This window comes from Caretta caretta, chromosome 10, assembly GCF_965140235.1.
Source record: "Caretta caretta isolate rCarCar2 chromosome 10, rCarCar1.hap1, whole genome shotgun sequence".
NCBI lineage: Eukaryota > Metazoa > Chordata > Testudines > Cheloniidae > Caretta > Caretta caretta.
The window spans coordinates 54,209,124-54,353,302 of NC_134215.1; the positions used below are offsets into that span (position 1 = coordinate 54,209,124).

Genomic DNA, 144,179 nt, shown 5'->3' on the forward strand with positions numbered 1-144,179 from the left:
CCCCTACAATCTAGGCATACCTTGACCATTTTATGTAGTTATACATATCTGTCAAGCATGTCTCAAAGACAGCCCAGACATCCAACTAATATGCCCAGTCCCTTTTAAAAGTGGATGGAGGCCTAGACTATTCATTGCTCTACCAGGGCAAAGTCATTCCATGTTAACAGCTCCCTTGATTGTCCTATAGCTTTCCCCAGAAATAGGGTGTGTGACATGTGACACTGTCTCTGTTAGCAGTTGGCTGATTCAATACATGCTGAGGGTTAGAGTTATATGCTGAGTAAGTCAATCAGCATTTCTACATTGTACATAGACAGATTCCCCAAACAGTCATGCATATTTCTGATATTTCAGTAGTGAAAGATTTAACATTTAAATAGTCATGTTTAGGTTTCCGAGTTGAGATCACATTAAGATGAATAGAGCAGTCCACAGCCTTTATTTCACCAGGGCCTGATTAAATAAATCCTAGAATACTCAAGGAGCTGACTGAGGTGCTATCTGAGCCGTTAGTGATTCACTTTGAAAAGTGATGGAAGTGGGAGGGATTCCAGAGGACTGGAAAAGGGGAAAATATAGTGCAAATCTATAAAAAGGGGAAATAAGGACAATCCAGGGAGTTACAGACCAGTCAGCTTAACTTTGTATCCAGAAAGATAATGGAGCAAATAATTAAGCGATCAATTTGCAAACATCTTGAAGATAAGGTGATAAGTAACAGTCAGCATGGATTTGTCAAGAACAAATAATGTCAAACCAACCTAATAGCTTTCTTTGACACAGTAACAAACCTTGTGGATGGGGAAGCAGTAGATGTGGTATATCTTGACTTTAGTAAGGCTTTTAATACTGTCTTGCATGGCCTTCTCATAAACAAACTAGAGAAATATAACCTTGATGGAGCTACTATAAGTTGGGTGCATAAGTGGTTGGAAAACCATTCTCAAAGAGTAGTTATCAGTGGTTCACAGTCAAGATGGAAGGGCATATCAAGTGGGGTCCAGCAGTGATCAGTTCCGAGTCTGGTTCTGTTCAACATCTTCATCAATGATTTAGATAATGGCATAAAGAGTACATTTTAACAAGTTTTTGGGCGATATGAATCTGGGAGGGGTTGCAAGTTCTTTGGAGGATAGGATTAAAATTCAAAATGATCTGGACAAACTGGAGAAATGGTCCAAAGTAAAGTAATTAGGATAAAATTCAATAAGGACAAATGCAAAATACTCCACTTAGGAATCAGACACACAATCAGTTGCACACATACAAAATGGGAAATGACTGCCTACGGAGTACTGCGGAAAGGAATCTGGGGGTCATAGTGGATCACAATCTAAATATGAGTCAACAGTGTAACAATGTTGCAAAAAAAGCAAACATCATTTTGGGATGTAACAGGAGTGTTGTAAGCAAGATACAAGAGAATTCTTCTGCTCTACTCTGTGCTGTTTAGAAGTCAACTGGAGTAATGTGTCTAGTTCTGGGTGCCATATTTCCAAAAAGATGTGGACAAAGTCTGGAGGAGAGCAACAAACCTGATGACAGTTTTAGAAAACATGACCTATGGGGGAAGATTGAAACAAATGGGTTTGTTTAGTCTGGAGAAGAGAAGACTGAGAGGGGACATAACAGTTTTCAAGTACGTAAAAGGTTGTTACAAGGAGGAGGGGGGAAAATTGTTTTCATTAACTCCTGAGGACAAGGACAAGAAGCAATGGTCTTAAATTGCAGAAAGGGAGGTTTAAGTTGGACATTAGGAAAAACTTCCTGGCAGGGTAGTTAAGCACTGGAATAAATTGGAAGGCTGTGGAATCCCTGTCATTGAATATTTCTAAGAGCAGGTTAAACAAACACCAGGGATGGTCTAGATAATACTTAGACCTGCCTTGAGTGCAGGGGGTGGACTAGATGGCCTCTCAATGTCCCTTCCAATCCTATGATTCTATGCTATTGTTTCAGGCAGCTTACAGCTTTGGGTTCACATTTGCAAGAAGTTATCTTTGTAATTGTAGATATTTATATGGCCCATGTTACTGTAGTCTCTGAGCACTTCACAGTCTTTAATGCATTTGTCCTCACAACAACCCTGTGAGGTAGGGAAGTACAACTATTTTTCAGATGGGGAACTGAGGCACAAGGTCACACAGGAGGTCTGTGGCACCTTACCTGCTGCACCATCCTTTTTTGTAACCATGATCTCTAGAAACATAAGTTAGCCGGGGGCAGGGAAAAGGAGAGAAATCTTAGATTCTGGAGCATAGTTCTGTGGCAAAGGGTTGCCAAGTGGTAGATGCCCTTTGGAATTCTTCAGCCACACATTGTGGAATAAACAGGACCCACCCATATTAAGAGTCATACCCTGGAAGTTGTACACATAAATCAAGTATGTATATGATCCTAAAATGTGTTGTATAGTAGCTTAATTTGTTGGGTTTTCTTTTTCATATCTAGAGAAGTACTAAAACCAGGCAATCCAGCTTCAAACATCTCTTATTTGTACTCAGTTTAAACTTGACACAAGTGTTTTTCCTTCTCTTTCCCAAAGCTCATAATTTAAGGGAAGAGCATCAATAATAAGTACATAAGATGGCAGAACACAAACCCTAAAAGAAATAGCAGGACCTTCTGTCTCTATTTTGTTTTCCTTTATGATATTTTGTTTTATTAATAAGGCTAGATCTATATTCATGACAAAACAAGAAAGCTATTTCCACTGAAACGCTCAAGTCTTCGTTAGACATCAAATATAGCTAATATTTGGTGTCATAAATATTCAGAACATTTGAGTCTTAGACACTTTAGAATCAATTCCAAAGACTTTGGCTATGATTCTCTTATATCACATTGAAGTAGTTGAAGAGGATTTCCCCCCACACTTTCCTTTGTGAAAAATCCACCTAGTTTTGCAGACAGATTTAATCTTTTGAAACCTCTTTTTCTGACTGCTGGATAAACATGTCTTACAGTGTATTTTACATGGATGCGGAACAATCACGCATCTTCCTGTGCACCTGTGCAAAGTTCATTCCTATTTATCATGTGATTCACTGTGACCACAGGGAATCCTTGGGTGGTGGCTGCCAGTTGGCCAGCGCCTGGGATTGAACTTGGGACCTCCTGAACTAAAAGCACAAGTCTATACAGCTTGAACTAAAGAGCTATCCTCCATAGCTGGAAGCTGCAACAGAGTCCGTTCCTTTGTGGATCAGGCACAGAGGGGGAGGTGTAACACATACTGACTAAGTGGTTATTTGTGCACCAGTTGTTAAGCTCTCATCCTTTCTCTCCTGTTTATCTGAATATTCTCAACTTTCCAAGGGCTGAACGTAAGACACTCTGTGGGCATGTCTACACTTACAACAGATCAGTGGTGCTGTTATTGATGCAATGGGGGTCCAGTTAGTGGGTCTGATGAAGACCCACTAAAGAGACCACAGAGTGCTCTCCGGTCGACTCCGGTACTCCACCGGAATGAGAAGAGCAAGGTAAGTCTATGGGAGAGCATCTCCTGTAGACACTGCAGTAAGTGAACCTAAGCTATGTCGCATCCAGTTACATTATTCACATAGATGGAGAAGCGTAACTTAGGCTGACTTACCACAGTAGTGTAGACAAGGCCTGTGTGACAAAGACCCAAAATAAGGGAGACAAAAAATATTCACATGTGAATCTTAAACTGCTGTGGGATTCATTCCTCTTGTATAAATAACACTTTCTGTAACTGCGATGTAACAAGATCTCCTCAGACCCTTCCTCTGCCGTAGGTTCTCCCCCTTGTGTAAGCCAGCTGGCCAAGTCATCATGTCAGTATTGCTTTCCTTTCTCCAACAGATGCATTTAGAGTTCTAACACATACACGGTTCAAAATTGATCAAGACAGGTAAGCCTCAGAGAGCTTCTGCTGCCTACACAGCAGGTATCTCCAGCCAAATCTTCTGAGGCAAAGGCTCTATCCTGGCTTACCTTTCTTGATTGATTTTGAGCTGTGTTTGTTTTTGAACACTAACTGTACCCCTTGGAAAAAGCCAGGGCCTCTTGTGAGAGTCTCTAATACCATGCAGCTCTCCCCAGTAAGTAGTGTTGGCCTTTATCTCACCAGCGAGGAAGCAACTAATTAGTCACAGATGAGGGCTGAGCCCAGCTCTCTTAAAGGGCCACCTTATCTGTGACACTCGGGGCCTATCAACACCACAAGTTATGCACCACCTTGCGGAACAGGGGCAGCCAGCATGGACAGTTCCAAAGTCCCAAAGTGTGGCTTCCAGGACTTTCGCTGTGCTGCAGCAGTGTCCACATGGGATGTTACTCCGTGGCCAGCTCGTGTGCTGTAGATGGACTCCCTGGCTTGCAGCACAATAACTCATGTAGACAAGCTCTCAGTTTCATGACTCTCTCTGATGTAAACCATTTTCCATGATAAAAGTGAGAGGACAGCAAATTTGTGTGGGATTAAAATGAGTGACTTTCCTCCAAACAAGGGAATTTAGGAGTATGGGCAAAGCTACAGTCTGTTGGACTTACAAAATCTGCAATAGCTATGGACGTGCAAAGACAGGATGATTGGGGGCGGGGGGTGGGAGATAAGGACTTGGTTTTACACAAAAGCCCAGCTTCATGTTAAATGACTTGCCATAACCCATGAGGAATCTTATAGGAGTTAAAGCTATTTCTTTGTTACCAGCTAGATCTTGAAGAGCTCTGTCTAAATTTAGATAAAAAGAAAAATAGATGAAGAGCTTGACATGAAAAATGTTGGGCAAAGAGTAACTAAAACATAACCCCCCCCAAAAAAAGCTCTGAACACTTTGGGGTTTTTTTTGTGTGTGTGTGGGGGGGATTCTCTGAACACTTTGGGGTTGTTTCTTTTGCGGGGGAGGGGGATTCCATGTTCTTATCAAAGCCTGTGAAACAGCATAGCAGTTGTAAATAGGCCAGTCCCAAAGAGATTGCATGTGCACAAAAGGGAGGAGATGATCTGCTGCATCATTTTAGTATATTTGATTTATCGCTAACTAATGGAACTTTGACGGTGTCTTTGAAGAAAATGATTTCATATGTAGTAAGCCGAAGATTTGGCATCAAAGTCACCCTTCACTTATGGTATTTTCACATTGTAAGACCATAGCCAAGTTGTTAGCACTAATGAAAATTCATTCTGTGCTTCCTTGTGAGATGTATTATTAATGTGCTATTATTAAAATAGGAAATCCAAAGCAGTTATGACACAGAATGAGCCAGAGAAACAAAACATTTTAAAAAAATCACACCACTGAGATGCATCCCAAAAAAAAAAGTCTATTTTTCCTAAGCATAGGCTTACAAGAATGGCTAAAAGGTAGCAATGAGATTGATAAACCCTCCCAGGCTCCGTTTGAATATGTTCTAGGCAAGCCTTAGGCTTGGTAATAGTCAGATGTTAGAAAGTTTGAATGTTTGTTAGAATTAAACCACTAAAAAGTTCGGGGTGGGGTTGGTCAGTAGTTCTCCTTGTTAGCTAACTCTGCTCCCACTGAAATTAATGGGAGTTTTACCATTAACTTACATGAGAGTGCAGAGTTAAAACAATGTTGAACAGTTTTGAAGCTCCCACTGGAGATGCTTATCTAACTTTATCTCAGTTAACGGAACCTTTGAACTTACAAAATTAAGACCTAATACTGTTCCCACTGAGGACAATGAAAGATCTCATGATAACAGAATTTGATGTCCTCAGTATGTCAGACTTCAGCTGCAGTACTTTGAAAAGAACCTTTATAGCAATATTGTGACAGTTGATTTCCAACACTGGGTATAAACCATTACACAATGAATTTAACAAGCAAAAGATGAGGTTACAGCAGCTAAGAAAAGTCTGTCATTTATTATACACAGTCAAATCATATCTACAGTTGACAACTTTGTATTGGCAATAGCTTGGAGATTTCCAAAGTACATGTAGGTAGACATCACCTTTGCCTAGAGATCAGAATCATCTAAGGGGACTCAAAAGTGCAAGTTTATTTGGAAAATAAACAAGCACAAAAAGGATACATTTTAAGGCCACACTTTTCAAGCCCAGATGCTTGTGACTAAGTTATGTGCATGCCACTTTGTGTGCATGTATTGGCTGTTTGCATGTGTAATTTCGCAGTGTGCAACAGTATACATGCACCTCAGTTTGACAGTCTCGTCCTGCATGACTTGAAACAACCCACATTCTCTTGGTCAAGGTAGGAGCTTATGAAGGACTTGAATGTTTTGCTAAGCAGTTTACTGTTTGCTCAACCCACCTATGTCTGGTCAAAATGGCTGTTTTGGGGAGTCGCTACCACACAATCAATGTGCATCACCAACAGGCAGCTCTGACCATGCGGACCTTTTGGAAGGTGAGTCAGTTCAGGAAGAATGAAAGAAGATTCATTAGGAGCAAGGATTCCTCATTCTACAACAGAAAGCAAGAAAGTGTATGCAGTGTAGATACTATGGCAGAATGTGACATGAAGAGTGCTCCATGGCCCAGATTAATTTCCTGGTCCATATGTTTTCTTTCTAGGAAACAAAGTTTCAGGTCAGTTACCTTTCAGTCCTCCTATTGGAAGAGGTGGGTTTGCATAGTTTGCCCCTCTCCTTCCAGATAGGAGGCAGGGGACTTTGACCTCAGGTGTCCTGAGATCGCCAGGGAAATCCCACAGGTCTCAGACACCATCATGGGCTGGAGTTTTTGCACACCTTGGTAGGACCCCCTTGCCTCATGACTTGCTGTGACCCAGGAACCTCTTGGTGCCAACTGGCAGAGTGCACAGAGGGTGCAGAGAATTTTACAGTGATCCCCTAGGTGAGACATATGCATAACAGCTCACCAGAGAATGATGTGGGATTTCTACAGGAGCCAGAAGCATACTGGTTGTCATAATCATTGCCAAGTGTACGTACGGATAATATTAAAGGAGTTGTGTCTAGACTGAAAATTGTTCTTAAGACACACTGGCGATGCCATGTCTCAGACAGGTTCCTGTCAGGCAGGGGGTAGCAGACATATATCTCCCTATCTGGTCATTGAAAATTTGTCTACTTCACAATGGCGGTGTATTTGCATACTAAGCCTGATGCTAATAAAAAGATTGTGAAATGGATAAAAGAGGGAAGCCAGGGGAAAAAAAGTAATTGGGGGGGGGGTATCCTGTTTACAGAAAAGAACAAAGGACCATCTGAGTATATCTAAGGGTGCCAAGACAAACCCGAGATCTTTCACCAAGGAGGCAAGCTGACAGCGTGACTTGCCTTATGAATGGAAGATCACAGGTAAGCCTGGCTGTAAAACTCTGGAAGGACTTTGGCTGAGCATTGCTCTGTCAGACATGAAAGTGTCTAATTTCTAGAATGCATCTTATGATTTTATTTTATATGTAACCATTGGTTTTCAGTCCTTCTACTCGCTATCACGTGAATCTCTCTACTTTGCAAAATAAACTTTTATTTGTTTTCACTATAAACATTCCTAAGTGGTGTGTTCAGCAGAGCAGTGATCTGAGGTGTGATTGGCGAGCTTGAGTGTACTGCTTCTTTGGAAGCAGAGAATCTGTGAATGTAGCAGGTGTCCAGTAGAATGAGCTGGACACTCCAGGAAGACACTCAGAGGGCTCAGGGGTTGGAGTTTGCCTGTTGCTAACCTGTAGAGAGAGCACAGGGCCTGCGTAGGCCCAGAGGGGAGTGCTAGCGTTGGCTGTGGAGTTGGTGAGCTGACCTACGGCAGACACACAGACTAGGCTTCCTCATGCTAAGGACAGGTAGTAGAGGTGCCGCACAACTCTGGGTATCCCCGGAAGTGTTACACTTTGCCAACAACCCTTAGGGGTGTTCCCAAAGCAGAAAAGGAAACCTTTGGACAGGAGAAATGTTAGCATGTACTGCTGTATCCCCAAAAGCTTGGAGTGGAAACCATGCAGCAGATAGTACTCATCCCCTTCCGTAGGTGCCCTCTGCTCAGCCATGCCACTTCCATAAGTATTAAGGCCTGATCCCATTGTCTTGGAGCAGAGGAGCTGATTTGGACTGAGGAATGGGGGAATACCTACTGGCACTAACCCAAGAGGTTAACCTAACTAACTATTAGGAGGAGGAGAAGGAATACCTACTGGCACTAACCTAACTAACTATTCCCTTGAGAGGTGTTTCTTTACTTTGAAAAAAAATCCGAGCCTGACTGTGTAACAATCTCTCTTATTTGCTGGCCTACTGATGTTATAGGATCTTACAGAAAAGAAGAGAACCTCAGAGAGATTTCTAATATTTTGAGAACAAGAAAACAGCCCTTTAAGACCCATGTATGGCTCTTAACACACAAATCAAGAGGCATGTATGTCTCCTGGGTTTTTTTCCCCCATAGAAATGTTTTGGGGAGGGCATTTGATCTGACAATTCAGTCAGTCTGAGAGCTCAGACCAGTTCTTTTTCACTTTTGAGATGTATTTTGTTTTATAATTCATATCTAAGACCAGTTAGGAAGAAAACAACGTTCTGTGATGTGCAATTCAGAGGCTTAAATCACAGCTGGAGAAAGCTGACCACGGTTTGACTGCCACAGGTGGAACTGGTTTTGCTTTCTGAGCAGGGCTGGATTATGACATTCTGAGGTCCTAAGCTATGTCAAGAGGCCCCATAACATAAAAAAAAATTATAATTTTCACAGAAAGGACATGGAATATATAAATATGAAAGCTTTATATTTGTATATATAAAAAGGCAAAGTTGTGAAAATAGAATAATAATCTAACTAAAACATGTCTTGTAATATGCCTGTTTGCATTTTAAAATAATTTAAAATTAACATTTTCATCTATGTTTTCTTAATTAGTAGATATGAAAACTTTATATCTACAGCAACACAAAAGCAGTTAGTTACACAGACCAGTTTACTTAATGGAAGCAGTACAACCTGCAGTATGTCTGTATGCACATCACATTAATTTTAACACCGAAATTTAAAACATTTTCTTTCTTGATTTTTGGAGAGCAAAGTCATCGATGATGTCCTCAAATGATAAGCTACAGAGTGTGTCACTCTCAATGCACAGAATACTTAGGGCAGATAGCTTTTCTTGCAGAATTTTCTACGCAGACATCTCTCTTCACATTCACTTCTCTATCCTGTGTCTCCCCCGGGACCACTAATAAATCTAGAGTAAACACCTCGGACACAGAGTCTTTATGTGTCAGTATGTGCGAAAGAGAATTTACCAGGAAAAAATAAACTGGTAATCTCTACTCAGGCATTGAGAAAGTGAGAAAAACCAGCCTATAGTCATGCAAATATAATGAATGTTATAGGCTTTAATAGCCTAAACATCATATATGCACATAGTTTGAAATAACTTGCTCATCAAGCACTCAGAATATTTTGATATATATGTATAGATATATACACTTCCTTCACTTCTCTAAAAAACTCTCCATTTATCCTGTCATCAGCACTCTCTGATATTTACTGTGAAGGTTCCCGAAACTGACAGAGGGAAGCCAACACAAATTTATCCTTCTCAAGATCCACTCGACCCAAGTCCATAAGACGATCATCTGCAAACTCAATCATGTGAAGCATGGATAAAGCAGAAAGCGGCGTGCGCACTAAAATACACAACTGTACATATGTACAGATCAAAAGAAGAAAGAACACACTAACACTTAAGATATAAAAACGCCATAATGACTAACGATAGAAAATGAAGAAAAATAGGAGTGAAGGCACTATACAACTGAGTGTGCTGGATTGTAAACAAAAGATGGTGGCCTTCCGGCTATTACCTACCAAGGGGGACACTATACATGATGTCACTTGTAGCATGAGTCCCATACAAGTATGAGCTTGGCAGGATTGCTTCATGACACTGCCATCTCCGACCTACATTTTTCCCAAGTTTTATCGGCAGTGAGATTATTTATTTAAATAAATTATGAAGACGTGGTCAGAATTTTACCCGTAGTAGCTGGCCAACAAAACGCTGCATTAGGAGACTGATAGCAGAAATACTAATTTTACAAGTGCAATTATCTTTTTTTCTCAGCCCTGGCCTCCCGCCTGTCAATAATGAACAATTAGTGAAGGGTAAGGGGGCATAAGGGTATTTGTGTAGCAAGATGTGTATATTTTTGTCATATTTGAACAAAAATGTCTGTTTAGAGAGAATCTTTTCCCCCATATCTCCTTTATCAACCGATTTTGATACAATTTGAAATGGAGTCAGTTTTTCTTTTCTTAGAGGCCCCGCATATTGCAAGGCACTCAGATGTAGCTTAGTTATCTTATGCCTTAATCCAGCCCTGTTTCCAAGAGTGCCTCCATCTGAACATTCAGTAAGTGCCTTTGGTGATTCCTCTGTGATGGCTGATCTCGAATTCATGGAAACATTTCAGAGTAACTTGGGCCTGACAGATTTAGTAAAACACAAAGATAGTGGATGTTTTCTGGTTTAAAAAAAAATGAATCCTCAGAAGCAAGGCTGTGGCATCAGAGCCTGGTGATGTGAATATACCTAGACAAAATGGATACATAAAGGCATGCATGGTCAAAACCAATATACGGCAGTGGGATTTTCAATATCATAAAACATCTTACAGGCAATGCCGTCTACAGATATTGGCCTTCATTCAACCCCCACAGGTGCAAAGTGCAGCAAGACAGCTGTGCCACTGGAGGGATTCACCCCAGGGGACAGCAGATGGGGGTAGTACTGCTTCTCGGATAGGGCTGTAAGAGGAGGAGAAGGGCAGCTTTATGCTCCATCCAGGTCTCCCTAGGATGCTGATGCAATGAATAAGTTCATTTCCTCCATGGTCTGCTTCTGCCTGCTCCCTGACTGGCCGTACCCACTTTCTGGGCTGTGCTCTCCAGCTCTGACCCTACCCTGGCAGAACAGGAGTTTCTGAGCTCTCTCTCCAGCTGCATGCTGGAGGTGGAATGGGAATGGGACATAGTCAGTCTCACTGTATCTGAATCAGAAGCCTACCCTGGGACTCCTTCACTGGCCTGTTATTACTGATGCTGTCTGCAAATTATTGCTTGCACTGACCCATGTGATTCCTGCCCCTCAGGCCAGTACTATACTAGAGAAGGTTTGCCAGTATAGCTATACAGCTATAGGCAAACCCTTCTAGTGAAGACATAGCTTTTGCCAGGAGAGTTTATATTCATTCCCCAAGCTATACTAGAGAAGCACTTTCCTGCCTGTATAACCTGCACTTGCCAGTATAGAATGTGGAATAAAACCACACACCCTGACCTAATTGCTCTACCGGCAAAAGTTTCTAGCGTGGATCAAGTCTAAGATTGTCAGGTTTAATGTTATTAACCCACCTCAGCTTTAGGAGCTTGTCACCGCCTCTGCTGCCTGCTTTCGTTGTGCCCATTATCACTAAGACATTGATTTCAGAAGAAAAACAACCCGAATATTGCCAGCTCTTGTGATTTTTATTGCAAGTCTCACAATATTTGATGTTTTACTTAGAGCTCCTGGAGATGCATAAGGAATCTTAGGGTGGTTGGGCTTTTTGTGTTAAGAGTAAGTTTCTAGACCTCATGGTTGCAGGGAAATGCTTGAAAAACTGACCCAAGTATGCACTAAAGGTACAGAAACCAGATGGCAAAGAACCTGACATATCATTTTTAAAACCCTAATTATTTTTAAACTAATCTCAACATTGTCTGAGGCCGGACTCATGTTTGTTTTTAACATTTGGGGTTGGCAACACTGAGACAGCCTGTGCACGTGCCTGCTGAAAAACAGCCTGACAATCCTCGTATTGCATTCCTACTCTTTCTCTTCCTGGGATTCGGCCTGTAAAATGTTAAGAGAACTACAGAAACACAGGATTCTTGTGAGCACTTGTTGAGCAACTCTGTTGTTCTAAATTTCAGGGGTGGTGAAAAAATGATGCTTTTGAGGAAGACAACTAGAACAAAACTGCATTTATGCAGTTACGCAGTGCTGGGCGTGAAGGAAAAATTCTCCTTCCTGACTTGACCTGTGCAGGCCTGCAACGTTGGATTATGTTGCCCTTAAATTAGTTTGTTATGTTTTAGTGCTTGAGTCTATTTGATAATCTCAGTGGAGTTGAGGAGAAAATGAAGAACTTTTTTGGAAGCTAAATTTCATAGTAATTATTTGTAGGCACTTCTTTGTCACTTATAACCCTGGTATCTGAGCATCAGAAGAACCTGCAGATGCAATATGTGTGACAGTTGCTTCAGCATACTCAGTGACCATTCATGACTCTTGAGCTAATTGAAAGATATGTCTCTGATCTGTCTGAAAGACCATTTGAACATCCTGGAAAAGCTCCAGGAATGAAATCTTGGTCTAAATGGGGCCAAAGGGAATTTTCCATTTGGTATCAATGGGGCCAGTGTTTCACCCCAGAAGTCCATATCTATTGTATGGAACTTTTTCAAGTATGCCTCAGTAAATATAGACCAAGCTATCTTACTACTTTGAGAATAGTCTTAGTAACAACAGGTATTGAAACCATATTAGCATATTCCATTGATTGCCCAGCTGAGGAACTCAGCCATGTTAAAAATGATGACAGTGGACCTGGTGCTCTTTCTTCCTCTCTATCGTTATTCATTATCGCTTTTTTTATACCTTCCTGTAAAGCATATGAAACCTGTCACTGTCCAGTACAGAGTACTGGGTTCCTTGAACTATTGGTCAAGTGTGACAATTCCTGAATGACTGAAAATGGCCTGTGTCACACTCTCTGGAGTGGCTCACAGCCATGAGTGCCAACCTCAGGGTTTACTGTCAAGAAGCAGGGCAGAGACCCGAAACTAGTTTCATGTTCTATAATTAGATTTCACCAACCCAGAAACAAGTGTGAACTCTTAAAGCACTATAGCAATCTAACACAGAGTCACAAACCATTCTCTTGGACATTCCAGTCTATCTTAACATGCAGACAAGGTGGACTTAGTGAGAGATGGCTGCTTTACACCAAACATCACAACAATATTCAAGTTACTCCTAGTCCCAAAGTTTGTAGTCAATCCTACAGAAAACAATCTAAGGATATATTAACAAAGAAAAGAAATTAGTTATTACAAGGTAAAAGAAGGCAAATATATAAACACAAATGAGTTACAGTTTATGGTTCCAAAAGGTGACAGAGTTGTACTAATCTGTCAGCTCTGAATGTCTTGTAGGGCTAACCCAGCTTGACCCTGGGGATCTCTGCTTCTGTTTTGTAGCTCTGGCCCTGGGAGAGTCCAAACAGCAAAAGATGTGGAAAATTTTCTTTCCTTCTTTCAGAATTCAAGCTGATGGGACGAGCCCTTTTGCACATAGCCTCTTCATGGGGGTAAAGGGCAATTAACAAAGTCTTTGTATTGTGATGTCCCACAATGGCTCCTTTAGTTTTGCTAGGCCTTCTTGATGGGCAGAAATGATCCCTCCTGATTTGGTTCCCAGTTTCAGAGCAAACAATATTTATAGTTACAAAGCAAAAACTTAAATATTACCCTAGAGCAAGTAATAAAGAGTTAAGTGAGATTAATACAGGCAGCAATTTACAAGCATTTCATAATATCTGAACACATGGTTATAAGTCCAATACCTGTCTTAACCAAACTAACACACAGGTGAAACAGACTGGTTTCCAGCAATGAATTTGTCAGTGATCAGCTAAGGCCTAAAGCTTAGGAAAGAGCTGGTACCTGGTCTGCCAGCGCTACACCCTGTTGTTTAAAACAACAGTAACATGTCTTCCAGTAAGCTTACAATAGGTGGCACCACTTGTGCCCAGTTAATTCCAGACAAATCCTCTCCCCAGAGGCTCCAGACATGGCTCAAAATGTGAGAGAGATGGGGAAGAGCCATGGCTTTGGCTCAAGCTTGGATCCAGTTATATTTATTTGTTTAATTTATTTAAATATACTAACCTTCAATAAGTGCCCATTCCAAGCTGTGGGCACCTTTACATCTGTTATATTCACATTCCATGGCCCTCACAGTCTTCATCAACAGAGGTAAAAATCAAATAACATCCCCTCCAAAAACCCCTCTCCTGCTCCCTTCCCCTGAAAGAAAATCCTCAGCCCAATCACTGTTAAGGGTTAGATACTTGGCTAGGGCCAAAGTGAACAGGACACAAGTTAGGGGTGGGGAGGACTCAAAAATGTTGTCTTGTACTTCACCTTTTTACCTACTCAAGCTCTGTGTGCAAGGCCAGTCCCCCAGCTTCTTCATGTTAGAGCAGCCTTAGCACTGCTCTGAATAATGGTGTGTGGTATGAGCCAAAGACAGCCTAACTCACAGGGACAGACCACAGGATCCATGTTTATGCAGATCCCCTGGTTCCAACACCCTGCCTAGGTGGCTGTGGCTGCCCAGTCTATGGGGGGGAGGGGGACATTCTTGAGGGGCTGTGTAGTAGTTTTGTTCACTGGCCTTAGGCTGAGGAGAGAACGGGGTAGATTTCACCTCCCAACTCCTCAATTATCCACCGCATAGAACCTGAACTGTTGGCTCTGTGCAGGTGGAGTGCTTTCCACGCAGGAGGAACTTCACAGGCATTCCAAGGCCAAAAAAGGAAGAAATGTGGGAGGAGTCAGGAAGAAACCAAATTGTAATTTATTATGAGGTGATGCGGCACTGACCAGCATTCACTAGGTATCCGCAGAAATATGTGGCAAAATACAGAGGGGTTTGCAGCTCTCTGATACAGGTACCATCAGCAAATGGGGTTGGCATGTGACCTTCACCTCTCTGAAAAGCTTGCTGAATGTTTCCATATGCCATGATTCCTTGCTACAGAATCTGCCATTGTGTGGGAGTGGGATGCTTCCCATTTTGCCCAATCCTATGTTCATGACTGAATGGCGTGCTGTGGAGTAACTTGCATGAAGCTCACTTTTGTAGCGCATTTTGGAGGTTCTTTGGCTTTTTTGCACCTTTTTTCTAAGTAGAGGAGCATCTGACCCAAAGTTTGGACATTTACCCCATTTTCACCTGTAGGAAGGTTTGTTTCAGCTAACATTGTATGAATCACTACAGTGGCCAAATTGTTTAGCAAAATTGTACTATCATGCACTGCTTTGCATCTGAGCAATTATAAAGCTCCAGATCCTTACCTTGCTTACAAGGAATCCCTTTGATGCCAGTGGAGCTGCTCAACTGAGTAGGTTTTGGTCCAAAGTTCCCAGGTTAATATTATGTTAGGATCTAAATTAGTTATCTTAATTAAAAAATAAAGTGGCAAAAGGTCTGATCACATTGAAGACATTAGGAGCTTGTTGCTGCCATCACTGGGAGCAGGAGAAGGCCCCCACATTCTGTTGAAGCTAAGTGCTTAGAATGCAAAATCAAGCCCTATATAAATATGATTGGTTTTGATTGCATAATTTGAAAAAAAAATGCATGTAAGTTAATATTTACAAATAAGACCAGTGTTGTTGCTGTCTGTCGCAATTTTAGTGGGGGGGTTAACGTGCTTACAGTTCTCCTGTGATGTAAAATTATTCTTGGCTGTAATGTCTCTCTAAGGAGCTGCTCTAATTAATGCAAAATACTCTAGTTACTATTTAATAAATACTGAGGCTCTTCTAAATGGCACAAAATCAAGATCCTTTATTTAGCAGTGCCTATAGGTGAGGGCATGCGTTAACCTTTCAAACACTTGAGCGTTCTCTGGCAATGGCATGTGTTATAGAGGTGGTGTGAGAGAAGGAGATAACTCTGGTCTTGGGTGTCAATATTTTGCAGATCAGACAAGAATTCCATTCATGCTGGATGGTTTGTAAAGCTACCAGCAAAGGAAACAGTGCAGAAAATAAACAAATTTAAGAGAAAACTGTGCTGCAAAACAAGAAGCAAAATCCCAAGAATCAGATTTTAGACTCTTGCATGTGGTCTGAGTTTTACTCCTCTGAAAACTGCAACTGCCGCAGTTTTGTTTTGTTAGCTGAGTTTTTATTATGTACCAACTAAGGAAATCAAAATGTGAGTGAAATATTGTTTAATAATATTAGTACCTCCTTTTTTTGGCTCTCTTAATGAAGTTTATGGAGATGTGGCCTTTAGTGAGAGAATTTCTAGTTAGAACTTAAAGAGCTCAAAGTACATAGCTGTATCTCATACTGGTTGGAGATTAAATTAATCTTCTATCAGACTTTTAATGGTATCATCCCTCTGTTTGTGTAAGGGAAACAAGAGAATACAGTTCAGAAAGTATAAAATAAATCACATACACCGCCAACACATAAATAACCCAATATAAATCCAGAAAATAGTACCAAAAACATCCAAACTTCCGTCATACATGTTGAAACAAAATGCACCTGCAGGCAGTTAAATTCTAAGCTGTTTGCTGTACTTTTTCCACAGACTGTGTTGCATATAACAATTGATTATGGACTGTAATGCATGCTTCAGGACAGGCTTTTCTAGTGTGCTAAACAATGCAAACATTTTCTTTACAAACTCCTGCAAGGACAGCTATATGAATAATGTGGGTGAACCTAAAAACCAGTTATACTGGTGTGAATCAGGAGTAATGTAAAGCCGGTGATAAGTTACCCTCTTATAAATCCAGAATAAGTGAGATCACAGTCGGACCCTTGAGTATTTGTTCACTTGCTTTCTTGCGTATTAGGTGGCTTTCATGCAACAGTTTCCAAATCTGAGTTATAACTTGATGAATGAAGATGCAGTGAGGTAATAAAGTATAGTCTAGCCAAAGGGCAAGGAACATCTATAGACACACATCTGGATACATGTATATAGATAAAATACACACACAAGATGAACTATCCTCAGCCAAGTAAAACAGCAGTCCTGAGATTTGCAGCTATAGAATTGAACTATTGCCCATGGAATATATGTCCTCATGGAACTGCTGTATTTCTCAGGATGCATGTAATCAGCTTTAGACCAGAAGCTGATTCTCTTCCCTCTCCCTCCCCCCCCCCGCCCCATCCCTTCCTCTTTTAAATACAAGTAGTATTTCCAAAACTGTATGATAGCTCAGCATGATAAATCCTGCTTGTAAACCCTGAGCCTTTTTCCCAAACCGGGCGTGCCAGTGCAGCTTGCACTGTAGTGCAGCTAGACCCCCAAAAAATGAGAGAGGAAGGTAAAATGAATTTAAATTCCAAAGGGGTTTCAGAGCTGGTTTCCTAGTTCCCGAGTCAGCTATGTGTTTGTGAAAATTCAGCCTTTTTGTCCCTTAGAAAAAAAGGGCTAAATCTACATCGGTGGCCCAGTCTAGGTTTGCTATTCTTTGCATTTTCTATTCAAGTGAATGAGAGTGAATGAAGTGGCCTGGGACCCTTTATTTGATCTACTCAATTGCATAAAGTGACAGAATTCTAATATATTTGTTTAATGCTCTTCAATGGGGCTTTCACTTGCTAACTTGCAAATGAAGCCTCGATCTGCAAAGTTTTGTCCTTTTTCTTTCTCCCTTTTTTTTTTTTTTTCAGCAGGGGGACATATTTCATAACTTGGGCCATGGTGTGAAGTGATCTCGAGAGGAGTTTTAGATTTGAAAAGTGGAAAATAAAGAAACAGATGTGAAGTTATTGTAAATTCCTATCGTGGGCTCTGGGGCTATTGTACACCCACTGCAGGCGGTCCAAAGCTTCTCTTTTTCATGCTATAATTGAAACATATTAATTAGATAATTTGTTGTTAGTTTAAAAGAAACAAATACAGCCTCTCCAAGGCTTCACAGCCTGGATTCCTTTTTTTTTTTTTAATCCACCAAGTGACAATTGTATTGAGATTTAAAGATAATCCTGCACAGAAATCTACAAAGATCTAAAGTTCCCGATCTGTGCTAAGGAGCACTTAAAAAAAAAAAAAAGATTTTGCTTGTAAAATCCCCTCACAGGGATCGCTGTGAGCTTCTTTTCAGGCTACCTGGCAAGATTGCTCAAGACACGATTGGAGGCCATACTTGAAAACTGTGGAAAGAAAATAAATATTCTTTAGTGTCAGAAGGATCCTGGCTCCTTTCAATAGGGTGACTCGGTCCTATTGGGTTGGAGTCTGCTCTCACAGCGGACAAAAATAAGAAATATACCGCCTAGAATGTATCCAGACCTTATGCATTGAAATGAAGCAAAAATCCGAGTGGCGAAGCACGACTGGGTTTTTGCTGGCTTGCCTTACACTCTGGAGTTGGAATACACTCTCTCTCTCAAAAAAAAAAACAAAAAAACAAAAACGCTTTCTGTCTGAAATTCCGTGCCCCTTACATCAAAGTATACGCTTAGCTTAAAATTTATCAGTGGCAAAAATAATTGCAAAGCACCCTTGAGTAAAGTCTCCAAACAAGATTCCAGCTCGGGAACCTGTGGTGTGTGTTTCATTCCTCCCCCCCCTCCCCGTTATATTTTGCTGTTTTATTTCAGATCTGAGTTTATTGACTTTGGACTTGAGCCATTAGAGATTTAACAAGACAAAGCAGTAAATTCGAGGGACGCTCTGAATTGCTTATTTGTTGGCATACCTTTGAGATAAGTATCTCAACCTTTACCAATGAAAGAGCAAAAAGAATGCCTTGTGAGATTCCTATTAAAATTTAAATAATCAGCACCCATTATGGTCTCTTTCTGGTAGCTTAATATGAGAGAGTGCTGGATATTGCCAAGAAAACCGCGCATGTGGCAAATTGTGGTAGTGATTGTTTACAGATGTAAAAATTGCATTGAATAACATAAGAAAGAGAAATGATTTTAAAGGGTTTTTTTTTAGATTCCTTCTCTAGTAGGGATTATATGGAAAACAGAATCATTTTTAAAGGTGTAACTACTGTATGGTTTAAAATTACCCTGCAAGTGTAACTAGATGCAGTCCAGTCCCATCTTCTCAGTTGAGTTCAGATTTCATCTCCGATTTTTTTTTTTACACTGTTGGATTTTTTTTAAAGAACTCGTAGGAAAATGTAGGTCATCGCTTGTTTAGGAAAAGTTTGTCGAGTTTTGTGTCCATTGATCTGGTGATAAGTTTTGAATGCTTTCTTTAGCTGATCGTGTTGATATAATCGTGAGTTGGACTTGATGAATGAGTTCAGTTGTCCCCCATCTGACAAGCTTTAGCAGCTTCATGCATTTTAATCAGCCCAATGATTCATGTATTTTCCACCTTTTTTTTTTTTCCTGTGTGTGGGATCCGTTCTTTAAAAAAAAAGAAAAGAAAAAAAAAAGTGTCGCAACTGGATTGATTATATTCTACATTAACCTTAAACTTTTTTCAAGCACCTTACTATATGTATTTAAGGGAGATGGGGTTGTCGCTATCTCTCAAATGTCTACATCTACAGACCCATAGAAATATACCTCTTTAAAATCATTTACAATGTATTCTTGCATCCTGTAGGTTCATTAGAATACAATGTCTGTTTTCTTTTTAATAAGTATTTAAGTATCTCATTGTAATGTAACTAAATTATTTGAACTGTCTCGCCTCTGAAAGGCTAACACACTAGTTTTATTTGATTATCTCATGAATTTGAATCATGGATTCTCAATAATTCTGTAGAATCCTTGCAAAATCCTAAAAATAAATGAAAAGAAACGCATTGGAAACTCTGAAATCCAGATTTCAACGTAGTTTACCTTAATTTTCTTTGTATAAAATAATTATCTGTTGATTTACAGATAAAAGAATAATACTGTATGTTACAGTGTGTAATGTAGTTTTTTAAAAAAAAAAGATGTTTAGTTAATATAGATGACAGAACAATAGCTGTCGTAATCAAAATACTTTAAAGAGGTTTAACTCAACGATAAAATAGAATGCAATGTTTTATATTAAGGTTTGGAAATATTTTGATCTACCTCTTGTATTACAAAATTCTAATGCTTCTAGTCTTTAAAGATGTTTTTAAATCTGATTTGCAATTTAATATTTCAAAGGTTCGTTTATTGTTATAGTTATTCGAGAAAAAGTATCTATGCGTGTGTATTGTATGCATACATACATACACACACAGACAAATATATAGTTAGTATATAGGTATATAATGCACACACCTATATAGGAATGAAAAGTGCACGTTTGGATGTGTACACACGCATTATATATATTACCTATGTTATATATACTAATGTAGTCTATGAACTGTAGCTTGATTTCCATTTGGTAGTCATTTGAGAATGACCATCTTATGTAGAAAACTACTGTATTTTATTAAACAATTATATTTATAGATGATTCTCTTCCTCCTATGACAAATGTATGTAGATAATCTAAAAATTGAAATACAATATTTCCCCCTAAATTAATGTTGTGATTTTCCTGATACAAACTCTTCAAAAAGACGAATAAGAAAGTAAATCTGAATTTACATATTTTAATGAGAAAATAGTATTTGGACGACTAGGTTCATAATTTAACGTAGACACTTTTTTTTTTACTTTTGTCTTAAAACACGCATGCTGGTAACAAGAACATCAATATTTAAAATGCCATGCTCATTCTGTACAAAGAAAAAAATTAAAAAGGAATTTCTTTACAGCTGCGATGAACACTACAACGTTTTGTTTTTGACTTAAGCGGTTCACAAGAGTTCGGTTTCCAGCAAACTACCTAAAACTAGAAAGGAATATAGCAAACAAAAGTGCATGTTACACATTTAATAATCATTCCTATTCACAGACATTTACAGCGTACCCCAGCACCCTCTCAGTTTGTCTGAAAAGTTCCAACAGAAAACAGGAATACCTCCCATAGTCTGAACCTGTTGTGGTACTTCCCCTACACTTCACCAGTGACTTGAGCAGCTTTACACAAGCTACCTTAGGTTGTCTGCTTGGTAGTGGATTTTTTTTTATTTTTCTTTTCTTAAACCATAAATAAATAGCTTTAAAAAAATCGACGTAATTAGAAGGTTAACAGACAAATTAACTTCCCCTCCCCTTCTACCTGAAAATTAAACATCCACATGACAACAGGTACTGCAAAAGAGGACCTCATTTGATTCACAGGACAGATTGAAGTTCAGTATTTACATTGGAACAGCAGTTTTGTAAACAATATACGTTTTCAGTGTGAACTGATGTCTTGCCATTTGCATGGTTTCCTGTCCTTTTGTACTTAATATACAAATCTTGATCCACAGTGGATACAGATTTGTCACTTCCCCAAAACAAACTATGCGGAAGCCAATGGAACTTTTCAGCCATTGGATGGTAACTGGCCATCTCTCAAGTTATGGGGACCGGTTTAATACTTTCATTGTAATGCTGTAATAGGTATGGAGATAGATAGATAGATAGATCTATATGATATAGTTCGTGTCATTTTGAAAAGTAATTCACGAGGGGTTCGGGTAGATCCTGCAATCTTTAAACTCTGTGTAAAAAAATAAATTGGAAACGAAACTTTTAAGTGTTTCCAAAATCCAGCTGATTTGTCACTTGGAAACTGGAAACATGAACTGTTTGCACGAAGCCATCTGCAACCACTTCAGACTCTTTACGGTTTTAAAGACAGGTCCCGTGGAAGAATGTTGCTCTTCCCAGACAAAGGAAGGAAAAGAGGCAGGCTCTGCCGGGGTTGTCTAACTCTCCAGCACTCATTTCAGTGGAGGAAGGTGCCTTAAGTACCTTTGGAAACCTAGTGATGCAAATGGCACTTTATACACACGCTGGGGGGGGGGGGACTAGACCACTTTTCGAGTGTTTAAAACAAAGTTAAGGAGCACCCCACAAACCGGCACGGGCTCGAGCCATTAAAGAAGGGTACGCCAGAGAGGCAAACCAAAGACCGCTTCCATGAATAGCAAACCTCAAGTGTTCCCGCCGGCAGTTTTCTCTCCTCTCGAGGAGCAAGAAAAGGCCGAGGAAAGTTTGGCGCGAGCCGCGGAGCGTCCAGGCCGGGCTGGCCGTGTCAGTGCACGGCTACCGAGTGCAGGGCCGAGGCGGGGCTGGTCAGGGTCTCGCTGGGCGTCGCGGGGCTGCTTTGGCTGGTGGCTGTTTGGGAAGAGGTCGGGCTGAGCGAGGGGGGCGAGTTCGAGAGGATGGTGGGGATGGGCGCCGGCAGGGCCGGCAGGGCCGGCACCGCCGCCGGGGTGGGTTTGATGGGCACGGGGATGGCTGGCAAAGTCTGGCCCCCGTGGCACAGGGGCTTGAGGGGCACGCCGTAGGCACTGTAATCGCCGCTGGCCATGGAGATGGGGGTGGCCGTGTCTATCATGCCGGGGCTGTACATGTGGGGCCAGCCGGTGCCAATGGAGCTGCCCACCGTAGTCAACTGGTTGGGGAGCGGGTAGGCGGCCGGCATGGGCTGCATGGCGGAGAAGGCCAGCCCGCCCGGCATCTTGTACTCGCGGGCGATGATGTTCTCGATGGCGAAGGGGTGCTTGAAGCCGGAGGGCTGGGAGACCCCCAGGCTGTAGGTGGACATCTGCGGCAGGTGGGTGCCGCCGGCCGCCAGGGCGCTGAGCCGCAGCTTGGCCTGCTGCTGCAGGTACTGGGCCGCGTCCGCCGGCTTGCTGGGGGCCAGGTGGTCGGACTTGAGCACCTTGAAGCGCTTGCGGCGCCGCAGGAAGCTGCCGTTCTCGAACATGTCGCCGCAGCTCGGGTGCAGCGCCCAGAAGCTGCCCTTGCCCGGCTGGTCGGGCCGGCGCGGGATCTTGATGAAGCAGTCGTTGAAGGAGAGGTTGTGGCGCAGGGAGTTCTGCCAGCGCTGCGTGTTCTCCCGGTAGTAGGGGAACCGGTCCATGATGAACTTGTAGATCTCGCTCAGGGGCAGCATCTTCTCCGGCGAGCTCTGGATGGCCATGGCCGTCAGCGAGATGTAGGAGTAGGGCGGCTTCTGGTCGCTGTACGTGTTCCTGCCCGGGCGAGGCATCTTCGCTGGGGGACCCGCCGAGATCTGCGGAGGGGCGAGCGGGGTAAGGCAGGGGGCAGGCGGGCTACGCTTTAAAGCTGGCCTGGATGTGTGTGCGCGAGGGGGGGAGGGGAAGGGCAGGCGTGTGAGGCACTAATAAGAGACAGATCGGAGTGGATCCCCCAGGGGTACAAACACCCAAGCCCCTGCAGCCCCACGGGGGGAAGCGATATACCCCTCTCCCGAGCTAGCCACCGCGCTCAGCCGCTAAGTTACTTCAGCTGTTTCTCTGCCGGCTGGGGACCCCTTGCAGCAGGGCAGAGAAGGGGCTGGGGACCCCCCTGGAGCTGGGCAGAGAAGGGGCTGGGAGGGGACCCTCCCCGCCAGCAATGCCCACCTTAAAGTTGCTGGAAGTTGACAGTCCGCATCCGGGATGCAGCTGGGAGTCTGGTCTCCTTTTCCGATCTCTCCCGGTTCTCACGCTCCCTTTCCGGCCGCTCCGCTTAGTTTTAGTCCTGAGGAAGCAGGGAGCTGGCTGGTCTGTGGGAATCCTCTCGCTCCCCTCCCTTCTCCTCGGAAGGCGGAATCAGGGATTGGGTTGTTTCACCCCCAGTGGCAGCTGGAACGGAGCAGGGGCTCGCTTGCTTCTCTGCAGCCGAGATGAGCTAAGTACTTGCCTCCATGTCCTTCCTCTAACCATCTGATAGTTTTATGTGGTGACATGAGCAGAAAAGACCCCTGTAGAGGCGCTTCATTAATGTGCCACTTCTTTGCTATCATATGACAATCGCCTTGGGAGGAGGGAGAGGGGGAGGAGGGTGGGCTGAAAGAAAGGCATAATCTGGTTTCATTTACACCTATTTACATGGACACCTTGGGCCAATAGGAATCATTTCCATTTGAAGACAAGGCGAGGGGTGAAAAGGCTCAGCAACCGGAATTGAAGTGTGATGGCACCCAGTAACAGTGTGCGTGCGAAGGTATGCACTAACCTTTCTGTGGACTTTGCCAGGGAGCTTAGTCTGCAATTCACACTTACAAATGGAGCTGCTGAGCAGTGGGATGTTTGACATGGAAATTGCTTGGCTGGGGTATTCTGTTTGTTCTGCATTGTTATCTGATTTGTATTGTTGGCTAACTCAAGGCAAGGCTTTTTCCTCTAACGAGAGACTTTCTCTTTGCCAAATCAAACGGAGCCCAAGCCTGGTTTCCAAAGGGTTAGGCTGATGAAAATACAGTGTTGGGGTCCTACGTAACAAACATGTCGAAGTTTTCATTACTTTGTGAGCTACTTCCCCTGAAATTTAGAAATGAGTTGTCTTGTTATCACCAACGTTTTGGTCTTAACAAACTTGTGGTCATACTGAAAAGAAAACACCATGGGTTATTTTAGATATTGGAGAGTCTGATTTATGTAAATTGCCTCTCAGTTGGATTTCAGACCTGTGGCAATTTTACTGGATCCCAGGCGATACAAGTAACAGCTGTGACTGTAAAAACAATGTTTAATCATAGTTCCTGTTCTAACCAGGCAAACATCAGATTATACCTTCACACTAATGTATGCAGTACTGTTTAAGAACTGGATTATTTATCCCATCTACCTTGTTAACATGTTAAATAAGGTTTAATCTCCAAGCTAGCACAACTCGAAGTGGTCTGTAATGAAAAAGTGCATTTAGAGATAAATAATGTGCTGATGTCTGTGTGCATTGTGCATGTATATGTTTATACACACAAGCGTATGTGGATGTATATATTCACACACACACACAATGTGTTGTGCAAATCTTAATAACTCCGTTACAGTATGTTGCATGAGCCCTTCTATTGAGGGCCCGATCCTGGAAACTTTACTCAGATATGCCGTTGCATTGAAGTCCACGGGCGAACTCAGGAGATTAATGCTGCAGGTTCAGGCCCAAAAGAACGTCTAGGCGCCTGTCATATGTTAAGGAAGTTGCCTATAATGTATGTCACCTCCGAGCAATGATAAAAGATGGACCCAGGAGGTGCGAACCATGGGCTATGTGAGAAAGATCCTTTGTGGTATAAAACACACACACACACACACACACACACACACACACACAGAGTTCGGCGCTGGTTAATAACTCACCAAAACATAACTTAAACACGAGGAATTTAGGAGATTAAATAATGTCATTAATATTGAAATGGTTGCGGAGTCTGAGCGCGCCCGCTTGAGATGCAAGCGCACGTTTTTCAATATTAACAGAAGTACTTGAAGAGAAGAAAATGGTCACCTTCTTAATTCAGCAAAAATAAGTGAGGGGGGAGGGGGAAGCGCCTGCTGTCCGTCTGTCTGCACGCTGCGATGTGCTGAGAGATGCTCTTTACTACAGGTTTCAGAGTAGCAGCCGTGTTAGTCTGTATCCGCAAAAAGAAAAGGAGGACTTGTGGCGCCTTAGAGACTCAAATAAATTTGTTAGTCTCTAAGGTGCCACAAGTCCTCCTTTTCTCTTTGCTACATGGGAATGACTAATCCTGAGTCCGGAGGAAAGTTACCGCCGAGCAAGCATCCCTGAATACTTGCAAGAGTGGTTGAACGCTCATTTTATGCTACAACTGGACGCAAAGTGTTTTAAGTTTGTACTCCCCCAGTTCCAATCGGGCTGGACGAGTTCCCTTCTCTTGGGGCTGGAAGCCGACGTCATAATGTAAAACTAGCTGTATTTCTAGGGGTCCAAGGAGTGTAATATGTCGTTACTTTAAAAAAGAAAAAAAAGCCAGCTGTCATATCCCTCCCTACAGAAGACTCTGTGGGGAACTCTGGGACGGGCTGTTCAGAGTCAATATTCTTAATGTTCTCAACACTTAACCCGTCTTTTTTCAGTAACAAACTATGAGCTCTTCAATGGCTCCTTTAAATTGTTTTGGGAGAGGGTGTGTGTGTGTGGGGGGGGAGGGACTCCCAAGCGCCAAACTTTTTTTTGGAGTGGGAGGAGATGTAATGATGAATGTTCGGTAGAGCTTGGGAGAAACTGCCCTGTGAAATGAGCCAAAACTCCTCCTCTAGCCCCTTGGGACAACCACGGAGAATTCCTGTCTTCCCCCTCCCCCCCCCCCAGTTTCCAAAACCATTTTTTTTTATTCTTCTTATTACAATCCACGGTTTGGTTTTGTCCCAGAGGGACACTCTGTCAAAATCATTACTCCGAGGAAACGTCGGACTCCTTATAAACACGAATCCAAAGGGAGAGAAATATTTTTGCCCAATCCCCTTTTTTCAATAAACCTATAAAGATCCAGAAAAATCGACCTCTGCTATCACGTGTTGCTCCGAGTACAAATGATGTATGTTTTTGAGTGGCCCGATTTTTTGAAGGGTAAAGGGCTCTCGCAGGAAAAGAGGTAAGGGGTAGGCGAGTGATCTCCTTAACTAATACAGAAGTTTTGTCCCAGGTTCAGTGTCAAACAAATGCTAGACTTGGAAGAGACGCCCGCGCCCCCCCAAAATGAAGGATTTAAGTGTAATTTACAGGGTGTGCGTTTCTCGTTTAAAACCAACATTAGGGAAGGGGGAGGAGGGCGAGAGAGGCTGCTTGCAAAGTGAATCAATGCCCATTGTGCGGAAAACCAAAACAAACAGACGCTTTTTTGAAGCCTAATTCAAATAAGGAGCGGAGGGGAAGTGTTGGGAAAACTGTATAAAATACACATAAGTCAATTATATCAATGTGCAAACCCAATGGAAATCTATTTCGTGCAATAGCCATTCAGTGTTTCCATGAAGCCCACCCTAGACCACCTTTCTGCATGGAAGGTTCGCAATAGCCTCCTTTCCCACAAGCAGGACCACACACGTTTCCCGATTTGGTAATAATTTATGCTAATTTCCCCCCATAAATCCACAATTCGCTTCAGTGGCAAGCGGGGCTGTTGAGAGAGAAAAAGGAGACAGAAAAGTGACAAATACAATATTGATTTTGAAACCTTCTGTTTGCAGGCAGGTGTGTTGGTTGCAGAGAAAGGGTAGGGGAAGCGAAGAACTTTTCCTAGAATAAAAAAGAAAAAGGTCTACACTGTGAGAGAAGAGCTCACACAACCTTGTTAATATTTACAAAACAGTGGGGACAAGAAGGGCTGGGGGAAGAAAAGTACCGGCTTCTTAGGGTTTCCTAGGTTGCTAAACACAATCCCAGGCTCTAAACAAGCTTCCCCCGTTTGGAAAGTCAACTCCAGGCTGATGGTTGTACATGCATTTTAGCTAAGCCTCGCGCAGTTTGTTTTTTTGTAAGTTGTGTCTCTCTTTGCTTACTGGGGGCTGGGACGGGAGGGGTGGGAAGAGGAAGCTCATGGATTTCGGTTTAGCTGTTTGTTTTAATTCCAGATTTGGAGTTTACCAAAGCGATCTTGCTGCCTCTGGGAACTGGGGCGCTACGTGCAGCGGGGGCTTTGTCCCACCAGACATTCCTGACCAATTCTGCCACTTTGGTGGCGTAGAACTACTTAGTTTCCTTTCAAAAAGATTTCGTTCCCTTCCTATTCAGCACTAAACAAACTCCCCCTGCCTGTCAACGGCGAATTAAAAATTGTTCTTGTGAATGTCCTATAATCTATATTTGCAATAATAAAATAGCGGTTTAGGCTTTGCAGTGTAAACGGTGCCAGGGTTCAGCTGAGGCAAGCATTTGCTCTCTTAGTCTCCCGTCCTTTCCAAGTGTATTTTAATTAGCTGAACAATGCGACAGGCAAAGCCTCGTGTACCGGCTTTAGTGGAATCCTCTTACACCTACAGGCTACCTTTTCCAGTGTTTGCAAGTTCCTGAGCAAAGCCACTCAAACAGGTTCCCACAGTCAAAGGTAAAAGGCCTGTTCCTCAACCATTTTATTCGTGCCAGCAGTAGCGATTACTCCTATGAGTAGTTTTCAGAGGAACAGCCGTGTTAGTCTGTATTCGCAAAAAGAAAAGGAGTACTTGTGGCACCTTCTGTGTGTATATAAAGTCTGCTGCAGTTTCCACGGTATACATCTGATGAAGTGAGCTGTAGCTCACGAAAGCTCATGCTCAAATAAATTGGTTAGTCTCTAAGGTGCCACAAGTACTCCTTTTCTTCCTATGAGTAGGAACCGCAGGTCCCGGTCCCCCCCCCCCCCCCCGGCATAAAATGTCAGTAAGAAATACAAATGATGGGCCCGATCCTCCCGCCGTTGAAGCCAGCACCGCCCCGGCCATTGATTTCAATGACCGCAGGATCTGGCTCTGTCTACAAAGACAGTGAAGGGCCCATTATGCACTTTCTGAACTCTCTGCTTTAAAGCTTCAGTTGCTAACAATGTCCATTGCACAGGTTTCTGCCCAGCCGAGAGTTTTGTTTGTTTGTTTTGGAGTTTTTGTGTGTGTGGCCTTTTGATGGTAATTTAAAGCACAGTGCTGGGGAGGAAAATGTACCAAGACCTAAGTGTCAACTTTGTCAAAAATAAAAGGCCTTTCCAGGCTACATCGGAATCCCACCGGTAAAGAATCTTTCGTGCTGCATTTTGTTCACCTCATACTAACCACTGGGCTCTTCCGCTTACTTCCCTGGGAACATGTGTAGCAAGTGCTCATACACCTCGGAAGGAGGTGGGAAGTAGTCGATAATTGATCTATGATTTAAAGCTATCAGCAGGGCGGTGCCCTGTGAGTGGTGACAACGTTCAAACACCTTTGCCAGGCTCGTCTGGAACCACGCATCTCAAAGACAGACCAAGTTAAATGCTAAGGAGTGAGTGAAGTCCACTTGCGCTGCGTGAGTGCACAGCCAGAAAAAAATAGAGGCCCATCTCCCCCCCCAAAGCCCCCACAAATCTAGGGCCCGATCTTGCTCCCATTGACCAAAACTCCCTCTGGAAAGCAGGATTCTCCTTCCCCCACCCGAATTCACCTGCTGTATTAAAATGAACGGATGCCTAAGAGCAGTGACCAAACCTAAGAAAATTCCAGCTACGAGTTGGCTATGAACTGATGTGAAGCTTCCTTGAGAGCTGGGGGTGCATTGGGCTGATATTTGGCTCGACAGTGTGGGTCTATGTGTAATAGCCTGCTGAAGCAGCTTGCTAACGTGCCCTGTGCTGATTATCCTAGTATTTTAAGGAGTCCATTCCGAACACAGAGACGCAATGCAGCCTTTCTCCACAGCAAGAAGACGATCCACGAGGTTGTATGAGTCTTGTAACTTCCTGAGCACTACAATCTTATTATTGGAGGGGGGGAGGGAGAGAGAGGGGGGAGGGAGCTTTGCTTTAAGCGCCTCTGGCGTTCAGCTCCATCTTCTTTGCTTCTTCTCGATTGTTTTGCTAAATACTATTTTGTTACTTCGGATTCGAGTTTGGGCTTAAACATTATTGCTTTACAACGCTTGGTTAGAACAGAAGCAGCCTTCCCTGGTTGGCATGAACACATGCTTGAATAGAATGGAACACGAAGCATTCCAAGACTCGCTGGAGTATTTATCTACGAGTTATTTGGATGTCGGACTGGGGAGGCCTGGCAAACTTGTGGGTGTGTGTGTGTGTGTGTGTGTCCGTCCTCTGTTTTATATATGTAGCGTTTTTCAACCCGCTTTTTTCACATTGTAGGAAATATTGAAAATGTCACCTTAGTATTAAGGGAATTAACTTGCTTTTCTCCCAGCCCCTAACTCTGGTGTTAAGGCAGCAGTAGATCAACTGTATAATGTGTGCACTGTTTGGTCATTTGTACAAGCAGAACAAAGGTTGAGCTAAGCCAAATTGCATTGCACTTGTGAACCGAGTCCCAATTTGAAGTATCTTTTACAGCAGGGGGAATGAGAACAATTTCGTGTATGTCTAAAAGGGAATAACAAAGCCACTTTCTAGAGCATCTCAAAGTGAAGTAGTGAGGCGTGACATTCCCAGGGTGAGGAGGGACAAAGGCAGGGTCAGGGGGATGAAAAAGAGAATCAAACAGCCACTTTCACATGTCTGCCCTCAACTGCTGCACCTCTCCATAATAGGAAACAAATGTTGTAAAAAAGGGGATTGCTTCCATTCATTCAAAATAGCAAATGATAGCTAAACAACATTGTCAAAACTGAATCAACTTCTGTGCAGTACCACCCAGAAAAAGGTATTGTGTTTTGTTTAATAGCTGGGTGGAGCAAACTTGATTTTCTTTTCTTTCTTTTTTCCCTTTAAAGGAAGAAACTTTACTTTCCAAATCAATTTTCTTCATAACTTTTTTTTTAATCTTCAGATTTTTTAAAAAAGAAAAAATCTATTCATCTAGCTGGAAATTTCTCCCACAACCTCTGCTTGACTTGGAGGGTTGGACAAAAGCAGAAGTAAAAATTAAAACTAGGGTCTCCTCCACACCCTTAGAATTGTAGTGGTAAAACACTTGAGAAAATTTAAATGAGTTCTGAATTTGATCCTGGAACTCCTGATTAATGAACCTTCAAGTCACTGAATTATTGCGCACAGAGGTCAAATATTGTGAAATAATTTTGTTATTTACAATTGTGATTTCGAATTGCGAAATCCATAGGGATAACAGAATTCATGTCACAATTATTTCCCCTCTTTAAAAAACAAAGGGGATGATCGTTTAAGGAATTCACACTAACTTCAGGGGGAAAGATTTTTTGCTTTCATCGTGTGGCGTCTTGAACGAGGTAAGGTTTAATTAGGGTCAAAACTTTGAATATGTGTAGTTTTTCCTAATGGCATGAACAGGTTTCTAAATGGTAACTTTAGCTTATAGACAGAATAATTCGAAGTGTTCTCGGGAAGGTTAAAACTATTTGATTTTTTTTGTACTTGTGTCCTTAGCTTTCTTTTTCTCTCCCAGCATCCCCCTCCCAACTCCGCTCCTTACCCCACTGGGCTGCCACCCACAAAGCTGGCCAAAAAAAAAGGGGGGGGAGAGAGGGGGGGAATCTCAGAGTGATCACTAACTCCCAGCCAACCAAGAAAGGCTCATACTTCTGCTTCCTTAAAGCAGAATATTCATCTCTTTCCAGCAGAACCCCAGAGATCGTTCACATGAAAACCACGACAGCAAATTTTACTGTTAAATAGGTCGCGTGCAAAACTTGCTTGACTAATGTTTTTTCCCCCAGAGAAGTAGCAAGCTTTTGAAACTTACCACCTCTGTTTCTTTCATGTAACGAAAAGAAAGTTCCGGAACTGTCCTTGGTCAGGAGAGCAATGTTAGGGCTAGTTCTCTGAACAATAAAAGACCTGGCGTACAGCAAAGAAAGAAAGAAAGAAAGAAGGGATGGTGGTGTTATTCAGAGGGATAGAGAGCTATATAGAGTCTAGTTAAATTTCCTACCACTGAAGACCTTTGATAAGCAACAGTTATAATTTGACTGCATTCAATGCGATGAATCTGTAGAAGGAAGGATCAGCTTGCTGTGCAATAGGCTTATCTGTATGTATTCCTCATAAGAAAATGTGAATAGATGTGTGCCCTGTCTTCTGTCTCCCGCAAACACACATCCACACGCAGAAAGGAAGCATTTGATCTCCAGTCCGACAATGAAAATTAGGCTGATTTTCAGAGGCTAGCAAATGTACCGCTGTTCTCACATTTGTTGAGTCTCTGCGCACTTTAGATCCATTCCCTCTAACGTCACTAACGTTAGCAAAGCCCCAGTCTCTTCGTCAAACCTCAGTGTTGCAGGAAAAAAAAACATATTAACCTTCTTTAATATTTCATTCGTGGCAGTTCTTTGGATCCGACTCTCTGAAAAGGATTTCCCCGCAGCGATTTCTTTCTTAATGTTTTCCTCTGTCTGTATGACTAGTGATGGTGGAGTCGCACCGCGTTTAGTCAGCTACAGAGGATAGAGTATTTTCTTTGGAGAGTAAAGATTTTACATGGGACTAAAAGACGGTTTGAGTGCCAGAGTTTGTGCTCTGAGTTAGTCGGTGAGAGTCTGCTCCATTTTAACACACGTACGTTTTCTGCCTCAGCAAAGCAGATTAAACAAATCATATAGAAAGAAGAAAAAGAGAACCAGCTACGTCCTTCCGTAGAAAGACCAAATCCGCCAATCTTCCAGTAGGCTTGAGGGATCACGTACACATCTGTAACTTTTCCTTGCCTCCTTTGGTCCTTCAGACCTGTTGATGACACCTTGTCAGCAAGTACAGAGCTCTGCTGAGCTGGCTGTGTAAACTGCTTGTGTATTTCGCGTTATCATCCAGCTATCTGGAGGCAATGTAGATTTTCTAAAGATCTAATGAATAAACAACCAGCAAGTGCTGGCGGTGTAATTTACATTGTTAATGCCTACATGTGTATAATAAATATGCATTTGTATGTCTTCAAATAAACTCTTTTTAGTTTCTAACCTGTGGTGTTTTTTAAAAGCTGTCTTTTGCGAGAAACCAATTTTCTTTTTAGTTTCCTGGCTGGGTGGGAAAGGAACAGACCCACGAACGGGCTTTAAATACAATTTTCAGTCGTGGTGGAGACACTTGGACGCATTGTGGGTATAAAACAACAGACACGTAGGAACGTTCTAAGGAAACAACAAATGGAGACAAACCTTAGTGGTGTGAGGCTCAGAACTGCTGGGAGACAGGAGCAGACCCTAATTTCTCCGTGAGAATTTGCCAGCGTTTAAATACCCCAACAATTGAAATGTACAATATTAGCTCTTAGTATGAGTTTGGAGAACCATTCAGGCGGAGACTGAGCTTCAAAGACACCAGCTTCCCCTCAAGGAAAAGTTTACAGATGTGGATGCTCCCTCTGCATTCCAGACAAACGATTTCCCCCACACACCTCTGTAGAGGGCATCCCTGACCAGATTTCCTCCACCTAGATGTGTCAAGCCGGCTTCTAGTGCTTTGAACTGGGGAGCTTGGTTATTTTGTGCATCGGCTCACAATCTCTAACACCATGCTGCAGTTAGAGGCTACCTATTGAAATCCTTAATTGAAGACAATATGTTCTTTTGCTTCTGGATTCTACAGCTGAAAATCTGCGCACTTTCCACCCATCCCCCGTATTCACCTTGGGAGGAATCAAGATCCCCCCACTCACTTCTCTCAACAAACTAGGTGCCACTTTCTTATACCGCTTGATGGCAAATGTCTCGTTTTCAGCGTGCTAGATTTGGCATACATTATTTTAATTAAGTCTATGGCGATTTACTTTCCTCTGAGATCCATTCCACGGTGCAATTAGGAACGTAGCGGTGCTAGCACATATGAATATTCAGGAGAGTGTCAATTAATTAGCAGACAGAGGAATCTCATTATGATGCTCAAACCCCTTTTAGTGCTAAGCAGAATTAAAGGGGCATTTGCCAATGTGCTGGATTAGTGAATATTTTATTGTGCACTCATTTAACTTCATTATCATAGCACTTATACTACTCTCTGATTTTATTAATTAAATTGCTCATTAATTTGTCCAGAAAGAGGGATAAAAGTTTTATGACACCGCAGCACTTGGGTAGACATCTTGAAAAACAAACTTCTGCACTGCCCTGCTACCCTGTAGGAAAGTAATTTACCACGGTTAGGGAGGAATTTATCAACACAGTACTTGAGTCTACTTACCTAGCGCTACGTTTCATAAATACTCCTTTGCACATGAGAAGAGGAGTTTACTTCCTGGGAAGTGTATTGCATTTGCACGCTAGTTTGCAGCTATGCAGTAGATACATGTCTGTTTTCTGTAACCGAAGAGAGTAGAGTACAATACAGCAGTTAGTTTTGCTACACCAATAAAAAGGCAATACTGTGAATTTGAAGTACTGGCTACAGTTTCTTCTTTTTTCTTGAAGTCTTTTTATAACACCATAGGCAGCTAGCCCCCCCTCTCCTCCCTCCCGCGTCCGATTAACCCGGTAATCTCTGTACAAAGTGGACCAAGAGAAATTCTATATTGTTTCACAAAGTTTCTGGACAAAATGTTCATTTTGATGTAGCTGTTCTGGACGAAATAAAACCAGATGTTTCTGGAGGACGTGGACAAGACAAGGGGACCCCTGATCTGGAGGTTTAACTAGTGGAATACAGCTTGATAAAACGGTGTATCATACAAAATAAAAAACCTATTGCTGATCAAAAGATACAGACACCAATCTCAGGTTTGCAAGATTGCACTCATTCTTCAATTAGGCAACACTTTAACGCTCGTAATTTTTCCAAGATCATTGTATTAAGAGCAGCTATTTTTTAAATGTCCGGGGGATATTGTGCTTTGCAAAAAACAAACAAAAATCCCTTAGAAATGTTTAATATTAAATATTCATCGGATATAAATTCAATAGCCGGATCATCCGACAGACATAGATGCACAGAAAGCTATAGATAATCAGCCCCTATGCATCTTCACACAAGAGGGAACGACCCAGTGTCATTAGACACTCCAGAGAGGAAAGGGAAACCAGTGGAGATGTGTTTAAAAAGTCACCTTAATTTCAACATCCAGCGCGGAATTTGCCCAAAAAGGTTAGAAAGACAAATATTAAAACTGCCTTCACAAAGGGAGCTGCTAAATAGATCCTAAATTAATATGCATGTAAAATTAATTAGCTGTATTTCGTGACATCAAAATAAGTACCTGGGAAACAAGAACACCTTCTGGGCATTTGGAACCATATGCTGGAATTATGGTTAATTGACTAATTACATAAATTAGGCATTAATTTTACAACACATCAACTATAAAAGATATCTCAATTAATTGTGCATAAATTACAAGGTTAAAGGGGGAGGCGTTGACAACAGAAAATGTCTCACCTCTGGCCCCTTGAAAGGTTGAGCAGGAGTAATCTGATGCCCTTTTGGTGACCATTTGTATCTCAAGGGGGGAAGTACCCAGGAGTAGCGAAGTAAAACTGGCTAGAGATGCTGTGGGTGCCCAGATTTTGCCATTGACTCCAGGCAGTCATTAATGCGAGAAGACAAAAAGAGCTAGTTCATTAAAATCAATTACACATCTTAAGATGGATTAGCTTTTGCCAGAAAAAAACAGCTCTGTAAACCTGCCCCTGATTTTTTTTTTTTTTTTTTTTAATGCCAGGAATATCTGTACCTGCTCGTACAAACTACTCGCGTATCTGCCTCCCAAATGGGCAGTGTTTTGTTCTGTTCTGATTTTGCAGTATTTCATGTATATGCTTTTGAGATATACAGCTTTGGAGATTGGTCAACCACGTGTATTTCCACACAGTGCCTCTGTCTCCAAGTCACAGATAAAACAATTGAAGTAATTGCTCGTAATTGGAAACTCTTCGAAATAAAATCGTAGTCTGCTTTGGGAAAGTGATTCATGTGAGGCTTTTATTTACTTATTTTCAATTTAAAGATATTGAAAATACAAAGAGTACAAACCTTCAGTACAGTCCGTATCGCTGCATGTTTCACAATAAAAGATTTCATAATACAATCGTATTGTGCTAATACAATGCTGTGCTATTGGAATGAGGAGACCTTCATTTTCTTTTTTCCCAAAGAAAAGACTTTTAAATCTTCCCCCAAAAATAAATAAACCAAATTCACTAACCAACACACAGACCCTGTTCCTGCTTTTCTTGGAGTTGGCAAGATTTTGGCCTTTGGTTTCAGTGGCAGCAGGATCAGGTTTTAAGAATAAAAACTCTAACCATATTATTATGAATTGTTGTTGTTATTTATTATATTATTTAGCTTGTAATAGCACAGGGTAGTAACATGTACTAGGCACATTGCAAATTCAGAGACAGACCCAGTCCTTGACCTGAAGAGTTTACAATGTAAGACAATTTATGAAAATACAAATATTTTCTTTTCTGGAAAGCACAGGACAACATTTCTAATAGTAACAGAATGACAGAGGTCAGTAATCTCTATGGAATGTCACCAGCTGATTGCTGTTTTGCTGGCTTTTGGATATTTTGGAACATACAAACATTTTACCTGGGGTGGGGGCATGTGTTAAAAATACAGGTAGAGTTTTGAGATGGCTGGAATAATATTTTTTTGTTTGAAAGGATAGGTTGGGTGAATTCAAACCGACAAGGAAGCTCAGAGGACTGAAACAAACCCAGCCCATGAAAATAAGAAATGGAAAGCTTGTCCTACTGCATTTGGAAGGGAATGGAATTGGATTGATATAGTCTGTGTGTGGGGTGGAGAGAGGGAGAGAGATGAACTGAACATCACAGTAGAAAGGAAGTAGTTAACACTACTCTTCCCCCTTTACTCAGGCAAACCTAGTGAAATCAATGGCAGGACTGAGTAAAGTGTGGGTAAGAAATAGTTACTGGGCCCCCTTGTTCGAACCTTTACAGGACACTTAAGCAAAGATGTCAGAATATTCCACTTTCGTGAATCATTTCTAATGATTGAATACTGCCAAAAGGAGGTCTTTTTCCTATCTCCCTCTTCCCCCCCCCCCCACCCCATTAGGCCAGACTCTGCTTCACAGCACCACCAAAACAAACAAAGCCTTCCTCTAAAGTTCACAAGATCCTTTCCCCTGTCTGTGGATAAATGCTTGAGACAGGGAGCCTTGGCTGCATTAGTTACAATATATCTTGACTGCTGATGGGATAGAAAACGGATGAAAACCTGCCACATGGTGATCTTTTTATTGAGACAAAATGTTCATTTTAATGTAGCTGTTTTGTGCAGTTGCCAGATGCTGAAAATACTTGAGGGAGATGTTGACAAGTGGATAATTGTCAGCAGAACTAAAACAGACACTTTGTTTACAGTTGAGCATGATTAATTGAGAGTAAATAAAACAGGAGCCCTGTTCATAAACTCACTCTGCATCTCAAGTTCAAAAGAGGCAACACTCTCTAGAAAGGAACGAACTGAACTCATCATTTTCAAGGAAAGGATCATACAACGGGGTCACTAACTTAGCAAGATAATTAAAATGCTCAGTGCAGGGCACAAGCCTCTAGCTTTAAATGTCATGTGGCTTGCTGCTTGCTTCTCTTTTTCTGTCTTAACTGCTGTGTTTCTGGATTCTGGTTTACAGGGTTAGAGCACAAGGAGGAGAATTAGAAACGAATTTAGGATTAAAGGATTTGCAGTGAATGCTGGAAAGTGCCGCGCAATTTAGAGAAAATGGAAAAACCACCAGTGACCTGAAATAATAATAAGAGGTAACTCGGCAATAACCTCTCTCTCCAATGCAATTTTTGGATGCTACAGAGGATCACATCCAGTATAGTACTAATAAAGTATAGCACCTGATCAGTAAATATTGTATATTCTCCGCAGTTTTTAATGTAAACCAACATATATGTTTCTAGTAGTTCATACATCCCCTGTGTACCAATATATATTTATGCAGAAATGCACAGAAGGTGGTATATTTAAGACCTGAGTGAGTTTTAAGCTGTTTGTGCATCTTAGGCCACTGGTTCTGGGGAGATGAAAGGCAGGGAAGAAGCAAGTCTTAAAATATCACAATATCTTCATTGTATCTTCACAATATTATAAACTCTTGCCTTTCTTGTGATTTGATCAGCCGTGAATAGTTTAAATGTCAACATTGTTCATTATCTTTATGCTTCAGAGTTAACACAACATACTCATACCTGTAGTTTCAAGATATCTGCAGACATAAGAATGGCCAAACTAGGTCAGAGCAATGGTTAATCTAGCCTAATATCTTGTCTTCTGACAGTGGCCAGTGCCAGGCACTTCGGAGGGAATAACTAGAACGGGCAATCATCAAGTGATCCATCCCCTGTAGTCCATATCCAGCTTCTGGCAGTCATAGGCTAGGAATACCCAGAGCACAGGAATGGCTCCTACACAGATCTACATGTTGGTGCCTATCAACATTGAAATCTGTCTGATAAGTTGGGAGACTTGGGCATGATCAGGGGCTGGTCACTTGGCTTGACTTCCAGACTGTGGTAATTGTGAACTGGGTTTGCCTTGTGTACCAGTTCTTGTCTCAGCCTGGCAAGTTCTTCCTTCTCCCACTCTGCCTCCTGCTGTCTGGCCTCTTCTTGAAGCTTCTCTTTTTCAGTTTCCAACTCAGCTAGTTGCTTTTTGAACTTTTGACGCTCTTTAGCTCTCTGTTGCCAGCTCAAAGCTTTTGGGAACTGTTTTTGGCTTGCTATCCTCCTTTGGTACAAAAAGCTCGTAGTACACAATGGCGTATGTGCTTTATAAATAATAATGGTTTGACCTCAAAAGGATCAGATAAACAATCAAAAATACAGAAGATTATCTAAACCTTTCTGGCCTGGAAATGTCACAAAACAGAATTTTATTAGGGTTTCTCCTTGAAGCCAAAACATTTAAGTCATCTTCTGTACCAACCAGCTACCTCTTTACCTCAGTGTTTGCCTTCAAAGAGTCCCACCAGATGGCTGTCACCTGCCAGCTTCCAGCCAATTTAGTTTTGTTCAGCAGTATGTGTATCTGTCCCATTGCTTGGATTTTAGCATATTGGCTTATTACACATTAGATGTAGATAATTCCTTGTGCAGTTAGAACGGTCTTTCTGTCCACCTCCCCAACAGCTTCTCTAAATGAAAATATCATGAGAAATTGCCCAGCTTTACTTTTGCACTATACACACATAAGATGCATATATATTTATAAAGTAGAACTTTGTTTAACTTAAAAAGAAAAGGAGTACTTGTGGCACCTTAGAGTCTAACAAATTCGTTAGTCTCTAATGTGCCACAAGTACTCCTTTTCTTTTTGTGAATACAAACTAACACGGCTGCTACTTTGAAACTTGTTTAACTTAGTTATCATAAATCACATGGCCCTAATATGTTCCTGTCATAAACATACAGCTCAGGATAGCATAAAATCCCTCCTTTACCTATAAGGGGCTAAGAAGCGCAAATAACCTGGTTGGCACCTGACCGGAAGGACCAATTGGGAAAGAAGACACTTTCAAATCTGGAGGGGGGAGGGATTTTTTGTTTGTGCTCTCTTTGTTCTCTCGGGACAGAGAGGGACCAGGGCAGGAAAAACCATCTCCTATTTGAAATAAGCATTCAAGATTACAAAAATTGTAAGTAATAGCAAGGAAATGTGTTAGATTATCTTTTGTTTTAGCTTGTGAATTTTCCCTATGCTAAGAGGGAGATTTATTCCTGTTTTTTGTAACATTGAAGTTTTGCCTAGAGGGGAATCCTCTGTGTTTTAAAGCTTATTAGCCTGTAAAATTACCTTCCATCCTGATTTTACAAAGGTGCTTCTTTTACTTTTTTCTTTATAATAAAGTTCTGCTTTTAAGAACCTGATTGGGTTTTAGTGTCCTAAAAACCCAAGGGTCTGGTCTGTGCTCACCTTGTTTACCTATTTGGTTGGCATATTATTCTCAAGCCTCCCCAGGAAACGGGGTGAGGGGGCTTGGGGGGATATTTTGGGGAAACAGGAACTCCAAGTGGTCCTTTTCCTGAATCTTTGTCTCACTCAGTTGGTGGTGGCAGCGATACTGTCCAAGGACAAGGAAGAATTTGTGCCTTGGGGAAGTTTTTAACCTACGCTGGTAGAAATAAGCTTACGGGGTCTTTCATGCGGGTCCCCAAATCTGTACCCCAGAGTTCAGAGTTGGGACGGAACCCTGACAGTTACAAATCACTAACACATAAAGACTGGATTAATAGAATGTACTAAAATGCTGGAGAAATACTTGATAATGCAAGATGCATAAAATTGCTGTGTACATAGAGTGTATAATGCAGCTAACTCAATTTATTCCTTGATATTCATAGGAGAGTACATTTTCACTTTTTAATTGCACAGATGACAAGACCTTTTAATTAAGGTGGCATCTACAGTATTCATATACTGTGAAATCCACAAATGAGTAAAACCACAAATGAGTAAAACTTAATAGCATCATAAAAACTATGGTTAAGGCCTTTACCAACACCGCCATTGCAGCAAAGGTCTTTACATTGGCCACATGTCAGAAATGCACATAAACCTGCATAAAGAGGTAACAAAATTACTTTCTCTGGGAAAGCAGTAACTGATTGGCCCCCTCTCTACAGAAATAAAGTGTGTGTGTTTTCATGGCGGTGTGTATGAAATTGGCCTTCCCTTTTTTGTCTTCAGGGTCTCTTCCTCCTCTTTGCACCAAGTTTCTGCATCCTGCCTAGAGAGCCAGCAGAAGGCCTATGCACCACGCAGTGCCCCATGGGCTTAAATGGGACTTGAGTGGTACATAAATTCTCTGCACAGGTAAATGTGCAAAGGTAAGCAGAGGCCTTCAGTGAGTCAGACAAGGTTTTGGGCGACATAGAAACAGCATGAGAGGCAGGAAACCTTATTTCTGTTTCCAGCTCTGCCGCTGACATGCTGTGTAACCGTCACCCAGTGATTCCCATGTCTGTTTCTCTTCCCATCCTTTGTCTGTCTGATCTATTTAGACTGCAAGCAGTTTGGGTCTCAGACTCTCTACAGCTCCTAGCATAATGTGGCCATCTGATCTCATTTGGGGATTCCAGGCATAATAACAACAATAAGCATGTTCCTGTTTTGATGAGTAAATGATAAGTAATTACAATGTTGGAGTAATATATATTTCCCCCTAACTAGGGCCCTGAATTTGTTAGGAAAAATAAGCAGTTAGTGTAAGGGTCCTGGTCCTGTCTTTTGTATGCCATAATGTCACTGTAGTTCTAGAAGTCTTCTTTATGAGGTTGCATCCTGTTGCTAAGAGGAAATTTGAGTCAGTGGGGCATTCCCAGTCTTGCCCAGCTAAGCTTGGTGTAAATACAAACTGTACTTGCTGGCTCTTTCATATGTGTTATTTTCTAAAACATGGTGGAATGTTAGTCACTTTATACTCAAGGGACAGACTTTTTTCAAGCAGAGCTTTTTGTTTTTTCATCACATTTAGTCCATGGAAAATGCACCTCTGTGTATATAACAGTTACTGCAGGGGGGTTTTGCAGGCATTTCTTTTCCCCCAGAATTAGATATTTAACAGTTTGTTTTTAATTGTAATGCTATGATGCACAGAGTTCCTCCAGCAGTTCTTGTTATCAATTAAAAAATAAACCAGATTGTATAATTCAACATTTCCTTTGGGATTAGTTTAAAAAGCGACATGAATTTTTACCTTAATTCTAAAAATACCACGTTGTTTACCAGATGAGTACTTCAATAATTTAAATAATCTATTCCAAAGAGAGACCTTGTTAGAGTGAAAAGTGCTTTTCTGTGAGATCCTTTTGCAAGAGACAAAGGTAGTCAGAAGGGGAGAAGGAGGGGGCCTTGGGATGTATTAACATTTAGCAAGACTAAATGAATTGTGTTAATCACGTCTGGTTTGATATTAGTGAATTATGCTAATCAAATTTATTTTCTCCATTGGCAAGGTTTAAAATAACACCAATTCTTTCATTTGCAGTTACTGCATTTCTTAAAAGTAACATTTTCATGGGTTTCAGAGTAGCAGCTGTGTTAGTCTGTATCCGCAAGAAGAAAAGGAGGACTTGTGGCACCTTAGAGACTAACCAATTTATTTGAGCATAAGCTTTCGTGAGCTACAGCTCGCTTCATTAGATGGGATCACTCAGGGTTATGCCACAGAGAGCCTTTTAAAAACATTACAGTCAGACATATTGGGCCAGACCCTCAGCCCTGTCTAGGAGTTCCCTTTGCATTGCTAGTGCAGGAGAATCCTGGCAGCCCTATGCCAACCCCTCATGCTCTGCCCTGTATTCCAACCTAGTATATGAGGAATTTAGGGTGAGGCTGAAGCACAATCTACTTCCGTTATCTTGGCTAGAAGGGTGGTCTCTTTGGGCCAGTTATCCATTGGCACAGGTTAGTACAGTCCTGACAATACAAGGGACAGAAAGGTGGTGGAAACCCAGCTAAGACCTCCCTCCCCAGATGCACTGAGCCCTGTTCTGATGCACCTGGGATCCATCTTATTTGAATTTGGAAAAGGAACATGCATTTGATCTTTTCTTGTTGTTGTTCAGATAACTACTTCTGAATACTGACAAGGTACTGACTGACATGGGGGCTAAATTATGACAGGGGTCATCAGAAAACCTGCATCCAGCAGTAGGAACGCAGGGTAGAATTTGGTCACATTTATTCTAGCCAGAATTTCATGGAATTACCACCTTTTTACAGGTCCTTGGAGAGGCATGGTCCATGTGTTTATACATAACTGCCATGCATGTTGCCCTTACCCACACCCCTCCCCACCCATGCAGATTACATATACTCTTAACTGAAATAATCCACACTGGATAGGGGAATGTATGGATGGAAAAACATGAATAGTTTCTTCATCAAATGTGAGTGCCCACAATAGACCCAAATCATGAAAATATTTAAGCACAGGCTGAATCCATCCTTCTTTCTGACAGCACATAAGCATGTGCTTAACTATAAGCAGATGCTTAAATTCCATTGAGACTTAAGTACATGCTTAAGTTTTGTCCTGAGCAGCACTTAATGGTCTCTGTGCATTCTACATTGTTCCAGAATGTAGCTCATCTATAATAAATATATAAAAAATCAGAGCAATCAAATGGGCATGTTTTGTTATTTGGTAGCATTGCCATGCATGTTTGTTACATTTTAATTAATATTTTTATCATACATTAAAGTAAGAGATACATAAATCCAATTTACTCTTATTCATTATTTGCTTCTTTGTATTGTGGTAGCACCAAAAGGTCCCATCCATTGTGCTAGCTGCTGAACAGATCTGTAGAAAGGTACAGTCCACAACCTCAATAAACAAGAGCTACATAGAAATACATCTCCAGATAATAATGTTGTAAGAAAACAACAGTTTCTCTATATATAGAACTGTTCAATGGCAATAGTTATTAAGGAATGGAAGTTGCCATGGGCAGAAGCACCTGACAATGCCATGCTCAAAAGCACAAATATAAAGGAAGAAAAAAGAAAGGAAAGAAAATAAACAAAACAAAATAAAAAGAAGAAAAATTACTCTTTGTAAATGTAATGTAAGAGCACACATGCAGATGTTATTTTCCTGCACAAGTGTCAAAACTGGTGGGCAATCATATTGGTCATAACTACCAGAAATAATGAGTCTTTATGTCCAGGAGTGGTTCATTCTAGTTGAGACCAACACACAGTGATTCAAGCTGTTTTTGGAATGAGAGAAAAACATTGCTAGTTTCTAAACCTCATCAGAGATCTGATTCTACATTCCTTGAGCAATGAAAACGCTCAGGTTCTGATCCAGCAAAGCACTTAAGCATGTGTATAATTTTAATCATATGTGTTAGTGGGATTAGGATTATGCATGTTCTTATGTTTTTCTAGAGGTGGAGTCAAAAGAGGGAGTTTTGAGTGTTAAAAAAAAAAAAGAGGATTAGCCCTAAAGTTCAAATTCGGCAAATATGTCTTAGTCAGTACAGAGATCTGATCTTTAGTAGATGATTTGGAATTTTCCTTCCAAGTCAAATTATCATAGGCACTGTTAACATTATGTCCATTCATTTTTGATGTACCAATGTATTTTAATGCCTAAAGTAAGAGACCTACAGATCAGTATTTACTGGGACATTCACTGACTCTCAAAACAGCTTTAAGTAGTTTTCTTATTTTTTTTTATCCCATTTTGTTTCTGTGAAAGGGTATGTTGGCAACCTAAAATCATGTTGGGACAAATTCTGGAACTATGTGAAATGATCCTCAGGGACGAAGGAGGCAGGGTGGAGTCATTGCCTGGTCAGGGGATTAATGTCCATAAACATGGACCATGCCCTTGAGCTCTAGTTCCCTCTTCAGAATCCTTCTTCTTGGCATCTTTTGTGGACAGGGTGCTGTGCATATTCTGTCTCTGAATTTGCAGGGGTTCTAGAACAGGGCTGGCCAACTTCCAACTCAAGTTCCTTTTGCTGGACCAAGGTTTAGTATTGGGTACTTACCTGAAACACCTGTCAATAACATGGCCCCATATTTATTGTCTTCAGACACAGTGTTCTGAGTCCATTACCTTCATTTCAAGAGAAAACCTGTAGCCAGATTGCATGCTGAGATAAAATCCTACTATAATAGCTTTCAGGTGCAGTTCAGAAGTGCACCAAGAGCACTATACAGTCATTCCTGAGGCTGACTGTCTACTGGATAGACAATGAATATAACAGAAAACTAGCTCTGTTCAGTGCGGCATCCCATAGAAGATACATATAGAGCTTCCAAAGCCTCTTGGACAATATGACAACAAAGGACACCTGACAAGTTTTTCATCATGTCAGTGGCACACAACCTTTAGAAGGTTTTAATGACAGCTATATTCACATTTTGGGCTTCAATTCCGTTTATGTTTTCTGTGCTGAAGGCCTTAAAGTTTGGGCCTATATAGTCCTTACCGCATTTTTATATCTCTGCAGATAGGAAACTATGCAGGTTATATTTGAGGGTCACAAATCCCACAATGCCTAGCAGCCCCATCTGTGGCCTTCTCTGCATGTTTCCTTTTGACAGATGAGATTATCTGGAATGTTATTCCTGAAAGCCCCAGGTTTTAAAGAAAGGGGATTGGAAGCAGTATGCTTTTACTGAGGGAAGTGGGCTTTGGCTCTGGTCCCCCACTTGTCTGATGAATCCTCTTTCTTGACCTTCAGGGCATGTTGCAAGGACTTGCTACACACTCAGGGACTGATCCGATAGCTGCTACATGTGCAGAATTCCTATTGACTGTAATGGGAGTTCTGCATGTGGGGCAGTAGCAGAACTGACTTCAAGCTTTTGCCAGTGTGTCACTGGAGAAAATTTGAGCTTTCTTGTGGCTAGGGGAGTTTTTGAGTGGACCTGTTGCTCGGTAAGTTAATGTTTTGGGCCCTGATCCTGCAGTGTAGTATGCATGGCTGTAAGAGTTCTGCTCAGTGCATCACATTGAGCTTTAATTTGTCTATGTTTATAACCAAAGTAGATGCATTTAGCAGCTGTAATAGGTACACTTTCTGAACTGAAAACCAAAGAAACAAACTAAATATATATTATGGCTGGTTAAGGTTTTCCGGTTTTCATTAAGTTACTGCAACAAGTTGGTTTAATGGGAAAGGAAAGGAGAGTTGGATTTTGGGTGTTGTTCAGTGATATCAGCAGTTTTCTCAAATTGGCAACCAGTAAGCAGATCTTCCAGAAGTTTGGTTATTTTTGGTTTCTGGATTGCTTCCCCATGAAACCTGAGAAAAGCAGAAGAGATAATTTTGTGAATAACTGCACATCCCTAAGCCAGAGCTGGATCCATACAAAAACACTAGTCCCAAAAAAATCCCTCCAAAGTCTGTGAAGTTGAGATCAAGATCTGAGCCTCACTGAACTCTAGAGATTTGGATCTGTATGCAACATTTTCTCATCTAGACCAACTCTGTAACTTTAGATGATTGGATGGAACCCGTGAGAGTCTGAGCCGGTGTGCCTGTGGTCATTAACCTTTGTGTTTTGGGGTGATTTTCCTTTTTCTGGAGAATGAAATATTTTTTTCCCTTGAGACTGGATGAATCAGAGGATGGTTAAATGGGACTGTGATATAATATGACTTTTCCCTGCAATTTTCTTTCTCTCTTCATTTTTTGTGAGTGCTTACCCATTGGAAACTCTCTTTGTCTCTGGGCACTGAATGGATGAATTTTAACCATGTGCTGCAAAGAGCAATTTTTAGGAGTTGCTGGAAGGGAAATGGTGCTAGTGGCCATTCTGCTGACCCAGGGGAGGGGAGCCATGGAGTTTGCAACCTGCAGACAAAATGGTGAAACTCCCTTTTCTTGATTATTGGGATACAAGACATGGATGAAAATGCACAGAGCTAAAACAAAACACGCAACTTATTGTGAGCTTTAAAATAGCTACAATCTGTAATCAAGCCTTAGTGTAAGAGAGTAGAAAGGAGAACCAAATCCTAGGAAGAAAAAAGATTATGTGTAGCTAGGATGTGACTACTGTCCCAGCATGCAGGAGAAAAAAGTGCCTCTGTGTGTGTGGGACATGGTGATTTGGGATGGTAGGGAGCACAGGCAGGTATAGTTTCATTAGTTGGGTGGTGGTTTCAGTCTCACTCCTGCACCTAATCTTCCCAGGCAGACCCCTAGCACAAGGTGGAACCCTTGTCATTCAATCTAATATTCTGAGGGTTAGCACCTGGGTCCTAAGTGACTTAACAAAGATTACCAGGTTTCATTACAGGACATTTAAGTCTGCTGGCCTGTTCTACTCTAGAGCTGGCTGGATAGTAGTAGCTATGGTTTGTGAAGAGACCTTTTCCCTAAAATTTTAAGTGAAAAATTTAGAATTTTTTGATTTTTAAATGAAAGAACCAAAACCAAAATCTTTAAACTGAAAATGTTTTGTTTTGATTTGGTTTCCTCCCAGCTTTCTTTTTCTATTCTACCTCTCCAAACCCACCCCTACCATTTTCAGTGGCAAAACCAAAAAAGGGAGGGAAAGGAAACAAGGGGAAATAGGAAGGGAAAAGGGTGTGTGTGGGGGGGAACGACTGAAAAAATAACCCAGTTTTTTTTAAATAAAAAAGAACATTTCAAAAAAAAATTTTTTAATGCAAATTTTCACATCCAAAGAAAGATGTTTTCTGTTTAAAGAAATGCTTTGAACAAAAATGTTGACTATTGTAATTAATGGTATTTAATAATATATCCTCTTCAAGCAGCTCTTTGATGCATAATCTTCAAGTGAGTACTACTGTCCTATCAGCAACCCTTTCTCATCCATCCAGAGGAAGAGGTTGGAGAGTTAGTTATCCGCAGACCTCAGAGCAAAAGAAAACCCTGTCTCATTCACAGACAGACCAGGGAGACTGCTGACTTCCAAGGTCTATCAGTAGACATGAGTCATGAGTCTATGACAAACATATGAGGCCCTTCACTGTTAGCCCATAGTTCAAACCCAGAGCAGGTTAATAGTGACCAAAAAGTTGTCTCGTTCAGTGGACTATGTGAACTGAGTTGTTGATCTCCATCCAATTCCATGTTGTCACATTATAAATCATATGCAAAACCACCACAATCAGACTTAATTGTTATCTATGCTGGCAGTCTCAGCAGAAATGCCAAGACTGAATGGACATAGGCTTTGTCTTGATTAGGAAAAGTGGTTGAGTTTAGATTCAGTTTAGCTAATGTGCCTAATCTGACTAAGGGCTGGTCTACACGACAAAGTTAGGTCGAGTTAACTACATTGCTCAGGACTGTGAAAATTTTTATGCCCTGCACAATGTAATTAAGCGAACCTAAGAGCCCCAGTGTAGACACCTCTAGGTTGATGGGAGAGTTTTTCTGTTGACCTAGCTACCGCTGCTTGGAGAGGTGGATTTACTACAATGACAGAAGGAATCTTTCCATCACTGTTATAAGAGTCTACATGACAGTATTACAGTGGTAGAGCTATAGCACCATAGCTGTAACATTGTAATGGTTCTAGTATAGACAACTCAATCTTTCTTCTCCTGAAGATATAGCTTGATTTTAGCTGGTCATATTCTAGGGCGGACAGGAGCCCAGGAAGCTGCAGACTGTCTGTTAGCAAAGATGTGTGGTGTCAATCAATTATTTGGCTAATTAACCCTTTTTGTAGTTTATTAAGTGTCCATGACTTGTTTTTATATATTTCTTTGACAAATAATTAATAAGAAGTAATTGCAGCCTCTTGGTTACTTACAAACAGCTTATGGCAAGTAATCATTTGTTTATCAGATATTTGGATTTCATTGTTTGAACTGTGATTAGTCACCTACCTCACACAGTGTTTCTTCTATAGTGATCTTTAAGCCATGAAGAAATGTTTGTGTGAACAAACCTTGGTTCACATTGATGCTTGTGAAAGCAAATAAAAAAGTGGGTGTACAACAATCAAAACATGATTCAGAGTTCACAGAAAAAGTTCACCAATAATTTTCTCATGATCAAGAGCCTGATCCAAAGCCTACTGAAGTCAGTGGGATGCTTTCCATTTTCTTCAATGGGTGTTGGATCAGCCTTATTTGCCCAATGAGAGTAAAGAGATAATATGTCCTGGTTTTCCATATGGTAACCTGATGTCCCAGGAATTTCTTTTGGGACACTTAATGTCTTGGGTTCTCATTTAATCCATTGAAACTTTAATTTTTTTAATTACTGGGAAATGTTTGGTTAAGACATATTGTTGTACTGAGTAGAATGTGTACTGTGATTATCAGGAGCAAGGAATCCATAGGAATGTATGTTCAGCGTGATGAACAGCACTGAAGTGAAAAGTTGAGTAAGTGTAGACACTGTCATCGTTGGTCTTTTGCTCCAAGAGAATGTCAACGATACTTGTATAATGTTTCTCAATAAACTGAGTCAGATTGCTACACTACTGGAAATAATTCCTCCAGTCCTGGAAATATGCCTAAATCCCTGTTGTGTCAGAAGCCTGGCATGAATGACACCAGCACACACTGAAAATGAAGTGTGAGCTTTTTGTCTTCTATGTGAATATTTCATGAAACTAAAGTATCCTGGCATTTTATTTCAAAAATATGGACACCTTAAGCTTAATAAACCTTCAGTGCCTGAACACACAGGAAGACCATGCTGAGAAAAGTATCTTCTGAGATTTAACTTTAATGAATAAGTTTACTTGAGGCATAAGACTTGGGTAGAGCTGTTAGATTCCATTTAGTAATACAAGATTTGATAACTGTAAAATACCTTCAGTATTTAATCTTTCACTAGATAAAAATACCAGAATGCTCTTTTTCCTAGGGTAGCTCGCTGGCAGAGAATTTGAGAAATGTGAATCCGCTTCTTGAGACCAAATCACTTTGTTGATGCACACTGCTCCCGGCAAAAACTGGGAATGATATGCTACAAAGACACCTGGCATCATTATCTGCATTAAATATCAATAGTTGTGCTTCTTTTCTTTCCAAGAGTATAACCTTGTGTGTTGTTAAAGGGTAAAACCAAAACATCTGCCACCCTAAGGACGCATGGGATGACACTGCTGAGAAGTAAAGAGAAGGAAAAGGCTTTTATTAAAATATTATGAATCATTGTTAACATATATTTACATAATTTAATTCATCCTAGGAAACATCTTATTGAATGATGCAGTCTATATCCATAGCCATAAAACCAATCTTTAAATTGTTGTTGCAATCTCCCTGTAAACATTTCTAAATACTTAATTTGATAACAAGACAACTCCTGGCGTTTCCAGAAGAAGTGTAATCTGATGGAATAATTTTCTTGCTCTAATATATAGTTCATCTCCAATCTAAAAAGAGAGTCGCAGTGAAAGATACTTTTTGTATGAATCAATCCGAAACACAAACTGCAACAAATGTGTTAAAAGAACAGAATGGATGATGAAATTTAAAACCAATTGTCATGTAAACTGCTAACATTCTACTGGTTTTGGTAATGTTTCTATGATAAACTACTTTTCTCAGGAATGTGTAAATTGATGAAGTTAAATCTTGTCAGGATGAAACTGGAAACATAAAACTACTTTGTCCTCTTCGTGCACTGAACCAATCTGTGCTGACGGCCTTACTGCTGAAACCTCTTGCTTTTGTTGGTTTAAGACAGATTTGTAATTTCTCTGTGTGTGTGTGTGTGTGTGTCTGCATGCATTTAATACATTGTAGGTTAGGCAAATGCTTCATACCATTCTGTTATTTATTTGCACAATCAATATGTTAAATACAAAAGTATACCAATGGTTTGATTTAAACCAATGGATGCAAAGGGGGAAACAAAGTCCAGGATAATAGTGAGGTATGAAAGTATTTTTTAGTAAAGCTGATGTATCACAGATCCCAGTACTAGAAATAAAATCTCAAAAATTCCAGAAGTGATTCCTGTAGCAGGGAATTAGCTCTTTTGTGTTACATTTAGGAATAGGTGTGACAAGGGCACAAGACAATTCTTTTGGAAGAATTTCTGCATAGGATTCACTGCATGTTTTTTTTTTCAAAGCCATATACAAAATCTTATCTTTTCAGCAACTAATCTGCTTGGCAGCATGAACATTAACAGAGTACTATGCAAGCGAAGAATTGGATGGGATAACTCGGAAAGTTTCTCGGCATGAAGCTGAGCACTGGTGGGGTTGCCATATGCTTACAAATTGCAGGTGAATCATCTTCACTTCCTCCTGTTTTAAATCTTTGATTTTTTTTCAAATGCAAGAACACCTGCATTTTCCCAATCACATCTGTCTGCTTCTCTAACATCTCTGTTTTCCCCTCTGTCAGCAGCTGGCTACCAGTCGAATTTTAGATGAATAGCGTTCACCTTAACTCATAGTTGCTTTATGATGCCAGTTAGATGAAATAGTTACAGCAGATACTCTCAATAAGCAAAGGCCTGTACTCTGTGCAGTTCATTGAACCCATATGGATGAGAACAGCTGGAAAGATGGGTTTGCTACCTGAGGCCAATGTTTGCGTTGCCAATCGCGACTCCAGCTTGCTGACCCTTGTATAATTCATTGCAGTTGAGGAAATGTTGCTCACTCCATTCCGTTTTGTGATGGATGGTGTTACTTAAAACGGATTGTCTTGTAAACCACTGGTGACTTTCCATGTCTGACAGATGCGAACAAGGAATATAGCCAATAAATATTGCCATGTTTCAAAGGAAGATACACTGCTCGCAACTGAGTGGGCTAAAGCTTAGTACAAATAGAAGCAGGTGGAGGAGAGGCTGTCTTAGACTTGAAATTAAAGGGTCTGTTTAAGACTGTTCGGTAGGGATGGTGGGAAGAACTCTGGGGGCATACATGGAGTGTGTATTTCTGAGTCCCCCACCATAGTCATTGCTTTTAAGGTCTGTGTTTTATATGGCACTGTTGAACACTATTGCAACCCCCAGGTTCCCAGCAAGAGCCAGGCAAATGATACCACTGACCTTGCTCAGGTTTGACTTTGGTGGTAGTTTGCCCCAGTGAGGATGGAGTGAATCCTGAATAAGGGTTTATCCGAATGATTATATGTAAACTAATTAATCCTCTCAATTACTCTGCAACGGGATAACTATTATTAGCCCATCATAGCAGACAGGGAAATTAAGGCACAGAAATGGATTGACTCAAATTTATACAACAGTTAGTGGCACAGGACCATAAGACTACAGTGCATTTAGTGGGAGAAGGCAGGTCCAACAGGAACACATGAAGACAAGGGAGAAAATAGTGGGCAAGTAGAGGGGCCATTGGGAACTTCATGGGTAGTGCATCCTGTACAAAATGGCCTGACTCTGTGTTAGTAACATCCTGACAGCAAAGATGCCAGTCTGCATAAGGTAATGGGGTCAAGCACTGAAGTCAAGACTTAGTGAGGATCAGAGAAAAAGACTTGAAAGTTGTGAGAAAGGAAGGGCTCAGTAGCATAGACAGACGGTGAGGAAGAGGGCCTGGGGGAAGAGAGAGGGGGAAGATGGAGAATTATGAACAAATCTATTTAGGGCCCGATCCTGCTCTCATTGAAGTTGATTGGTAGGTTGGCTATGGACTTCAATGGGAACAAGTTTGGACCTCTAGTTGGGGGAGTGGGGAACAGCCGCATTGTCACATTTGGATTAATTTCCCTGAAGTGGAGGCTGAAAATCTGTGAATCACATGTTTTTGCTGAATATCTAACTCTAGCCAGTTTGTATGAAGTACAGTGTGCAGGCATGACAATGATTCAGTTCACAGCAGCAAGAGACAGAGTGCATATAGAAATGGGGTGGAGGAGGGTTTGAGACTGGACCATCTACAAATCCCACCGGTTCCCCTTGCTGCTAATGTAAACCATAGGGCTGAATACTCTGGCAGCTCCTGACCCTAACCCTTTGCTGGAGAGGCCCACCTCCTGTCCCATAGGTCCCGCTTCCTTCCACCTGCTCCCTTTCTAGCCCCTCCATCTGGTCAGTGACCAAAGCTCTCTCCAGAGCTGTCACTGGCTGCAGGAGAGGGAGAAGGATGGAGTCGGCACCTTCTCTCAGTGCTCTGTGGGGCATCGTGACCAGGGGAGATGAGGCAGAGATGTCTCTGGACCAGCCCCCAACTCCACTGCTCCCTACCCTGTGTAATACCCATGAGGGAGTACCTTAAGGGGCCTGGAAGAGGGGAATGGGGGACAGGAGTCCCAGACAGAGGCTTGGCAGGGCCCTGTGAGAGGCACTGCTGGTGGTCTGAGACACACAGGAGTGGGAACCAGAGAAATGCTGGGTGCATGGGTCTGTGTGTGGGTTGGAGATAGTGTGTGGGCAGTAGGTAGATGGGCCTGGAGGGAACATGAGGTGGTGGGTGCATGACAGAGGGCTGGGGGCAGGAGTGTGAGTGAAGGACAGGGCTGTGTTGGTGCCTGGGAGTTTGTAGTCGGTGGTGAGTATGGGTGGCTGAAGCAGATGAGTGCATGTGGGTGTGTTAATGCTGAGCATAGGCAGGCAGAGACTGAGAGACAGAGGAAGTGGAAGGAAGGAGATTGAGAGTATGGGATAGTGTAAAAGAGAACAGGGGAGAAAATGGGAATGGGATTGGGAAAAAATTAGGCCCACACAGAAGATAAGCACGGGGAGTAAAACAATATATGGATGGTTTCTAAGTGTGTACATTACAATAGTTTTAAAAAATAGGAACCAGAGATGCTATGTGGGTTGTGCAATAGCGAAGATAAATCCCTTCCTAACATAAATATATTGAAATATGGCTTGGAAATCAAGAGTGGCAGATTTAACTGAAAAGCTCGCCTCACACAAGCCATTAATATTTATTTTAGAGGACCTCACTTCTGTCTGTCTCCAAAAGAACATGATTCATCAACAATAAAAATGGCCACCCAGGCATCTGAAAACAAATGTATAATAAGGTTTCAGAATATTTTCCAAGGACAGTAATCTAAATGCTATCCAGAACATTACGGAGCATTAGGCTTGCATTTAACCCTTTATAGGTAATGCTCAACCTGTAGCATTTTCATGCTGTGCATATGGGTCTGATCGAGTCCACATTATCTTTGGTACTCCCAGCTGGCCCACCAATAACCGAGGAAGTAAGTAAGAGGAGAGAGAGGTACAAAGAACTGGAGGGAATAAAATGTAATGGTTGTACGTCAGAGAGCCACAACATAACTGCACTTGAGTTAGATAAACATTTTAATCAAGCTCACATGTTATCCTAGTTACTAGGTCTGGCTCCTTATCTTCTTGTTTTATCCATACCTCAACTTTGCTCTGAATTATGTTTCCACTCTTGCATGTAACTTCCATACCCAGCCTGTATTGTCATGCATGGTAAGAAGCTGCATTTTTCTATATGTAGAGATCCACGCACACAACACACGTAGTGGCTTCATGAACCTCACATTATAGGCTATTGACACATATCTGACTCTTATTTGATTTCCTTTCATTTGTGGATTCACCACAGGCCAATTGTAGCATAGTGGCTATTTCCCCAGAAACATGTCATATGATGACACAGTAGTTTTTATACATGTGGCTCCAATTCAGCAAAGCACATGCCTAAGTCCTGTTGTCTTAATGGGATTTAAGCACTTGTGTCCCAGACTGGCTGGCCCTTTAAAGGGAGCTGGGCTCAGCTTTGCCTTTGACTTTGCAGCTATTCCCCAGCTGAACCTGATCTGGTAGCTTAATTACCATTAGTGATCCCAACTGTAAAAAGGTCAGGGATGATTACACAGAGAGTCAGGAGGAGGAGACCCTGGAGAGAGGAGAAGACACTTTCCCTCCATGAAGGCAGGCTGAAGAGAACAACAGGGACCAGGTTAGGCTCCTGTGGGAGGCCTTGGGAAAGGGCCTGTAAAAACTAGGGAGTTCCTGTGAGAAGCTGCCAGAGCCCCAGGGAGGGGAGGCAGCAGGGAAACTCTGTAGGAAGAGGGGATTACAGGGAAAAAGCCCCGAGACACTGTGCTCAGCCAGAGGAGGAAAGGAGGAACTCTGCAGCACCCAGGGAGGAGTAGGGGGATGGAGCAGGGAGTTTCAACATAGTTTGAGAGGCAGAAGGATCATTCATCTGGATTCTTTAGTTGGCCTTTCCTTGCCCCGGAAAGGGACTGAATATAAACCTGATCTGGCCAGATGACTGGGCCACAGAAGTTTTAAACAGAGACAGGTCATTGCAGGGCCAAAGAAGTGGTCACCTGGGGTGCTAGAGATGTGGACCCTGGAATGCCATGACCTGACACCCAGTGTGACAGATTTCTGTTACCAAACTGCGTGGGGCGTCAGGTGATCAGCCTGATGTCACAGAATCATTAGGGGAGGAGATGATAGAACACACCAAGTGTCAAGTTTAAAGCTTTATTGATTTATCTTTGAAAACTCGTAACGAACGGGGGAAGTCCCAGATGACTGGAAAAAGGCTAATGTAGTGCCAATCTTTAAAAAAGGGAAGAAGGAGGATCCTGGGAACTACAGGCCAGTCAGCCTCACCTCAGTCCCCAGAAAAATCATGGAGCAGGTCCTCAAAGAATCAATCCTGAAGAACTTACATGAGAGGAAAGTGATCAGGAACAGTCAGCATGGATTCACCAAAGGAAGGTCATGCCTGACTAATCTAATCGCCTTCTATGATGAGATTACTGGTTCTGTGGATGAAGGGAAAGCAGTGGATGTATTGTTTCTTGACTTTAGCAAAGCTTTTGACATGGTCTCCCACAGTATTCTTGTCAGCAAGTTAAAGAAGTATGGGCTGGAAGAATGCACTATAAGGTGGGTAGAAAGTTGGCTAGATTGTCGGGCTCAACGGGTAGTGATCAATGGCTCCATGTCTAGTTGGCAGCCGGTGTCAAGTGGAGTGCCCCAGGGGTCGGTCCTGGGACCGGTTTTGTTCAATATCTTCATAAATGATCTGGAGGATGGTGTGGATTGCACTCTCAGCAAATTTGCGGATGATACTAAACTAGGAGGAGTGGTAGATACGCTGGAGGGCAGGGATAGGATACAGAGGGACCTAGACAAATTGGAGGATTGGGCCAAAAGAAATCTGATGAGGTTCAACAAGGATAAGTGCAGGGTCCTGCACTTATGACGGAAGAACCCAATGCACCTCTACAGACTAGGGACCGAATGGCTAGGCAGCAGTTCTGCAGAAAAGGACCTAGGGGTGACAGTGGACGAGAAGCTGGATATGAGTCAGCAGTGTGCCCTTGTTGCCAAGGCCAATGGCATTTTGGGATGTATAAGTAGGGGCATAGTGAGCAGATCTATTCGACATTGGTGAGGCCTCATCTGGAGTACTGTGTCCAGTTTTGGGCCCTGCACTACAAGAAGGATGTGGATAAATTGGAGAGAGTCCAGCGAAGGGCAACAAAAATGATTAGGGGTCTGGAACACATGACTTATGAGGAGAGGCTGAGGGAACTGGGATTGTTTAGTCTGCAGAAGAGAATGAGGGGGGACTTGATAGCTGCTTTCAACTACCTGAGAGGTGGTTCCAGAGAGGATGGTTCTAGACTATTCTCAGTGGTAGAAGAGGACAGGACAAGGAGTAATGGTCTCAAGTTGCAGTGGGGGAGATTTAGGTTTGGATATTAGGAAAAACTTTTTCACTAAGAGGGTGGTGAAACACTGGAATGCGTTACCTAGGGAGGTGGTAGAATCTCCTTCCTTAGAAGTTTTTAAGGTCAGGCTTGACAAAGCCGTGGCTAGGATGATTTAATTGGGGATTGGTCCTGCTTTGAGCAGGGGATTGGACTAGATGACCTCCTGAGGTCCCTTCTAACCCTGATATTCTATGATAAAATAAATAACAGCGGAGAGTGCTGCGGGGGTTCCCCACGTCACTCAGAGGAAGGAAGAAAGTATTAGTGCCCCAAGCCCTAACCCACTTTCATACGCACACCCACACTACCCGAGGCTGGCCAGGCCTGGGTGTAATGTAAGAAGAAGAAGAGGGGGAAGGGTGGACGGGAGTTCTGTCCTGTGTACACAGGTTGTCCAGGGTCCACTGTTGATCTCTGAATTGCTCCAGCTCTCAGGCGGGTTTTAAGTCCTGGGTTCCTTTGGGGGTGTTCCGTTCCGCAACCTCTGTTCCTGGTGCTTTTTGTACCAGTCCAAACAGGCTTTCTGTGGTCTTCTCCGCTTTCCCAAAACACACTGGCTCCAGGGACTTTGTTTTCCATCTCTGCAGCCCTGGTTCAGTGTACTTTTTTTTTTTTTATGGCTGGATGTGGTTGGGTGAGAGATAAACGCAGCTGCAGACTTCTCGTCTAGTGCCGTGACCTTGCACTGGGGCCAGCGTCTTATCATTGGATTGAGCTTGCTAGCTGCAGTGTTGAGTTAACCCGTTTTCTGCTCTCTTCCTCCTTCCCCCTTTGGCCTCTTGCAGCCTGCAAAGGAATCTTCCACTCCTCACTTACACCTTTGGTCCTTCCCAAAATGCCCTGCAATGCTTGCAACAGTGTTAGCAATATACAATGCACATACAATGCTGATCTGCCTCCCCCAAAAGGGGACCCCCTGAGGGAGGAGGCCCTTGGGGTGTGACACCAGGGGTGCTATGGTGGTGAGTGGAACTGTGTACAGTATGCTTAAATTTAAGCACATGCTGATGTGCTTGCTGAATTGGGGTCCATATTTTTTAAAATATGTACCATTATGCCCCCCCCAAATACTTAATATGGAAAAGTGTTTTCCTCTCCCTTCAGCCTTCTGTCATTACAGAAATCAGTCTACAAAAAAAGTGCAATAATCCTGTACTTGTGTGATGCTTTTGTGGCTTGTGCTAGAAGGAATGCAGGAGGATAAAGGCTTATCACCAACAGGCCGTGAATGCTAGTATAGCAAAATGACACTCTGTACAAAGCTCTGGTGATGTACTGTGCTTCATCCTTGGTGTGGTCTCTGATAGAACAGCAAGGATGCTCTTGCAGATGAGGATCTAATTTAAGCAGCCCTGCCAAACTGGATTAGACATGTGGAGGCAACATAGCAGCATGTTTGGAGCCAGGTTGAGACTAGCCAAATTGTTAGGTGTTTGTTTTGTCGTCACTAGTGTTACATTTATTGAAATCAAAGTTTCAGAATTAAAAAACCGTGGTCGTCAATCTTGTGATTTGCTTTGCAGTTCTTATGGGTGGGGTGGGGGTGAATTAAGATTGCAAAGGCAATTTGTGACTATTTTTGGAGCTCAGTTTCTTGTAATGTGTTTTTAAAAAATGTAATTTCTTAACTTCTTAAAAAGCAAACTGAAAAAACAGAGTGGGTTGTGTAGACCATCTTGACCCGCAACTTGGGTCATCAGTAGGGCTCAGATTTTCTGAGGCACAGCCCAGACCTCTGTTGCTTGAGCTAATGAAGTAACTGGTAGCAGTCATTGGTTGTTATTCTCTAACTGGACCAGTCACTAGAAGGGTCCATAAGTATTTGCTGACAACAGAGGAATGTGGAGTCTGAAGACTCCTGGGTTGAATTCCAGGTTCTAGAGGGGAGTGTTCTCACATGGTTATAGAGCCTTCTACCCCTGTGCCCATTGCCTATCTCTGTCCTGCTCTGCTCCTACTCATCCTCCAACCTCCTAGTCCCTGCCCCACTTCCTCCCTGCTGCAGTAGATCTCATGATCCCATCTATAATTATAGGCAGCACAGGTAGTAACATCTCTGGCACCAGAACTGAAAGCAGGGAGACTGCATGCTCTGTGTTCTCCTGCTGACTCGCAGGTAGTGTGGAGGAGAAAGAGGAAACAGCCTGACTCAAATGCAGAAGGGTGAGGAGACAGAGATGTATGGTGGGGGAGATGTATGTGGTGCACCTGCAGATGCTAGGAAGAGGGGACCATAGACTGAGTCAAGGAAAGATACAGAAGGAACTTGAATTGGCAGTCTCTCTACTGCCCCTAAGGAGTTGGGGGTGTTCCTGCCCAATAGGGTACCCCGGGGCGGGGGCGGGGGGAGGTGATGAGTTTCAGGGGGGAAAGTTGAGGTCTCTCCTCGCCCTCCTGCTACAGCTGCTCGGGCAGCTCCCAGGTATTCTCAGGGAGGTATCTGCTGCTGCTGCTCTTACTTTGGGGGTAGCAGGATCCTAGCCTCAGAAACTTCAGTGGCTTTTTGGCAGGCTGCTGAAATCTTCCTGAGGAAGCAAGTGAGAGAAGGGAAATGGTGACTTTTAACACTGCATATCTCTGCCAAGTCTGAATGGACTCACAAGACAAAGGACTCACTACCATGAGGGCTGAATATCAAAGGCCTGCTGCAAACAACAGAGGTGTGAGAGCTTCTCAAAGAAAAGATCGTAAGAATCCTTTATAATGGAAAGTGTTAAGCAATCTAAATAGAGGGATCACAACCAGCTTCCCCCATAATATAAATATATGAATTGCTACTGAATGTCGTATTATATATGAAATAGAACCATCAGGATGGCCACATGGCAATTGATGTGACTTTACACCAAATACCATGCAGTTTCATATAGAAACAAGCATGCAGTGTCACTAAGCTAACTCATCATCTGCTTTATATAGGTTCTTATACTGCACTAATCACCATAGTATCTTGTGCCTCTAACTCTTGTTCTACATTCCTCTTCTTCCCTCATCTTGTCATGGCCTTGCTCAGATTTTTTTGTCTGTATGGCACCTAACACGTTTGTAGATGCTCTGCAAATAGAAATAACCAATGAATATTCTGTTAAACATCAGTTTCATGGCTGTGGCATCTGCTATCTTTGGAACCCATTAAGTGCTGAGATTTTGGAGGCAGTCCTGAGGCCCTGAGTAATCCACATTGGCCTTAGACGAGGCAGATAGGTATACACCAATTCAGCAACTGTAATCAGTAATTGATAATTTAAACTCGGGAGTTGGGTGACCAGCCTCCCATTTTCTGACCGCAACATGGATGCACATCTGTGTTTGCAGGCATGGTCTGTTGTGTGGACAAACATGAAGGGTGGATGAAAACTTGACCCTAATAGAAATAGTCACAAACCTTCCGCATAGAGTGAACATTTAACAGTCGTTTTAAAAATATGTCTGATGTTTAATACAGGTATATCTAAGCACTTGTAAAATATGTTACTACCTCATTTATAGTTTAGAAATACTTAAAATTGGAATTATTTTCATTGGTTTTTCATTGCATCAGACTTTGAAATTTATTGAATAATTTGCAACAGGCTATCATATAGGAATTAAAAATTGTAAACACATTGGCCTACCTGTTGCTGTCATCCGCAAAATATGTATGATCTCTCAATACTATGGCACAAAATGTAATTAGACACAGCTGTCTCGCAGTGCCACGAGAACATTCTAATCAAAACCCAAAAACCTGTCAGTAATTCTAAGAAATATTTCCCCCTCGGAACTTAAAAATTGTACTGGATCAGATACATAGACTAGGCCCACTGCAGCTGCCCCCATGCGATAGGATATCCTGTATGAAAAAGTAATATACTTATAACTCACTTAAAGCACACAATTTTTTTGAGCAGGCCCGCATCAAATGATTTATCATCTTGCCATCAGCTCTGACAGACTAGCTTGGTGTAAATGGTCATGGACCACACAGTGTCATTTATAATCATATATACAGCCACTCTTCTCCTGGTAGTATTCTGTGAAGTTTAAAAAATATAGGAAGAGCGATAACCCATGCAGGTAGACTCCTCGAGTCTTTTCCTACCCTAAATTTGATATTAACACAGAGAACAACTTGCTGACTTTTCCATCAGTCATAGTGATCTTGTTGATCATTAGAAGGGCTGATAAAAAAATTGGGATTTTCATCCCCCTGGGAAATTCCAGTATTTAAAAAAAAATTTAAAATACCAATTACAGATACAGGCATAAATATATATTGGCACATGAAGAGAAGGGAGTTACCTTACAAGTGGAGAACCAATGCTGAAGGCCAATTTAGTCAGGGTGAATGTGGTCCACTCCCAATAATTGATGAGGAGGTGTGAATAGCAAGAGAGGAAAAATTGCTTTTGTTGTGAACCAGCCACTCTCAATTCTTATTCAAGCCCAAATTAATGGTGTTAAGTTTGCAAATGAATTGTAGCTCAGCATTTTCTCTTTGAAGTCAGTTTTTGAAGTTTTTCGGTTGAAGGATGTCTACTTTTAAATCTGTTATTGAATGTCCAGGGAGATTGAAGTGTTCTCCTACTGGCTTTTGTGTGTTATCTTTCCTGATGTCTGATTTGTGTCCATTTATCCTTTTACGTAGAGACTGTCTGGTTTGGCCAATGTACATGGCAGAGGGGCATTGCTGGCACATGATGGCATATATCACTTTAGTAGATGTGCAAGTGAATGAGCCACACTGATGGTGTGGTTGGGTCCTATGATGGTGTTGCTAGAGTAGATATGGGGACAGAGAAGGCAATGGGGTTTGTTACAGGGATTGGTTCCTGGGTTAGTGTTTCTGTAGTGTGGTATGTAGTTGCTGGTGAGTATTTGCTTCAGGTTGGGGGGGCTGTCTGTAAGCAAGGATTGGCCTGCCTCCAAGACTCGTGAGAGTGGGGGATCATTTTCCAGGACAGGTTGTAGATCATTGATGATGCACTGGAGAGGTTTTAGCTGGGGGCTGTATGTGATGACCAGTGGTGTTCTGTTATTTTCCTTGTTGGGCCTGTCCTATAGTAGGTGATTTCTGGGTACCCATCTCGCTGTGTCAGTCTGTTTCCTCATTTCCCCAGGTGGGTATTGTAGTTTTAAGAATGCTTGATAGAGATCTTGTAGGTGTTTGTCTGTGTCTGAGGGACTGTAGCAAATGCGGTTGTATCGTAAGGCTTGGCTGTAGATAATGGATCGTGTGATGTATCCTGGATGGAAGGTAAGTATAGAGGTCAGTAGGTTTCTGATATAGGGTGGTGTTTATGTGACCATCACTTATTTGCATTGTAGTGTCCAGGGAGTGGATCTTTTGTGTGGACTGGTCCAGGCTGAGGTTGATGGTGGGGTTGAAATCCAGATGGAATTCTTCAAGGGCCTCCTTCCCGTGGGTCCATATGATGAAGATGTCATCAATGTAGCATCAGTAGAGGAGGGGTGTTAGGGGACAAGAGCTGAGGAAGCATTGTTCTAAGTCAGCCATAAAAATGTTGGCATACTGTGGGGCCATGCGGGTACCCATAGCAGTGCCACTGACTTGAAGGTTTAGATTGTCCCCAAATCTGAAATGGTTGTGGGTGAGGACAAAGTCCCAAAACTCAGCCACCAGGTGTGCCATGGCTACATCAGGGATACTATTCCTAATAGCTTGTAGTCCATCCTCGTGTAGAATATTGGTGTAAAGAGCTTCTATATCCATGGTGGACTGGGCTTGAATAGGGACTCAGAGTGGCTGGCTCACTGCAAAAGCAATTTTCCCTCTCTTGGTATTGACACCTCCTCTTCAATTATTGGGAGTGGAGTCCACCCTGACTAAATTGGCCCTCAACATTGGTTCTCCACTTGTAAGGCAACTCCCTTCTCTTCATGTGCCAATGTATATTTATGCCTGTATCTGTAATTTTCACAGCATGCATCTGAAAAAGTGGGGTTTTTACCCATGAAAGCTTATGCCCAAATAAATCTGTTAGTCTTTAAGGTGCCACTGGACTCCTCGTTGGTTTTGTCTGCCTGCGTTGCCACAGAATTTCATGGGAGTTGTAGTTGAGGTGCCTCCATCTCCTTGATAGGCCAGGTTTCCAAGCCGGACTACATCTCCCATGATGCACCACGGTCATGGAACTTCCATGATGCACTGTGGCAGTTAATTCAGAAGGGACACCACAATGCATCATGGGGGAGATAGTCTGGCCCAGGGGCCCAGCCCTTAGGGGAGAATGTGGGCAAGAAGCATTGTGTCAGCTTACAGTCCCAAGACCAGACCTGCTCACAGAGGTATAATTAAAGACTTGGGTGGCAAAAGTTGTTTGGGGCCTACCCCCAAATGATCAAGCCCGCTTTGCCACCAGTTATGAATAGGTGAGAGGTTGGCAATGACAATGGGTGTGACTTGGTCTAATAAAAATAACTTGAGCCATGTCTACTGGACAGAGGATTCCTTAAACCATACTCAAAACTTGTGAAGTTGGTGGTAAAAGTGGCAAACCATCTTTAGTGAGAAAAAAGGGGCTCTTTTGGATATGCAGAATGATTCAGATCTGTAACCGAGGACTGCAAAGGTAGGTCACTCCCTTTCATGTTCAGTCATGTGGATAGCTTTGGATTTCATATCTAAGGCCATGTCTATACTACCCGCTGAATCGGCGGGTAGTGATCGATCTATCAGGGATTGATTTATCGTGTCTAGTGTAGATGCGATAAATCGATCCCCGATCACTCTGCCATCAACTCCGGAACTCCACCACGGCGAGAGGCGGAAGCGGAGTCGATGGGGGAGCGGCGGCCGTCGATCCCACGCCTCAAGGACGCGAAGTAAGTGATTCTAAGTCAATCTAAGATATGTTGACTTCAGCTACACTATTCTCATAGCTGAAGTTGTGTATCTTAGATCGATCCCCCCCTCCTTAGTGTAGACCAGGCCTTAGTTTCCAGAGCAACATACCGCCTCAAGCTACTTTATATGCTGATCTCAGTATCTTCAAGTTTTTGACATCCAATCAGTGTTTTCAGTTCTCCATATGATTTTCTTAGTTAGAAACTACAGCGATTTTGGGAATATGCAGCGTCAATGTATTTTTATAAAATCAATGTGGAATATCCATTGAGCCTTTGGGGACTCTGAAGACTTAAAAATGTCACTTTATAAAGAAAGTACAGCAAATCCCAAAAAAGTAGAAGAACTAGATTTGAAATACATCAGGTTTGGTTACTGGAAATTTAAATGCTGAAACTGCTGAGCCTATATCATGTTCACACCAAAGTACCAAAATTATAGCTACCTCTATGTTTTCTCCAAACATGTGCAGCATGTTTTAACCTTCCTTTCCCTGTGAGAGGTTAACAACACAGGTTTAACATAGTTCAGTTAATCTTGATTTTTTAAAAATATATTTTTAAATAAAAAGAGTAATGATAGAACTGTCACTGCCAACTGAAATATATTTATGGCTGAACATTTAAAAATCGCATGCATCTAACTCAAAGTGGGTTGGCTTTCAAAGATGCTGAGCACTCACAACTCTCGTTGACATCAATGGGAGCTGAAGTGTTCAGCACTTCTAAAAACCAGGTCACTTTGATGTAGGTGCCTGAATATGCCTTTAGGCACCAATCCTGTACCATGCTCTGTACAGATGGACTGCTGCATCCATGCAGGGCCTCTTTGACTTCACTGGCGCTCAGCCGAGGCATAGCAGTCCACTCCCTGGATCTCAAGCTGCCTTGCAAGCAGCACTGCCTAGCCTGTTGTTGTGGTCTCCTATTCACAAACGTATAGTCTGTTTCCTTCCCACCACATGCTTCTTTAATTCTCAGTTTCCTAACATGGCAAGATGTAGCAAACGAATACAGCACACAGCTGTCTCTCCTCCACCCAGCTTTCCCTCTGAGTTCTCCGCCCCCCTTTACTTCTTGTGTTTCCCAATTATATATGCCCCATTACTAAGTTGATTACCTCATTAGTCCAATAGTTGCCACCAAGTGTCTGGAATCCCCACCAGTTGCAGGTTGATTCCAGTTAAGCTTGTGGCCTTGGCTGTGCTGCAGCAACCTCAGTGACCAGGGTGCTATGTCACATACCTCCCCCCACTTATTTCAACTGAGACCTCTTCTTGTCTCCTGGGGAGGTCATCTTCACCATCGAAGTCCTGCCCTCTTTATGGAGTTGGGGTTCTACTGGGGCTTCTCATGCCCTTTTCAGACCAGGCTTCCTTGGGCCACTGGTGAGGTCTTCTGCTTTCCACCCACAAAAAGTATTTTCAGAGGGTGGAGGTTTCCCCCACAGTTCCGTCTCAGCCCATAGGTCATTGCACCCCATGGATGTTTCCTGTAGTTTCTTTTGCCCTTGACTCGTATCTAGTCTAGTAAGGTGTTCTCCAGAGCCTTGCTATCAGGATCCTTCTCTTCCCCTGACTTATCTGGGTAAGGTTACCCACCAAAGCCTCATTAATGGGATCTTTCTATCCCTCCTCATTATGGCTCTTATCCCCCCAAAAGTCCTCCAGAATGTCAATTCTCACTGAATTGGATGTGATATGTCTAGGGTCTTTAAACAGTGCATCTGTGGGGTTACCTGGTGGGCTTACCATCAAAACTTCTTTACATGGACACCCACTATTGGGACGTGTCTCTCTGTCTGTGACTTTTTTCCATAAGGGAAATTGAGTCCAGTCAGTTCCTATCATCAATGTGTAGGGCAATGACTTGACTACACCCACTCTCTGCCACTTAAACTTTTCTTCCACTTCCAGTAGAACAACTGCCACGGGGTAAGTATTCTTTTCCTCATATTCACAGTGAATTGTTGTCGTCATTTCCTTCTGTTGTGACTATGGTCTAACCAAGGTGCTCCATACAAGGGAACAAGCAGCTGCTAAATCCACAACACCCTGTGTGTTTTTCCAGCCCACTTTGATGGGGATTGCCTTTATCCTAGGCCCATCTTTTATGCCCATCTATCCACAGAACTCTGTGAACCCTCAGTCCACGTAGGTGTAGTCTTTTCTTTTTATACAACCTTTGCCCCCACCTTGGTAATAAACCACTGCTTGGGCAGTTGGGGCACCCATGTGTGCCTCTTACATCCAACTCCCAGGCTTCAACAAATGGGTTTCCTCAATCTTCTTTTCCCTCCTCTCTTGCTGGAGGGGTATAGAGCTCTTTTCATGGAAAGTCTGCTTCCACCTACTCTGTTAGTTTTACAGCAGGCTTAATGATTCTGGTTGACGCCTCTGAACCCAAACTCTTGTAGTGTCGGAGAAGTTCTGTGTAAACTGTTCAAGAATAATTGAGTCCATCAGGGCCTCTATGTCCTTCCTATTTGTCATCATCCACCAAGTGGCCCACTCTGGCACTTTCTGGGTGCCAATGCCCTGGGATGAGTCCTGATGTTCCATCTGGCTGCTCTAAATTTTTGGTAGCATTTCTCTGCTGACAAGCCCATCCTGTCCAGAATAGCAGCCTTCAGTGTATCAAAGTCTCTGCCCATATAAGCCGCCTGAATCTCTCTGGTCAGGTGAGGGAGTAGCTGTAGTACCCAGTTGCCCATTGGTAGTCACCCACTCAAAAGTTAGCAGAAAGGCATCAGAGTCATCCCCTGGGGCACCATACCAAGTCCTAGGCTCACAGCCAGTCTTCCAGTTCCCTCATTGGAAGTTACCGGGCTCTGCAGCAGCAGCAGCTGCTGTACCTGAGACTGTCTTGATAAACTCCACTGCCCGTCACTGCTCCATCTTCGAGCCCAGAAATGCTACCCTCTCTGCCTGCGGCTTACCAGCACAGCATCTGCTCCATTTTGTCCAGCTCCCTGGCTCTCACAGAGGTCACCCCTCAAACCTCCTGCTCTTGACCGAGAAGGTTAAGATCCTGGACAAGTGCCCCCAGAGCTGTCCCCTAGGTACGGCGAATTGGGGTGACCGCTCCAGGCCCTGTGCTTTCGGGGTGGGGGAACTCTGCAGGCTGGTGCTATTGGCCGGCGCGGTTGGTCCCAGAAGTGACGGGTCGGTCCCAGAAGTGATGGATTCATCACTTCCCCACACCCCTTAGGGACGGCCCTGAGTGCCCCACGTGTCACAGGGTCTTTGTCAAGCTGGGAGCAGCACTGTCTAGCCTGTTTTTATGGTCTCCTATTCACAAGCCCACATAGTCAATTTATTTTCCTCCACATGCACCTTTAATGCTCAGTTTCCAAACATGACAGGATGTAGCACAGGTATACAGCAGGAGGAGCCTTTCACGCAGCTTTCTCTCCTTCACCCAGCTTACCTCGTGAGTCCCTCCCTGCCCCAATTCCTGAATTCTATATCTCCCCACCTGCTTCTAAACCAGTTACTCATTAGCCCACCAATGGCCACTAGGTGTCAGTAATCCTCACCAGTAACAGGTTGATTCCAATTAAGGCTCCAGCCTTTGCTGTGATGCAGCAACCTCCAAGAGCAAGATGCGACAGCAAGCTAGCACTCTGTCACAGAGCCTTAGGTGCGAAACTTTAGGTATCTGGGTTTGAAAATTTTGGTCTAAACTTGTAAGGATTGTGATGACTATGTCAATAAGAGGCTGAACTCCCAAACTAGCCTGACAACTTTAAAAGGACAAGAACTAAATACTCCTTTTGTCAAAAGCATATATTCTATTTTCTTTTCTTTTCTCCAAGTCTCTTAGGTAAATCAAAATAAAAATCAACCAAACAAAAACCCAACCAAAAGCCAGGTTTTGGTTTCTCTTTTTTGTTGGAAAAAGGAAAAAATTTTGACAGAAATGCTTTGGTGAAAAAAAACATTTTTCATAGAAAAAAATGTTTTGACTGAGGAAGTTCAGCCAGTTCCACGTAGATGCACAGGGGCTGCTTGCAAGAGCAGTTTGTGCACTCAGGAGCACAGAGACTCCTTGTTCCTGCTTGACCACCTGTCCCCAAACAACCACTCCCAGGCATCAGGAAATTATAAGAAGGGCAGGGAGGAGGTGTACTTGTGGCACACCCAGGAGAGCAATCTGCCCCATACTAATGTCAGTCTGATTAAAGTCACTAAGGGCGGACAACCCACCTCCTGTGTTTTCATAGTGCAGGTTTGTGGGTTGAATCCTTGGACAATAACATTGTTCCTATTACATTAAATGGCGTACTCTGGGTTTCCTTATGAATTTTCCTAGTGGGACTTAATCCTGCACTCAGGGTGCGGGAACTGTTTCCCAAGGTACAGTCACTGCATATGTATAATCTGCCTCCAGATTTATCCCCCTGGAAAGTGTGGGCAGAGTTCAAGCGAGGCTCTGGTTTAAAGTCTTAGGAAGACTGTTCCATGACCCAAAGGCAATCGGGTGGAACCCCTACCAGGGAAGCATTACTACATATGTGGGTGTGTCTTTGTCATATATACATGGACACACATGGATAAGGAGATGATTAATCTGATTGAGGTCTAAAAGGCAGTTTAATAGCTGAGAATAATCCAAGCAAGTAAGGACTGGGGAAAGGTATTGATTTTGTGTCACACAGATGTAGGTAGAACATCTAAGCATTAAATAATGTTCCCAGGGCACTTTTCATTTGTGACCAGCAGAATCAGAAGAGCACAACATATTTAATGATCTGTAGAAGGCAGCCTCCTTGAGGTCAATAATATGTACTTAACCTTTAGGCTTTCCATGTTGTCTGCTTGTCCAGCTGGTTTATGAAGTGCATGTTAAGATGACTGGGGATTTAGGGCAGTGATAACTTGATCTCTGAGACACTGGCTGCTGTTACACATAAATGTTGAACAAATCCATTGTGGAGATTACCTAGGTTTTTCCAGTACAGCCTGCAGCAATTTTTGTTCTTTATGCACAGCCAGACTATTTTATAAGTGATTATGGCTAATGAGTAATAAATTTTATTTATAATATGAGCACAAGATTATTTTTATTCTAGTTTTGTTTATTTTAAACCTCATTTATGAACATTAAAATCAAAAGGTTATGTCATGTCTTTTTGGACATATATTTGCATATGGGCTGAATTATTTCTAATGTTTTTGCCATCTTACTTTAACTCCCTCAGATGGCACAAATAACCATTCATAATTTTTTAAAGAATAAAATGTGAACCTAATATTGTAATTGGAAAAGTTTCAGTCAACAACAATCACAGCTCAGTTAAAACAGGATTAATATTTTTTAATGATGTAAGATAGACTGTACAGCATAAATTAAATTACTTAGCAATTGAAAATTATCTTTTGTAGTGCTAATGAAAAAATTAGGTCTCTATTCTGCCGGGCTGTGCAGAGGAGAACCCTGTATCCTGTTCCAAAGGGGTTCTGTCCATTTTTTAAGTGGTCCTAAAATCCTTAAACTGATGCTGTGCAGTGGACAAAGTGTCTCCCTTTCCAAGGTTCAGTGAATCAGTTACCCCAATATGTCAATATTGCTCACAGGAATGATTTAGGGGAGAATGCCCTGATCTTAGTGCATGGGGGGATGGGATGAATTCTTCCTAGACACTGTCAGAGGAGAAATATTAAAGGTGCGGTGGGACCTACAGGTGATTTCTCCAAGACTGATCTCCATTTCAGATCTAAGAACATAAGAACGACCATCCTGGGTCCATCTAGCCCACTATCCTGTCCTCTGACAGTGGTCAATGCCAGGTGCTTCAGAGGGAAAGAACAGAACAGGGTAATTATTGAGTAATCCATCCTCTGTAGTCCAGTCCCAGTTTCTGGCAGTTTAGGGACATGGAGAGCATGGGGTTGAATCTCTGACCATCTTGGCTAACAGCCATTGATAGACCTATCCTCCATAAATGTATCTAATTCTTATTTGAACCCAGTTACACTTTTGGCTTTCACAACATCCTCTGGCAACAAGTTCCACAGATTGATGGTGTGAATAAGTACATCCTTATGTTTGTTTTAAACCTGTTGCCTATTAATTTCATTGGGTGACCATTGGTTCCTGTGTTATGTGAAGGGGTAAATAACACCTCCTTATTCACTTTCTCCACCGCAGTCATAATTGTATAGCTCTTTATCATATTCCCCTCAGATGTCTCTTTCCTAAGCTGAACAGTCCCAGTCTATTTAATCACTCCTCATATGGAAGTTGATCCATACCTCTAAGCATTTTTGCTACCTTTGCACTTTTTCCAATTCTAATATATATATTTTTTTGAGATGAGGCAACCAGAACAGCACATAGTATTCAAGGTGTGGGTATAATATGGATTTAGATTGTGGCATTTTGACCTATATCTATCCCTTTTCTAATGGTTCCTGACATTCTTTTAGCTTTTTTGACTGCCACTGCACATTGAGCAGATGTTTGCAGAGCACTATCCACAATGACTCCAAGATCTCTTTCTTGACTGGTAACAGCTAATTAAGACCGCATCATTTTGTACTGATAGTTGGGATTATGTTTTCCAACATGAATTACTTTGCATTTATCAACATTGAATTTCATCTGCCATTTTATTGCCAGTCACCCAGTTTTGTGAAATCCTTTTGTAATTCTTTATAGTCCGCTTTGGACTTAACTATGTTGAGTAATTGTGTATTGTCTGAAAACTTTGCCACCTCACTGTTTACCTCTGTTTCCAGATCATTTATGAATATGTTGAACAGCACTGGTCCCAGTACATATCCTTGAGGGACTCTGCAATTTACCTGTCTCCTCTGTGAAAACTGTGCATTTATTCCTGCCCTCTGTTTCCTATCTCTTAACCAGTTACTGATCCATGAGAGGACCGTCTTTTATCTCATGACTATTTACTTTACTTAAGGGCTTTTTGTATGGGACCTTGTCAAAGGCTTTCTGAAAGTCCAGGTATACTGTATAAACTGAATCACCCTTGTCCACATGCTTGCTGAGCCTGTCAAAGAATTCTAATAGATTGGTGAGGCACGATTTCCCTTTACATGTGCCAAGTTGTCACTTTCCCAACATATTGTGTTTATCTATGGCTGAAAATTCTGTTCTTTGTGATTTCAGCTGGTTTGCCTGGTACTGAAGTTAGGCATGCCAGCCTGTAATTGCCAGGATCGCCTCTGGAACGTTTTAAAAAAACATGGCATTAATTAGTTATTCTCTAGTCATCTGGTACAGAAGCTGATTTAAGTGATAGTTAACATACTGCTGTTAGTAGTTTTGCAATTTCATATTTGAGTTCCTTCAGAACTCTTGGGTGAATGCCATCTGGTCCTGGTGACTTATTACTGTTTAATTTATCAATTGTTCCAAACCCTCCTCTACTGAAAACCTCAGTCTGGGACAGTTCCCCAGATTTGCCACCTAAAAAGAATGGCTTAGGTGTGGGAATCTCCCTCACATCCTCTGCAGTACAGACTGATCTCAGCCAAAAAGAGAGAGGGACTCAATGGGCCTAAGTTGTCCCTACTGCTCATAGTCCTTCAAACCACACATGCCTAGGGAGAAGGTGGAGGAGGCAGTGGGAATCCACCCTCTGAGGATCATGGGAGCATGCCATAACAGAGTAACAAAGTGGGAGGACCTCCAACTCTTCTCTAATAATTGGATATGTGGACTAAAGGCCCATCAATATTATTCAGCAATTGATCGAGTCCTGGTCATTCAAAAACAAACAAACAAAAACTATTGGAGCTTCATAAGGGGGTTCCCCTGGACCTGTGTTAGCTTTCTCAGCATGGTTGGTTCTAGGCAGAGGGTGGAGGGCAGGAAGGGAATGTGACTGGTTATGGAGCTGTGGCAGATGTGTGCAAGATGGGGAGCACATTTTCCTGCAATACCAATTCTCTGCTCTATGAGCAGCTCCACAATTCCCCAGTGCAGAACATACATGTATTTGTCTTTGCAGAGCAAACCAACCTTTCCTCTGGATAGGTCAGGCCACTGCTTAGCCAGCATCTGCGGTCATTCAGGGCTTATGTGGCCCAGATTGACCTGTATAATTTCAATTGGCTACAGCTTTTAATGCTGACATATGGCTATATTTCTACTCCAGATTTCTGTTGCAAAATAAACTGAGAGCAAAGCTCAAGTGGTTTCTGCATGTCACAAGAGCCTCCAATTTTTATTACAGTCTCTAGAATATTTTTATATTTGTTAATTAAAGTTATCCAAGGCCTATGATATAGGACATCCAATGTCGATTTTAAATTTTGTTTCTTTCCTTCTTTTCAGTAAATCCAAGGAACTTTTGCAGATATTTTCCTGCAGTTTTAGTGAATGCAATTTTTTTTCACTTTTCAAACTCAGTGTGAAATCATCTTCTGTGTCAATTTCTGGATCAATACTTTTCCATTATGATCCCTGACTTTCACCCAGCTGCAGAGATGGAACAGTCATTAATCTCACACTTTAGAACAAACTCATTGTAAAAATAGATATTGAAGCTATTTACTGCTCTGCTATGTAACTGCAGCACAGAAAAATATATCATGGCCATGTGGATTGTGAGATCTACAGTTCACAATCTCAATCCTATAGGCCTGAGTGTAATATCTAGAGTGGAGTGGGAGCTGTTTTCCATCTACCACCATAAATTTCTCTTCAAACTTTTTTCTGTATTTTCTCTTTTCACTGCTATTCTGCTGGGGCAGTAGACTCAAACCGTATCCTTCCAGGCTATATGTATTGGGCTCAAGTCTGCTTTTGCAGTTTTGCTCAGCTAGCGCGGAGGGGATTTGTAGATGCCTTAGGCAGACAGCTGGGGATTCCCCTAGCACAGTGGTCTCCAACCTTTTTACGCCCCAAATCACTTTTTGAATTTAAGGGCAACCCAGGATCTACCCCACCCCTTCCCCAAAGCCCCGCCCTGCTCACTCCATCCCTGCTTCTCTCCGTCGCTCACTCTCTCCCACCCTCACTCACTTTAACTGGCTGGGGTAGGGACTTGGGGTTTGGGAGGAGGTGCGGGCTCTGGGCTGGGGCAAAGGGGTTCGCAGTGTGGGAGAGGGCTCTGGGCTGAGCCTGGGGCAGGGGGTTGGGATGCAGGAGGGAGTGAGGGGTGCAAACTCTGGGAGGGAGTTTGGGTGCAAGAGGGGGCTGGGGCAGAGTGTTGGGGTGCAGGATGGGGTGTGGGCTCTGGGAGGAACTTTGGGTGCAGGAAGGGGCTTCAGGCTGGGACAGAATGTTGGGGTGCAGGAGGGGGTGTGGGGTGCTGGCTCTGAGAGGGATGTCAAGGCTGGGGCAGGGGCTTGGGGTGCAGGAGGGTGTATGGGGTGCTGGCTCAGGGAGGGGACTCAGGGCTGGGGGTTGAGGTGCGGCCTCCCGCCGGGTGGCACTTACCTTGGGTGGCTCCCAGTCAGCGGTGCAGTGAGTCTAAAGCAGGATCCCTGCCTACCCTGGCCCTACGCCACTTCCGGAAAGGGCCAATGCACCCCTGTGCCCCTGTAAGCTCTTCAGGGATGTCCTGAAGCTCAGCTGGATGTCCGAGACCCATTTCTATGTTTGTTATTTGTACTATTGCCGAAGAAATGGGAAAGTTTAAGTCAACAACAATCACACCTCAATTAAAAGAGGATTAATTTTTTTTATGGTCTAAGAAAGACACTACAGCATAAATAGGGGCCTCAAGCTGACATCAGGGCTCATTATGCTAGGCGCTGTACAAACGCAATGAGAGAGGATCCCTTCCCTGAAGAGCTTACAGTATAAATAGACACAACAAAGGTGGGAGCTGAAACAAAGGAACAAAGAGGGAAATGAAAGCTTGATATCTAATAGTAAAGCAAAGCCAGGAATAGAAACCAAGTTACTGGAACCCTGGTCCAGTCCAGTACCTCAACCGCTAGGCCACACTGCCTCCCCTATGCATTTTGTGCATCCTATTGCAACTGCCACCCATACTGTGTCACTCTCTGCAGTGAGAGACCACTGACTCAGTGAGACTAGAGACTGGATAACTGAGTTTCATAGAGAATGTTCCTTTGGCACAAGGTTGAGTCATATTTACAGGACAGCATGGGGAAAGCTGCCTCACTTCTGGAGGAGGGGAGGGAGAATTGTCTAATAATTAAAGCACAGACCTGGTAGTCTAAAGATTGGACTTCTGTTCCTGGCTCAGCAAGAGACTCTCAGTGGGACCTTGGACTGTATATAGCAGCTGTGGTCCAGTGTGTTGGGTCTAAGTTTCAGTAACTCTGTGGCCCGGATTCAGCAAGATACTTAAACATGTGTCTAAATTTAAGCAGATGAGTAATCTCTTTGGCTTCAGTGGGACTATTCACCTATGTCAAGTAAGGAAAAGCTTAAGTTCTTTGCTGAATCGGGGTTTATACTGGAAGGAAATTGTCATCATGACATGCTGAATAAACTACTTATACTCTTGCTTTTTAAACCAGCAAACTCTGACTTTTCTCCTTACCATACCACTACAGCCTATTGTGACACAGGAGAAAAATATGTCCTTAGATGTAAGCCTGCAGTTCCAGCTGGAATCATTTGAGTGGATGCATCATCATGAGCTTCCACTGGAGTCAGTGAGTGCTTTGTGGACAGGTCCTTACAAATCCTCTCCTATGCAAAACATTCTGTTATCCTTGTCATATTGACGATCACTTCAAACACTTCCCCTAGATGAAATCATTCTGCAAAGCCCTCTCCCTCCCACCTGCTCTCCCTGTCCCCCATTGGTTGACATAAGCTCATCATTAATTAGCTTCCAGTTCATCAGGAAGTGGTCCCCATTTTCTGGTTTTTTGTTTTATTTCATTTCCTTGACCATTTTGTTCACTCTTCATTGCTCTACTCCTGAGGAACATTTTCTCCCTGCCGTAATTACTGTAGTCCAGTTGTGTGAAGAATGTCTGCCTCCTCACATCCTTTTATCACACATACAAATGTACATAACGGATATTGTTTTACCTGAGTATTAGAGTAGGATAGGTGCCAAAACTGGCACTTCACATGTAAACATCGTCCCTCGGCCCGCGCTGCTTCCCGCAGCCCCCATTTTACTGCAGCGGCGAACCGCGGTCAGTGGGAGCCGCGATCGGCCGAACCTGCGGATGCGGCAGGTAAACAAACCGGCCCGGCCTGCCAGGGGCTTTCCCTGAACAAGCGGCATCCCAAGTTTGGGAAACACTGGTGTATACAATGTTGAACTTCCCCTAAAAAAATTCTCTCACTTGAAGAAAATACTTTAGTTTTTAAAAAATCTGTCACTGTATAATTAAATGACAGAGAAAGTAAATAACATCATTTCTAGACATGGACACAGTGCATGCACTAGCATATCAGGTTTAAAAAATAGCTGATGAAAGGATTTGTATAGCTCCTTGCTGCAGAGTTATATGTTTTAAGTACAGTACAGCTATGTACCTGCTCTAAATTGGCTGCCATTGTAATTAAAAGTATAAATGTTTCAAGCTGAATACATCCTATTAGTAAGATTTTAGGAAACAAAAATTTAATTTATTCACATTCGATATGGTCTGTAAATGCCACCATTATATGCCTTCCACTGGCCTTTGATTAGCTATGGATTAATAAAACTTTTATACCTTCTTTGTCAGCCTCATTTTGAACTCTGTTTTTGCATACTGTTACTATTAAATAAATGAATTAGTGTCCAGAAATGTGTCATGCATATTACCTAGCAGCAGGAAGCATAATACAGTGGTCAGCTCCCTGGGAGCATTATAAATCCTAACATGCTCAATAACCTGCTCATGTGGACCTATTAAAAGCTTGATGATTTAGTGAAGCAGTGTTTGTGCTTAACAATGGAATTTTAGTTAATTCATAACAATGTAAATCATCTCCAATTACAGTATTTGAATATTCACAGGAGCTATAGAGGGATATGTACTGTTGCCAGGCAAAAAATAAAGAGGCATTACAAAGGCTGACTGCAGTTTAGCACGCAGAAAGATTTTGGTAACTCCACATTAAATGAACGCCAGTGTTTATTGGTACAACTGCTTCTTTCTGTTTCAAAAAAGAAGTAGGGAGCCAAAGTGTAGAATAGGCAAAATGTTTGCTGGGATGAGGGCCTTCTGTGATCCCAAAGGACTCAAATGGGAATGATGATAGCACTGCTACAGAGCCAGCTGAGGAAGATTACACTGCTGTGGGTATTCAGATAGGGGCACATTTCAAAAGTGACTTAAGGTGGGATTTTCAAAGGTATTTAGACACCTAGTGGGATTTTCAAAAACACCTATGTGTATGAATGCCTAGGTGGTTTTGAAAATGCCACTAGATGCTTATCTGCATCTTTAGGAGCTTAAATATCTTTGAAAAATCTGTCCTCTAAGCACTTAAGAGCCTATGCCTCATTGAAAGTCAATGAGACTTAGCGGCTTGCCAGTGCATAAGTCAAATTTTTAAAACTGGGACTTAGGTTCCTAAGTCACTTAGACACTTTTGAAAATTTACCAACAGGGTGTTAAGGAGCTTTAAGCCTTAGTCCTTCAAACACTTACGCCTGGGCATAACTTTTGTGTATCAAAGATATGGGGAAGATAAACGTGTGCTTAAAGTTGAGCTTGTGCTGAGGGTTTGTAGGTTCTGAACCTTACCTATTGAAGTTTCTTCAATAAACTTATTGAACTTCTTTCAACTGAAAATTATGCTGTGTCCCTGTGGATAGAATGTAATGGGATTTGGTATAGTTACAGTCAACATATCTGAAAGTATTATATAACATGGCAAGTTAGAGACCAGTAGAAGAGTGACTGTGTAGGAGAACACAACAGCTGTTATGTGCTTGGCAAGAGCTCATCTGTAACTCTGGACTTTAGCACCTATTTTCTTGCGAAAGGGAAGATTGGCCAGGCCTGATCTCTTCGTTTGAAGAAGCACCACGTGAGCTATAGGTTCATATTACATTGTCAGCAGTAGAACTGGTCAAAACAATTTGAATGGAACAGTTTTCCTTCAGAAAATGCTGTTTTATCTAAGCTGAAGCATTTTGGTGGGAATGTGTTGATTTCTATGAAATCTGATGGCAAAATTTCAAAAACAGTTTAAATTAAAATGGTACTTTTCATTTAGACTTTGTTCCATTTCAATCTGACTTTGATTTGTTTGGACTTATCTTTAAATATCTTTTAATTCATTATATTCAATATATTATATTTGATGTAATTAATATTTTATGATGTTGTGACAAAATTGAACATGTGAATACCATAACTAGTTCACGGAGATGTCAGAATCACAGCCCATTTCTGTCGAGGGTTCCTTTTGAAAGCATTATCTAGCAGCCTCTGGTCTGTTACATTTCTCCTTTTGAATGCTATATTTCTAAGTACAGGATGGCAGGCTGCTGTGCACCAAATCAATAACAAAACTGAGCCACAAATGGCTTAGATCATCTTCAAGACTATTGCAGGTTTTAAAGGGTTTAGAGAATTTCCACCTGTTAAACTCTGGGGAATGTCAGGAGAAAGCTCCCATTGATAGCTCCTTCTGCCAGTCACTGGGAGCAGGAGGCTTTATCAGCAATAACCAAAACATTAGTGTCCAGCAAGTCTGGGTCCCTAATTTGAAGCACCTAGGGAACTGATGATTCCCACCACTCCATTTGAATTGGATTGATGAGTCCCACCACTCCATTTGAAGTTAATGGGAGCTTCAAATGCTCAGCACTGGAAATCAAACCCAAGATCTGTCCCAGAGGGCATGCAGAATTAGTGAACACTTTTTACAAAACTTTGGCCTAAGAGACTTGTAAATAACTCCTCCCTCCTTCCCTCTTCTTATTTATCCTCCTGATCTGGGGCAAAGGGATAGCTCAGTGGTTTGAGCATTGGCCTGCTAAACCCAGGGTTGTGAGTTTAATCCTTGAGGTGGACCATTTAGGTGTCTGGGGCAAAAATTGGGGATTAGTCCTGCTTTGAGCAGGGGGTTGGACTAGATGACCTTCTGAGGTCCCTTCCAACCCTGATATTCTATGATCTTCTATCACCCCTTATTCTAGCTCCAGTGTGAAAAACTGGGCCAAAAGAAGAATTGCAAGGATGTAATAATATCTCACATCTGCCTTCTAGCCAATGATTGGAGCAGGGGGAAAGAAAGGATAAACGTGGGTTATATATTGTACGTAAGGTATGCTAGATAGGTTACCTGACAGGATGTCTGTGCCCTGAACCCAGCAATCTACAGAGGGGGTTAGTGAGTTTCCCTTAAGAGGAAAAAGAACATCAACCTGCCCCAAAGGAAATATATGACCTGCCAGGCTTGGGAGGAAGGGCTAATAGGTGGGCCCAATTAGGGGAGCAAGCCTTTAAAAGGAAGTGTCTGGGGTGGGAGTAGCCCTTGTTTCTACAGAGGAACAAATGTTTTTGCTGAGAGAACTATTGAGCAGAAGTGCATGGAGAGTGACTGTTTTGGATTTGCAGGGCTGAGGCTAGAGAATGTCCCATGGAGAATCAAGGGGGGGTGTATAAGTTAAGTTTTCCAGGAGCTGCTAAATAATTCTATTTAATACCTGCAACTGTGTTGTGCTTGGACTCGGGTGACCCTGCTGGGGCTGCGGGAGCTTATAATCAAAGATGACATGGGTAAGTGAGAGAGCTCTTTTTCTTCCTTTGTGGTCTTTAATGCTGTGGTTCTCCTATAGTTTTTTCTCTTCCCCTCCCTCCCTTATCACAAGTTGTAGTACTAGTTAAGTATTCTCCCAGAAAGGGAGTGGGGGAGGAAATCCGCAATAATCCATACTTAGGGAATGAGAATGTTTGCCATGACTTTAAGAATAGCTGGATGACTAGTCTGTAACAATTTATTTGTGAAATCTGGTTTCACTTTCTGCTCACTGAACAATCATAAGCAGATTGCAAATTTATTCTCAAATCTTATAACTGTCTTTTCCTCAACTCTTTTTATAACTATGGAATCATTTCACACAGTGACGTGAATCTTCCCTAGTTAGAGATTTGCTATGTTAACTGAGCTGATTGGATGTGGTGAGACAGATAAATCACAAAGGCCCAGATCCACAGGCATTTGGATCTCCGTGGAAGTTAGGAGCCTTAATATCTTTGTGGGTCTGGGCCATCATTTTGTTTCTGTTTCCAGGTTGAGGGAGTTCTGTCTCAAATAAATGTGAGTTCATAATTCATTTTGTGAGAACTCCGTGTCATGTGCATAGGTAACTCAAGCATGCTATTAAATCTCAATTGATCAGACACTGAAGAAAGGAAATACAAAGGGGCTTATTCTGGCCAAAGCATATTCAATGAAATATTAATGGCAATGTTCTCAATACCTTTCCATTGTAAACGCTGAGTTATGCTTGATCACATAAGTAGTAGTGTTAAAAGTGAGAAAATAAATTGATAGACCATTACAAAGCATGGATTTAAGATATATATGGTGTTATTTTGTTACATTAGCAAGGATTTTATGTATGTACTGTACTAGTGCTCAACCTGCTGCCTTCTTGTCCATTTTATATTATCCATACAAGTTTTGTAATAAAAGTGGGGGAGGAAAAGGCAAGATAACTCAAAAGATAAAACCCCACCAAATCTCAAACACCCCCCCAACCCTTCCCCATGGGCTTCTCAGATGTGAAATTAGGCTGAACCTAAGCAGTTAAATAATGCTTCCCATTCTGCAAGCTTCCAGTGGCATTTCTGTTTCACGTGTGTCTCATGTTTCAGAATGAAACTTTTTTTAACTGAGCAGGCTGGACCACAATGTCCGTATCCTGAGGGACTATTTGAATGATTTAGAGACCCTACACATTAAGTACTTGAACTCTTTCAGCAGATCTATACCTGCCTATTTGAAGAGTATGGTAGGCAATATGGGCAGCCTTCATGTCTTCTAAAGGTGATGAAAATCTGGTGACTTTCCTATGCTCTGTACATGAAGGGACTTCAATAATATTTTTATTACCCTTTGGTTTTCATATTTACATATGAAGCCTTTGCTGCACAGCACTTTCCATATGCTATTAGCTTTCATCCTATGAAACTAACATATGTAATGCATCACTTTTACAAATATACACAATTTGAATATATACAAACGTACACAGAGTTAAATTATGCTTTGCATTTGCTTATAGTAAACACAGTATCTGCACTGCTGAAATGATTGTATTAATCTGGTCTATCAAAGGTGACATTGTTTTCTCACTTGTGACTTGCTCTCACTGAAGACTGGAAACAATGTATTGTATTCAGATTTGTTCACTTATTCTCTTAATCTCCAAGCTTGATTTTCAAGATCTCTTTATCAGCATAAATTCCCAGTCCAAAATATCTATTTTTTTTAAAGATGGGCAATTTGTTCCCACTAGCATAAGCAACAGATGTAGAGAAAACATATTTCATACTCAGTAGCATAATGCTAGCAAAATACCCCAAATATTGCTCTAGAGTATGCATGCTTGTATCTCTGCTCAGACATAGCACAAAGCAGAGGCAAATATAACCACAGTTTAATGCATATTTACAAGGTATCCCACACTCTCCTGTGCAGTGTAATGAGTGCCCAATGGGTAGTTTGTATCACTGTTAGAAGAGCACTGGTGGCAACACCAAATGAAACTAACATGCTAAAATATTGTAATCTACTCCACAGGGCACTGTTCTGCCAGAGATCAGCGCTTTAGAGATTTATTTTTTTCCTCCCAGAAAATGTTATTTATTCACATAAACGTCTGTAAAGAGACTGAGATGGACTTAAAATACCATGTTAAATGAGGCGGGATTGTGTCTCATGCAAAGAGACCTGGTGCAGAGGTAATATGGAGCATTGGGGAACTTCTTCGGGCTTTGTACTGTAGCTGTGATCCTGATCATATGCATAAATAGGCCTTTTTCAGAGTGGCTGACTTAATTCAGTCATCTTGATTGATAATTAGAACTGACAAAGAACAGATCAACACAAATCATAAGCACAAAAACATCTGGGACCCAGTTTAATGAGAATACCCCAAATCCTCTTTAGTAGTAATTGCACGGCATGCACAAAATAGGATTCACTCTTGTTTTTGCAAATGACACAAATTAACACATCATAAGATATGAATAATATGCTTATTTAACAAATGTTAAAGAATTTGTGCAAATGTTGCATTTGTTCAGTGGAATAATGCACTTCCTACCTAGCTTAGATTAAAAATGTTGCTGATCTATTTTTATGGTAGGATGTAGGGAGAAGGAATGTCAGCAGTGGCTAGAATTGAGACCACTATTAGCAGGTGCTCAGGTGTACAGTTGAACAGTCAAAACCTTAAGAACGTCTCTCTGCCTTTCTTGACCAGGGCTCGACTAGTCTGATATTGACAATAGTTGATAAAAACCCTTAGAAATTTGTTCTTATAACTTTTAAAAATTTCCCCCTTTATCCTAGGCTGGTTTCAAAAAATCCCATTACAATTTCTGAACAAAAGGTATTTACTGAAAGTGTTTGAATTTATTTATTTATTTTTTTCAGGAAAGCCTCAAAACAAAATGAATTGAAATTGTCATTTCAGTTTGTTTTTTGAAAACAAAAAAATAAAATAAAATTTTTGTTTAGCCATTTGTCCAATAGAATGAGTGATGTCTAAGGATTTTTCTTTTTCAGTTTTTCATGCCCCTTCCCCATCCTGTAACTGTTCAGAACTCCTCCACCTCGGAAATATGAAACTTTGTAACTCTGTCAAGCTTTAATTAAAAAAAAAAGGGGAGGAAATTTTGAAATGGTACTGTGGCGAAGTTACACTGCTATATTTTTATTTTTGTCACAGTAAATTTTTCAGAGATAAAGAAGTTTGGAAAGTTTACAGAACAGTGAGTGGTGGTGGGGAATGGTGGGGAGGGAAGCAAAAAGTTGCTGGGGAAGAACTCTCAATATCATTCTTTTTATTGCAGTCAGTGGCACAAATAAAAAAAAAAGGGGGAGGGGGGATTCTGATTTATTTTTTTAAACTGGCCTGAAATGAGAGTCTTAGTGCAAATCAACAGTTTTCATTTCTAAATTTCCCATTGAAAAAATAAAAAATGACACTTTTCCACAAATAATTTTTGGCAAAACCCCAACTTACCAGTGAGAAAAATTTTTAGGTGATAAACTTCTAACTCTGCTTAATCCATACTAATTTCATTTAAGGGATACAAAAATTATGACTTCACCAAAGTCACACAAGAAGTCTGGTAGAGTCAAGAATGGATCCAGGATATCCCAGCTCCTGGTCTTGTGCTGTAACTAGACTATGCTACGTCAACTGTAGCTTTCCCTGCCATCTTAAGTTTCTGTCAGCATTGACTTCAATGGGTACTGAGTATGCAAAACAGAAGGAATGGGCCTGCTGCCTGAAATATTAGAATCTGTGCTGTGTAATATTGGGGGCAGTCCTGCATTTCCTGTGAATCCAAAACTCACAGTGAAGTAAGATATATATTGTTGTCCGGTTATCCCAAAAGAAGAAAAGGAGACAGTTGATATGGTCAGGCCACAAATTTATTATTAGATGTCTGGGCCTACCCAGCAGATAAAAGTGTACAGTGCAGGTAACACTATGTTCATTCAATAACTACCGGGGGGAGGCTTTCACCAGCCCCTCCCCCTCTTTTCTATCCAGGTTCCCCATCCAGTCCATTGCTGGGACCTTACCATCCACCCCTGCTCATACAAGGGTTAGGGTGGGTTATAAGAAAGGGTTTTTTTTCCTCCCTGCCATACCAGTCATAGGAGCCCTGACCTGCACCCCTCCCCTTGCTCTGTTCCTTTAACCAGCACCTCCTTTTTAAGTTCTTTACCAGGCCATTTATTCTGCTCACTGGATCCCTTCCCTATGGAGTACCTGAACTGGACATCTGCTCCATATTTACCTCATGAGTTGCGACATATAGTCTAATTCCCTACACGCCTCACGTTAACAAAGCCTTCTCTGAATCCGCTATGGGGAAGGCAAACCTCCCCACCCCTCCAATGGGCCAATCTGGTGGTGAGGGAAAAATTCCTTCCCAGCCCCCCTAAAACGGAGCAGCTAGCATGATGCCCGGAGCATGTCCTGACCAAACCTGGTATTTTACCACTTAAAGGGGATGGAGGGTGGGTGTTGCCTCACCCGCTCCATGGAAAAGGGCTTCTCCTACCCAGGTTTGACCCTTTTCAACCCTTCCAGTCCCGGCCGAGGAGTCCGCATCGCCACGCTGACCCATTCCCCCTTTTGCAGCAGCTTCTGACCCCTCTTTTGCCTCTCCGTCAGCCCCCACTTGTAAAGCACTGTTCCCTTTCCTTCTGCTAGCCAGACAACAGCATCCCTGCTTTAAGGTGCAGTGCCATCAGTTTTATCATACGATATAACTTATGGGGTTTTGAGGTGCACAAGAAAAACAGGCTTTTATGAGGAACTTGCTCACAAGCTATCATAAGAATGAGGTGAAGAATTATAGTTTAGTCTTTAAGTTGTGGATTTCCGATGACTAGATCTTATTTAAGTTGCCAACTTGCCATTTTGTGTCATTATTTCCTTCTGGACAGTTTGGACTGCCCCAAGGTATGTGATCTGACTCACTTCTTGTATTTCTTTGCCTTCTAATGTAATGCTTGAGTTGGGAGTTGCTGGGGTTCTCATTAGATTAGTTTTTCATAACTTATTAAACACATCTAAGAATTATTTTTAAAAAGCATTAAAATAGGTAAATTTCTGCTCTGAAAGGTAGAAAAGGCAAAAGTGCTGCTTTTCTGTCCTTTGTTGTGATATGAAATTATCACATAGGGACTAAAACATGTAGAGGCAAAGACTTCATTTTGTCAGTATTAAGTACTCAGTAAGATCCACAAAAACATAACTCAGTGTCTTGCAGACTTAAAGCTGTTGGATACTGCAACAAAATCATATATGTGTTGGTTTTATTATTAACTCTAGCTTTGAATTAGAATTCCCTATATTACTGCTTGGAGCTAAACTCTGTTTACAAAACAGTATTTACACTTGACTAATTTTGCAGATCAAACTAATTAAATCAATTAAACTGGTGATTAACCAAATGAAGGCTGATTGCAAAAATTAGTGGGTTTATTTTGAAGGACTGGAAGTAAGCTAATTACTGCAGTGATTACTTGAACCTGGAGTACTCTAAATGTGGTATAAATTGAAACCTCATAGTGAATTAGATTGGGAATTCATTACAGTTTAAAACACTATTAATACTATTCAGGCTGCTACTCCTATGGGAAAATTTCACTCTGTATTTTGTATACTGATAAACAATCTTAGGCTGTGTCCTTTTGAATAAGATAACACTGTGCAGTTTCACATAATACAAAATTGTGATTCATGTTACAAGCGAAAAAATGTATCTTACCACTGAAGTATTGCCACCAAAACCGTTGATCAGTTTCTAAATATTGCATGATGGGAAAGGTAGTCCAATCAAGTACAAGTCAAATCATAATAAAACCTAGCTCTTCTAACTTCATCTGGCTACTATAATTGTCTCTGGGTTCATCCTTTCATTGTGCTTAATGTCACCGATTGTCAGCTTTGACAAAACCAAGAAATTAAGGGTCTGATTCTCTATCACCCTGCACCTTTGTATAATCATTGATCCTAGTGCAAAGAGACTGTAAGCTACCACCATGCTAAATTAGTAGCATTTTATACTCACTTTGCATCAGGTGCAACAGAGAATCAGGCCCTAGAAATGGAAATAGATCTACTGGGTCATCTACTCCATTCCCTTGCCAATGCAAGATTGCTCCCTGTAGTATACTTTCCGGTATATTTTGTTCCTTCGAGTAGCCAGTTAATAATGGAATATTTATGTATATGACTAATGAACTACAAATAATGTAGTTCTTCAGAGCACATCATCTGACAGAGTATGAATGAATTTGAGGAGGTACAAAACATTTTTCACTTATTAAAATATCAGATCTTTGGGATTTTACATTGGCTCCGTATGGATCATCTGGTATTTATGCTTCTTATGTACTCTAGGTTTTGTTGTTAGCTGCTGTTCTAAATATCTTTATTTTAAAGTTCTGTTGATCAGGAGGTAGCATTTCATTTAATTCGAGGTTTGAAAGAAGAGCTTTCAACAAACAGTACCTTTGCCAGCTTACACAGTAGATATGCTACAGTGTGTCTCCTCTGCAGTATCTCAGCAAACTAAGGGCAAATTCTGCTCTCATTCACACCCAGGGTAAATAGCTACTCCTGATATACACCATGTAATGGAGAGCAGATTCTGGCCCTTTTGTGCACTGTATCTGTGGTCCATCTTGTGAAAGATCCTATGGATTACACACCCTCTAAGATTCATGAAACCCACTTCCATTAGCTTTAAATTGAATTGTATCCAAGGACAGAACTGGGCTCCATGGGTTTTGCTGCTGGTAAAACATATTTTCCCATTAACAAAAGGTCTGATGACCAGCTGCTCTGGGGTTTTTCAGTTAGATTATAGACCAAACATCAAAGTTAATAACCTTTATCTATATTACAGCATCAAAGAGGGAAGGATAGGAAATCAAAGTGGTAAAAACTGATAGTTTAAAAAGATTATTTCTGCAGTTTGATAGATTACCAGCACTTTTTTTGTATATGAATTAAGCCCCAAAAGATATAAAAACTTGGAAGAGCATAAGTAGTTGAGGAGTCATTGACAATAGTACATAACAAATGGGTGTTTATGGACTCTGTAGTTAAGATTTTAGTCTCCAGAGCCACTTATATCAAACAGATACTCTCAATACACAGCTCTACCTCATCTAAGTGGCACCCAGTTTAACAGTAAACAATTATTTGGGGCTTTTCTCTTCCTTACTGGAATGAGTTGCTGTTTTGTATACTAATGTGGATCAGTTACCATCACATTAATCCCATAATTAGATAGATTGCTCACAGTATTCCTTCCTGAATATTTTATTGGTTTTAGAGAAGCAGCTAGACATTTTTATATTGAAGAAAATTTCTTTTAAGGGACTGGCCTGATTGTCTCCTGAGGGTTGGTGAGTTTATAGTTCTAATTAACTTCAGTGAATTAGGGGAGCTTAGCACCTTTACAACTAAAACTTATTATTCTGCTTTTAAAGCTTTTCTACAGGTCACTTGTGGACTGAAAACATAGTTCAGCTTTAAACATTTCCAGTTCACACTCACTTCTGGCACAGTCCTCACATTCTAGTTTTAACACAATACTTTTAAATAATTCCTGGTTACTTGTATTAATTCACTACTCGTGCTAGAATCTGCTGAATTTTTTTCATCTGTACATATCAGAGTTCGGAAGGGCCACAATTTCACTGGTTTCAAACCACATCCAATTTTGCATCCACAAGTATATGCATATAAGTTTTAATGCCCATAAAACTGTGCATATATCCATATTTATATAAAATAGTTGAGTCCCCAAGCTACCACTAGCATCTGTGTATAGAAGGTGATTCTTACAGTATTTCTAAAGCTGATCAAAACAAACAAGTATTAGAAATCTCATGGCAGGAAATTAATTCTCATAAAGTTTCTAGCCCCAGTGAGTTTGGTTATTCAGTTAATCATCCAAAAGTTTTGCATATTATCAGATCCAGTTTTTTTGATTAATCAATTATTGCTCACTTGGGTCTCAGTTTACTTCATTTTATATTCAATTAGCAGGAGTTTTGGACACTAGTGCATAGAGAGAAAGGGATCTAGAGATGATAGAAATATGAGTTGAAAATTACAGTCAGATTCAGTTGGGTGAGAAAAACTAGTTAAAACATATGGGGAAAATATTCAGAAAGATTTTCAGTAAGAGGAAGAAACAAAAAAACAGGAATGCTGAAAGGCTTGGAGGTAATAGTGGATAGCAAACTAGACAGGCATTTGCACAGCAGTATGAGTCTAGTCAACTGACAATTGAAGTCACTGGAAAGGCTCCCACCTCAAGTCCTGTCTAAACAAATCCAATTACAGGTTGCATATGTAGAGGCATCATGTAATGGAACACGGCAATAAATAGCCTCTCGGTGTGAGGCCCTCATGTGACTGAATCTGGAGTAGTGCATTTAATTCTGGGCACCTGATTAACAGATGCTTTCAAACTAAAGGACAATAAAGGGAAACAAAGTTAATCAGGTGGCTGTAGGGACTGATTTATGAAAAAAGATTAAAGGAAGATTATGAAAAAAGATTAAAGATGCTCAGTTTGACAAAGGTGACTAAAGCCTATGGAGATTGCGGTTGAGATATGCCTACAAATATTCAGAGGGTGTTAACAAGCAAGGAGAGCGTTACTTAAGAGTTAACAGTGTGTCTAATGAGAAGAAATGGGATAAATGTAAGAAAAAGAAAATTCATGTTAAGTATCAGGAAAAGCTTGTTTACAACAAGATCTTCTACGCTGTGGAATAATCTCTCAAGAAAATCAGTGGAAGTTCCACAACTTGGCCTATTTAAATCTAGAATGGGCAAAACACTAGCAAATCTATTGTCTGTACGGGCATGGGGATGGATTACATGCCCAGACAGGTATTTCCATCTCTCCGCTATGCAATGTCCTAGAATACTTACCGCATCAAAAGATCGAGCAGAGGCAAGAAGATAGATTCCCATTATGGTGAATCCCCTGTTTATATAGTCTAAATTGTATCTATGTTAAGTGAGGGTATCTCGCTAAGTAAGTTTTCTGAGAGAGGAAATGGAGATATGAGTATTCATTGAGAGTTTAGGATGACAACTAAATATCATCTCAGCGTGCTCCACTCCTCTCAGACAGAGTTTCTATTCCCACCTGATGTATGTTCTGCAAAAATATATGTAGATGGTCAAGTTTGTCTGCCAGTGCTACATGTGAAGTATAGGATGATATCCAATTTTGAGCTAAGTATCTCATCCTCCCTAAACTACTTTAGAAGCCGGCGGGGGTGGGGTGGGTGGTTATATAACCAAGAGTCTAGGAACAGTGCTTGTCCTATTCTGAATAACAGCAAAATGTGTAGGTTTCTCAGATTGCAAATTAATTAAAAATTTCTTGTGATGAAATTTCTTTTTTTCCCAAATAGACTTTAAAAAAGAACAAATTACCAGCATATATTGAAATGTAAGTTGAGGGACACTGGGTCAATTTCTGCCCTTGGTTCTACACATGCATTTATTTGAATCAGATTCCGATCTCTAGTGTACCCATATACACCCAGAGTGACTCCACTGAAGTTACTTGGTGTAACTGAGATGGGTTTGCCCTGTAATATTCATTTGTTTGGAAAAGTAGGTTGTTGAAGAAACGCATTCATTAGCAACACCACAAAGATCTGTGAAGTAGCTCCAGTAACCATGCATCGAGTAAAATTGGTTAAGAACAAGGTGTGTGCGTACTTAATAAATCCATCATGTAAAAAATGCATTATTTTCTCAAGGAGATTGCAATATTATTCAAAACGTGCTAAAGTGGGCAGGATATCCCAGGAGTAATTGTGAATTATGAGGTCATCGGGACCTCATTGCAAACTATTTGCAAAACTTAATTGGTGTAATAAATAAAATATGCATGCAAATTAGACTACTTTCTGAATTAAAGGAATCCATTATCCAGCATGGCTAAGATGCTCATCCAATGCTAGTATTAATATATAATTTAAGATATAGACACAGTTTATATTGATTTCAAATGAAGCCTAAGTTTCTAACTAACCAACTAAAGATATTTAATACATTTCATTCTATATTCTAAGAACTTACTGGCACTCCAGGTAATGTTAGGACAGTGATCTGGAGTTTATCCCACAAAAGTGGCAGTATATTTTTATATTTAATATAGAAGAAGGCGACGAAACAAATCACAATATGAATAGACCAGTTGCATGCTCTCCTGTGTAAAAACAGATTCATGCAGCACTGAAGGAAAAAATATTAATGGATGATGAAAGACTTTTCAAACTGTTATTTAATGGTGCATTTGGTATTCGTCTTAGAATTCTAGCTTTGAAAAGAACATCACTAATGAGTATAGCTGATTTCATCACCCTGGAAATAAAGTAGGGATTAACTAGTCATATAACTACTTTACATCGTAAAGAAAAATCTGAAAGAATCAGAGTGAAGAATCTCTTAGCGTAAATATAAATAGGTAAGCATAGAGAAATAGTTAACACACTCTGTCTAGCATTATTGCTAGACCCAGTAACACTGTCTAATCATCAACCCCCAAATCGAGTATTACATCTGCTTTTTTAAAGCAGCTGATTGAATGAATACAAATGTCTTGCTGTTGTCACTTGGGATAGCACTTGATATATCCCATTTTCTAGACTCTAATTATTCCATTTGTAGACATGAATGCCATTTAGATGTAAGCTAATTCAGCACGGTAACTCAATTAGATTTGTACTGACTAGGATTTATGAAACATCAATGGATTCTTGGTGAGACCAATGGGACTACTGGTTATTTATCCCTGAGTCTTACTGATACTGCCTCTCAGGAGCTCAATTAAACATGCCAGTGATGAAAATGTTTTCTAACAGTAGTCTTTCACAATTAGACAAAGATTTTTGTAAGGCTTGCCACATGTGTAGCAGGGGCACCATGTAATATGTAATGCAAAGATTTTATTTCAGTAGGTGATACAGTATCAGTGGTTCAGAATGATTCTCATGATTGCTATGTTGGATTAAAAAAAAAAAGATCCAGGAAGATTAAGAACTTAGAATCATAGAAATGTAGGGCTGGAAGGGACTGCAAGAAGTCATCAAGTCCAGTCTTCTGCCCTGTGGCAGGACCAAAGAAATCTAGCCTAGACCATCCCTGGCAGGTGTTTGTCCAACCAGTTTTTTAAAACATCCAGTGATGGGGATTTCAAAAACTCCCTTGGAAGCCTATATCCTTTTAGTTAGAGAATTTTTCCTAATATCTAACCTAAATCTCCCTTCCTGCATATTAAGCCCACTACTTCTTGTCCTACCTTCAGTGCACACAGAGAACAATTGGTCACTGTCCTCTTTATAACAGCCCTTAACATATTTGAAGACTGTTGTCAGGTCCCCCCTTAATCTTCTGTTCTAAAGACTAAACAAGCCCAGGTTTTTTTAACCTTTCCTCGTAGGTCAAGTTTTTAAAAAACTTTTTACCATTTTTGTTGTTCTCCTCTGGACTCTCTTTAATTAGTCCACATTTTTGCTGGAGTGTGGCATCCAAAATTGTACTCCAACTGAGGCCTCATCGGTGCTGAGTAGAACAGAACAATTTCCTCCTGCATCTTATGTACGCCATTGCTGTTAATATAACCCAGAATATTATCGTTTTTCACAGCTGTGTCACATTGTTGACTCACATTCAATTTGTGATACACTATATAACCCTGAGATCCTTTTCAGTAGTTCTACCACCTAGCTAGTTATTCCCCATTTTGTGGTTGTGCATATTCCCCATTTTGTCCTTCCTAAGTGAAGTACTTTTCACTTGTCTTTATCGAATTTGATTTTGTTAAATTCAGACCCATTCTCCAATTTATCAAGGTTGTTTTAATCATGTCTTCCAAAGTGCTTGCAACTCCTTCCAGCCTGGTGCCAGCTGCAAATTTTATAAGCATAGTCTCCACTCCATTATCCAGTCATTAATGAAAATATTGAATAGTAACATACAAAGAAGGAAAATAGCTTTGTTTTACCGATGACAATTCAAAATAATGTGAGGCTCTTGCTGAAATCAGTAAATAGGCTAGATGCTAAGGCTCGTCATCCTGCAAGTTGTGCTGTGTGGGCAGGCTTCTGCACCTATGCAGAGCCCCATTGAAGCCAGTGGATGCAGGGGCCTGTCTACTTATAACAGATGGCAGAATCAGACCTCAGTGTGAGTGCATTTTGGTGGTGTTTGTTGTATAGAGCTGGGCAAATAACACAAAGAAATCTCTTCTACTATTCACATTTTCAGACAAAAATTGGCTTGACTAGGCTCCATTTTCTAGAACATTTGCAGAAAAAGGGTTCACTGGCAGGAACGTTCCCTAAAATTGCAAAGTATAAGCAAATGCAACAGCATATTCAAATAAAACAAATTTCCTTTCGTAATCACTTATATTTCTGATTTTAATAGTTAACACTTATCTGATATGAGAAGAAAAATTTACCCCATAAACAACACATCCAGTGAAAACAGTTCAGATTTCTGATATTGGATGATTAAACACTCACAGTGAACTACTCACAAATTAGCTGCAGAGAGTCACTTACAGAAATTATTTAGCAAATTTCAAATAAAGCAATTCTGAAAGAGACAACATTCAATTAATTCTTTCTTAGTTACCAATTATGCAACTAGCTCTATTAAATATGCAAAATCACCTGCAGTCATTGACTTGTTAGTTTGGTTATGCCAACAAACTCTCATCCTCTGATTTAGAAGTAGAAGGTTGTCCTATCCAACAAATCCAAGTAACTTGTATCCCGTACTGTATTGTGGTAAACAAAGGAAGACTCATGAAATGCTAATGGATGTCAGTACTACAGAATGCTCCTGACTTTGCATCCAGGATGCATTGTTAGTAGGGCTGAAAATTTTATGTTAAAACTTTTGTGGATAGGAAACGGGGTTTTCAACAAAGTGAAAATTCTCAAAGTATCTGCTTTTTTGACTATTTTCAGATTTTTATCATTGGAAAACCACAACTGTGAAAAAATTTAATTGAAAAAACATTGTTTTTTCAGTTTTTTCCCCCGTTTCCAGTAAAAAGTTGAAAACATCAGTAAGGGGGAAAGAACATTTTCTGTTAGCCTCTTTACTACTTTGTTTACTGATTTTTTTCCACCTTGTTTTTCATGAGGAAATGATTTCGATATTTATACTTCTTCCCTGTTAAGAAAAATCTCTGTGTGGCGGCTCATATAGATTGCTAGAATGGGCTAGAAGTGATCTAAAAATGGGGAAAATTTAATTTGTTTTTTTGTCAAAATTTGCTGACTAGCTCAGGGATTATGATTCCTTCCTTGTTACAGTACCTGTGGAAACCAGAGAATCCCCATTGCTTATACAGTATGATGAAGCAACTGTGGTGGCAATAGGCAGAAGTGTGGTGGAGGGAACCTTCCATCTTCTAGGCATGGAGCAGCTCCTAGGATGATCTGTGGCAGCTGCACTGATCTTCTGGTGTGGGCTTTGAATCCCTTATGTTGCCCCTCTCCAGTGGAGTGAGAATGAGGGAATGATGCAGAGCTGACTCCCTCAGCCCTCTACAATCTGCAGGATGTTGTATCCCCTATATGCCACACACACACACACACCCCTTATCAATGGAAACACCGTGGCTTTGCTGAAAAAGGACTTTCCCAGGGGAGGGGACCTGAATTTGCTCCTATGCGAGTAACCAAAAATCCTACTCTGCTATTACCTAATAAAGAGGGAAAAGCAATGTTTACCGGGAAAACAAGAGCAATGTAACCTCTACTGCTGTGATCTTTGGGCTACAATCTAAGCTAGTTTTCCAGCCCTCATGTGCCCTTTCATTGCAGGTGGGCTGCATGAGAATTCTGCATGTGTCCCAGCTGCAATTTAATCTGTATTAGCCCTTTCCATTGTCTTCATTCATAAGCAGACCTCGGGTGGATGCTGGGCAACTGGGCATTGGTCCCCTGGGCAAGGCTCTGCCATGGTGTGGAGCACCAGTGGCAGCTACAATTTTTCTTTGTCACGGTTCTGCCTGCTTGTGTTAGAGCAAGCAGTTTGCAGTGGTGTTGTTGCCCTGTTGATCTCAGGGTATGAGACGCCCAAGATGGATGAAGTAATATCTTTTATTGGACCAACTTCAGTTTGTGAGAGAGACAAGTGTTCAGTTACCTTTTCCAGACCTGAAGAAGAGCTCTGAGACACTCAAAAGCTTGACTCTTCTACCTGAAGTTGGGGCAATAACAGATATTACTTCACCCACCTCTCTCACTTAGAACAGGGAGAGTAATTAGATCTGTTGCTCACCTTGCCTAGAGATGTTGCTGCAATTCCATAGGCACCAGACATCTCTAAATCCTCTTGCTTTTGGTTCTTTGTTTTGTCTTAAGAATTCATCTGAGCTAAATGGCAGCAGTTCCCCAAAACATTTGGTAGGTTATGTGGAGAAACTGGGATGACAGAGCTATGTCTGAAGTTCAGTCAGATGTGCATGATATCTAGCAGCAAACTCTGTTCACTTCTGAATTAGATCCCCGTTTGAACCCGGACCTGCAGAGATTGCTAGGATAATGCATTGCTTACGTAATGTGACCCAGTGCTACTCCACTGAGACTTCAGAACTGCTGTAGGTAAGTCCAGTCTCATTTTCGTTTAGCCACCCTTTCCACAAATCTCTCTCACACCATCTTCAATAAATTGTATGAGGTGTTTGATGGGGGGCCTATTAGAGATTTGTCTGTGCACAGTTCGGATTAGAAATGCATCTGCTTCTAGAAGCCTGCTAATAACTTCCCTATCAATTGGGAAGTATTTACACTTCAAGGCTTTTTTGGTTTTGTTTTAACAGAGTAAAGACATGTCCAGGGTTTCCAACAGAGAATGAAGCTCTGAAATGTTACTAGGACTTCAGCTAAGTTTACTGGAGGGGTGTGTGTGTGTTTGGTTGGTTGGTTCAGTTATTATCAGTGCTGATTCAGTATTGAGTTTCCAAACATGACACCTATATTCCAAAAGTCCCACTTAAATGTCCCTTGTACTTGGTAATTTGAACAATGAAGATTCCAACAAGTTGGAATGTTGATATCTTTTGAAGGAGGTGTATGTGTCTTGATAATGGATCTTAAATGCTGGAAAAGTTATGAAAACCCCTTCATATTAAGGTTCCAGTAGATTGCTAAAATGTAACTTCCTGAAGTCTGATATGCCTAAATAAAGAGGGGGAAAGCTCTGTTGTTGATGTATATTATATCTGTTCTCATCTTTGATCTGCTGCCATAAGAGACCCCATTCCCAATACAGCTGTTAGTATCCGGCGGCATCTACCGTTAATTGGTACTGCTGGTGTAGAATAACTGCTGCTGGTGTAGAAACCAGGGAATCGGTGATGCACGATAGACATGGGGTGGCCCTGTTAACCTTGGGGTCATGTCTTGTCGTCCATGGGAAAGGGTGTCAGCATCTGGGATTTGTGCAGCTCGGATGAAATTAATATGTACTCTACAGACTTTCTGATGGCCTCAGAAAGGAGGAGTGAAGTTCTGGAGATTCTAGGCCAGTCTGGTGTTAATCCACAGATTGCAGTATGGGGAAATGGGAGACTAGCCAAAATACAGGTTCTTGGGAGAAAAAAGGCTCATCCACACAAAAGAGAAACTGCTTTTTTGAGGTTGCCTGTATGGTCCTATGTCATTAGGTCTCTGTAGTATGTTGCTTTTAGGTGACAGCTGGTAAATAGTTATGAGACCCTGTGTGGAGGAGAATGAATAGTGTTAAACCAAACCCAGGCATGCTCAGGTTCAGAAATAATGTTTGAGTTTACCTTCTACTTAACCATCCCCCCCCCCAGTAAAACTGAAATGAAAATTAAATTAAGAAAAGATTTCTATCTTTAACGCACCCATCTTCCACTGACTAATGGAGGAAGGTCAGTACAGAGATCTGTGCTTACCTTAGTTTTCATTATAGTTTTGCAATTCACCTTTTAAATTGTTATATTATACAGATTAGACACTGATTAATCAATGTGTCCCAACAGCAGCCCAAGAATCTCCAGACTTCACAAAATTTATGGGAAAAACTTTACTGTTTCAAGATTGACTAATTTATTGAAGGTATTGACCAAGGGTGGGAGGTGGGGAAGTCAGGAGGGGAGAGAGGGAAAAGGAGTATTGAGGCACTGGAACATAAATGGAGCCAGCAATTAGGGATATGTTTGACCTCAAAACTATGGAACAATATTGAATGTCATGCACTAAAAGACCTCATTGAATGACTGTACAATTTTCCAAAGTATTTCATGAATGCATTGGATTAGAAACTATATATCCGAAGTAGAGCATTCAAGAAATGCATAACTAGAGGTGTAAAGGATCTGATGTGTAATTTCTACACAGTTAAGGAGCCATCAAAACATTAGGAGCTTGTGGGAAAAGTTTATTAGGAATTTACTTTAACATTAGGGCCTTTTGTTGCCCCAGAATTATTATATCTGGGTTCATTAACTCAAAGCTTTCACTTACTGATTCACCAGAGTGCATTATCCTATGAGCCTCCCTGTTAGCAAAATGTCTGATGCTAATACCTTGGGAGTCATCTACATCTCCCAGAATAGAAAACTGGGACAGTGGGTTAACTGACATTGTAGCTCAATTAAAAAGGAAGAGTTCCCCAAGTTTGCCATTTAGTATTTATGTGCAGAACCATTTGACCCCTGACTATGGAATGGGGATGCATGAAGGGAGCTCTATTGCTGAAACAATTAGAGATGGATGCCATTGTTACATGATGATGATTTTATAGTGCTGTGATGGTCTTCTGTTACATATTGAGTATCTATTTCATATGACTTTTTTTTTTCTATTCAGTTTTTTCTCTGAGCTTCACAGGATAAAGCAGTGAACAAATTTAATGTGTTATGGTACAGTGAATATGATTTTATAATGTACTTATCATATTTTTATTTCATTGTAATTGTTTTTTGTTTTCCTTCATACAATGAAACCATCTGATCAAATATTGTCTTTACATAGACGCCTTCCAGTTCTGCAGTGCGTATTCCAACCAGTGACTACAATAGGTTCACCATCCTGCACCTACTGAAGTCAATGGGAAGGTTGCCACTGACCTCAGTGGTACAGGGTCAAGACACACATGAATAAGACTTGCAAAGTTTAAAAAAATAACCACTTCAAATACTTTTCCTGATAAGACCTACATCATAACAATATTGTTACTAATTTGATTACAGGATTGGCAGATGCTTGACTTCAAAAATTTAAGTTGTTTTAAGTGTCCATACAGCCTCCTGTTTAGCTTTGATCTTTCATTTTATCTTTCCTTAGTTGCTTTAGATTAAAAGGGCCTAAAATGCAGATGGCACTTTTTACTTTGTAAAATAATGAGTAGCAGATCTGAGGTCTGCTCTCTCTTCAATGTCTGCATGACTATCATTAACATTAATTATTGGTCACACTAGATGAGCACCCTAGTGCTAACAGGTATCTAAGTTATTTCTCAAATGTTTGGTGCATCACTGCAGGCTATGCAGTTTTGCTTATTAAAACTGTTTCTTGATGGATACCTTACCATTACAAAGTACAACCACAAGTTGATGGTTTCTTCATGAAAAACACCAAGGTGAATTTTAGCTTATAATATTTGAGTCCTTGTGAAAAGAAAGCCAAATAGCTATTACAGAATCATATCTGCCAATTCTTACTATAGCTTTAATTAAAATTCAAGCTAATATCTTGAGTTATGGAGGTACTGGTTGTGTCTTAAAGGTGAGTTCCAGTTTGTACTTAAGGTAAGGATTCAGCTACTTTGTTCTGCATGAAAAATACAGCATTATCTTCTTTACTAGAACTGGTTGAAAATGTTCAGAAGCAAAATTTTCCCACTGGAAATGCCATTTTGTTGAAATCAAACTTTCTGTGGGAACGTGACTATTTCCATGAAATTTCATTTAGGAAAAATCAAAACAAAGCGTTTTGACCTTATTAGAATGGAATGTTTCAATTTTTCATTTAGATATAACTGCTCATTTTGTTATTTTATATTATAAATATAAAAATAAGGCCATCTAAACTAAACACTATCAAAAGGTTGATTTTTATCTAAATATTTAAATTTTATTGAAATGAAGCACTTCGATTGATCTGAAACTAAAGTTTTCCAAAAATTTCATTTTGCTGGAAACTTCAAACTTCCCATTGGGAATGAAAACTAATTTTGAAATTGTGGAATTTAATGCTAAAGAATGGCATAAATACCATCTCATTTGACACCTTTGTTGGCAAACTCAATAGAGAGGCCAAAGGCTCAATTGACATAGAAATGGAGCTATAGGACTTGCCATGAGAGAATCATTAATGGATTAATGATGCAGGCAATACTTTCCTTGACTTCAGTGGAAGTTTTCTTAGAGTGAGGACTGCAGGACTGAGTCCTCATGGCTCAGTGAAGTCTATGCATATCCAAATCTCCATGGTCTACAGGACTTTGGAGGATGAGAGAATTGAGGATCAGGGCCTGTTTTTGGAATTTAGCACACAGAGAAGCTTTCTTCTATTTATTTAAGTAGAGTATAAGGTGGTGGGTTTGCTGTCAGGGAAAATATCCAACAGGGAGGAGAACTGTAACTCTATCAGCTCAACTGAGTATAAATATTGGGCCACATGTTCAGCTCCTTCCGTGCTGCTTCCCCTCTTCCGAAGTGCCAAAATAGTGTCAGGCCCCCTGTGACCAAGTGCAGGGAGTGAACAGATGAGCCTGTACTCTTGTCACTCAGACACAAATTCGTTCCCCTGCAGAAAGCTGATTGAGGTAGTCCGAAAATCAGGCTGGTGGGTAGGGTGAGATAAAGAGCCAATTAGCTCATCAGCCCAGAAGGATGAGGAGACACAGGAAGGAAGTGCAGGGATAGAGGGAAGGCCTAGCCGAGCCCAGTCTCACAGGGTATGTCTACACAGGGATAAAAGACCTGTGGCACAGCCGTGGCTGGCCTGTGTCAGCTGACTTGGGCCAACTGTGAGTTTTATATTCCCCTCTAGACATACACCAAGACCTCAGGAAAGGGAGACCTCTGCTACGCTCAGGTCCTCAGGAGAGGGCCGAAAGCACAGAAGGTATTGTAAATAGACTGTTGCATGGGAACTGCAGTGGTGTTGCTGGAGGGAACTCTAAAAAATGGCACTGTGAACACACAACCAGTAGAGTCTGATCCGCTTTCTGTGGTGTGAAAAGGCAGGAGCAGAGCACACCCTGTTATACCCCAAATCCAATCACAGCCCAGCCCCTCCTCTCTGTTCACTCAGTAATGTGCAGCTTCCAGAGCCCAACTGGACCATTTATATGCTACCATTAAGCACCAACAATTTATTTTTTCTTAAAGAAAAAATAAATGTATAAAAACTATTAATCCAACATTAAGTTTGCAGTGATAACTCTTGCATACTTTGACTTTACATTTCTCAGAGTACTGTTAATTTAGCTGCATCGCTCCTTCTGTCTGTGTGATAATGCACATGAAACATACACATCATATTAAATTATAAAAATTATAGTATATAAGCAACACTGTATGAATCTTACCTTTTTCATTTCCCTGCACTTTATATTTTAACCTGTCAACTTTATAATGCATGATTTTTCACCCCCTTACAACAACATAGATACACATGCACTGGTAGGTGTGCATATATTTAGCAGTAAAATTCAGCAGCTCTTAACTGTACATGGTAACGCTACTGTTGAACAATAATTTTAGAGAAAATCAAGAGCCAGATTCACACATGTGTTATGTTCAAAAACATGCCATGAAAAAGACCCAGTCTGAGAGTAAACCTGGAATGATTTTCCTCAGATGATTATAACTTGTGACTTCCTGATTCATCAGCTGTGTAAAGAAGCATGTGTGGGAGAGGGGGAGGGGGAGGGGGAGGGGGAAGGAGTGTGGGAAGGCTAGATATAACTTTCAGGTGTTATGAGCCTGGGCAACAGCAAATGAGAGTAAAACATCACCACAGCTCAGAGCAGCCGAGAAACTGGTGTAACCATTCATAGCCTTATCCATAAGTCTGTTTTGGGGTCTCATTCAACAGATGGCCCCTCCAACTGCACAAAGTTTATACTGGTACACATGACTTATTTCCAGCTCTGAGGGAAGTGTGCCCCTTAATGAGTCACCAACACCACTTTCCATAACACTGTTTTTTCCATCACATTTTTCCATCCAAATACTGACTAGGCCAAGTCATTCATAGTTTGTGAGAGCTACACAAAATCACAGCCTTGTGTGATATGGGTACAGCATCTTCAGTGACTCCTAGCACTGTGGTGCGGTTGAACCCAGAGCATTCCATGTAGAGTGTGAGCGCTCCAGTAGGACACGGGCACATCAATAAGATATTTCAGAATGGGTGTTAGATCGTTGGCAGTTAAACAGGGCAGTTTTTGAGGTGTGTTTTTCCCCTGGGTACTCCACACTGTACATTAGGCAGATGAAGTGAAGTAATTAAAAGATGTGTCTGCAGGAAGTAGGAAGGAGAGAGGAAAGCAAAATGAAGAGATCTTCCCCGCTGAACGCGGTGACGTTGACTTCATTACAGCATTGGAGAAGTTTCTTCAATTGCTATTCTCCCAGAAAGCCAGGACCACCTCTGTGTCACAACACTCTGGCTGATTCAGGTGATTGTTGCTCCAATGAGGTGTTTCATGCCTGGAATTATTTCTTTGATGGAAGAAATTGAGAGCAGGAACAGATGGCTCATAACAACATCTTAATTCAGGAGAGCCGAAGTAGTATTTCATTATGGAGTAGTATTTTGAAATTGCCTTCAGGTGTTAGTTTAAGAGAGTAGAGAAAAAAGAAAAGTTAAAAAGATTTTTAAGATTTAGTAAAAGGGATAGAGCGGTACAAATCAGATCCAGTAATAATGCCCTACAAACCTGTCAGATTGTAGTAAAGTGACAAGAGCTAGCTAAAGGGAAACATTGCCCCATGTATGGTGATGGACTTGTTTCACTTTGATGAATCAACTGGTTTGAATTATTAGAAAAAATGAAATGAAATGTTTGCCCTGGTTCAGAATTTCCAAATGCCCCTTCAGGATAAAAGGACATGCATTATCTCTTTTTAATAATTTGAGACTTGATTTTATGCTATGCAAAATGTTATCTCTTTAAAGCACTAACATAAATGTTAAAACAAATTCATAGTGCAGCTGAGTTTCGTGATTAACAGGATTCCTTTAAATAATTTCTTTTCTTGCTAAACTTTCCCCCAAACACTGAGCTTCTGTTAATAAACATGTAATCCTAAAGGTTTATTATGCCATTTTCAAGAGGAGAATTCTTGGCTGCTATGAATGTCAAAATAAATTAGGATTAATCAGTCTAATTCCTCTGTGATTTTACAGTGTTTGTGTACTAGATTTTTTTAGGAAAATACCTGCCTTTCAATTTAAAGCCCTGTATTGTGCAGGAAAATTGCTTCCTGTCATTTTCCTGTCTCTGAAAGTTGTCTTTGGGATGCTGTTATTTTTATTAAACATGGAATCTAAATTATGTAAGAGACAAAGAAAGATCCATACACAAACACTTTAAATCTGTTTGTACACATTTGAAGAAAAGCTCTCATACATTTCTTAAAAACACACAAATTAATATTGCTTACTTTTCAGCAGGAGTAAATTAGGGTCTCAGAGACCTCCTTGGAATAGTCTGGAGTTAAATAATATTGCATGTTTTTCATTTTACCATGATGAATGCAGAGCTATTAAATAACCTTTTAAAGAGTTGGTGTAATTATCTGTAAACAGTAATGTTACAAAAAAAGGTCAAGTTGTCCTGCCATTAGATGTTTATGGATATTAACTGGATTTATGTTTCCATAAAAAAAGCACCGAGTAACTAGATTAATTCTACACAAACTAAACCAACTGTAGTAATATTTAGACACAATAAAATGATACCAATTAAAACAATTTTATTTTTTGTGTCATATTGATTAATGGTGCACTAAAATTAACCAGAGACCTTAAAATCAGGATGGTTGCAGGAAGGTATCCACATCTCAGCATTATTACCAACAAGAAGAGCAGTTAAGGGAAACAGCCCTGCAATAGTATGAATATTTAATTAATAATTAGTCATGTAATTTCTCCTCAGGAATTATTATCCCTCAAACTGGTTTGTGAATTTAATTATTAGCAGCCTTTTTGTTTCCATGTCCCCTCATTACTGTCAGGATTGATGTAACATAAACTTCATTAAAAATTAAAGCAAGAGTCTTAATTACAAGGCTACCCTGACTGAAGTCAGAATTAGCCAAGTCAGTGATGTGCAAATGAGTGCATTATTTAAGAAACATGCTGGAAGTAGTTATGCTAATGTGGAAGGTTCACAGTAGCAGACCTTTTCACTTGCAGTTGCATATTCATTAAATGCACTATGCAAATTTAATGTAGCAGCCTTAGTAATGTGGTGTTAATTTATTCAGATTTATTGAGTACGACTTATAAAAAAATACAAATTTAATTACTCTATCTAGTAGGATGATATTAGGAAAGATAGCAGAGGTTTAAACTGTGTTGATCTGGATTACTGCAGTTTGATGGAGGATGTGGTATCAGAGGACACAATTTTTTGATAACTGGGCTTGAAAGAATATTTGATTTACTTATGGAATGATCTAAGAAATCACTAAAATTGCACATGCTACTTCCCAATAGGAGAGTAAAAAAAGTCTCCGTTGTATTAACTTAAGAGCTAAAGCAGTGCTGAGTCCACAGTCTAATGGATGTAATGATCCTACTGAGACCAGTAAAGGTTATATATGGAGATCTATGGGAAGCAAACTGTCTTTGTGGGAAGTTCATTGGTAGTTACATGTTCCTCTGCGATGTCACTGATTATCAAGTTGAACAACAGGAATCCTATCTCTGTTCTCATGCTGTAACTGCGCCAGCAGCACAAGACAATTTATTAGTACTGGTTGATGTGAAGTTTAAGGGTTTGGTTTTTTCCTTTCCGCAGTTTATATATAAAACAAAAAACACGGTAAATTTACTATTATGGAGGTTTTTGTAACGGACACATTTTCCCATGAAGCCTGCATGTGGAAAGGAAAATGGTATAATTGGACCAAACTATTCACTGGAAACTTTGAAACCTACACTCTGAAAATCATTTGGATGGCTAGAGAGACACATGCCAGTGAGTGTAACCTGCTGGGTGGAATGAGATGTAGAAAAGCTGGGCTAGAACAATCTATTTCCAAGCTTTGATCTTCCCCTTTATTATAGTTACAATCTCTGGTGTCTGTCAAGATGCATAGCTGTAAGAGAATTATTACTATACACATTCAACTGATTGGTCTCTCAGTCAAGTGAACCTAATCAAGCTTTCTTCTTAGATGGTCCATAATAGTTTTCACGGGACAAACGGTGAACCTCTTACACGCATAGGTGAGCGGTGACTCACCTGAACTGTCCCAGTGTCTCCAGTGGGGCTGCTTATATAACTACTCACCAGTGTGAGAGAGAGGTTCATGGCTTGGGCCCGAATGAATATCTAAATGCTACCATTGTGTTCTCCAACTTGTGTAAATTGGACTTCATGTGACCTCTGTACATACATTGTCCGCACTGTTGTGCCATTGAAAACTGTGGGCATCTACTTGATGATAGTTCTTGGTGTGTTGTGGAGTGGGCACTTAGAATTAATTAATGGATAGAAGACCCAGTCCTATAAGGTACTGAGGCCTTCACTTCCATTCTATTCAGGTTATTTGACTGCAATCATCACCATAGTAACTGAGTGCCTTCCAGTAGTGCATTAAATCATTACTTTGCTTTGTAGGACCTATAGGCCTTGTCTACACTGGCAAGTTTCTGCACAGTAAAGCAGCTTTCTGCATTGTAACTCTTGAGGTGTGCACACTGCCAAGCCCCTTAGTGCACAGAAACTGCAGTTGCAGCGCTGTAAAAAAAACACCCCGATGAGAGGTGTACAGCTTTCTGCGCCAGGGCTACAGCATCGCAGTACCAGTGTAGACACCATGGTGATTACAGGGCTGCGATTGGTCTCTGGGAACAATGCCTGTTCTCGCCTCTCTGGTCATCGGTTTGAACTCTACTGCCCTGCCCTCAGGTGACCAACATGAGCCCCACCCCTTAAATTCCTTGGGAATTTTGAAAGTCCCCTTCCTGTTTGCTCAGTGATGCGTGCAGTGGTCTCAGCGCATCTTTCCAAGTTGCCATGCCTGCTCCATGTACCAGGCAATCCCCCGCTTGGAACAGTGCCAAGCTGTTGGACATCATCAGCATTTGGGGAGAGGAGGCTGTGCAGTCCCAGCTGCGCTCCAGCCATAGGAATTATGATACCTACGTACAGATTTCACGATGCATGACAGAAAGGGGCCATGACCAGGACACACTGCAGTGCAGGATAAAAATGAAGGAGCTGCAGAATGCCTACCACAAGGCACGGGAGGCAAACCACTGCTCCGGTGCTGCGCCCACAAGCTGCAAGTTCTACAAAGAGCTGGACATGATATTCAGTGGCAACCCCACCTTCTCTGCGAAGGCCACTGTGGATACTTCAGTAAAATCAAGGGGTAAAAATAAAAACATGCAAGGTTAGTTGCCTTGAGGCCTTTCAGCTGCTCCATTTTTTGGCTACCACCCTTAGGAACTGATATAATCCTAGGTGGGTTCCATGGTAGAATTCAGACTAGGAATTTAAAACAAAATCAAGTATCTGATTCTCCCCCCCCCCCCGGCACTGAGTGCGCACAACTCCAGCTGAAGTCAAAGGGAGTTGCAAGTACTCAGCACATCTATCAGAAATAGGATTTTCCCTTCCCAAGCCCTGGTAGGGTACAACTGCATCAGTAACACCAGTTCTCCTTTCTACTCTTGCTCTGCTGTCTCTGTTCCCCTGTATGGTCAGTCATTTATAATCTCTTTCTTTGCTGGTTGAAGCTGAGCAGTCTTTTCTGAAGTCACATGGGTTTTCTCCGTGGAAGAACAAAAGAGGTAAGCAGCACAAACTATTTCTTCCTTGGCCAAATGCTAAAGTTAGAAGGAGTTTTACTAAATTACCGTTGATTTCAGAGGATGATGAATTGGATCCCTCTCTCTAAATACACCTTCAGTTTGACAGTAAATTTTTACCCTCATGGTGTACACACGACTGTCTGGAGCTCCTTTAACCAGACTTACTTTGCATCAGTGGTGTAACAACAGAATCCTGAGATAGAAACCTTTCTAAGCAGTACCCATGTAGTTGCTACATGGTGTCATGGTTACAGGGCTAGTTGAACCTCTGACCTCTTTCAGCACATGCTCCTCAGGTATGAGGCCTCATATCTTTGCCTCTCTGTAAAGGAATCTCACAATTTTTCCCCTCCTAGACAGGGTCCTCCTGGGCTATCATATCCTGTAGATCAGGGATGGGCAAACTACAGCCCGAGGGCCAAATCTGGCCAGCCAGCCATTTTAAGCCAGCCCTCAAGCTCCCGCTGGGGTGCAGTGTCTGGGGCTTGCCCCGCTCTGGCACTCCAGCCAGGGAGCAGGGTCGGGGACTGGTCTATGTGGCTCCTAGAAGCAGCGGCATAGCCCCCCCCACCCCCCGGCTCTCCAATGAGAGCTGCATACAATTTCTATTCAAAGATATGGCCCTCAGGCCAAAAAGTTTGCTCACCCCTGCCATAGATCAACCATGCTTACCCTCAATAGGTCTGACTGGGTTCAGATACCTGCAGATCTTCCCTTAGAGACCTTGTGGCTTGAGGTGAATACAGTGACTTGAAACAGCTTTCTTAAAGCAAAGTATTGTTTAATCTTAACAGTAGGAACAAGACAAAGCATAAGAGAAGAGGGCTCTGAAACATTAAATGCCTATACATATATCTTTCTTACATAAAGCTTTAGGAGGCCAATCTTAACCCAGCCAGCGGGAAATGAGTCTGTTCCCCAGTAGTCTCTCTACCCCTGTCATTGAGGGCCTGTATTCTAATTCAGCCAAAGTTCTCTGTTCCAGTTTTTCCAGACTTGGATACCCCATGGTGACAAAATGGGATTTACTCCTTTCCCATGTTGGAGCAGTGAGCTCAGTAGTGTATTGGAGGTGGCACTTCAAAGAAAAAGGCTCTGGCATTCTCCCTCAAGTGTGGGTAAATGGGTGGCATGTGAAGCCATTGTCCCCTCCCTTGTGTTCATGCAGTCAACCCTTCTGGAATTAAGACCTCATAGTCCTATTGTAACAAACCTTACTGCCATTAGGTAAACAGAACATATATTCATAAATTATTACAGGCGGCTCCAAATCCATCCCAGATGGTACTGTTCAAGGATCCATTGTGGGGCTACATGTGTCTAGAATCATTCACACAGTGAAGTCTGCAGAATCAGGCCCTATAAGCACAAAGTAAAATTCACCCCACAGACAAGGATTTATGCAGGCCCTGTGTACCTCATGAATTGATTGATTGATTAGTCCAGAAAAGCCTTGCTAAGCCTTTTGCATTGAGATGTATTACATTCCCATGCAGTTGTCTGACTACTCATTTCTGAAAAGAAAGATGCCTAGACCAGCTATTAGGCAGACTCAAACCTGGTTTCCTGTCACATGCAAAGTTTCTCACTTCATACCTGTCACAGAAAAGGACTGACTTGTTGGAAAAAGAGCACATCTGGACTTACTACATATTTATCTGATTGCATTTTAACTGGGGACTTTTTGTTAACAGCCACACTTGCTTTTCAACAGTTGGACTGAAGTAAAATCTCAAACTCGGCCTTCATAGCATGGGTGGGGAGATTAAATGTACAATGGATGCTGGGAATGGTTGAATGACTAGACATTTACATCTGTTTAATTAAGAACTAGCTCATTTCAGCTGAGATCATGCTGGGAATTACAACACTTTTGTGATTCAAATTCCAGTAAGGTTATAAGAGAAATAGTTTGGTGTCTTTTCAATCCCTAGCAGGCAGTGGTGCACATCGCAAAGCTAATAAATGATTGGCAGAACTGCAAACTAAGGATTTTGTCATTATCTGTAAAAAGGTGTCTCTAAAGTAGGATTTGGGTCAACCATGGGTATGTGAAATCATACATGCAGGTGACAGTGAGTGAGTGATTGCTTATAAATATTATCCATCATTTGGCACCAAGGTAATTCTGGCTTCATCCCTAGAAGGTATTTATTCTATTAATGACCTGTTCATCTACCTTAGGTACTTGCGTTGCCCTCAGTATGTCTGTGTGCTTTGCTATCTTTAATGTATTTATCCTCACAACACCTCTGTGAGGTAGAGCAGAGCTATATTCCCCCTCTGTAAAATGGGGAACTAAGGCACAGGCAGGCTAAATGACTTGGCCAAGGTCACACAGGAAGTCTGTGGCAAAGCTGGGAATTGAATCCTGGTCTCCTGGGTCTCAGACTCATGTCCTAACTACTGTATAATCATCCTCTCTGTCCCCCATTTTGAATTCTTTCCAAATAAGCACACCTCTGTAACTGACTAATGGTCCAGCAGTTGCACCAGCGGGGGGGCTTTGTTCCTGCATCAGCCTGCGATTTACCTTGAAGTATGTGGACTGGTAATCCTTGTAATTCTTCTTGCTATTGTAAATACAACTACTGTTATCTTTCCATAGACATTACTAATCAATGTTTGAACTCAATGAGGCAATCACCTCAATATCCTGCAGCAGGGAGTTCCATGGATTTGTTACATGTTGTGTTACCTACCAGTGGAATTGAGTGTCACATTCTTCTTGTACCATGGGAGACAAAGCTGGCCTTAGCATTTCAAAGTGCTTGTGCTACTTACCCTCTCTGCAGCTTTTTCTGCAGATAACCACAACACACTACTGGCCTGCTTATATGATACAGCTGGAATAAATGGGACAGCCTTACTATGGATCCAAAAGTTCTTGTTCAATGATGGATAACTTCTCTTTCCCAAAAGTTCTCACCTGTGGGGTTCCACGAGGATCAACCATATAACTGCTGCTCTGCTGAACATGACAAAACTTGAGATGTAGTAAGGGTCACTGCCAGCAAGATATGAATGATAACCTTGATCACAAAATGGTAGCCAGTTTTTATTAAGAATACCAAACATCATGTTTTCCTTTTTTGTTTCTAAATATATAAAAATGGTTCCATCTGTTCCAAGGGAATTTCAAGGCCTCTGTTAGACTCTATTTGGAATCTTTTTCTCCACCTTACATCAAAAGGAAGCTGAAAGAGTTAAAGTGCTTTGCTAAAGGAATTCTACTCACTAGGTATGTACCAAGGTCTCCATTTATCAGATGCTCCTCCCCCTCCATGCTGACTTTGCATATGCAGCTCTAACTCATGAATAAAGGTTTGCATGGAGGGAGATTAATTTCATGATACAAATCCTGACAGCTATAACAGGCTGTGGTTTTCTGGGATAATACTGCAATTCAGATTTCCTACTGCTTGAAGCAATTATTTTTCTGGTAAGTTGTACTGATCCTATGCAAGGATTTTTACAGGTGTCTTTGCATCCCAGAACAAAGATATGAAGCCTAGAGCTACTTTTTTTCTCATCATTGCTGTAACTCTGTTATGTATAAGTTATTTTAGTGGCCCTGTCTCTGTCAAGTCTCTGGGATTTACAGTCTCTCTAGCCCTCTTTGCCAGACTTTCAGGCACTCTTTCCTTAACAGAAGATGATTTGCCATATGGTAAAGTGGGTTTGCACACCATTAGATGTTTTTAATTGCACTGTGTTTACAAAGTGCTCTGTAAATACTTACATATCCTATTCTGCTAGAAATGATTTTTTGTACTGCATTTTCCTGGGTCTATTCCAAATGATGCCACTATGAGAAATTATATTACACTTGCTGCCATAAAATGCCATTCAGAGCTTAATGACTCCATGCCCAGCATGGGGTGTGTCAAGATCACCTCTCTCATGTCCATAAATAAGGCATCAAAAGGATTACTCCAAAGCATTCAGGAGAGTAGGTCAGATTGTACTCTGAGATGAAGACCCAGTCTGCACCCAAAGTAGCACTGTTCAGGGTGGATAAAAATCAGTGATTTTTTTTTTTAAAAAAAAGACGTTTTTTATTTAAATCGGATTTTTTAATTTAAATTGGATTTTTTGATTAGATGCTTTTTGAGAAAAAAAACCTTTTAAGATACATTACAGTTCAAAGCTATCTCATCATGGAATAGGGATTATAAATTCTAGTTCTATATATTGGGACAATATATTCATGTAATGTTTAAGAAAAGTTTTGTAAATGAGTTCCAATAGTTCACAGATTAGGGATCCAATCTTATGGGGTTCCAGGGGCTTCTGTGTAGATTACTTTGGTTAATCTTTCTATTTACCCAATGGGACTTGGTGCTCAGTCTAGAAGATGCCATCAGAGATACTTAGTTTTGTAGTTCTCGGACTGTGGATTTGTGTCTCCAGAGATAACATGCTTGTTAACAGCAAAAAGGTTTTAAAATAAATAAATAAATAATAGAGGTGAGACATTTGTCTACACAGAGTCAATCCCTTACCTCTCTAAAAGTGCAAAATTTCAAAAAAGTTCAATGAATAGAAGATTTTGTTGGGGGCAGAATAGATCTGGACAAGGAGAAAAAGTCTGGAGATAAATGTGAGCAGGGAGGGACAGGCAGCAGAAACAAAAGTGAAACTGAGCAGCATATTCCAGAAGTCTTGAGGTCTTTCTGACTGTAGCCTTCATTGATTTGAGATCTACCATACCATTCTCTCACTAGAAGGGAAAAGCTATAATGGCAGCAGGCCATAAAAAGAGACCCAGTTTGGGAATATTTTAATGAAGTTCCCCTACATGTGGGTAAGACAGGCACGCATGCAAAATGCAAACAGTGCAACAAAGAAATGCAAGACCCGGTTGCCCAAATGAAATGTCATGAGAAGTGTTCCTTCTCAGGAGGAAGCTGTGTTGAAGTTGATGAAAGGAACATGTCTGAACATGCAGGATCTTCAGGTTGATAAACTTTTTTATTTCATACTTGTTTCTTAAGGACTGCCTGTCTTCCTTCTGGACTATTTTTGAATTCTCATGTTTTCAGCAAAAAATATAGTTGTTAGTCTATGGTACTATCATTTTAGATGTTGTGATAAAAAATAAATAGCTGAAATAGGCAGATCTTCCTTTTACAATTTTACCTTTAAAGTAGTGCTGAGTGTCAGTGAATGCAATGAGTAATACTAAATGAGCAGTATGGTAATAATCATTAAAGAACTGCACTGACTTATTTTGTTTAGGAGAATCTATCCTCAACATACAGGATTCTGAAGACTATCCACCGTCAAGATCATCATCATTTTCTATAGTTTCAGAGTTATCTGCAAATGGTGTTTCAGTCACATCATGTATGTCACATAGCCACAGTATATCACCTGCAGCAAAAACGGAAAAAAAAAATCTCCATCCAGAAACAACCATAGATAAATTTGTGATGAGAACCAGCAGATTACAAAAAGAGGTAATTGATTAAATATTTGTGCGGTTTGTTTATGCAAGAAACTCCTTTCCATATGATTGAGAACTCACACTTCATTAACATGGTTCAGTCATTAAGACCAGGATACAGTCCACCCAACAGAGCAGATGTTGCAGGCAAATTTCTGGATAAAGTGTATGAAAGAGAAATTGAGCAGTGTGCAAAAGGTCTAGAGGTGAAATTTTTAACCTGATTCTTGATGGGTGGAGCAGTGTCCACAATGATCCTGTTGTGTGTGCTTGTGTGACAACAGAAGAAGGGAATGTCTTCCTTGCAGAAACAATTGATCAGGAAATGTGCACACACAGCAGAATACTTACAAGAAGTAGCAGTAAAAGCTATAACAAACTGTGGGGTGAAAATTCAAATGTCTAGTATGCAGCTTGGTCACAGACAATGCTGCAAATGTATCCAAGATGAGAAGAAATCATTTAGAAGAGAGTGAAGAGAGTCCCAAGTTAATAGCGTACAGTTGCAGTGCTCATTTGATGCTCTTCCTAGCCAAAGACTTCAGTGTTCCAGAAATAAAGGCTAATGTTGTTGAAATTGCAAAACACTTTTGTAACAACCACTTTGCAGCAGCGGCTCTGAAAAATGTGGGAGGAACCAAGCTAACTCTCCCACAAGACGTGTGATGGAACTCGGTAGTGGACTGTTTTGAGCACTATATCAAGAACTGGCCTAATCTGATGAGAGTTTGTGAACAAAATAGCAAAAATATAGATGGCACTGTCACAGCCAAAGTTCTCAACATGGGGCTTAAGAGAAATGTTGAACACATGCTGAGTACACTGACGGCTATTTCTGTAGCCTTGAACAAAACGCAGGGAAATAGCTGTTTTATTGTTGGCGCTGTTGACATTTGGAAGGAACTGAGTGAGAGCTTAAAAAGAGAAATATGCAATGACAGAGTTAAATTACAAGCATTAAAAAACCCCGAATTGGATAAGCACCATCTCCAGCTCATTTTCTTGCAAATATTCTCAGTACTCAGTACCAGGGTCAAACCTTAACTGCTGAAGAAGAGGAGTTGGCTATGACATAGACATCCAGCAATCATCGCTCCATAATGCCAACTATAATAAACTTCAAAGCTAAGGGTGAACTATTCAAGAAATATATGTTTGATGATGTTTTGAAGAAAGTCACACCAGTGAACTAGTGGAAGTCACTTAAGCACTTGGATTCAGAGACTGTTGAAGTGATAATCTCACTTTTAACACCAGTAGCTTCTTCTGCCAGTGTAGAAAGAATATTTTCTTCCTTTGGACTAACTCATTGCAAATTGAGAAATCCTTTGGGACCTGAAAAAGCAGGAAAGCTTGTTTTTCTTTTCCAGATTGGGAACAAGCAGGAAAATGAAGGTGAAAACGACTGAGTTAGCTGCAGAAACCAATATTTTAAGTTTCTCATATTGACCTAGCTGACAGTCTATTTAATTTTTTTTCAAAAAATATTTCATTTAACTATTTTAGTTAAAAATAATTTTAACAAAAACCTGATTTTAAAAAACTTGATTGTTTAACTAAATTCAAAAATTCATATGCTTGTTTTGTTAAAATATTATGTTTGCTGTTGAAGAAAAAAATCCAGAATACATAACGTTGTTGTTTTAGTTAAATAAAACAATTTAAATGTCTGTCTGGTGATGTTCTCCTCCTAATACAGCATGGCAAGAAAATCCTCCAAATGTTAATGATTAACCTGTTGAATTGGAGATAGTTCACCTCCAAATGACTTCATGAATATCTGTTTCAATTACCTTTGGTAAATGAATTAACCAACCAACCAATCATTCATTTTCTGATATAGCTGTAAAACTAATCTGAAAAGTTTTCAAAATAAACCACTTAAAATGTATAGTGTGTACCTTCTAAAAACGAAACCTACATCTATATTTGAGTTGTGAAAAATATGTATTAAGGTTATAACAACTAACAAGAATGCAGTTTTATGTAGAAATCCATGATTAAATAGAGTCTTCCTGACTAGTGGTTTAAATCAAATCCACCCTGGCACTGGTTAAACGAAAAGCGTAGCTTTAAACCAGTTTAGTTAGTTAAATGAGTTCAAACCTTTGCATGGACACACTTCTTTGGTGGCACAAGCAAAACCAATACAAACAATTTTAAACTGATAGAACTGTGATCTCTGTGTGTAAACAAAGCCTAACTCTTGAGATAGTGTCTTCAAAATAGACCTGCTGTCTCCCTTCTGCCAGGTTACATACAGAATAAAATGAAAGGACTATTTTGATACTCTGCTACAGTGCAGGTTTTATGCCTCCTAAGAGCAGTTGGTGGCAAATAACCTCTTCACGCAACAGAAAAGACACTGTTACTTTGTTTTTCACTACCTGGGACTTTGGAGCATAAAAGTAACATTTTGGATTTAAATGTGAAGTATGTTGACCAGTAGGGAACAGATCATGTAGTTTGAGTTGTACCATGTTTTGGGAGGGTGGAGGGGATGGGATGCACAAGATGAATCCCTCCTCCCATTAAAATGATGCCAGCCAATTACATGTACCTATCTTTATGATTGGCACCTGACTGACTGGCTCTGTTTGAAATGGTCCCCTATAAGATAGCCATGTAAGATAACTTCCGTTTTCCTCTGCATGAAGCTGGCTTACTGCTTTTCCCACCTTTTTGCTTAAGGTTGTGCTGATAGGTTTCTGCTTGATTCAGTACTTGGCTGTATGGTATGATTTCTGTGGCAGGATTACTTTTGCATATCTATAATGTCTCTAGGATTGGTGTGGCTCAGTTCATGGGTATGTAGTACACAATGAATAAGTTGACTTTTGCCCTTGCGCATAAGCTGTTCCTCAGGTATGGTGAAATGGATTTTTACTATTCTTCCTTTCTGAGCAGAGACTTTTAGCTTTTCAGCCGTGTGCTTGATGGGGTGTCCTACCTGTGGGAATTCAAATAGTTCCTGTTCCAGGGAGGAGATAGAATGGACTCTAAGTTCTCCAGTAGTTGGGAATTGGGGGGGGGGGGGGGGGGGAGGAGATGTCGTTTTATAGAATAGGCATCAACCCCAACCATCACCTCTACAGTTGGTAGCTAGTTTGTGGGAGAAGCCCCATTTCTTAAAACAAGGACTCAGATGGGACTGGAATTGGTGGCCTGTGTTCTAGCCTGGTCAGACCAGGTGGGATCTAGATGAGTCCCTTCAGTACAAGTAGCAATGCTGGAAAGACGGTGGAGTGGGAAAAAGGCTTGTGTGAGCAAACCAAACATTCATCTTCCTCAGCTTCCAGGACTTGAGTGCATGTATGTCAGTGTACGTAGGTGTAAAATGAAAGATTCTGGATAAATCCTCCTGATGCTATTAACTAGCAAGCACTGGGGAAAACAAGTGGATAAGGAGATGCAGAGCACATGGACTGGCCTCCAAGAAAGACCTTTCAGACGTCAATGAAGTTCACTCTCTCACTGTGAATTATTAGTCACTGAAGGACATCCACACTGTGTAGAGGTCAAGCATAGGAGTTTATTACGTACAGTGCTGACGGAGTGTCACCTCGCTTATCAGGCTCAGAGACACTGTCAATCAATTGATTACAATGAAATATATGGATTTTCCATGGGCGGGGAAAGTGATGGGGTAGGCAGTTCCACACCCCCGGACAGGTCGAGCTGCAAGACATGATAGCACAGTAGCCAATGGTCAAAAGGTTACATAATGTTTCCGCCCATGGTCTCAATGTTAACAAATTAACATTTAGTATTTAATTAGTACTTTAATAAATCTATTAGAATAGAATATATATTGAATTCAATTTGGGGTCCATAGAAATGAAGTAGCTCCTTTGATTGTCCAACAGATACATATCTAGGGGTAAAAGCAAAGAAACAGTGAAAGTATATGGCAATAAAGATTGTCTTTCAAGTTGCCTATTTGTGTTTTAAGGCAGGCATTGGTTCCTGGGAAAGGGAGGTGGGAAGAGGCCATATCTTATACTGACGTGTTCCAACCTTTCATAAACTCAAGGTTGAATGTGTGGGAAGAACATCTCCCTACAGGAGAAACTAACACAACAAAAACAGGGCTTCTTTGTTCTATTTGCAACTTTGAATAAGACACAATTATTGCCCCCAACATCTGGCGTTTTGCTGACCAGACATATCGTATCAAAAACAAGGTTATCTTTGGTTATTCTGCTTTCTCTTAGCTAATCGCTATTTGCTAGGCCTCTGACCTCTTGACCAAACTCTGGACTTTGGGCCTGTACACAAATCCATATACCAGGTTATTACATCAGCAATGGATTTTAACCCTTCAGCCACATTTTCAGCCGGTTTCAAACTATCCTCTGATTTGGCATGCTCACTTTTTTTTTCAGGCTTACAAGAGATTGCAGGCATAAAAGGGGACACGGACCCATTTTGAATGCATAAAGTCTGCATTTACTCATGCCAGTTGGGTAACTAATCACTCATCAGTCTGACCCATATCCCCAAATTGGGAGTAGGTGGAATTGGAGATGTGCGAAAGTAAAGGCTGCATTTGAAAATTTGGTTCAACATGTTGTGACAATATCACCTGTGTTTCCAGTGTTAAAAGTAGAAATGCATATCAAACCTCTGCTATAGGTCTCTTGCTCCTATGTATACTTTAGAGCAGCATATATTACTCCTGGCTGTTATAAGGAAAGAGTCAAATTCAGGAGTTTTGTACAGGGCTGAATCACTTGTAGAATGAACCTCACTTGCAAAGCAATAGTTGTAGTCTTCCTTTACCCATGGCTTACTGAAGTAACACACATAGTTTTTAATTTGAGTTCATTAGTTTGTTGTTGCTTTTCTGTAGCTCAGTGATGAGTGGTTTAACAAGAAAGTGGTTGTAGCGTAGGATTTCATAGATGAGGTGGCAGCATCTTACTTGGGAAACCCAAGAGGAATCAGTGGAGGGGAATGGACTTTTGGGGGAAGATTTTCAACTGGTGTATACTGTCAGAGCTTCACTGGCTCCAATGGAGCGATGACAATTTACACCAACTGAGAATGTGCCCGATGGATCACAAGAGAATTTTTCTCCTGGGTTTCCTGACTCCAAAACATTAAAAATCTAATGCAGCTTTATTCTCCATCCTCCTTTAAGTCTTAAATGTCTGTCTTTGGGGCATGGTCTGTAATAGACTAGGGCTTTAGGACCAGTTTTTCTGAGAAGCTGGCAGTGTTCAAGAAGGGCCCTTGACACCGTTCTGACTTAATGCTAGGCACATCTGCAGCTACTTGGACAAAATTGACATTGTCTAGAGAGCAAAGCAATCACCTACTGTAGCATTACAGAGCATTTACACTTGAGCCGTGTTACCAGACAGTAAATCTTGACCTTTAGGAGTTCAGAGATTAGATTTCTTTGCCACAGGCATTCAAGATATTGTTAGGAATTTGTTGCTATTCAAAGCAGATTTCAGGGGTTACCTATGGGTTTAATTCATCGCATCAATCATTTTTGGAAGGTTCTTTTAAAGCCGAGATAGCTTCAAATAAAAACTAGGATTACTTTTACAGTTGGTGAAAAAGCGAAAGCAAAAAAGTGTCTTACGACACTGCTATAAGTTTCATTATTTATTCCTACATGGGCCGCTATTCTACAGCAGGCAGATGGAAATTGCTGCTTTTCTACTCCATAAACTAACTAATTTTATTCCAATGGGGATTTAAGCTAAAAAACAGTATTTAGGATTTGAGTCACAATCAGGCATGGTTTAACTCAAACTCAATATAAAACTCTTTCCAATTATTCTAGACATTAATTCATATATTGATGCAATACTAATAACCTGTTAATGACCACTGACTTTATACATCCTAAAATATTGCTTGGCACCTAATTCTTTCAGATAGTGCTTGACTTCTGTATAAATCAAGCATAGATCTACCAAGTTGGGTGGAGATATCAGCTGAGTGCCATCAGGGTCATACTTCCCACCTCCCTGTTAAAGACGTACATTTATATATTATATATACGCACGCACACGAACACACACGTCTGCTCTTTCCCAGAGGGAGAAGGACTAGGACTTAGCCCTGGTCTACACTATGAGTTTAGGTCAAATTTAGCAGCATTAGATCGATTTAACCCTGCACCCTTCCACACAACAAAGCCATTTTTGCCAACTTAAAGGGCTCTTAAAATCGATTTCTGTATTCCTCCCCGACTAGGGGATTAGCACTGAAATAGACAGTGCCAGGTTGAATTTGGGGTAGTGTTGATGCAATTTGATGGTATTGGCCTCCAGGAGCTATCCCAGAGTGCTCCATTGTGACCGCTCCGGACAGCACTTTCAACTCAGATGAACTAGTCAGGTAGACAGGAAAAGCCCTGGGAACTTTTGAATTTCATTTCCTGTTTGGCCAGCATGGCAAGCTGATCAGCACAGGTGACCATGCAGTTCCAGAATCACAAAAGAGCTCCAGCATGGACCAAACGGGAGGTACTGGATCTGATCGCTATATGGGGAGACAAATCTGTGCTATCAGAACTCCATTCCAAAAGACGAAATGCCAAAATATATGAAAAAAATCTCCAAGGGCATGATGGACTGAGGCTATAACATGGCCCCACAGCAGTGCTGCGTGAAAATTAAGGAGCGCAGGCAAGCCTACCAAAAAATCAGAGAGGGAAATGGCCGCTCCGGGTCAGAGTCCCAGACATGCCGCTTCTGTGATGAGCTGCATGCAATTCTAGGGGGTGCCCCTACCACTATCCCACCCCTGTCCATGGACACCTGCAAGGAGGGGAGTCTCACACAACAGCGATGTGGATTTTGGGGATGAGGAGGAGGACAGTGCACAACAGGCAAGCAGAGAAACCATTCTCCCTGACAGCCAGGAACTGTTTATCACCCTGGAGCCAATACCCTCCCAAGGTGGGCTGCCGGACCATGAAGCCGGAGAAGGCACCTCTGGTGAGTGTACCTTAGTAAATATAATACATGTTTTAAAAGCAAGCATTTTTAATGATTGATTTGCCCTGAAGACTTGGGATGCATTCATGGCCAGTACAGCTACTGGAAAAGTCTGTTAACGTGTCTGGGGATGGAGCGGAAATCCTCCAGGGACATTATTAAGGGGACACTGAGAGGTGGCCATTCCTGCTGGGCTGTTTGCCTGTGGCTGAAAAGAAATCATCTCCACTTTTAGACATGCAGGGTGGGGTGGGGGGGGCATTTACGCTGAACTGTTCGCGTTTGGCTGGCAGGGATCTTCTCTGATACTAGTCACGTGGTGGGAAGAGGGGTGAAGCAATCATCCCAGAGAATTGGGTGGGAGGGTTTAGTTAATCCAAAAACCACAGCCCCTCCTTTTAAATGGCCAACCCAACAGGTGCTTGGTATGGGAAAGGAGGGCGCTGCTGTTTGAAACCATTCCCACTTGTTATGAAGGTTGAAGAAGCCAAAAGACTGTGGCTTACCATGGCTGCCTGCAAGCTGAATTCTGTTGCCCGGCCCTGCGTGTGTGATCTCTCTCACCAAACTGGCAGGCCCTCAATATAAGAGGCAAAATGCGACCTTGTACCGAAAGCACATGTGCTATGTCATGTTAACAGTTTGTTTCACCGTGAAAGAGTCTACCCATTGTTCTGTAAAATGTGTCTTTTGAAATACTACTCTCCCTTTTTTCCTCCCGCAGTTGCAAATGTTTCAACGCTCCCCTATCATCTCCGTCCCAGAGGCTAGCGCAGATAAGAAGGCAAAAAAACCACACTCACGATGAAATGTTCTCTGAGCTCATGCAGTCCTCCTGCACTGAAAGAGCTCAGCAGAATGCGAGGAGGCAAACAATGGCAGAGTCCAGGAAAGCAGAAAATGTACGCGAGGACAGGAGGGATGAGCAAGATGAGAGTGTGCGGGAGCAAGAGGAGAGGTGGCAGGATCCAATGCTGAGGCTACTGGGGGTTCAAACTGATATGCTCCAGTGTCTGGTGAGCTGCAGGAAAGGCAGCAGGAGCACAGACCACCACTGCAGCCCCTGTGTAACCGCCCACCCTCCTCCCCAAGTTCCATAGCCTCCTCACCCATAGCCTCCTCACCCAGATGCCCAAGAACATGGGGGGGGGGGCACTCTGGGCACCCAACCACTCCACCCCAGAGGACTGCCCAAGCAACAGAAGACTGGCATTCAATAAGTTCTGAAGTGCAGTGTGGCCTTGTCCTTCCCTCCTCCCCCACCCCTCCCGGACTACCTAGGCAGTTATCCCCCTATTTGTGTGACGAATTAATAAAGAATGCATGAATTTGAAACAACAATGACTTTATTGCCTCTGCAAGCTGTGATCGAAGGCGGGAGGGGAGGGCGGTTGGCTTACAGGGAAGTAGAGTGAACCAAGGGGGCGGGTTTTCATCAAGGAGAAACAAACAGAACTGTCACACTGTAGCCTGGCCAGTCATGAAACTGGTTTTCAAAGCTTCTCTGATGCGCAGCGCACCCTGCTGTGCTCTTCTCATCGCCCTGGTGTCTGGATATGCATAATCAGCGGCCAGGAGATTTGCCTCAACCTCCCACCGTGCCATAAACATCTCCCCCTTACTCTCTCAGCTATTGTGGAGCACACAGCAAGCAGCAATAACAAGGGGAATATTGGTTGCGCTGAGGTCTAACTTAGTCAGCAAACAGCACCAGCGAGCTTTTAAACATCGAAATGCACATTCTACCAGCATTCTGCACTTGCTCAGCCTATAGTTGGACAGCTCCTTACAAGCTGTCCAGGATGCCCGTGTACGGCTTCATGAGCCATGGCATTAAGGGGTAGGCTGGGTCCCCAAGGATAACTATAGGCATTTCAACATCCCCAACGGGTATTTTCTGGTCTGGAAAAGTAAGTCCCTTGCTGCAGCTGTTGAAACAGACCAGAGTTCCTGAAGACGCGAGCGTCATGTACCTTTCCCAGCTATCCCACATTGATGTCTGTGAAATGTCCCTTGTGATCCACCAGTGCTTGCAGCACCATTGAAAAATGCCCCTTGCGGTTTATGTACTGGCTGCCTTCGTGGTCCGGTCCCAAGATAGGGATATGCATTCATCTATGACCCCACCACAGTTAGGGAATCCCATTGCAGCAAAGCCATCCACTATGACCTGCACATTTCCCAAATTCACTACCCTTGATAGCAGCAGCTCAGTGATTGCGTTGGCTACTTGGATCATGGCAGCCCCTACAGTAGATTTGCCCACTCCAAATTGATTCCCAACTGACCGGTAGCTCTCTGGATTTGCAAGCTTCCACAGGGCTACCGCCACTCGCTTGTGAACTGTGAGGGCTGCTCTCATCTTGGTATTCTTGCGCTTCAGGGCAGGGGAAAGCAAGTCACAAAGTTCCATGAAAGTGCCCTTACCCATGCAAAAGTTTCACAGCAAATGGGAATCATTCCAGACCCGTAACATTATGCGGTCCCACCAGTCTGTGCTTGTTTCCCGGGCCCAGAATCGGCGTTCCACAGCATAAGCCTGCCCCACAGCCACCAGGATGGCCAAATTGCCAGGGCCCGTGCTTTGAGAGAAGTCTGTGTCCATGTCCTCATCACGCTCCTCACCGAGCTCCCGTCGCCTCCTTGTCTGCTTTTGCAGGTTCTGGTTCTGCACATACTGCAGGATAATGCACTAGGTGTTTACAGTGCTCATAACTGCCACGATGATCTGAGTGGGCTCCATGCTTGCCATGGCATGGCATCTGCAGGAGAGCAGAGTTGCAGTGGAAGCAGTGGCTGACGATGGATGCCATGAGAATAGATATTTATCGAGAACGACGACAGGACCTGTGAGGTGGATTCATGAGAGCAGGAGAGCAGAGTTGCAGCGGAAGTGGTGGAGGATGACGGTTAGCACTGTGCATGTTTCCCGAGGAAGAACACACGTACCTGGGAGCCCATGACAGACAACATGGAGAAATTCGCTATTGAGACAATAGCAGCAGAGCAGAGTTGCAGCGGAAGTGGTGGATGACAACGGTTAGCAGTCCTACTGCACTATCTGCTGAAAGCAGTATGGCGTCTGCATGGAAAAAAGGTGCAAAATGATTGTCTGCTGTTGCTTTCATGGAGGGAGGAGTGACTGACAACGTACCCAAAACCACCTGCGACAATATTTTTTGCCCTATCAGGCATTGGGAGCTTAACCCAGAATTCCAATGGGTGGCAGAGACTGCGGGAACTGTGGGATAGCTACCCACAGTGCACTGCTCTGTAAGTCGATGCTACTCATGGTAGTGAGGACACACTCCACTGACTTAATGCACTTAGTGTGGACATACACAATAGACTGTATAAAATTGATTTCTAAAAATCAACTTCTATAATATCGACCTAATTTTGTAGTGTAGACATAGCCTTACAGATGGTTACCTTGTATTTCCCTTTCCTCCAAGCAGTTGTATAGGTCCAGATGTTGGAGCAGACCCATAGTACCTCTTTCTACCCGTCCCAAAGATCAGTCTAGATTTCACACGGTGAGCATTCACAGTATTAAGGGGCTTTCATGAACCCTATAGCCATGAAACATACCCAAGATTTGGTCCAGTGTTAACCAAGGTAAGTGTAAAAATAGTCCAGTTAGGAAGTTTGAAATGAAAAATATAAATACAAAATGGAAAACCAGTGGTTGGTCAGTAACAGAAAGGATCTGTGCATAGTTGTTTATGAAGGCTTATTCAGTATGGTGCTGTTGTTAAAATGGCAATTGCAGTCTTGGAATGTACACAGAAGAATATCAAATATAACAGCCAGGAGACAATTCTTGCTCTTTACACAGCACTGGTCAGATCACAGCTGGTGCATATGAAAATGACTCCATAGCTGGGCACTGTACTAGAGAGACCTCATAGAGAGACGTTTATTGATGGGATGGAGGAAAGATTAACGTGATTAAGTACCACAAAATGAGTAACTTTCATACGCCTAAGTCTCCCAGCCTCTAGGGTTCGACTTCCCTTTTGTTTTAATCCTGTAAAATAAACAATAATAGTGCACTTTTCTGAAGAAGAAAGGGGGCTAGTGGGAAAAACAGGAGGTGTTCTTAGGGGAGCAGAATCTCTTGCTTTTCATTTGCCTGTAATAGTTAGATTAGATCAGGATCTCTTCCTATTCTAGTCCTCATTAATAAAAGATTTGCACTGTCTGGTTTTAAGAGCACTTGCTTCTCAAATACCCGGTCAGGTTCCCCATTCACTTAGTGCCCAGGCCTGCTCCCTTTGCAGTCCTGTTGTCAATAGAAGTTTTGCCAGTGGGAGCAGATTTCTGCCCAATGAAGTCAATGGCAAAACTCGCATTGAGTTCAGTGGAGGTAGGAAGGGTGCCTTTGGCTGCTTTAATGGTGGTGACTGACATACTTGAGGGCAATAGATGTATTTTACTATTAGCCCATCTTTATTTATATTTTTCATTTTACTGGAGGCGTTAGGCTTGATTTGGAACTCTGACTGGTTTTAAATCAGCCTAACCCCATGTGTATGACAGTTAAAACAATCAATAATAAAGAAACTACAGTCCTTCATGTTATGGTGTGTTAGAAGATTTCTGAAAATATCATGGGGGGACCACATTGCCAATGAAAAAGGATTGGAGATGATTGGAACTCTGCAAATGCTAGACAGAGATCTGATGAAAAATCAGGCGAAGGGCGCACTCTAAGGCAGGGCTGGGCAAACTTGTTGGCGCATCAGAGTGGGGAAATTGCATGCAGGGCCATGAATGTAGGGCCGGGGCAGGGGGTTGGGGTGCAGGAGGGAGTGCAGAGTGTGGGAGGGGGTGTGGTGTGCAGGAAGGGGCTCAGGGCAAAGGTTTGTGACATAGGAGGGGTGCAGAGTGCGGGAGGGGGCCCAGGGCAAGGGGTTGTGGCACAGAGAGAGGTATGGGAGAGGGCTCAGGGCAGGGGGTTGGGGTGCCAGGTGCAGCAGGGGGCTCAAGGCAGGGGTGGAGGGTGAAGGAGGGGTTCGGGGTGTGGGCTCCAACCCGACGCCACTTACCTTGAGTGGCTCCAGGGTGGCAGTGGGGCTAAGGCAGGCTCCCTGCCTGCCTTGGCCCCACGCTGCTCCCGGAAGCAGCCGGCACCACGTCCCTGCAGCCCCTTGGGGAGGGGGGAGCAGAGGGCTCCGCGCACTGCCATCGCCTGCGGGTACCTTCCCTGAAGCTCCCATTAGTTGCAGTTCCCAGTCAATGGGAGCTACAGGGGGCTGTAGTTTGCCCACCCCCGCTCTAAGACATAGGCACTGAGTTTCTAATCTACTGCGGGGTGTTCCCCTCTGGCTCTGCCCAGGCCCTTCCCCCACTCTGGCCCTTCCCCCAAGGCTCTGCAGATCAGCGCCTCTCTCTTCCTCCCTCCGCCTCCAGATGCTCTGAAACTGCTGATCTGCAGCGGGCGGTAGGTGCTGTGGGGTGGGGGGGGACAGACGCTAATCTGTGGGGCCTGCTGGCAGGCAGGAGTTGTTGGGGGGAGGGGGAGGTTCTGGTAGGAGGGCTGCCAGTGGGTGATTCAGCCCCGGAGCACTCACAGAATTGCCACCTATGCTCTCAGGGTTCAGTGGGAGATGCATGTTTACAGGCACTGGAAGGGAAAGTTGATGGCAGAGGAATACAAAAGGCATAAAAAGAAGGTCTTGGATGGGATGATGTGGTGTCCTAGGTGGATCCAAAGGGCTATATAGCCACAAAAAGATTAGCGGAGGATTGTACGGAATGGGCTGCCATGGTTGCTACTCTCCAGTAATGGAGATGATGCATAAGAATAAGAAATTCCATTAACTTCAATGAAGTTACTTCTGATTTTCTGTCTGTATCCTAGACACTTTTGGCTCCTATTCCTGTAGTATTGGAGCACCTCACAATCTCTAATGTATTTATCATTACAACACCCTCGTGAGGTGGGAAAGTGCTATTATCCGCATTCTACAGATGTGAAACTGAGGCACAGGGAGGCTAAATAGCTTCTCCAAGTTCACACACACAGTCTGTGGCAGAGTAGGGAATTGGGTTCCTGGGTTCCTCAAGTCACAAGCTAGCACCCTGATCACTGGAACATTCTCTCTCTCGGAGGAGATCAGAAGCAGGTCCTCTGATTTTTAAAGGACATATTTTCAGGAGACATACTGGTACTGATGCAGGGACCTGTGATCTGTTTGATACTAACCTTCCTCTTCACGTTGCTTTGTACCTACACTTTATGAAATGCCCAGTTCGTCTTTAGAAACAATGCACCGAGTGTGTGAAAAAGTTATTTTTGATGTAAACACAAGAAAACTCAGGAGAATATATTTTAATTTTAACTGAACATGCCATATTAAATGTTTATAACAGGAGTTTGCATTAGTTTGGTGCTGTTTTCTCTCCAGAAAGTGCATTGTGGTTCATAGTAGCATGGTTTGCAATGGTTACTATGGTAATTATTTCTTATAATGAATAAGTTTTATAAATGGCCAGAACTTAATGAAGAGTTCCCGCAGGAATATCTCTTTATCAACTCAGATTGCTCTTTCCTGGCTTTGCACCCCCTTTGAGATGTGGTGGGGTGTTATACAATGCAGCAGGCATAGAACAGCTGTGGCATTTCATCACTTCGGGTATTTCCTACACTTTTTGCAAGTTAATTCTGCAGAAAACCCAACTAAATGATGCAGAACTTTCTAATGAACCAGACCTTAAATTTGCACGTTTCTATTTTCTTGTACTTTGGAGCTGCTATTCACCGAAAGCTTTTATGCAAAATGGGATAAAAGTCCATATCATAGCAATATAGTTTTAAGGGTTATGTAAAAAAAAAAGTTTGAATAATTCTTTTCAAAGAATTGAAAGATACGAGCTTCTTTTTAAAGCTGCATTATAAAATTTCTTACTGTATACAATATACAGCCAAATTAATGTGAAACGGGCAATCTATCTATTAAATGTTGTATTAAATCTGGTCAATATTAAAAAAAAAAATTGGTGGAAATGTCATTGGAAAAACCCCCAAAGATTTTACAGTTTTTTCCTGTTCCATTGACCAACCCTGATAAATACTCTTTTATTTATAGAATTAAGTTGCTTGTGGAATTGATAACAATACTCTTTTTTCCCCCCTAAACAATCTATATTGTGGAACATTTTGTAAAGGCTGTCAGACAGGAGAATGATAAAGATGGACTAAAATCCAATGATCAAGTTGGCCATTGTATGGCTGACTGACATGTTTGATTGGCTTCAATGGGATCACTTGTGTGAATAAAGGTTATTAGAAGGATTGGTGGCTTTATTGAGTGGCTCCATACATCTGGCTCCAAACATCTGCATGGATAGAATTATGTGATAGAACTAAAAGTGGATTGTGTGCAGCATGCAGGACCAGCTCTAGGCTCCAAGCACGTGCTTGGGGCGGTACAATTCCAGGGGCGGCATTCCGGCCACCCTTTTTTTTTTTTTTTTGGCTTGGGCATCATTTTTGCTTGGGCAGTTGTGTTCTTGGAGTGGCAAATTTTTTGCTTGGGGCAGCAAAAAGCCTAGAGCCAGCCCTGGCAGCATGGCTTCCAGACCCCAGACTGCCGGCATGGTCAACAGCACATGAAATCTAGTCGGGTTGGAGGAAGCAGCACTTAGCCATAGAAGACAGGGCACACAGCATTATAGGGGAGAACTGGTAACTATCCCACACCTTCCGTTTGTTTTTCTGTTTTGAAAGCTCATGAGCAAAGCTGTGAAATTGCACAGGGTTTTGCTCTAAGATGGGCCTTTGGAATGTCACTTATGCATTTTCATACAAATAGTCATGTGAGTGAAGAAAAAACAGTTCTTTAAAAAATATTTTTAAGGATGAACATCCCTTTGTGTAGGGTGAAAACACACAGGTTAGAAATTTGACATGTTTTTTAAAGTGAAAAATTGGCAACTGGTAGAAATGAGATGAAAAACCTGTTTCTGCTTTGCAAAATAACTACTTTGAGTGAAATTTCACAGATGTAGGGTTTATAAGGCTTTCAAAGAATGTGCTTCATTCAAGTTTCCCAAGATTTGTCGCCTCTTTATTTTTAAAACTTTTGCCCACTCTCCTGAATTAAAAGGTCCAAATTTTCTGCACATTTCCACCCACCAACATACATACTTTTACTCTGATACTTTTGCGTCTGTTCATCTTTAGCTGATTTGCAGCCTGACACTGAGCAAGGATAGAAGTGAATAGTTTGAGTTATCAGTGTAAAGAATGTAAAGCCCTGAAAGAGTGTAGAGCTGTATTATAGTGCACCCTCATTTAGCCAAATGATATGTGCACACAAACAGTTTGGATAAACAATACTTTGGGTAACCCAGGGGATTGTTTCTGTAAGCAGAGTCAGGATGAGCTTCACCCTGACATCTGGTGGTGAGGTGTGGCAAGTTGTGGAAAAGAACTTCAGGGGCTGACCACATTTGCATAGGCACACCCACTCCACCTAGAATGAGGCCATAGCTGCCCAAATAGTCACTTTGGCTGCTGTGGGATCCCCACTGTCTCTCTTATTGGGGTAGGAAGAATAAATTGTTATTATCCTGATTATGGGAATGAAGGACAGTGGAACTGCACTTGGCCTTTTGTTATGATGGAGGGACTCGCCATCAACTAAGTAGCACTCGCTAGGCAAGGGACATGGGTTCCAAAAGTCTGTGAATTGAGAGAGGCTGGGAACAGGTTTTAATACTTGGTGGCATGGGCCCCCTTACATGCTAATTGCGCTTCCTCCTCTCTCCACTGTGGAATATCAGAGCTAATTTTGATTCCATTAGGAGTCTAGTTACAGGCTACTGAGCTGAATTCTCTTTGGGCTAATGGTGCACCAGCACTGAGGTTCCCCTACTACAAGCTGAAATCACAAAACAGCTGGAATCACTAAGAGCTGAAATCACTGAGTATTGTGTTAAGTAGTGGGGGAGCCTGAAGCTATATGGTAGAGCAGTTTGTGGGACAGCAAGCAGAGTGGCTGGTGGAGCAGTTTGCGGGACGGCGAGCAGAGCGGAGCGGCTGGTGGAGCAGAGCAGTTTGCGGGACGGCGAGCAGAGCGGAGCCCGATGGAGAGGTGGGGCCATTAGTGTTGGACCATGTAAGGTGCCCCTTAACGCCCCCCCCAATTTCCACCCAGGTTGGGAGGTAAAACTCTGCAGATAAACTTTTGAACTCTGGGGCCGCCCTGACCAAGGACAGAGACTTTTGGGTCGTTGGACTTTTGGGACTTTGGGTGATTTTGGGTTGCTGGACTCAAGAACCAAAGGGAAAGGACATGCCCCAATTTGCTTGGGGTGGGTTTTGCTCATGGGTTGTGTTATGAATCCTGTTTGTGGTGTTTCCCCAACATAATGCCACATTGTTTCTCTCTGTTATTAAAAGGCTTTTTGCTACACTCAGACTATGTGCTTGCGAGAGGGGAAGTATTGCCTCTTGGAGGCGCCCAGCGGGGGTGGTATATATTTGTCCCAGGTCACTGGGTGGGGGCTCGAGCCGGTTTTGCATTGTGTTATTGGTATGGAACCCCTAGATCCTGAACCCGGCCCTTGTTGCTGCCAACTCTGACAGGCAGAAGGGTTACATTTCTATAAGCTTTCTACCTACAAATTGAGCTTGTGTCCCCCAATGGGTATTAAAGGATAAACAGAATTTTCCTGTGAGATACTGTTGATATCCTGATCAAACCATTCATAAAATTACAAAGTAGATAAGCTATGTTCTCTTAAAGTTTTGGAGCAGAGCACTTGTCAACTCTCCATTTTAGTCTAGTTTAGTAGTAGTTTTAGGGTCTTTCCGGCAGACATAGAATATGGGAATTACATATATCTTTCCCCCCTGAAAGTATTATGCAAGGAGCAGACTCTGCTAAGCATATGTTTTCCTCACACCTGTTTTTATAAATGCACCTTATAAGTAGAGGTTGGTTCAAACCAAAACCCTGGATCCAACTGTCAATACCTTCCTGCTTCCAGCACACATGCCAAACTTTGGATATTTGGTCAGGATTTCAACTCTGTGGGTGGGCCCTGTTTGTATAATGCATTGAATCAAAATCTCAGATCACCTTTGAACTAGGCAGAAGTTCTGTTCTGGACTTTGCAGCTTTGGGCCCATGTTCAATACTAGTGAGAGATGCTGTTGTGTCTTGTATGATGATACAAGATGGTGAATAATCTGGGCACAGGTTTCAAAACTGAGCCCAAGGGCTTAAATGTGAATATTCTGTGGAAGAAAACAATAACATGAGATGCTCAATGTGTTGTACATTAATTTTACATTAAATAAAAAGCCTGGTTATAATTAATACATTTGTGGCTAATATTGCAATTCTGGATGTCAGATTTCCTACTTGAGCTGAATAAGTAGACAAAGGGTTTTTTCCCCAGGCTTGCCAAACCTTTTCAGAAGTGATCTATTTTATAGAAAGTTTTAAAACTGGCTTGTCTTGACAGACAGATTTACATTTCAAGTATTTCAAAGCAACTCCATCAGAATTGCTTGAATTCTTCATCCATCTATCATTCAGCTAATCTCTTTGCTTTTCCCCTTTTACTGAATGTACTTAGTGTTCTTTTGTTGAGAGCATTGTTTTTCAGACTGTGCTAACGCATCTTTAATCATAGCTCACCTCTTTCTTATGCATTTGCCTTATAGTTCTAGGTGGAATTGCCTCTTCAGATTTTTCCTCTCTTTCAGTGGCACATTCAGACTCAAATTGTTGTGCTCAGTAATGCCATTGTCATATTATAACAGGGAAAATGCTTCATCATGTGTTGCTGAACGAGATGAAATCTTCACTAAGGAGCTGAGGGATCATGTTTGAGAAAAACATTCATTTTTATGCACCAAGTTATTACAGTGGAAAAGGAGACATTAAGGGTGTCATAGTATTTTCAACCTCTTAATACTAGTGGAGTTTGTTGAAAGATTGTGGTTCCTGAGATTTTAGTATTTAATGTATTTGGCTCCAGGACGTTGAAAGAGCTGTTGAAATGGCCATCTTGTATCCAGCATGTTATTTATCCTGCATCGAACATACTGACCAACAATCATTGTCTTTAAAATGTTAATAAATTGGATAATGTACTTTTGTATATGCTAATTAACAAAGACAATCCAACTACAGAGGATAATTTTTAAACATTGCTACTAATTTACGTATGATCTGGAACAGGCTGAGTGTTCGGATAATTGCATAAGATGTAGCAAAGGTGTGTGTACTGTCGGCTTGTTAATCAGCAGCCGGATATTTTATTTGTACGCTGACTGGAAAAAGAAAAGGGGGTTTAACTGAAAGGCGCACTTCACAGCAGGGCAAGGAGACTATATAGGGATATGTGGAGAAGAAAAATCTAACTCCAAATAAAAGATGAATTAGGAAGGGTTTTACGATTTACCTTGCCAAGATATCTCTTAACAGCCTTTACAAAATGTTCTTTATCATATTTTTCGCTTTCCAAAGCTGTTTACATTGAAGATTTGCTCCTTCACAGCCCATCTATGTGTCCGTGTGGAACAAAAGCTGAATTTGTGATACCACAATCATTTGTATGATGTCATGAGCATGTGACTGATGACTTCATTATGTGATCAATAAGATGATGAAGGTCAGAGGCCTATTAAGGGCCTTATATGGTGGTGGAGGGGTTGGTTTGCCCTATTGCAGAAAGTGGCATGGAGGTTCAGCACCCAAACCGAAGGCTTTGAGAATCTATTAGAGGGAAGGACCATCTGCTCAGAAACACTGTGATTCCACACAACCATCTGATCTGACCTTCTATCTCTTACACATACTCTGCAGTCCATAGGCAGCACAGCTCTGAAAGGAGCTGTGCTTCTGGGGGCTCCTCAGCTAGCTACTGCCTACAGAGCCCTCCTCTACCAGGGGCTGGCTTACAGCACACAGGGGCATCCCGTGCAAAATAAAGCTCAGAACAATAACAGCATTGCCTTGTTTCACTGTAATGGGCTTGCAGGAAGAGAGGAAACAGTGATGCTATGGAAGGAGGCCATCCGTCTTCCTGTCCTCCCTCCTCCCAGCCAGACATCTGGATCATCACAGGGGTGCATTTTCAAATGTCGGGCATGGGGTGGGCCTGCCATAGAACCATCTGCCCCATTCTGTGCCCTGCTAAGACATTATGCACTGACTGTGCTCCCCTCCATCCACAGAAGTGAAAAGGTATGTTTGGTCCTGACATACAAATGGATTCAATAAATACAAAGGGGAACACACAATAAGACTGGACAAGTGAATGTCCTTTGGTATAAATCTCCTTCCTGTTTCTCCAAAAGTTATCTCCAGTAGATAAGCCCCCTTTAAAGAAGACATTGCTGTAAGGGATATTCATAATCTAAAAAAGAAGTGGAAGCAAGTCTATTGATGTAGAGAATACATCTGTGAACCGGTGGTGTGCTACCAAAAAAACACAAAACAAAACCAAATCTAGAAATTAATCGCTGAGTAAATCAGTGGATCTAGAGCTCCATCATTCCTGCACAGCTAATAAGACATTATGAATTACCTCTCAGGTTATCTGCCAGTTTAACCATAATAAAGTAATAATGAAATATATTCTGATTATGGGCAAGATTTGAAGAGCCTTTTATGAGTCAAAAAAGGGTCAGGAAACTCATTTTGACTTATTTGGAAATTCATTTAATTCAGAGAATGCTTTTCTGCATTTTTAGGAGGCACAGCGCTGGTTAGATTTTATTTGCCTGGTAGACTGGCTGTGCATTTTAACAGGAGTCTAAACCTTTTATGTAGATCTTGCAAAAGAAATATTCAGCTCGAGTTCATCTGTTCTGTACTCCTCCCTTTGGTGCATAGGGCAGCAAACTTTACAAAGTCTCTGTACAGCTTCTAAAATCCTTTTGAATTTCTGGAGACTGAGATTCTCTGTTTAGCTGCAGGTATTAGATATGGAACGGAATGTTGACAGGTGAGAGAGAGAGATTTTGCAGATGATGTAAGCAAAGAAGCAAGATGTCTAATCAAGACCCATCATGTAAGACTCCTGTGGATACTCTCTCCCTTCTTCCATTAGACCATTTTGAATCTGTACAATAGCTTACACTTTAGACCTGCTTTTCCTGTTGGTTTTCATGGCTTTGGTATGGAGGCAACAGAGGAAGGGAGAATTCATCTGCCAGGTTTTAGACTGTTTCTAGGAGAGCTCATTTCCCATACTTGCTGTATATTTCTGATCTGTTGAAAGTGAATCAGAAAAGACAATGGTTTATAAGATGACCCATCCCTTTTGAATTGTGGCAGAAGTGGAAAGCAAGAAAGGACTAAACCAAACTGAGACAGTACTATAGACACCTGCTGGGCACAGAAGGCTCCAGCTCAGTGGTGAGCAACCTGTGGCCCATCAGGGTAAGCTGACTGTGGGCCATGAGACATTTTGCAGATATTGACCATCTGCAGGCACGACCCCCTGCTGCTCCAAGTGGTTTGCTGTTCCCAGCCAATGGGAGCTCCCGCAGCTCCCATTGGCCGGGAACAGCGAACCACTGCCATTGGGAGCTGCGGGGGGCCGTGCCTGCAGACGGTCAATGTCCACAAAATGTCTCGCAGCCCGCAATCAGCTTACCCACCACTGCTGTAGCTTCATGCCTTGATAAAATACAGTAGAACCTCAGCTACGAACATCTCAGGAATGTAGAAAGAAAAGGAGTACTTGTGGCACCTTAGAGACTAACCAATTTATTTGAGCATGAGCTTTCGTGAGCTACAGCTCACTTCATCAGATGCATACCGTGGAAACTGCAGCAGACTTTATATATACATAGAGAATATGAAACAATACCTCCTCCCACCCCACTGTCCTGTTTCATATTCTCTATGTATATATAAAGTCTGCTGCAGTTTCCACGGTATGCATCTGATGAAGTGAGCTGTAGCTCACGAAAGCTCATGCTCAAATAAATTGGTTAGTGTCTAAGGTGCCACAAGTACTCCTTTTCTTTTTGCGAATACAGACTAACACGGCTGTTCCTCTGAAACCTATCAGGAATGTAGGTTGTTCATAACTCTGAACAAAAGGTTACGGTTGTTCTTTCAAAAGTTTACAGTTGAACATTGATTTATTATACCTTTACTATGCAGAAGAAAAATGCTGCTTTCCTTTAATATTTTTAACACAGGACTTGGAGTGTATTTGCTTATTTATTTATTTATTTATTTATGGTCATCTCTGCTGCTGCCTGATAGTGTAGTTCCAGTTCCAAACGAGGTATGTGGTTGACTGGTCAGTTCATAACTCTGAGGTTCTACTGTACCTTGATAAAAATTCACTGGTTCATTCCTGCCTCATTAATACTTAATGGCATGCTCAACTGCAGCTGGCAATAAATATGTATCACTGCCAAAAGGGTCAGTTGGGATTTTAATGGCTGATCATAGGCAGCAACTCCAGCCATCTGGAACTGTATGATTCAATAGGAGACAAGTCCTGTGCACACGGATGAAAATTGCTTTATCATCAAATCACTGTACATCAGATTGACTTCACCTGCCCTCCCTCACCCCTGAATTGGTATTGAAATGGGCAGGGCCTACTAAAGGAAAAGATGTACCAGGGATCAAGTGTGGGAAAGCAAAAGTGAAATATCCTTGAACAGCTGTCTAAGTGCTTGGCCCTGAAAGGTGTAGTCAATGGGAATTAAAGGTACTCCACACCTCCCAAAACCAGGCCCTTAGTGACCTGAGATTAAAGAATGGAGAGTGTGTGTTTTATCTTTTAAATCCCCAAGCAATATGCATGCAGTGTCTTAGTCATCTCCAAGTTAACTCATTGCAGATGTCATCTGCACAGATTACAGTTTAATGTTATGTCCATTTGGTCCATACAATTACAAGATACGAGAGTCTAGATTTTTGTACTTGGCAAAACATATTTTCCCAATGGTGAAAGCAAATGTCCAAAGCTGTTGAAATTTTCCATAATAGTTTCAACTCAAGTTCTTTTCTGCTGTTGAAATACTTTGGAGGGTGGTAAAACAATTCCATGATTGCTCCCTAAATTACAAGTTGGAAACTAAAGCCTTCAGCTGAGATCTCAACTAGTGATCTGGCATAAGTATAGATATTTTTATTTTTGGTATTTATTTATTTAACAAGCTAGATGAAATCCGTTTGGGTATACATGTACTTTCCTTATTAATGGATACTCAGACAGCTCCAGATGACACAGATTCAGTTGTTCACACCTGCCCTGCCAGATGTTGGTACTTTGCTTGACATGTTCCCATGTGATGTATTGGGAGCAGTGACTGTGCAATTGCAGAACTGATGTAATAAGAGGCTGAGTCAGCATATGTAATTAGCAACTGATGAACACCCATTTGAAAATTGGGGTATTTCCAGCTGAACTAGAATGCCTAATGGCTTTTTCCTTCCAAAAGGCTTGGGAGCCAACTGTATATCTAGTAGACTTAGTCAATAGTCTCATTCTTTCCTTTCTTTGGGACATCCCATGGGGCAGTATTGGACAATTGCTCTTCTCTTGTGTGGGGGTTTTATGGAATTCAGTCTAGTTGTTTGCTTAGTAAGGGTTAGCGGGAAGATATGGGCTGTGATGTCTTCAATGTACATCTAATGCCTTGCTTTAGATCTTCCTCTCAGCCAGCCTGTCCATTGCAGCATAATGACTTATCTGGTGCCTAATAAAGATTGGGGCACAGATAAGAACTATTTGATGGATACTCGGTCCAGATAAGATGGAGGTCGTGTTAGACGGATGGCCCATGCAAAAGAATAATGAAGACATGGAACGGAATGTTGACAGGTGAGAGAGAGAGAGAGATTTTGCAGATGATGTAAGCAAAGAAGCAAGATGTTAGCCTGGTTAGTTAGCTGGAGACTGAAGGATGTTCTGGGCAGGGTCTCTTTGCAATCTGCACCTGAAAGAACTGCAGCATGGAGCCGCATGGGCCGTGAAGGAGGAGGATGCTGAAGCCCACCGTATCCAGAGTGATTCTTGGGGGAGGAGGACAGAGGAGGGAATGCAAGGAGGCCTAGCTTACCACCTTAATGCCCTGTGTGAAGGAGACAGGAATGCTATTCCCAGTGGCCATGTTGGGATGAGTTCACTTTGCTTGATTGAAGCTCCCCGGCTCTTTCAGCTGGGTAAGGCATCCTTTAATCCCCATGGGGAAACATTTAGCAACATACATGTCATGTTAATCACCTCAAATATAACCTAGAGAATGTCAACAGGGTGAGCTAAGTGAGTGTTGTAGGGCCCAGTGATGGTGATCCTAATGACCTGGGAACAGGCTACTGATGGGTGATACACAAAGGACTTGGCTTGTTTAGGAATCAGGATTAGAATATACAGGCTATTAGCCACTTATTTCTAACTCAGACAGTACCACATCAGCATGTCTTCTCCTATCAGAAGGCATCAATCAGTAAGCAGAAAGCCCTGCTTGATAGCAAACTAGGCCATAAATAATGCCCTCGACCAAAGCACAAAAAGCCCTCAAACTGATGAGAACAAAACAATACAAAACTATTAATTGCCTCTTTAAAAATATAAAACCAGTCTCCTGCTCGGAGCAATGTTAACTATTTAGGATCTTTCGTCGCTAATGACCACTGGATTCTGAGGGGCTGGAGTTGCCTTCCCAATTATTTAAGAACCTGAAGCAGTCTCTGAGTGGTGATTATTAAAAAGAAAATCAAAGCAATGCACTATATTGTACATTAAAATGATTGTTTTATGGCACTGTGTTTTTATGTAATTTAACATTTAGGAAACTAAAGACAAATTAGAAAAATTCTATTTTCCCCCCCTATTTCCAAGGTTATCTTCCTAAGTCAAAAATATGTTGGTTACCATTTTGTGCAGATCTTGAAGGAGATTTTCCCCCGGGGAAAAAAGGGAATTTAATATTCCCTCATTCCTCTTTAGGAGCCATATTAAAATTTTAAGTAGAGTTTGGCCTACCACAAAGCTTACCTAATGCTGAGGAACCCGTACAGGTGGACAAATAAACAAAACACTTGCTGAGGAGCACAACTACTAGTGCTATTTAGCTGGCTGAATATCAACCAAGGAGTACCTGGCTGTTGAATATTCACCTATTCCTAGTTCCTGGCAGTTGCTGCCCCACTTAGCTAGGTTCATCCCACTACTGGAGGCCTCAAGCTCCTCGCATCACTTCCCTAGAGCCACCTCCTGCAGAAGGGAGGTAGACAGTGGCCTTGAGCCCACCCTTTCCCTTTAAAGGTGGGAGCTAGCTAGCCCTCTCATCCCCATTTTTTCTCTCTATAGGACAGTGTGATGGTTCTCAGGGGTACCCAGAGCTGTGAGGCATCTCACTACCACCTGTGTTTAGTATGAGGAGGCCTCGCCTATGCCTGCCATTGGTCAGCTCCCAAACACCACGAGCAACACAAGTACTCCCTTCTCGGTCTCATGGGCCTTGCTGTCTCTCTAGAGGTTAACAATTGGCACACTCCAACCCTCAAGCTCTCCGAGCGCCTCCCTGGAGTGACCAGTCCCGATCCACTGAACACTCTCAGATCCACAGATTCACTGCTTCCAAAGATGCAGAACATGATAGCTTACCAGTTCCACCTCAGACCACCTCTCCACTTAACTCTCAGTACCTAGATATGTCTCAAGTGAAATTACATATAAGTTTATTTAACACGCTTAGAGATTCAAGTAACAGCAAGTAGAAGTACTGGAAACAAATGATTACCTATAAAATCCTAACACACATTCTAGAGCTGAGGATTAATTAACAAGATACTCTCATGCCTAACCAAATATTGCTTACCCAAAATCTTTGCAGCACTTTACAGCCAGATTGGCAGTGACCCTCCTTTCATGAGACAAATTCCCAGCTTGCCTTGTATGTGAAGGACTCCATATGTTTCCTTGCACCCTGAGATATATCATAATAGTCCTTTGTCTTTATTCGTAAACAAAACCTCTGCTCTTCGTTTCATCCTGTAGGTTTAATCTTGTAGATTTCTTAGCGTCTTATTTCGCTTGTGGTTCAGTATGCAAATAGGCCTACACTGTGAGGCATACAGTACACAAATGGCCAGGCAGGGAGATAGGCAGGGGTGAAAGTAAGTCGAGTGACTTACCGGTATGCTGGGGCCAGCTCTGGGGCGGGGCCTAGGGCAGAAGGGGCGGGGCTGAGGGGGTCAGAGCCAGCCCCAGCCCACCCTATAAGGTAAGTGCCCCCCCCCATCGGATAGCAGCAGCAGCCCGGGGCTCCCCTGCTTTTACTGCCCCGGTCCTTTAATTAGCCACTGGAGCCCTGGGGAAGCAGTGGGGCTCTAGCGGCTATTTAAAGGACTGGGGCGACAGAGGCAGCTGGAGCCCCGGCCCTTTAAATAGCCCCTGGAGCCACCGCTGCCCCAGGGCTCTGGGGGCTATTTAAAGGGCCTGCGGCTCCCTTGCCTCTACAGCCGCGGTCCTTTAAATAGCCCCTGGAGGCCTGGAGTAGCAGCTGCGGGGCTCCGGCGGCTATTTAAAGGGCCGGGTCTGTAGAAGCAGGGGAGCCCCGGGCCCTTTAAATAGCCGCCAGAGCCCCACAGCCGCTACCCCAGGGCTCTAGCAGTGGGGCTCTGGAGGCAATTTAAAGGGCCTGGGGCTCTAGCCACTGCTGGGAGCCCCAGGCCCTTTAAATTGCCCCCTGGGGAAATCGGGATGCCCCAGTACAGCGCACTGGCTCTTGCTTACTTTCACATCTCGAGACAGGTTTCTGTTACCTCCTGCCTGAAAGGAACATTTTGGAGGTATGGCACCTCCAGGTGACCTGCCTTAACTCCAATATCTTAAGAACGCCATTTTCTGTACAGGTACATAACTCCTTAAATATTATCCTTACTTACATTTTACAATGATTATAATGACTCTACTGGCTCTTAGTAAAAACATCCCACGCCATCCTTCAGTGAACTATTGTGCATATATCTGACTCAGGGATCCCTGCTCCCCACCTGTGCCCTCTGCCACTTGGCATTAAGGGGTCCCTGAGTCACAGAGGGGCAACAAGAAAGTCCTGCATACCTTCTCATCCATAGAAAGGTCTTGAGAAGAATGGCTGCCTGCCTTCTCCCTGATTTTTCATAGCTGCAAGTTTGGAGGAAGGGGACTCTGTTGTATTAATTTAGATGGAATATATGGGCCCAAAGAGTCAAAGGTGTTAGCGTGACCCTAACTGTCCAACATTAAACAATTTTAAGCAAGGTTTGTAGTTTGGTATACAGAGACCTCAACCTGCTCAGTACCATGGCAAACACATTACGAACTTCCTGTCAAAGGGTTAAATCTATTGACTGAACACACGAAAGGAAAAGCCTCAAAATCTGGCAAAGAGTTGAAACTGAAATGGAGTGATTATCCAAAACAAATTTAATCAAAGCCTATCAAAATCATTTTCTGGAGAAAGTGAATATTTCTTAAACTCTCTGATTTAGCCAAACAGTCCTCCTGGATGTGGAAGAAAGCATTAGTTCTGTTGTCAATTCTGAGTTGGGAATGACTGTCACTTTCCTGCTTCAGACAGAAGGGAGAGAGGATAGGATAGTAAAGATGGGGGTAATACGGCTTTTGTTGATGCTCTCAGGATAGAGGGCAGCTGGTCAGTCAGACAGGCAATTTGGTCTGGCAGATCAGCCACGACAGCTGTTGCTTACTACCTGGGTGAGGAACATCATCTGGTTGGTCTGGTCAGGTTTCTCTCCATCACTGGTCCTTCTCAGGCTGGACAGAGCTGAACAGGCCATCTCATCTCACCATGCTGGTGCTGTGCAGTGCAGTTCATTTCAGGATCAAGTAAAAAGCTGAAAGAGAGAAAGAGACAGGAGAGGAGGAAGATGTGGGGCAGAAAGGAATACCAGAGGGAGAAGACGGAGCAGGATCTCCAATGTATTAGGCTGGGGTCCTTGTTTGTGCAGCAATTATGGTCAAGTGTCTCTACTGGAGTACGAAGGTCTTGTGTCACAGCAACAATCCTTCCCATAGTGATGGTAAACATTTTTTTATTTTTCCTCCCCCACTGTCTCTTTTTAAGGACTTCAAAAAAGGGGAGAAATGGTCCATCTTCTAATTATTTTGCTCACCAGTTAGGGCTAACTTTGGTCCATTAATTTCTGGTCCTCTACCCCTTTTCTTTATCAGTCATGCTCTTAAGACAGTCCTTGAGTGGTATCAGTAAACCTTTTTGTTTAAATTAACTTGGTCTTTCTGTCTCCTTCATACATCTTTATTTTTACAATTTTATGTAACAGATCATTGTGACAATTCATAAACTTTTATCCACGTTTCACAAGATAGGCTGACAATTAAAGCGGGCCTGCTAGGCCCCAATTATTACAACAGCTCTTGTTCCCATCGTAGCTGTCACTGTACTGAACCTGGAGCTTCAGAGACTGCAGGTGAACTGAGTGTTATGACATCTGGGGAAACTATTACCCTACTTATGATGTGTATTCAGACATTTAACTGGGGTCATATTTCACCCATATGAGGTCAGTCAGGTCTGATGTCGTAGCTGGAAGATCTGGCTACTTGTATCTAAAAACCATGTTCTTCCCAATTCATTTCCAAAAAATGATTTTCCTGTCATATTTAATAAACTCTTCTAGCATGTATTTGTCAGTTTCTGCTGTGAGGGCCTGATCCTGAAATCAGTGGGATAACTCATCAGCCTGATCCTACAAACATTTAAGCACATGAGCAAGGGGCATTGGCTTCAGTGGGATAACTCAAACAAAGCTATTCACTGGTGTAAGAGTTTTCAGGATCAGGCCCTTAGTAATTAGAGTTTGGCACACAGACAATAGACACAATTGGTAAATGAACAGGGAAATATGAATGTTTATATTTTAATTCATGCTTTCAACCTTTTATTTGACATTAAAAGATAGTGTCCTTTATTCTAATCTCCACAGCGGAGTGCCTACACAGCAGTAAACAATGACAAGCTTCAGTCCTTAAATCTGCTAGGATACACAGGCTGACTGGATGTGGAACTGGATTTTTCTGAATTTATCGTCATTCACCCCATCATCACTGCAACAGAGCAGAAAAATCCACCATCACCGTAACAGAGCAGAAATGTCCAGTGATCACACTGAGCATCTGATGAAAAACTTTCTGTGTTTAAAAAAAAAAAAAGTCAAAAGATTCTTGTGTGAGACTAAAAGTGGGACACATCTCCGAGATTGCTGGGGCAGCCTCTTGGCTGGTGTTGAAGTTTCATAGTTACAGCACCACTTCCACAGTTCTCCAGTGTGTTTCAGGATTCATGTAAATTGGGGCGGGGGGGGGGGAGGAGGAGAAAGCCCAGAGTAGTTACTCCATACTATTCTCTTGTGGACACTCTTACTCCACATAGAGAGTGCCTTTCTGTGCTTTAGTTTAATACGCTGCTAAAACACCCAAAGGCACTCTTTGTGTGGAATAAGAGCATCCACAGGGATGTTGGTGGGGAGTGCACTTGAAATCCAAGCTTACTGTGCACTAACTTCTCTGTGCAGATTAACCCTTAGAGATCTTTGTTCTGAATCTACTGAAATCTGGTTTAGTTCCTGTAGATTCCACCCTCTTGTAGTAATGGTCTTTCTAGATGCAGGAGTTCTCAACCTGCCTTTTGCAAATAGGTTTCAGAGGTGCAACCACCAATGTTTTGAACAGGTGGGACCTGAGTGCAAAAAGTCCAGTGTTTAATTAAAATGTAGTTAAACATCTGGTTGGTCAGTATATAATGTTATATAGGAAGGTAATCTTGGCTTGAGAGGAGTCTGCCCTGGGGTAGTTGGGGGATGGAAAATAATGAGAACAATTGGTCTGGATAAACATTTGCCACTGAAAGATATTGCTTTAACTAAGGCTGTGCAAAGTAAGCTGTGTGGGATTTTAAAACTAGGTACGAAAGCTTTACCTGTAACCACTTAGCCAGGCTGCTTCACTGCAGTGTGGATCATAAGCTGCATGAGAGTTCATCTCTACAAAGATGGGGAGTGGATGGAACAGCAACTTTCCTGCTCTGTTTGTGAAGCATCAGCTAGAATAAAAGTGGCTGGCATTGCACCTGAAGGAGCATTGGTAATCACCCCACATCCAAATGAATAATTAGCTGGAATAATTACCAGCCTGAAGATGAGTTCACACACTGTTTTGCCCGTGATGGTATCAAGGATAACAGGTGTTGAGAGTGCCTTGCAGGGACAAAGATTAAAGATTATTTCATTATCTGGATTCCTTTAGGCAGAAAAGTCTTGTGTTTTATCCTGTCATGCACAGAAAGGTCTAGGCAGCGGTTCGTTCTCCTCGTGCTCTGGCAGTTTTGAAGCTGAGTTTCTGACAGAGAGTGAATATTGTTTAATCTGGCAGAATGGTCTGTCCTTGAGAATTCAGCAACACGCTCTCTCTGTCTGCGCACGGCCTGATGCCTTTCCAGAGGACCATGTAAAAGTGCATTTAGGGACGCCACAAGAGAGAGTCCGCAACAAGTCTTCCTTTTATTGAGGTTTAGATTAATTAGGAAGGAGGTATTTGAACAGTTACTTCACTTAGAGACCTGCTGATGGAATACTGAGCATGTTTCAGACTCATTGTTTCAATATTTGCAAAGAAATATTGTGATGAATTTTAATGGCAGTATTTCATATTCTACTGTTTCCTGGTGGCCGCTATTATACTTTCTGTTTTGTATTCCAGTAATGCCTGGAGGCCAGGGCCACCTCATGCTAGGCACCTACACAAACATATAACAGAGAGACAGTCCCTGCCCTGAGGAGCTTAGAATTATTTCCTTATGCATATACTGTAGTACAGAGCGCTGTTTCAGAGACACTGAACTCTGTGCACAGACTCTGGGGTGTGACCCATTCTCAGCTGGAGGTACTGCTGGCCCAAATGTCATGGAACCATTTTAATCATTATCAAACTAATTGCCAGCTCCAAACCAGGGAGCTGTGGACACAAAACCTCCCAGGGCTCCTGCTGGAGTTGAGTGTATGCATGTTGCTGGTCACAATACAGGTCAGTGCCTGTATAAGCTACAGTTGATCCTATAACTAAGATTAGGTGAACTTTGTGAAGCTTGGGAAAACCTTTGAAACTATTCTTTGGGGTTTGTGATTTCTGTGCTTGAACCTTTTCCCTATTCAGCTTTTCCCACCACTCCCATCAAAGGATGTTCAGACTTAGCTAGAGAAATGGTTTTCTTTTTAAGTGAAAATTTGTGCTGTATATTAATGACAGAAGAGTCTTCTTCCTCCCTTGAAAACCTAGATTAGTCCAAGTGGGTGCTCTCCATTCAATACTTATATAATTTCCCTCCCCACCCCTTGGTCCTTCATATTTGTTTTTCACTCTATCCATTCTGCTCTATTTTTCAATTGATTAGTTTCTTTCCTCTGTTTTCTTTCAGGATCTTCTTAGCCACTTGCAAACGTAAGAAAACTTCTGAATGCACAGAGTTCAAGCGGGTTTGAAATTGGGCAGTTCACCCCTCCATAATTCTTAAGTATGGTAGTAAATTAGCTGGTATCGAATTATTCTTCTTAATCACAGACCTCCTAACATCCCCAGATTCAAAGGTATCTTTATTTTTCTAGGTGTTTATGCCTCTAATACTGTTAAATAAACAAAACCCACAGCATAATATTATGTGAGGCACAATGTACACTGGGAAGATTGTGGTTGATGCTGATGGTATGACTGAATGGTGGTGATGCATATGGTGTTTTTGTATCCAGTACTACATACTACACATTCTGAACCCAGCCAATACATGTTTTAGGAGTGTTGCTAGAATGAGCAAACATTGAGAAGAGATCCTTGCTAATACTAAAATTCGTAGTTCCGCCTGGCCACGAGGCAAACCTTGAAGCAGAGATTGGAAATTTGCATTGCACCTACCTGCAATGCAAAGGCCTTGTGGATATTTCACTTTCCTGTACTATCAATCATTCTGCAGTTTGTGTCAATGCTTCCATGCAGATAGTAAGACAAGGTGCTCTTCAATTCCCATTGGCAAGGCATCAGTTTTCTGAAGCTGTCTAAGCCTCCTCTCTTTACCTTCCAGCAACACCCCTATAGCTTTTATCATAATTTTTTATACTAATATAGGGCCAAAATCTGCCTTTGGATATTCTCATGCCACTCCCATCGACATCAGAAAGAGTCATGCACGTGTGTCCAAAGGCAGAATCTGGCCTGCAAACAAGGGAAGATACTCAGAGCCTCTTAGAAGTACAAAATTGGGCTTAAATATCTCTCAACAAAACATTTGCGTAGGGTCTAATTAATTGCCAAGTATGGGGTAGGGAAGAAATTTCCCCCCAGCTCAGATTGGCAGCAAGCTTAGGAGCTTTGCCTTCCTCTGCAGTGTCTGGGTGTGAGTCAATTGCCAGAATTATCTGGGTGTATCTCATTTAATCAGTTCCCTGCCGTTGTGGGGGCCTAGAGCACTGGTGCACCTTGGTCCCTTGTTTTCTCTCCTGTGAGTTGTAATACTTTGGTCTCATTTCGGTTGCTGAGTTTAGTGTGCAGGTGCTGAGTGCTGTAGGTGGTCTGTGATATATAGGAGGTTAGACTAGATAATCTAGTGGTCTCTTCTGGCCATAGACTCCATAATTATGACTTTCTTATGAGACTTCCAGTATTTCTTCTCATCCAAGCTGGAGCTAGAAAAGGAAGAAAACGGTGACAATTCAAGATTAGTTGGACACTTCCAAACACCAGAAATGGTCTGGCTGAGGTTTAATTTGGGCACTGTGAAGAAGTTCATATTGGCTTTTATTTTCTAGTCAAACCAATTTGCCTTAATTATGTTCTCTTTTGCATTTCATGTCATACGGCTGCTCTGCTTCTGACGATGCCTATTTTTTTTCAATGATTACTTTAAAAACCCGACATACTTCATACAGGCTATAAATATTCAGCATGCCATTTATCTTTTAAGTATAGATATGCAATACATTTGCTAAGAAAAGATAGACTAGAAAAGGGGGACTAGAACTGAACCTGAGAATTAAAATAAATATCAAGGTGAATCTAGAATCTAGTGTCCAGTATTCCCAGGCAAGTGCTGTACTCTGCCAAGCAGTGACTTAAATGAATGTGGAAAAGACTGCTTACATTCTACTACCTACCATTCTTCGTATGGTCTTCTGCTGGCCGCTTGCTAACTTCAGTTTAGATGTAGAGAATGACTAATAATGTCTTATTATCGAGCACAGGTGGTTCAAATGGCACAAAACTCCAATCCAGGAGATACAGATGGGCAGTGGGACACTATTTGAGCTCAAAAGCTTGAATAGCAACCACATCAGAGTTTGCTGCAGTCCCATGTCTGCCAGGCTGGATGTATTCCTGGAGGTTTCATTATGTGACATAATCTTTAATTAAAGATTAATCTTTAATTCCTGGAGGCTCCAGGATAATCCTGGAGGGTTGGTAACTCTAGTCTTCCCAGAGGTGGGGAGGGGGTGTAGAATATTATCCTTTCCCTTCCACCAGCACCACCTGGAGTTCCCCATACATAACAAGATTGTTCGGGTTTTATGTCAGGATGTGGGTGCATTTCCCCCCAAGAATAACAAGTCCAAAATCAACAAACCATTGAAATGTGTGTCTATCTTCATACTTGAAGGTGATAGTGGATCAGAGCCTCAAAACTCCCCCTTATTGTCTTTGACACATCCCCCCCAGTTGCAGCTGCCAAGTGGCAATTTAGATGAGGAAAGGCCATTGGCTGGCACAGCATAACCTTCAGGCCAGATGAAAAAAATCCAGTAAGAATTATTGCTAAACTTCCAAAGCCATCTGCTTCCTTTGCTGACCCCAGCCCTTGTTTCCCATACCCCAGATAGTCTGACCCAAAGGCAATCTGGAAGTTCCGCTGGATGTGGAGCATTACAGAGACACAATTCTTGCCCCTTGGTGGTTCCATATGCATGCACACATCATACAAGATAGAGAAACTCCTATGCCTTAGATTCTCCAATGTACTGCTTGTATAAGCCTCTGGGGAAAAAAAGTCATTTTACCTAGAGACATACTTGGTATCCAATTATGTTTAAAGCCTGATATTTGAGCTGAAAAATGAGTACTTTTGCCTCATCCCAGCAACAAGAAAAAAGTTAAAATTTCACATTGGAACATAACCTCCTCTACACCAGTCTGTGAGAGTGACAAGTAAATAGAATTATGTTAATTATGATATGCTGTAGTTGTCTTCATTCTACTATCAATTATGCATAAGGAAGAGAAAATTCAAGAATTTCAATTTATTAAGAGACGGTTGTAAACAGTTCTGTGTATAAAGAATTAAATGGATTGCTAGAGCTGCCGTCAGGCTGGTGGGTGTTTGTGTAGTTTTTACCAGTCAATGCTAACCTGATGAGTAAAGTGTTTGTTCCTGGTCCTGGTTATTTAATATCTTTGGTGATCTGCAAAAAATGTAAAAGGTATATTTACAGGTGGTATTTATATTTGTATATTGATGCATACCTGATGGTAGAATAAAGTAAATGACTGAATGCTATCAGTTATAGAATTCTACTCTTGATAGTTTCACAGAGTAGTAATGAAGAAGAGTTTTCCCCCCCACCCTTTTTTTTGGTCTCTCCTCCCCCCCTCCCCGACCCCACAATTAGGACTGATTTGCTACTATCATGTGTTACATGATACATAACAATATTGGTTATGTATTTTCTTTTTGATGCGGAAAAAATAAACTTGTCTACTTTATTTTAATGTTTTCAGTATCTGTATATTGATTTACCCAGAGCCAGTGATGGATTCAATGTCTTTTGGATGTCTTTCTGGGAGATATACTCTAGTCAAACCCACATGATTGGGCTTGATATAGGTGTAACTGGATAAAATTCTCTAGCCTATGTTATACAGACTAGGTGATCTAATGGTCCCTTCTGGTCTTAAAATCTATAAATCTGTTAATGATTTAGCTACAGTTCATTAGGTCAACTAGCTGTACCACACATAAACCTGGACCATAGTCCCTTCTGAGAGGATTTACCCAAAATGGTTCTCTGCTGGGCAGTACAGACTCTTTGGTGGCAGAAAGGAGCCCTCAAGGTGACAGCTCTCTCATGTCCCAGGTTTCCTTGGGAAAGTTGGCTCAAGTAGGGGGAAGCCTAAGCCTCATATGCGTCACTCCTTCAGATGTGCAAGGTGTAGGAGGCTGGAGCAGCTGGACACAGTTACTAGGAGCAGTTACAAAGAAGCAAAATCAGCAGAAGGAAGTTGCTGCTCTAAAGAGAAGCAGTGCTGCCCTCCTTGACTACTAGGGTTTTCTAACTGCACGTGTTTTCTATTGAATCTTATGTTTTAGGTAAGCAAGAGTATTGACAACCGCAAGCATTCATAAATCATGAGTCAGGCCCCAAAAAATTATGAGATTAAAAAAAATTATTTTGGGGTTCTCTGATGTGGTTCTTCTTTGTCTTCTGGTTTTTGAGCCTTTCAGAGATCTCATTTTGGAGGTTTTTTTCTGCCACCAGCAAGGCTATAAATGTATTTGAAGGAAAGCTGAAATTCTCAGTAGTTACAATGTTCCAGGAGAAGCACCAAAGATATTGAGACTCATGGTAAAAATCCTGAGAGCTGGCAACAATTGAGCCCAAAGGGTTGAAGGACATGGTTGAATAAATGTTAATGTGTGCAGGCTTATTTTTCTCAGAGCTGGTTTCCTCCCCGCAAATGGACTGTTCCCTGGTAGTTGCAACTGGTGCTTCCTAGACTTTGCCTTACACAGTATGTCTTCAATCTGAATGTTTCAAATACTGTGATTTCATTAGTGAGATGAGGATTTGCCCTGTGTAATGGAAAACCCAATTGGACTGGTTACAATGAAATACAAAAACTCATGGCTTATTTTAATCAGACTGATTCCAGTTCCATTTTCCTTTGCTTTTACTATGATGCCAAAGTTACCATTGAGATGTGTGCATGCCTGGAAAAAAAGCCAAGATGTTGTAATCATCATCGGATAAATTAATTCTCTACCAGTTTGGGTGACCCTTGGTTTACAGGACACTTTGCTGTATAGTTATTATATTATTGCCAGTTTTCATGATTCTGATACAAGATTTGAGGATTACCTGTTGGCAACTAATTTGACAATAGATTGATTTTCTGAATCCTTCTGAATGAGTATTACACAATTAGTGTGTAATTAGATGGAATGAAGTACTAAATAAACATGGGTTAAAACACTTCAAGAATACCTTGCAACACAAATTTGGGCTATGAGGCTGTTACAGTGATGGCCGGGTTCAGATGGTATCAAAGCCAACGTCTGAAGTCAGGTCAATGTTATTCCTCTTGTAATACAGGTGGGAAGTGGAGAGCTGTCTGGGGATCAGGAAGGTGGAATCTTCCCAAACCCTCAGCCTCAATGGTGGAGGTCTACTCATAAGCCATGTGCTTGAACTATGCTTAGGGACCAGGATGTGGCCTTATGACAGTAACCTGACTGAACACAGAATCCAGCAGAGGAGTTCACAGGATTTGGTTTCATAGCAAGTCCATTGCTACTTAGGGAATAAAACCCAAAAGACCTACTACCTCCCATTCTTAGATTTTTTTTTTAAGGCCAGAAGGGACCATTATGATCATCTACTGTGACCTCCTATATAAGGCATGCTAAAGAACCTCACCAAGAAATCTTTTCCTCAAGCCTATGACATCTCTCCATTAATCACCAGGCTATCCTTGGGGAAAAAAAGGAGTGTAAAAAATATCTGAAACAGCTGAACCTCCTTTTCCTCCTATTAGTTAGAAATGACTGAACTGATCTCCTTTAAAAATAATTATTCCTGGATTAACTCCTTGAGGGGTCTTGATCGAATGAGCTTTGGATCAAGCCCTAACTAGCCATACAAATTTCTCAGCTACCTTGGAACTAGTCCCACAGGCCAGATTTTTAACAGTACCGGCAAATGTTGAGAGGTCTAGATTTGTTCGATTTAGGAGTTACTTTGTATCTGATATTATTATGTATAATAACAAAAAACCTCACAAAACAGTCCTAGGTTATTTATTTAATGTAATTTTATTTATTTAGCACAATACACACTCCATTTCCAGACTTGCTTCCACATGGTTTTGTAAGTGCTGTTTAAGAAATGAAACTTTTATGTACCTGTGATTTATGTGTTTTCCTTTAAAAGTGTGCGGAGAATTTTTGTTACGGTAAACATCACCAATATTTTTCATCCTGATCACTAATAAGAGATTTACGCTTCTAGTAACAGAATATGACATGGTTAATAATTTAGACTTGTTGACAGCTCTTCAAGGAAAAAAGCATTTTCCTTGGTTAACAGCCCTATTTGGATGTTAATAAGTTTACTTAATGTCCCTTATCTTTTTATATATGAATATTTCACCTAAAGAATATCTGTTGACTTCCATGCTTTGGAAAATGCAACATATAAAGAGAAAGTATTCTGTTTAATTCTACGTGCATACGATTAATATGAAAAATTAGCATGCTGATGGAGGATAGTACACCATAAAGTATTTATACAGAATTTATTAGCTCATTAGAAGATGTATCTCTACCTGCTTTTTTAAAGCTTGCACAAGATACTGTAGATTTCTTTGGATGTCCAGTAACAATGATATTATACCAAATATGGTGCTAGCCTAAAGATCAGTTCAGCTTTACATGGAAAGATATAAAATCCAGATAGAGTTGGCAGAAGTAAGAATGAATCTTTTAGAATTAAATAGGTTTTTAAAAAATCTACCTATTTAATAAACTATATACTATAAACAGAGTGCTCCTGCCAACAAAGCTGTGTCCACACATCTCAATGGTAACTTTGCCCCTTATGTCAGCAAAACTTTTTCTTTCATGGGGGGGGCTTTTTTAAGTACCCGTGAAAGACAAAAGTTTT

At 41.7% G+C, this 144,179-nt stretch overlaps 1 protein-coding gene and 1 long non-coding RNA gene across 3 annotated transcripts; one reads left to right on the forward strand and one right to left on the reverse strand.

Annotated features, from left to right (window-relative positions):
- Nucleotides 1-20,312: 20,312 nt before the first annotated feature.
- FOXB1 (forkhead box B1) lies at nucleotides 20,313-22,829 on the reverse strand. Its single transcript, XM_075133014.1, has one exon. It carries the CDS (start codon nucleotides 22,827-22,829, stop codon nucleotides 21,867-21,869), a length of 963 nt encoding a protein of 320 aa, XP_074989115.1. The 3' UTR covers nucleotides 20,313-21,866.
- Nucleotides 22,830-22,833: 4 nt separating this feature from the next.
- LOC125643802 (uncharacterized) lies at nucleotides 22,834-109,027 on the forward strand. Of its 2 annotated transcripts, XR_012670219.1 has the most exons (6): nucleotides 22,834-22,872; nucleotides 23,695-23,788; nucleotides 36,772-36,898; nucleotides 91,293-91,392; nucleotides 104,956-105,064; nucleotides 107,065-109,027. It is a non-coding gene; the product is annotated as an uncharacterized LOC125643802 (long non-coding RNA). The 2 variants fall into 2 exon arrangements; XR_007358828.2 differs by lacking the exons at nucleotides 22,834-22,872; nucleotides 23,695-23,788 and adding an exon at nucleotides 28,035-28,972.
- The last annotated feature ends 35,152 nt before the right edge of the window (nucleotides 109,028-144,179 follow it).

Excerpts from the sequence above, each read along its gene's own strand:
- FOXB1 (XM_075133014.1), bottom strand. The coding sequence starts at position 22,829 with ATGCCTCGCCCGGGCAGGAACACGTACAGCGACCAGAAGCCGCCCTAC.